The sequence below is a fragment of the Bacillus rossius genome, chromosome 17 (assembly GCF_032445375.1).
Source record: "Bacillus rossius redtenbacheri isolate Brsri chromosome 17, Brsri_v3, whole genome shotgun sequence".
Taxonomy (NCBI): Eukaryota; Metazoa; Arthropoda; class Insecta; order Phasmatodea; family Bacillidae; genus Bacillus; species Bacillus rossius.
The window spans coordinates 326,552-470,730 of NC_086344.1; the positions used below are offsets into that span (position 1 = coordinate 326,552).

Genomic DNA, 144,179 nt, shown 5'->3' on the forward strand with positions numbered 1-144,179 from the left:
GAAAAAGTGTCCTGTAACGCACATTGTCCCACTACGATGTGTCCCTTTACACTCATTGTACGCTTGCGCCGCATCTATCTCTCTTCCACTCGATTGGCATAACCATCGATTTGACTTTTCAGTCAGGTTTTCGTCGTTTGAATTATTAATATTATGTAATTTAACGATCATCCACCGATTTTCAGCACAATCGGTAAGGTTATTTAAAAGTAATGTTGAATTTTCAAATACATTTTTGTACTAACAATGGTGTTTTACAGTTACACATAATAATTAAAATTACACCCGGGATCTTTTGCACAGTGTTTTAAAAAATATTGTAACTCATTATAAATAAGTTTGGTGTGTTTGGGATGCGTATTTGTTATAAAATCGTATTATAAAACGAAATAATATTATTCCCCTATGGTGCTGTCATCTACGGTGACGGACGCGAACCGAACGAATCGTGCTATATATCCGCTTCCGCGGTAACCAGGCATTCGTTAATACATATTTTCCTTTATTTATCGCGAAGGGCGTTATTATTAATAAATTATAAATAAAATTTCATGCCCGGGGCCACAATTGCATATAATTTTGAGCACTGGAAGACAAAAAAACGTAAAATATTTTCAACGAATTTTAATTTCGGCCCCAGCGCACCACTAGCGTCTGGGTTTGGAGATTAAAGCTGAAATTCTTTCTTAAACTTACTAATACTTATTTTATTAACTGCAAGGGCATTTTTATTAAATTCTACGTTTAATTTCACGACGAACAAACTTCGTCGTTAAAAGTGTAATTGCGAAAAAGCGTAAAACATTCTCGACGATCTTGAAGTGAAATAGCAAACATGTATAAAAGTTATAGTTAAAATAATCTCTTCGTTAAAGTAATAAACATATTTGAATTAATGAGTGCAAATAAAAGTAAATTTATCAATTAAATTGTAGATTTCATTTCACTCCTTCTTTGTATCCATACAAAATAGTGATAATTCAATAAAAATGATTCAATTTTATTCATAGTAGTATGCAATCATTTCATCAATGTTTTGTTATGACGTCACGTTAAACTATCGTCCGTAAACCGACTTTACAGAAAACCAATTTTTTCCCCTGAAGCTTTCCACGCCGCATGTGTGCCCATGTGGGCGGGGGCCTTGGTCCCTCGCTTCACAGGCGGATACTGACCACTATGCTACCGAGGATAATGTACGAAAAAATATAATATCATATATAAATACAAATTAAAATGTAAAAAAAATTGTCAATACTTTTATTTTACATTTATCATTTATCGGATCTTCAATGCAACTCTTTAAACAAAACCAAACAAATCCGGGAGTTATAAAACACTAGCTTCCGGTACCGGGAATCGAACCCGAGCCTCCTGGGTGAGAGCCAGGTATCCTAGCCACTAGACCATACCGGACTTACAAGCCAATACGCGATAAGAGTTTTCCTAAACCTTCGAAAATTTATATAGATCAATTGTATTGCAAAATCTTCAATTTATTTATTTTACTTGGAAAGGTAAATATGTAGTGAAGCGGTATTTGCGAAAAAAAAATGTTAAAAATCCGAAAATACTTTTATTCTATGCGCACAGTACAAAAACACTGCCTCGCACTTCTCTCACTCGGCGCCCACTATCGCTTGCCAAGGCGTCACTAACACTCTTCACTTGACCCTGCTTGCAGGTTTGGCCTCCCCTTGTGTATCCCTCTCAAGGCCCGCCCCCGTAAATAGTCTCGCATCCCTCCTTCAAAGTGTCGCGTCATTAAAAAAGACGTCTTCAACACTCGAAGATACCAGAACGACGGTGTCCTAGTCACGTCACTTTTCCGCAGACGGGGCACTGGGGACTTGCCGAGCCTTCTAGAGACACGGAGAAGCTCCCGGACTCAACGATAGAGTGCTTGGGAGAGGGGTAGGGGGAGTGGTTGTCAGAACACCGCCCGTAATGCAAAGGTCTTGTAGTGGCGCAAACAGCGGGTAGAAAATCAAATATCCCGATACGCATCCAAGTATTGTTTACAATCGACACGTTGGACAGAGGTACTATTGCTAGCTAGTAATTATTTTTTAAAAAATTCATATAGCATATTACAACTTATAAATAATAATTGAAATATTTACAATGGTTTAAATGTATGAACTAAATAATAAATAGAAATAATTAAAGAAAATATTTTTTGTTAAATGTGGTACCACCTAAAGCTTCTAAAATACACGAAGAAAATTAAATTGGTAGGTACGATATAGTCCTTTATGTAAAGAATAACAGTATTTACAAACAAACAAACAAAAAATCCTTTCAGAGTTCGGAAATTGTATCTAGCATTAAGACAATATACAAGTTTTTAGGCGTTTATTGTTATTAATAATATACCATGATGACGGTAGTTCATTTCTAGATTCATAAAAATATGTGCAGTAGGTGGTTGAGTGCGGGAAAAGTAAAACAGCGATGAGATAGTACCTAGTGTTGCAGACACATGGTCGGTGGTGGCAAGGGAGAGAGGTAGAAACAGGCGCTACCTGCATGGCGCCCTTCCAGCATGTAGGGGTAGGGGAAGGGGGTGGCCCAGGAATCCCAGCCGGCCTGTATACCGTAGCAGCGTCGTAACAATATGTTTATTGACGTGACAACGTCTAATATATCGATGAACGCCGGCTGAACGCACGAAAAAGTGTCCCGTTACACACATTGTCCCGTTACTCGGTGTCCCGTTACACTCATTGTACGTTTGCGCCGCATCTATCTCTCTTCCACTCGATTGGAACAACCATCGATTTGACTTTTTCGAGGCAAATTTAACTTGAAACACTCCAATTTGTTTCCTACTTTTCCTATCATCGTCCTATCCTTTACAGAATAACACAGATTGGAAGAAGTTAAATAGCAAACATGTATAAACTTTAAAGTTAAACTAATCTGTTCGTTAAAGTAATAAAAATATTTGAATTAATTAGTGCAAATAAAAGTAAATTTATCAATGAAATTGTAGATTTAATTTCACTCCTTTGTATCCATACAAAATAGTGATAATTCAATAAAAATGATTCAAATTTATTCATAAAAGAATTCAATCATATCATCGATGTTTTGTTATGACGTTGTCACGTTAAACTATCGTCCGTAAACCGACTTTACAGACAACCAATTTTTTTTTTTTTTGTTTTTTTTTTGGACCTGCCGCCGAAAAGTTTCAGTATAATTCAGACTTATTCTGTAGAGCAAGTTTAGGCTTCTACACATTATACCAAGATATTTGTAACCATATACGAAAAATTAATCGTGTTACCTTTAACTTTCGATGTGCACTCCAGGCTCAAGTATGAGAAATTAATCGTGTTACCTTTAACTTTCGATGATGGTGCACATAAGGCCATACAGTCTTCAAGTTTTACCGGGTTAAAAGTAAAAAAAAATTATAATAATGTCCTGGAGGGGGACACACAGCACAAATACGTGCTACTTTCCCGTAAACCTACTGTACATTTTCAGCTAGTGTTATCATCTAGGTTACGGATATTTTCTACAGTGTGGGTGAACTGAACGGAAACTGTGAAGGGTTTTCCTAGGACGTGATGACGTATTCATGATGACGTAGTAAATGGGTCAAATGTTTTTTTCTCCCCCTTCAGCTAATTATTGCGCCATAATTTTTGGACGCACAAAACATCGGTCGGAGTTTTAGGGTTTGCAAGTTAAATGACATTTGTTTTTATGGAAGTGTTCTTTTTTTTTAACGACGGATATTTTGATTCATACTCACTAACAATCGTCTGGCGTATTCAAGAACAATTTCCACAATTTTTTGGGAGGAATAATACAGTGAAGACGAGGTAAAAAAACTGACTTAAACTTCGTCAAGGCATGCGGTTTCTTGACAGTTTTTAACTCCAAGGAAGGGTTTTTCCCGTCTGGGAAATTCGGTTCCGTGAAAGCGACCCGGTTTTGCGGGCTACGAAATCCTGTAACTGAAGCTGGGAATCCCCAGTTGCTTTCTGTGTGCATTCGACCGATAGTCCTCCAATTCTGCTGACCGAACTTTACCGAGAAAACCTCGAGGGTGTTGAACTTCATGGACATTTTTTTTCTTTATGCTTGTGCTCTTTGAACAAAGGACCTAGTGTGCAAAAGGGAACAAATTTGAGTCTTTCAGTACTGGCCAGGGATGTGTAACTTTGAAAACTTTGTGATGAGCAAATTAAATTGTTCTCATGTTGCATACGAAACTCGGACACGAAATTTAACGTCGGATCCTTTAAAATAATGCCAAGCGGAAAAAAATATACGTCAGTTTTGTTTTAAACTACATTTCGGAACGCGAATCACAACGCAGTTTCCACACCCGCCATTGTAATTAACTGCCAGAGCAGCTACTTCGATTATAGAACTTTTTGATTAGCAGACGGAAATTTAAACTTTATAATGTAACCGCTCCGATAAAAGCTGATATAAGACTTGAGCAAAAAAAAAATTACTAAACCCCAGCTTTGGAACGAATTTTCGACCGGGAATTTTATTAAAATACTAGCTGCAGTACCCGGCGTTGCCCGGGCTAAACACATGGAGCTTTATTGTCTGCGACTTAAAGCAAACTGGATAGCGCTATATGGCAGTGTGTTGGACATAGAGAAATGTCACACAATTACTGTTTGTATGTTTATGACCTATGATTTTTTGTTTACCCATAGAGACCTGAAAAATTTGCGGTTTCGATGGCCTTCAGGATAGACTGCACATACCCCTGTACACTCGGGCAAATAACGCAAGTTGATTGGCTGCCGACTTGTAAGTCGTCTCAGATGGTTTGTCTGTGATTCGATCCTTCTTTGGTTGAGGGTTTAAAACTGGTTGAGATTCGTCCAGATTAAGAGTAAGCCAATAGCAAAATTATCTAAGAGGTATATGTGTTGGAATTCTAGCGTATTACCGAATGAATCCGCGAATTTTGCAGGTCTCTACCCATGGCGATCGGTTATTTATTATTTAATATTAATTATAAATTATTAAGACCATTAATCGAAATAAAAACTATACTATCTCTCAAGTTGGAAAAAATTACACATAAATGCCAATTTTCATCGAAATCGGTTGACTTGGTGAAGAGTTCACTGGAAACAAACATCAGGACACTGGATTTATATATATTAAGATTGCAAAATTATTAAAATTCACTAAAACGTTAATACTATAAAGTTCCCCTTCGTCTTTTTTTGAAATTTCGTTCGCGTCAACCGCTGCAGATGGTAGCACATTTCCTTTCCTTGACTCCCGTAGCATTCACGAAATTGCTCCACCAAAACGCCGTATAGGTACAAAGAGCTAAGATTTTACACATCCTTCATTGTAATGAGCCATGCAGCATTTCCACAGACAACATAGAATATGATTAAAATTTACGGTAAACAAAGGGATATTGGTTGATACTTGCCAACAACATATAAATATAAACAAACAAAAACAATAAAGGCACGATCTCACACACAATATTGGTTATTTTTTTAAATTTTCTTGTCATTACTATTAGGTGAGGGCTTTTCCTGTGATTCATTACGATAGGTTTATTGTATTTAATGTTTCGTTCCCCATTTTGTCAACATGTATTTACTAAATTTTATATAAAAGCAATGAAATATCACGCAAGTGTTAAAAATTAGTATTACCCTTATGAGTTCTTTAAACACATACATTTAGTCTAGTAAATATATATATATATATATATATATATGTGTTTACCTATATGTATATATGTATATGATGATAGGTAGGGACAGGAAATATTCGGGGTTTCGATGGCCTTCAGGATAGACTGCACATTCCCCTGTACGCTCGGGCAAATAACGCAAGTTCATTGGCTGCTGACTTGTAAGTCGTCTCAGCTGGTTTGTCTGTGATTCGATCCTTCTTTGGTTGAGGGTTTATAATTGGTTGAGATTCGTCCAGATGAACAGAAAACCAATAGAAAAATCATCTAAAAGGTATATTTATTTGAATTTTAGTCTATTGCTGAAAGAATCGGCCAATTTTCCCGGTCTCTAATGATAGGTTACACAGCATCCAGTACAATATAGCTATCAGAACAAATTCACGAGAAAATACCTTAGTTAATAGTAATGTAAACAAACATAACAGCACATTGATATGTAAATAGTGGCCCGTTTAGTTCTAAAGTTTTTAACAGCGCACAACTAGTTTACTTAATTATCGCCAGCCACTAACTTCTCTCCTCTGATGCAATATTTGTACTCGTATTTCAAAATATTCACAGAAATCATCGAGCGATGCACGTTGAAATTAAAATTGGATCCACATATTATATTCAATTTTGAGATAAATTTACGTCCTTTTATTGAATAAAATCATTAATGTCAATTATGTATAGTGAAGTTCACAATGTTGTCATTGTGGTCGTTATGGAACGTTTACGAAAATTATCAAATACTCGAAGCGATATTAAAATGTGAAGGTCACACATACTACTAGTGTGTATCAAATACAAGATTGCGAAATAAATCCATATCGTAAACTGGTTACTTATAGTTTTGTCCCTATTTAGTAGCCATAATTGCTAGTTTCTTATCGTATTTTTCTATTTTAAAATGTTGATATCGTGTAGCATGAAAATATTCCTGCTTACGTACTGACCCATAACATTCAAATTACATCGTTACTGACGGCAGCGAACTTAAGTAAACACAATTAATTGAGTTGTAACTTTGTTTTAATTTGTTGTCACTGTGTTACCTCTATGTTGCATCAGAGTTGGTTCAACTTTATAGAACGTGAACATTAACTTAATGTAAAAGAATTGTCACAAAATTTAATGTGAAAAAAAAAAATGGTTGTTTGTAAAGTCGGTTTACGGACGATAGTTTAACGTGGTAACGTAATAACAAAACATTGATGAAATGATTGCATACTTTTATGAATAAAATTGAATCATTTTTATTTTAATATTAAAAGAATAAATACTAGAAATTATTCTGGTAATCAGATTTTTAAAATGCAAGAATAATTAACCTATATTGCCAAAATTGTTGTTGTTATAAGCAATTAAAACCACATTAACTTTTCACTTCACTTTATAAACAGTCGACGAAACAGTTCACGTGTAGATGACTTGTAATTAATTTTAAAAACTGGCGTTTAGCTATAAAGTTTAAATATAATTATGAACAAGTTTTCATATAAATAAACTGTATAAAATATCTATCATCAATTATATGAATCACCATAATTTTTTAGTCAATTGTAACATAACCTATTATTACTGCACTCGCCGACAGCGTAATGGAACACAGCGTAACGGAACAATGTGCGTAACGGGACACTTTTTCGTGCGTGCAGCCGGCGTTCATCGATTTATTAGACGCTGTCACGTCAAAAACCAGTACAGATTCTTGCAAGTCACAGTTGTCCTGTGTACGACGAGAAGACTGCGCACCAGTTCAGAGCCTTGCGCTTAGAGGCTATACCGCGCTAGAAGCAATTTTTGTTAGTGAGGCGGGATGATAAGTGCGACACTCACTGGTGGTTCTATCACGGTATCGCCTTTAAGCGCAAGGCTCTGAACTGGCGCGCAGTCTTCTCGTCATCCGTAGGACAACTGCGAAATTTGAGCGGCGACCGTAGTAGATGAAGGAGCAGTAAAGGTAAAACTGTAATGCCAGGTACTAGGGTGCTTTCAAAAAAATATCTACCGGGAGTTTCAAGTCTTAAAAATTATTCTGAAATTTTTAACCTATTTTTACTCTTCTAAAAATACTGCTTTAAAACGAAATATGTGGTTTCTTAGTTTATATTTTATATAGATTTATTTCTCAGTTATTATACATTTACAAAAGTTAACAATCGTCAAAATAGCGCATGTAATTTGAAGTGACTAGAAGCACTCACATACAAGCTTGCTTTCGTGAGTGCTAAATTTCCTGATAATAAAGTGATTATTTTTAACAAAGTGTAAAAAAATGGGAAATAAATTATTATTATTATTATTATAACTACACATCCCCCCTCAGCACATTATTGAGAGCTTTTCGTTAAACACACACCACTCGGACGTGTCGAACCTTTTTCAAATCGCTTGGTTTTTCCCCTGAAGCTTTCCACGCCGCATGTGCGTCCAGGTGGGCGGGGGCCTTGGTCCCTCGCTTCACAGGCGGATACTGACCACTATGCTACCAAGGATAATGTACGAAAAAATAGAATATCATATATAAATGTAAAAAAGTTGTCAATACTTTTATTTTACATTTATCATTTATCGGATCTTCAATGCAACTCTTTAAACAAAATCAAACAAATCCGGGAGTTATAAAACACTAACTTCCGGTACCGGGAATCGAACCCGAACCTCCTGGGTGAGAGCCAGGTATCCTAGCCACTTTTTTTTTTTTTTTTTTTAGTTTATTAGTTTATTGTGATATCATGTGCATGTACATAACATTACAGCTCACATCAGATTACAGTCAGCACAAATGGGTTACACGATACTGATACCTCGCCCCTGCGGATTAACACAGTCCCACACCATCTGTACAAATTTCAAAACATGAAAAGGTAATGTCCAAACCTCCTTCTTAACGTATTGTTTTTTACCATAGACCATCTGTCACGTCGTAGCTGGGATATGAAGTCCCGCAAGAAGTATGGCACTTGAGTTTTGAGCACAAAAGCTATCAAATTCGCCATCAGCCACACAGCCGCCCGCCTCTTCACGGTAGGGAAGGCCGTGATGTCGAGGTAGCACATGCGGTCCGCGCACACGTCCCGTGGAGGTAGGCAGAGCAGTCTGGAAAGTTTGGTTTTACACCACTCCCACAAGGGGCGCGAGAATGAGCAAGCACATATGCGATGGAGGGCGGTGTCACGGTAGCCACAGAGTTCGCAGTGGTCATCCTGGGATAACGCAATGCGTTTCTTGCGATAAAGGGTGGGTGTCAGGTCGTTGACAAATGTGAAAGCTTCGGCACGGAGATGAGTAGGTAATTCAGGATCAGAAACGTTTTTCCATATGTTCAGCCAACGCAAAGAAAGGATCTTATTCTGAATATTCGGCACAGAGGGTGTTGCTCGTCGCTGGAAACCATACAGTTGTCTTGTGGAGACATGCGTACCTTCGGGAAGTTCGGAAATCGTCGTGCGAAGGTGATCGGCGGCGGACTTGTAGTGTCGGGGTAGGCGCTCCCTGGCGCCCCATGCGGCTGTGTACAAAGCCGAGGAGCGACCACCCTGTAAGACACGTTGTATGACGCATTTCTGGAACAAGGCTCGTGCTTTTTGCTCATGCTCAATGAGTCCGAGACCACCTTTACTGACAGGCATCGTCAGCTGATCGCGGCTGACCTTGAAGAGGAATCCTTTCCAGATAAACCATCCAATGTATTGCCTGATTTGAGCTGCAATCGCAGCTGGCATGGGGAACACCTGTGCCATGTACCAGAGTTGTGAAAGGGAGTACATGTTAACGATATATACACGTTGGATGATGTTGAGGTTTCTAAGGTGTGACTCAAGCAGGCTACCACGAACATTCCGCACCACTCCGTCCCAGTTCTCTTGAATGGTAGGACCGATGTCACCCGTGAAAAGTATTCCAAGTGTCCTGATCGCATCCGTAGACACGAATGAATGCTGTGGCACAATCACATCTGGCGCTGCTTTCAGATTCAACACTTTGGTTTTCGCGAAGTTGCATTTTGCATGCGTTGCCTTGTGGAAGGCCTCAAGAATAGCATGAGCGGCCGTGAGTTCATGGTCACTACGCACAATGACCGTAACATCATCTGCATACCCAATGCACGTTAAAGGATTCCCTTGAATACTCAGTCCTGAGAGAGTAGAGTTAAATTTCCTTATAAGGGGCTCAATATAAAGGACGAAAAGTACCATCGAGAGCGGGCACCCTTGTCGGACAGAGGAGCGAATCGGAAATTTGTCACCAAAACAACCATTGATGGACATCTTCGAGGTTAGGTTCTCACGGAACGTGCGTAGGACAGCTCGAACTGTCGGAGGGAAGCAAAGGTGCTCGAGCACCCTGTCGAGGAAGCTCCATTGCACCCGGTCAAAGGCCTTCTCAAGGTCAATGTTCAGGAGGGCGACAGCGCCCGGCGTTGTGCGCGCCAGGAGCTGCACATCGCGGAGCGCAGAAGTGCCATGTGTGATGGACGTCCCCTGCACAATACAATGTTGGTCCGGCCCGATGACATCAGACAGCGCTGATTTAATACGATTGGCATACACCCGTGCGATGATTTTGTAGTCAGCACACAGAAGCGTGATAGGCCTATAGTGGGCTACTTCACGTGGCTGTGGTACCTTGGGTATGAGCACAATGATTCCCTCTGTTTGCGTGCTGCACAGACGCCCTCGTCGAATGACCGTGCGCGCCATTTCGCAAAATTCCTCTCGAATCGTTGGCCAATAGTGCTGGTAGAATTCGTAGGGGATACCGTCCACACCAGGGGATTTGGTTTTTGGGGCCCTCCGAACGATGTGTGTGATCTCTTCGTCAGTTGGGTCGGCCTCCAGATGGTGCTGTGCTATGTCGTCAAGGCTGCTGTCATACACATCGAGGAATGACGTCCCTTCATCATAGTCAATGTCGTGGTCCGCATAGAGTTCCTCGTAACTACTTGTAAATGCTGCGAGGATGGTTGTGGAATCCCTTACGACCGTGCCATTCGCGTCCACAACCGAGCTGATGTGCCTTCGTGTACGCCTCTTCCGATCTCGCATGAGGGAGTGAATGCTAAGCCTTTCTTGCTGTAGCGCACTCTTGGTGTTATTGAATACAATGCGACTTTCCATGTTCGCTCGGTGTATGGCGATGATCCGTTCCTTAAGGCGACGGGCTTGATCCCTCGGATTGGTAACTGCGGTTGGATGCGTACTTAATTCCCGCAGGGCCCTCTCGTGCAAATAGAGAAGGGAGTCCTGCTCCCGTCTACAACGCCCGCCATGGTGCTTAAATAATTTGGCCAGACCTGGTTTGACGCAGCCATCCCACCAATCCGCTGTGTCCGCGTACCTCTGTTTACATCGCAACCAATGAGACCAGCGCCGATGAAAATCATTGTCCACTTCAGTTTGACCCAACAAGCGTGTTTGTAGTCTCCAGTAGTTACGCCCAGGTGTGGGTGAAACCTCCGGAGCAGCCACAGTACAAACGACCATGTAATGATCTGTGACAGCCACTGGCACCACATCATATGATCGCGCGTTGTGTCGATGCGTGCGGGACATATAAAACCTGTCTAGGCGCGAACTAGATGAATAGGCATGAAAGGTGTAATGTGGTGTGGGTACTTGAAGAATGTCGACCATGTCCTCCACATCAATGGCAGTAACGAGCTCATGCAGTGCCGTGTTAATGGGGTAGTGTCCACCAACGTGATCACTGGGTGTAATTATACAATTGAAATCTCCACCTAGAATAAGACCCGTGCCATCATTCCTTATAAATGGAAGGATTTCCTGGCGAAAAAATTCCTGGCGTTCTGTTCGACGCTGAGAGCCAGAGGGGGCATAGACATTCACACATTGTCCGATGATGCTCCTGCCAGTAGCGCTGGAGGGATTGAGCGCTATGAGTGTGCCAGAGATTATTCTCCCAGATGCGTGCGCTCTGATGTGCGTGAGTTCAAGATGGTTCTTTGTGACAACAATGGTTCCTCTCCCTTGAGGGCCGATGTTGGGGTACACATTATATTGGTCAAAATATGGTAGCCGCTCTAGCGCACACTCTTGTAAAAATAGTACGTCGATAGCGTGCGCACGTACAATGCTGTGTAAAGCATGAAATTTGAAAGGAGCTTCAATTGCACGAATGTTGACAGTGGCAATTGTTAAAACGCTAGTCATCCGCTACGTCTTTGCTACTAGCTACGTCATTCCCTCCCCCACTCTGTTCCGTTATGCTGATCGCGCCCCCCTTGATTTGCTCGATCGCATGCTGGGCAATGCGGAGTGAATATTTACGCTGTGAACGCGGGCTGTCCGGTAGGGCGGTGTCGCGACTTGGACTGCGACTCGCATGACGGGCCTTTTTGTCCTTGCGCCCGCTCGGGGGCCGTTCACGCCCACCGGACTTTTTGCCTGAGCGGGGGTTGGTGGAGTGCGCCTCCTGTGAGCATTCGGACATTCCGTCATCCTCCATGTCAATGGGCGTATCGAGTCGTATATCCGGGGCGGGCATGTCCTGTTGAGTCGGAGCAAGAGGTGATGCGGTAATGGTGGACAGCAGAGTTTTGAGTGGGACCGCCTCATAAGGCCTCTCCTCCCTGTCTTCTGACGTCAGAGTTTGTGCCGGCGGATGTAAGCTCGCCCCAGAGGTGGTGGGCCGGTCCCGCACTTCGTGCGGTTCTGTCGAGCGACTGCTCTGCGCGCCACTCTGCAGTGTCTGCGCCCACGTGCGCGGCGCGCCCGACCGCTCGCGCGGAAGAGTGGGGCAGGCCGCGCGGTGGTGTCCCGCCTGCGAGCAGTGACTGCAGGTCTGGAGTTGTCCGTCATACACTACGAACCCGTGATGCCCATCGACTACCAGCTGTGAGGGAATATTTTGATTGAGTTCCATTTTCACTATTCGTACCCCTGTCTTGGCTTTGAACTTGCGATACACCCCCCACATTTCGTCCACGCACGTGTGTATCTTTCCGTACGGAGTGAGCGAGTAAACAATCCGTTCATTTGGTACTTCCACGGGAATGTTTACGACCCTGACGGTTTTCAGGTTGTCTAGCGCCAGTTCTATGTCTACTTGTAGTGACTCACCGCTCGCTGCGTGTATCTGAGACGTTCCGCCGGTCTCTCGGATGATCCTCTCGCAGTGTAGTAACGATGTCAACTTCACAAAGACGCACCGTTGGCGTCCGTCGACCTGTACAGCAATCACTTCGTCATCCTGCAGCCCAAGGGTCTCGTCGAGCCATCGGAGTAAGTCCAACGCGAGCGGTTTGGTTTGACACTTCACGCGAAGGGTATTCACTCGTGGGGTCGGTTGGCAAGTCGCCATGATGGTCCTGCGAAAGTCAGTAAGAAGCCTTTAGAATACGTTACGTGTAAGCCGCACGACACTTAACTCGCTCTCGCACTAAACCAGGAGAGTAACAGCGCACGAGACACGTCGCGTCGCACACGTCCGCTCACCACGCGAGCACGGGGCGGACTGCCACTAGACCATACCGGACTTAAATACCATTACGCGATAAGACAACATATTTGATTCCCTAAAACCTTCGAAAATTTATATAGATAAATTTTATTGCAAACCCTTCTATTTATTTATTGTACTTGGAAAAATATTTCATTATCTTTGAAAGATTTGTGCAATAGGAGTGCATGACATGTTGTAACCTTTTGGACATACGCCATTGCTAGCACATGTATGTCTGTAGAAGAAAAACTACAAAAAACCCAAAAGACAAAAACACACATTAAGCAAAAAATTGCTGTTGTCAAGAGAATATAAACACTACATCTTTTGGGTTTTTTTGTAGTTTTCTTCTACAGACATACATGTGCTTAGCAATGGCGTATGTCCAAAAGCTTACATCAAGTGAAAAATATTACAATCAATGTGACTGAACTTTCAAGATGTTTTATAATGTTTTAGACGTACAGAAACTAACCAACCTTTCATCTGAGGTTGCGTTAAATGTTTATGATGTTATTCAGAACCCCATCCTATTGAAAAACCAAAGCCTGGGGCAGTTAGTGATCTGAGCACCGCCTGTGTAGTGCTGAGTTATACATCCCGCAACACGGTACTGTTCGGGTTGTAGCCTAACGCCATGAATCCGGAGGCACTGCTAAACAAAAAAAAAATGTACCGAACAGTCAAACAAACAAACAAACAAACAAACAAACAAACAAACAAACAAACAAACAAACAAGCGTACAAACAAGAAAGCAAGTTAATATTTAATTGTCTTAGAGTTATGAGCTATATTCAAAGTTTCAAGTCTGTAGCTAATCGGAAAGTTAATTTAAAACATATTTCAAAATTTGTACTGAGAAGACAAGCAAACAGACAAGAAACCGAGTTTAAGAAAATAGAGCGTGTGTAACTTAGTACACGTGATAGAAGCAAAACTACTTTTGCAATTCAAACCTCGAGTCGTATATCGTATGGGTTAAAATGGCAGAAAAAGAGAGAAAGAAGACAATTTTATAAAAAATAACACAGTACAGTTGTAAGAATACTGTATCTTAATATGGGAATGCAAATTATAACTTGGAACGTTGTATTACACGGTTTATGGATGTCTTCTGGCAATTGCTTATTATAATAAAAAAAACAACAAATTATCATAATGTGCTTTTGTAATTTCATTGACAGAGAAACGAAAGACTAGCCATTATGTTTGACCAAGTAAACTGATAACTGAAAAAAAAAAGAAAGAAATCAAGTAGTTAAGAATCGTAATCTCTGTTATATTTAATAGAAATATGAATAAATTTAAAATTAATAAACATGAACTAACAAAAATATTACTCACATCAAAATAAGTGCCTAGGATACAAACAAGTATTGATCGATCAATTATGATTAATTAAAAAAAAAGTTAATCACTGTTGAAATACTCACACAGTAAAGAAAAAACTGTCCGTTACTGTTTCTTCAAACAATTCACCCATTTGGAACACGCCAGATATCTGAACGAAATATGAAATTCATAACAGGTAGCGCTATCTATGCGGTAAATGCAGGGACTGTCTCAACAGCGCTCTCTACGCTGCTGGTTGAACAAGGAGAAACGCGAGCGCGCTGGTAGAAAACAAAAAAATTCAAGGCATTCACTGCTGAACTGCACAGGATATTTATATATATTTTCTAAAGCAAGCGAACACGCACACACACTGCATTATTATTTCATTCATCCAGCTCTCTCGGTTATTTTTTTTTTAGACGAGTGATGAATCATCACACAAAGACAACGAAAACGAGCCCAGGACCTTATATAGCATAGTGCTCTCTTTGAATCTCTTTGGCCGAGCACCTATTCTCTGTCAATTTTCGCGTCAGAAACGATGCATTGAAATTCTGCCTTGAAATTTTACTCTCATCGCGCCCGAAGAAGTTTCACTTCAAAAAGTTGTAAATCAAACCTTTGAGTTTACGGGGCCCTCAACATTTAAACACAAGTACCAGGGTGTCGGGTGAATTCTGTGAAGTTGCAGGATCCGGAACAGAAGAAGACAAATTTTGATGCGTTATTTTTAGAGACCGGAGAAATTCACGGTTTCATTTCGCGATAGGCAGGCTAGAATCCAAATGTGTTTAATCTTTTGCTGCTTCAGTGATTGGACCAAAAGGTTGTCTGAAGGAATCAAGAGCCAATGGATGATCCTCAACGAAAGAAGTATCGAATCAGAAGCCATTCCAGTTAGTAAGTAGTTGTCACGAGTCAGTAGCCAATGGGCAGATGTAATTTGCCCGAGTGCATGTAGAGGATCTTGGAGTCTAATCCTGTAGGTCATTGAATTCGCGAATTTTTTCCGGTCCCTAGTTATTTTCATCGAAACGTCGGTTAGTTCCGGCGTGATCTCCCGCGGTGCGCGCTGATTGGCGGAGAGCCGGGAGGACCAGCGACTAAAACGACGGGCCCGAAGGCCAATTAGCGCGTTCGAGAAGACCCAAACTCTTGACGGGGGCGCACTAATGGGTCGACGGCGCCTCTATGGTGCCCGGCTCTGGTTAGGAACGCCTCAGGAATTCTTTTCTTTCACATTCCCTCCCCGCAGACCACACGTACTTATTTTTTTTGTGTTGTTTTGTTTTCTTCGACGACGTCGCTGAATGGGACGTCTTGTTCCTCCACCCGCTAACCGTCGTGACGACACCAGAAGGGATTTGTAAAAAACGTGGGGGGGGGGGGGGGGGGCGGCAAAGTGCTAACGACAGGTCGTGCGAGAGGAATATCTTCCTCGCACTGGCGATCTCTTTGTCCGGACGCCTCGTGCCTGGTAGGACAGGCGGGATGGTATAACCCCCAGGCGCAAGACTCCATCCGAACTGGGAACTGTGACATTTGGGCGGCGACCTTAACATCATATGGGGGACGCACCACAACGCCAAACGTACAATAACGCCGAAAACCACAACGCCGAATGCCAAATTGACTACAACGCCGACAGCTAGAAAACTGCTGTGTACCACAACGCCGAATTACCACAACGTCGAAATATTTTAACGCCGAAAAATGTAATTGCAGGACTGCCACAAAGGTTAGGTAAGGTAAGGTTAGGTTAGGTTAAGCTAGGTTAGGCTAGCCTAGGTTAGGTTAGGTTGTGGTACATTTTTCGGCGTTACTGTATTTCGGCGTTGTGGCACACAGCAGTTTTCTAGCTGTCGGCGTTGCGGTCAATTTGGCATTCGGCGTTATGGTATTCGGCGTTATTGTACGTTCAGCGTTGTGGTATTTCGGCGTTGTGGTAGCGACCCCATCATATGTGGCGGGGAAATGAAGATAAAAGTGTAATGCAGGTTTATTTGAGTGTTTTTTGAGAATCTGTACCACATGTTTCGAGCACAGAAAAATTTTTTTTTACCGTACTTTTACAAAAGATTACTTTGGAAACCATTTGCCAAGGTAAATTATTTGTAATACTACCAGAAACTTCGTACAACGCTAGGCTATGATAATTATTCATAAATTAAATTCGTTTTTTTTCCTAGATTTCTTACGAAAATTGACTCATGATTTTATATTATAATTGATGTTTCATTCAAATATGAATTACTAAAAGAGAATAATTTAGCAATAAACTTAATTCTAACTCGTCTGATGTTCCTAGTCCCTTCTTGAAAGTTGATGAGCTTCTAGTTTTCTGTTCCCTTGTTGGTTGAGCTGAGTCAGAGGAATAACTACTACAAAAATTTATTTATTAAGCTAATTGTTTGATGATTTCTTTCAAACAATTTGTACATATTAATGTTCTTTAAAAACTGGATTACACATATCAAGTTTGTATTTAAGTTATATGTAGGGCCATGCAGATTTCGCGAAAAGATTTTGAAACCAGCTGAAAGTTAAAACACTGTAGCATAGTCTGTGTTTCATAATTGGGTGAGTTTCTCCCAGACAGATATCGATTGTAACAATACCAATCACAGTAATTCAGTGCGGAAACAAACGCGTCTTGAATGGCTTGTACCTAATAAGGCAACGACTTCTCTCGCTAGATGGCCGCCAATCACAAGGAAGAAACCACTAGTGCGGGTATACCTTGTTGCATTCTAATAGGTGTGCAGATCTTTTCGCGAAAAATTCCTGCCTGTAATGCTATAGCAACTTGTGTGCAAATCAGCATTGAATACAGACTACTTGGAAATACAACTCCTGCCGCATGTCCTGCTATAGTGGGGAGGAAATGCACTATAGTGGCCCACTGCAATCCTTGTAAAGTTATCTCTCTGTAACCTTACGTAGCTAAGTTGCTGTTATTGTCTTAATCGTGTCTTCGCTTGTTAGGTTTTTTATCCTGTGAAGTGAGGGATCCGGACCACACATCTGGCTAAGTCCCTGAGGAGACTTCAATGCTTGACCCTATTACTTTATGCCATTTTTGATTCTTTGGTTAGAATTATTCTCAACAAAAAATGTCAGTGAATACACCCGTTTTATCCTGTTATCCACAGTAAAAAAATGAAGACATACCACGAAAAATCGTTTTTTGAAGTGAAAACTTCTTTAGCCACGTTTAACGATTTTTGGTAGGGGCAAAATTTATGGGGTTCGCGTCACCGACATGCTAGTGATGTAATACCGAAATAATTTTCTTACTTATATTTGACGTAGAAACGATGTCATATAAAACATTAAAAAATATTTTTTCCAAGTTTTCACTTCTGTCGACAGTCCCATGACTGCCTTTTCGTTTTTTTCTTTGGTGATTTCAATGACTCTTAAATGATATTTGTAATCAGACATTCTCAAGAAATGTTGAGCTGTTTTTTTTTTAAATGGTTAGGGACCGGGGAGTTATGCGGTTTCAATGAGGTTATACTCATTCCTAGTGATACTTGAGCAAATACACCCGATTTACAGGCTGTTGACGTGTGAGACGTCTCAAATGGATTTCCTATGATTCTCGACACTCCTTTGGCTGAGGATCTCTCGTTGGCTCAGAGTCCTCCAGATAAACCGAGGTGTCCATAAGAGAATGTTCCAGTTCATTGGTATATCATAACAGTGTAATTTAGACTATTTTCAACAAAACATACATACAATTGAAGGTCAACTAACCTGGTTTCATTTAACAAAAGTCCAATGTGTGCACCTTCAGTTCTACGTAACACATCCAACTTAAAAGTCCAATCCTTCCCACACCATGATTAACACGTCCGGAGTAATGGAATCAATGGTTTCTTCAAATATGTGTCTGAACTCTGGAAAATCATTAGGCAGCGGCGAAACGTAGACACGATCTTCTATTAAGACATGTGCGTTACGTCAGGTTAACGTGGAGGGCAGCGAAAAAGAGCTCTGTCGTCTCGACCATTACGACCAATCCAACGGTCAGGGACTTCGACGTTCAACCACTCTCTTACAAAGAGATTCTTTTTGACAAATAAAGTTTACTGACAGTTAATACTATTAAATTTTCTACCTGGGACATGATTTTATGGACATGCTGTAGAAGGATTGCATAGATATAATTATTTCAATTTTAACATTTCGTTAAATTTATCCGAAAATTTTTCCTGCCCCTATGAATGGCGTGTGACACCCGGAGCTCTGCACGATGTATTGCGGCCCGACCAGACACCACCACAAATATGTATAAACGAAATTGTTAAATGTTCGTTCAAAATCTTAAATCTCGGAACGTTCTTCAACCGATTGCTCTGAAATGTTTTTACACAACGTTGCACTCGAATACGCGCGTGTTTTAATACACCTTATGTCACACCTGTGACAGTTAAAAACCTGGATGTTAGTGGTTTTTTTCGGTTTTGTAAAGATAAATATATAAATAGGAAGATACAGACATAGAGAGCTATATATATATAGGTGTAGAGAGGTATATAGAGTGAGATAAACAGATAGAGATAAACAGATAGAGATATACAGAGAGACAAAGTTAGGTGTATATATATATAAATAAATTTAGCGAGATATAGATAGGGAGGTAGATTGAGAAGTAGATATAAATATAGATTCATTGAGAATATAGAGATAGAGTGATATGGCTATATATGTATGTATATGATTCGTATATGTGTACTTCAAACAAATTACAAAAAAGAAAAAAAAGAAAAAAAAAGGAGGCATAGCAAACGTATGTCGGGCATTAGCTAGTCGATGATATAACATGTTAATTTTTTTTTTAAAAAAAGTGTGTAGCCATTTATTTGACGGTAAACTGTTGCTCGATGTCCGCGGCCGTGAGGTTCCCAGGCTGGTGTGATGTGCTGACCAGGCCTCAGGCGAAACAGCGCCACTTACCTGCCTCAAACGGCCGCAGTAACTCAGTTTACGACTCGGGTTTCGCCGACAGAACACACCACCCCCCTCCCCCCCACACTCAAATCACTGCCCCACCGACCAATGAGGGTTGTCCCACGGGCCGGCAGAGGCTTTTTAATCGCGCAGCCGCGCGGGGATCGAACCAGCGACCCCTCGCTCACCAGGCCGTTAAAAAACCCACGGAGCGGTACGTCCTCGGGTCGTTAACGTACCTCCGGTACGGGTTGTTGCCTCGTGGTTCGCTGCCCCCGCGGGCGAAAAACGTGTCTCTAGAACGTTCTCACGTTTAAATATACTTACAGTACGAAACCCGGACACGACATTTTAACATAGAATTCGTTGAAATAACGCCAGAGCGTATGAATATACATGCAAGTCATCTTTTCAACAAAATTTCCTGACGCGAATCATACGTAGTTTCTGCAACCGCCGTTAGTATTCGTTGCGGGACTAAATTTTAAACTATATAATACAACGGCTCCGATAAAAGCGGAAAAAAAAAACCTTAAGAAAAAAAATTGGTTGTCTGTAACGTCGGTTTAGGTACCATAGTTTAACGTAACAACGTCATAACAAAACATTGATGAAATGATTGCATACTTTATGAATACAATCGAATCATTTTTATTTTTATAACAAAATAATAAATACTTGAAATTATACTAGTAATCAGATTTTTAAAATTCAAGAATAATAAATTAACCTTTATCGCCAAAATTGTTGTTGTAATAAGCAATGAAAACCACATTAGCTTTTCACTTCACTTTATAAACAGTCGACGAAACAGTTCACGTGTAGATGACTTGTAATTAATTTTAAAAACTGGCGTTTAGCTATAAAGTTTAAATATAATTATGAACAAGTTTTCATATAAATAAACTGTTATCAAATATCTATCATCTATTATATGAATCACCATAATTTTTTAGTCAATTGTAACATAACCTATTATTACTGCACTCGCCGACAGCGTAACGGAACACGGCGTAACGGAACAATGAGCGTAACGGGACACAGCGTAACGGGACTCAGCGTAACGGAACAATGTGCGTAACGGGACACTTTTTCGTGCGTGCAGTCGGCGTTCATCGATTTATTAGACGTTGTCACGTCAAAACAATTCTAAACCCTTGCTTTGGATATGATTTTCGACAGTTTATACTATACCTAAAGTTTCCCTTTGGCTTTGTGAACTTCGGTTCGCGCTATTCGCCACAGATACAGATGGACGCACCCGTGGTTTACACATTCCCGTTACACGCGTCTTCCGTTCCATTCACGAAATGATGTACTCCTACCCAATGCCGTATCCCGAAAGCTATGAAGTTACACATCAAAAACTTTCCTACGTTTTATGTAAAAAAATAAATTAAACCAAATATTTTTCCATGTAATAGACAAACTACTAGTATTTATTTGCAAATATAATGCATTTACAAAATAAAAAAAAAATCATGGTGTGAGACCGTCATCTTGGATTTGGCCTAATAATGTTGTACTTTTTATTATGACATACCTGTCATAAGAAATAGGAAGACGAGGAATAAATAATAGTAGTATCGGATAGCCGGTACTGGTACAAGGTCCGTAAGGAGGAAAGTGAGGATGGGTTAAAGACCGACCTCTGACGTCACGGCGGCCATCTTGGATGACCTTTTCCTTCAAAATTCCTAAAAAATTCCTCAAAATTTGTAGAAATTTCCCAATTTTGAGGGAAAAATTTCTCATTTTGAGGGGAAATTTCCTGTTTATTCCTCAAAAAATTAAAAAAAATAAACTTCGAAATTCGGAATGCATTAAATTATTTTTGCATTTGAATGAACCCAAATTCCTAAAATATGCTTAAGACTACTAAAAGAAACGCGCCCTAAGCAACATTGACCTTGACCATAAACAAGAAATCTTTAATTTTTGACCAAAATTTTCCGAAAAAATTCAAAAAAATAAAAAAATTGTTTACGTCACACCCAGAAACGTTTCATCGTACCAGTGTAGACGCATGCGCATAATTGTTACAAATTATTCACGATGCGATCACGCGAAAAACTTGTGACTCATCCATTCTGTTACCATTATACTACTCTGTGTAGCCATTGTATTAAATAGATTGATATAGAATAACGTATTTATAAGAAACACTTGTAATGCCTTTCTCTGTTTTTTGCATTTCAACTGTTTAGCGACTTTTCAATTACCAATGAGTAATGTAAAAAGTAGGCCTGTCTTCGATTTTACTCTTGAGTTAACTATTCATGAATAATTTCTTTAAATATTTTGCTTCTATATTTTTTGTTATGCTAGTGATTTAAATTGATTTCTTAATATATAATCTGTTCATTGCTTATATATGATAAATAATTCCAAAATATAATAATTAAAATTGTATAACTTAAAAATAATTAAAATAATTTTTTAACTTTATAAGAAAAAATATATTTTAACTTTAGCACGAACTGAGATGTATCTACTTTAACGGTAAACAGTTTGTATGCAGCCTTTATCAGAAAACGTTTTCTTTTAGGAAATGTTTACTACATCTTTAAATTATACTTTTTTTTATAAAAATAACTTTTTTATATAATATTGGATAATCAAATTTTAACGCCGTCGAATAAAACTAATAAATAATATAAAGTTCTACGCCAATAGCTACACACAAATGTTTAATTAAAATTTTATACCATATTAATATATGATCGCAGTTCATACTAACATTAAAACCATAAAAAAAATAACTGCATTGAAAAAATTATTCATAAAAATCCACTTGCTGTTGTGCTATGAATCTAATTAAAAGCATGGGTAAAAAACTCGAAATTAAAAAAAAACCTACTATGTTTACTTTCCCTAAACCTGGCACGAATTTGACGTTTGGAGAGTAAATTTATAGGCTTATAGCTAATGTGAGTGGTTTCTTAATTCAGCATTTTTCGGACCATGTCCATGACGTATTAGCGAATTTGCCGGATTATCGAACGTCAATATAATTTTAAAGGTATTACGCTAGGGATCAAAAATTTGCGGAAAAATTTTGATTTTCGCTGGAATCTAAATACACGTACGTTCATTCTGCTTCTGTGATTGGTTCACAGTATACATATATGAAGGAATTTTGTGACAACCAGAAAAATTCAACCAGAGAAGTATCGAATCGCAAGCATCCCAGTTGACATGTATCACAGGTCAGTAGCCAATAAGCATGTGGCATTTGCCCGAATATGTGGGTGATTGTGTAGTCTATCCTAAGGGTAATTTAAACTGCGAATATTACAGTCCCCGGAAATACCACACCCGGAAATTTATAATGTGAAATTTTAAACCAGCTAGAAAACAGGAAACACCGCGCTGTGATAAAAAAAAAAAAAACAGACATTAACGACAAACTCTAAGCGAAATAAATCCACCAGCCGTCCAGTCCTGCTACCTGGTGGCCTGAACTTACCCGTTGGTGAAAAAAAAAAAGGGGGGGGGGGGGTTTGTATGTCTGTGGCGTCCGGACCCTCCAAAAGGATTTAAATGAAAAAAAAAAAAATGAAGACAGACTAAGAAAATCACTGCATCTTAGCTACATAAGATTACACAGAGCTTAATTTGTAAAGATTATTGTAATCCTTACAGTGGATTACAATAAATGCATTTCATTCCCCACATATAGCCCAACATGCCTCGTACACAGAAGCATAAAGAATTATGTTTGCACACATGTTACTGTTAAGCATGCCATTATTTCTGATTTGACAGGTGTGTTTCATTTATTAAAAATCATTAATATATATATATATTCATTTGTGACTTGTGTTAACAAAAGCATCAAATAACTGACCAAAGAAAAAAACGTATACAAACCAATTAAACAAAAGTTAAAAATTAAAACGTACAGTTTTATTTTTCTCAAGCACAATCATTGCTTAAATTTCTGTGTCTAAACTTTGCACTTATAAATGTCTACTGATCCCTGAAAATTTAGTGTGAATATTTAAAAAAAAAATTATAAAGAAAACATACCCATAAAAATGACAAGTATAACAATTATACTAAACCCCCTCCTTCACTAAATTCTGGCTACGGCACTGTGGTGACCAAGGTCTACTTTTGGTATCCAACTGAAAAAAAAAACCGTTGTGTGTACTTATGTAGGCGTGTTGGAAGTTATACTTCTTTTATATTTAAGTCACTGAACTATTTTGAAATTTAATGTAACAAAAATTAATTAATTAAATAAATACTTAGAAATAAATATTATAATGCGTATAAAATTATATACATATTTAATTTCTAAAATAACAAAATTTAATTAAAATTAATTAAAATGCTATGTATTTATTATAATTTATTAATTTTAATTATTTAGCAAATAATGTAATAATTTATAATGCAAAACTATATAATACGGAAACATAACCGTACTTATATAAATACACTTGAAAATGTTTATAAATACTATTTCTATCACTAATATTCACAAAAAATAAATGCTTTTAAACATATGGACCAGTATTCAATATCAATCACTACATTTCTGAACGCGACTTGCAAGTAGTTCCCAACCCGCCGCTTGGACTCGCCACAGAAAGAGCTACGTCGACTATCGAATTATTCGATTGGTAGAGGGGAAGATTAAATTATGTAATGGATCGTATCCAATAAAACGAAAACGATTAAAAAAAAAAAAAAAACTAAACCCTGGCTTGGACCTGATTTTTGACCAAGAATTTTATCGAAATTCCGCCCAACTTGTTAAAATGTATTAAAAAATTAATACGATATTAGGTTTCGCGCACATTAGGTGACTATAAATTATTGATATTAAAGGATAGAGAAACAACAGGGGGGGCAAGGGTATTTTGCCCCCTCTCTGAAACCTTGAAGTGGGGGCAAACGGGGGCAAAGAAAGTGCTGTGTAATCAATTTTTAGATAATAAAACTGCTTAAATAGCACCATTTTCCACCTTGAAATACATATTTTCCCGGGACACCCCGCTTCAATAGGGGGGGATCGATGATTCTTTATAAATATGTATATTGCCCCCTCCCCCCTTTGGAAATTTAGTTGTTGCGCCCCTGCCTACAGAAACATAACATTGTAAAAATTCTAAACGAGATTGGCCCTATTGGTAACGGACTACATAATGTGCCGAACCACAGAACGCCTAAATTAAAAAAAAAAAAAAAAACCTTTCCACTGTGGTGAACTCGCCCAAGGTCAGCACGAGAAGAGAAAGAGATGTTCCGCACTCTGCGCTGACGTCACGACAAACACACACAGGAGGTGAGTGTGGTTCAAATGAAGAGAGGTTCAAGTTGTTTTGCGAAGTGGAAACTGGGAAAAGTGGCAGGGAGTTGTTAAAAAAAAAGGCAGGGGACAGGTTTAATGTGTAACATAACCTCAAAAAGCGCGGACTCCCGCCTCTCTTTTTTTTGTACACGACTTCTGAGCGCAACTGGAAGTGACGCGGTCTCGGAAATTAAGGCTGGTTGCTAACCCTGGATCCAACTTTCACGGCAACAAATTAACCAGGTTCATCGGAGCGTAAACACCCGTTGACATTTATCTTCAGGCACGGGTGAAAGAGATCTACTTCACCTGCACCAAGTCTGGTAGACTTTTTTGAAGTGAAAACTTCTATGGGAAGGTCTGGATAGGGAGTAGGAGTCAATTCATGTAAGTCGTCATCGACATGGTCACGTGACGTCAGCTGTGTATATATATACACACACACACAGTGCTGCGCGCGCAGCCAGTACACATAACTAAGAACACCTGTATTTCGCGAATACATTTCGTGTCAATGTATTTGACAAAATACTGTAGCGTTTCTCCTGTGGTTATTGGCTGAGGTCGGTGAGAGGTGTCGTCCCGCACTTGACGGGGCCAATGAGAATGTGGTCACCGTACTGCTGCACCCTCACCATTTGCCATGACTCTTAGAAAAAGCTACAGTGTTTTGTGAAATACCTTGACATGAAATGAAATCGCGAAATACAGGTGTCCCTACGACATAACACAGGTCGACAAGTAATGCACATGACATACATTATACAAATACATATCTTATTAATACGCGTCTTCAGTCCCTGTACATCAGTGCTGTGCATATGCGAATTGAATGTGTGTATGCAGTAAAAAGTGAGTATAAAATATATTAATATTCTCATGTAGATATATAGTTTAAATAACGAAGAAAACGGAGTTTTTGTAGCAATATAACCTAAAAATTAAGAACATCATTATTTTATTTTTTTAATACCTAACAATTACTATGCAATGCGTATTTTATAGTAATTTAGGAGTTATTTTACTAATGTGATAAAACAAATTTGTTGTATGGTAATATTTTTTCGTAAAAATTTCGAAAAAGTCTCTTATTTTTATCAAACATTTATTTGGATATCCAAAAATAACAACTGTTTGTTTATAGTTTTAAGTTTTCACTTCTGTCGGCAGTCCTCATGACTGCTTTGAATTTTTTAAAATAAAACCAAGGCCGTACCCGTATTCGCCTAAAGTACACACTTATACGTACTTGACCCTGGAAGTGACATCAGAATCTGTCAGAATCTGAAGTGAAGTTTGCGAGTGTATGATTAAACGAATGTGTGTACCTACTTACCGCGATCTTGCATGTGAAGAAACGTACCCATTTTGAAAATCGTTTTGTACGTTTTAATGATCTGAGCTCGATAGCATTTAAAAATCTTATGAAACCATTTTCACTTCATCATTTACAAAGATGCACTTATGAAATGAAAATAAATGTATATTTTAATATGTTCCTAAGGAACTCGATAACTCGATGATGTGGAGAGTGTGTCCTACGATTTGAAACAAACATCTACTTTCAGCTTATTTACTCATTTTACGCGAAATTTCAAGCCAGAACGTCTTCGATCATTTGTTGACATGTCTATTCAACTCTATTAAAGAGATTAGGTCTGAAGCATGTGGTATTTGAACACAATCAGTAATTTTGAGTATTATCACAACGTTGCATAATCCGTACAGGCCAAGAGATACCTCTCATTTTTTTTGACTGGCAGACCAGAGCTACAATTTTCTACGTCTTTTTGATAATTTTTTTTCGTAGTTGTAAAAATAGCCCCCCCCCCCCCTTTTCCACCTTCTTGCATAAGTCCAGAACGGCACAAAGTCAACTGTAAACACTCTTCAGCGGAAAGGCTGAGTGAAGTGCTAGGCAGTGACAGAGAATACAATAAAAAGAAGTTAGCTCCTTGTAAATGCCAAAGCACAATGGACGAAGCTTCTAGTGTTTGAATTGGGAAGACATAACGGTCCAACAATCTAAAGTTTTCGTGACGTGTGCATTTATGTACAACCAAGCGGAAAGCAAAGGAGACTTTAAAAAATAACATTGACTCACTCGATATACGACTTGGAGAGTAGTTGTTTTGCATATGTCAAACTTAGGTGATTATGTAGGTTCAAACACTGGTTTAAAGCCCTTGATGTCTTTTTTTACCTAACGGTGGACCAATAAAATCCTCAGATTCTCAAATGCCGACAATTATTTAGTACCTGTATTCGGAAGATTTGACATTGGAGGAAAACGATCCGAAGCAAAATATCAGAGGAAGGGAAATCAAGAAATTCAAACGCTAAATACTTGTGTATTTGACAAGGAGTGCATTGTTTAATTTACAGAATCTATCAAATAATTATTTGTAAATGTTACCAGCTATAACACTTTGTAAATTATCCTAAACCAGGAGTTCACTGCTTAAAAAAGTAAATATACGTTTTTATTTTAAAAAAAGTGTGTACGTGTTCTTATGTACGTGCGTTATAAGATACCTTTAATAAATAACTAACATACTTTTACATGTAAATAATTAATAGAAATAAATTAATAAAATGACGAGAATGATATTATAAATACAGTTGGTAAAGTATAAATCCAATGAAATTAAAAAAAATTAAATACTCAGTATTCACTACTAATATAAATGAGTTAAAATTAATAAATTATTTAATTTGGTAAAATAAAAGAGATACATTTTTATTAATTATGAAAATCAATAAATTTACTGAATGTTTATTCTAAACTATTAATTTTAATTTATTTATTCAATAATGTGAGATATTATAATTTATAATGCAATTAAATTGTTTATACACGCACATAAACTCGCTTATATAAATATACTTGAAAACAGTTGAAAAAGTTTATGTACATCATTTCTATTATTAATATTCACAAAAATTTATTTTTTAATTATATGGAACAGTATTCATTATCAATCACTAAAGTATAGGTATGATTTAAAAGCACATATATAATTTTTATTTGTATGTAGCATTTTTTAAAATTATGTATGTAGTCTTTTTCAATGCCGAGAAAATTTCGTTTCAATATGCGCGCGCATCTTACAAAAACTCTCTCATTATTTTATTCATAACGCGCCTAAAGAAGTATTACTTCAATAATTTTATGAAACACAGAAACAATTATGGAAAATATCACATCCGATGGAACGTATTATAACTCGTAGAAGTAAATCCAAAACATTTTGTCTGAAGGGTTTGAAGAAACAAGGTTTAGAGGACAAAAAAAATCATAACTCCATTCATAGGCACAATATCATATTTGTAAAAATTATGTATTAACATTATAATTTGTATCTAAAACTTTTGTCTGAAACAATTTTGATTAGAGAAACATTGCTACAAGGGGTTAAATAAATTACGGGTAGAATAAAAAAAATTACCTTTGTATGTACAGTATCAAATCCGTTTTTTTTAAATCTTATAATTTTTATCCAAAACTTATGTATGAAACCATTTTTCATAAGACGAACCATTATTTTAAAGTGTTGAAAACATAAAGGGGATAGAATTTAAAAAAATTATATATCATGTACACTGTTAAATTCGTTCTTTTTTTATTGTAAAACCTTATATTATTATCTACAACTTTCATCTGGAATATATCTTTATAATATCAACTATTACCTACTGCAAGGGGTAGGTAGAGTGGGGGAATTCCGATCATCGGGGTAATTCCGACCACTATCGATCTCTGAAATATCGATTTATTTGAGTCGGTTGTACGATGCTACGCTCTTGCGGAGGATAAATGAAGCACGTTAAGATAGTTGGTGCGATTCTGCCTGCGTGGAGACAGCCGCAAGAGTATTTTGTTTATTTCGTCGATAATTCGTGTAAGAAATTTGGATCATAATATTATGTAAGGTAGGTAATAAAATAGCCATAAGTAAAATCTGCAATTATTTGTACACAAGTAAACAGGATTAATATGAATAATAATGAACTTACAAATTGTTTTAACTTACCGTAAAAGTTACAGAAGATGCGAGTTTGTTTACACATGGTAATTCGGGGTAATTCCGATCAGTGCTGATCGGAATTCCCCCGAATGATCGGAATTACCCCATATAGCATTTTAATCAATACATTTTAATGATATAAAATATTTTAATAACAATTATGTAATACACTGTTCACAGATGACTCGATGTAGAGTACGAACAACACAAAAAGCATCATGGAATGCTGAATCACTGACTGCAGCTGTTACAGCCATAGAGGAAAAAAGTAAATCAATCCGGCAAGCAGCTAAATTATATGGAATTCCACATGCAACAGTTCATGACCGACTGAAATCAGATAATGTTTCAAAAGTTAATTTAGAACGACCACCAATATTTAACACTGCACAGGAAAATGATATTGCAGATTATGTAATTCTTCTGTCAAAATTATTTTATGGGATCACAATGACAGACCTCAGAAAGCAAGCTTTTTCTTTTGCTGAGAAACTTCAGATTCCACACAATTTCTGAATGGAAAGTAAATTGGCTGGAAGGGATTGGCTGAAAGTTTTCATGAGGTGACATCCCAGCATATCACTCCGACAAACACAAGCAACAAGCATCAATAGGATTAGAGCGTTCAATAAAGTTGAAGTCAAATTGTTTTATGATAATTTGGAAGGCATAATGTTGAAGCACAAATTTTCACATGACAGGATCTTCAACGTAGACGAGACTGGCATAAGTACTGTCCAAAATCCAGGCAAGATACTCGCCAAAAAGGGGGAGAAGAGAGTTGGAACAGCAGTCAGCTGTGAAAGGGGATGAAATGTGACGGTTGTGTGTGCAATGAGTGCCAGCGGTTCTTTAGCACCACCAATGTTTATCTACCCACGTCAAAGGCTGAGCAAGATTGTGAAGACAGATGGTCCCCCAGGTTCTTTGTATCAGTGTTCCAAGTCAGGCTGTATAAATGAGGAAATATTTTTAGCACGGCTACAACATTTCAGTGCCTTTTGTAAACCAGATACTAACAATCCAGTTTTGCTTGTTCTGAACAACCATTCCAGCCACATATCTCTCGAGTCATATGAATTTTGTCGTCACAATGGAATAATCATGCTGTCTCTGCCTCCACACACATCCCATAGAATGCAGCCTTTGGATGTTGCTTTCAATGCACTGCTGAAGAATGCCTATCACGAAGCATGCAGAAGATCGATGGTAAATCATCCCCACGAAAAACTCAGTCCAGATGAACTTTCAGGACTCTTTAACATTGCGTTTATGAAGGTAGCAACAATTGAGAAGGCAGTCAATGGTTTTCGGAAAACTGGAATTTGCCCTCTAGATCCAGATATTTTTTCTGAAGAGGAATTCTTTCCCAGTAACCTGCAAGAGGTAGATAGGTCTATCATAGAAGGAGGAATTGAAAATGTTACCACTGTCACTTCTCCTGTTATTTCAAGTTCAACTACTGGGAACAGAATTGTCTCGCCCAATATGGATGTTACACATTCCAGTTGTGCTGGTCCTTCGTGTTCTTTCCAGGATGTGGCTCCAGTGCCAAAAATTATTTCTCGGGTCGCAATAGAGTCAAAGACAAGGCCTAGAAGAAAAATGCATTCTCAGATCCTAACTTCAACTCCGCAAAATAAATGTCTTGAAGATGCTAGGGTAAAAAGGGCTGTTGCAAAAAAAAATGAAGAAGTTAGAATAAGAAAGAAGAAAGGACTTCATGGAGACTTCGTCCCAGATTCCCGGCCAAAAAAGAAACAATGTCGTAAGAAGATACTTACAGTTAGTTCCTCAGAAGATGATGCATTTGCTGATCCTTGTGATGACATAGAACCAACAATAAGCAATGTCAAAGACTTTTGCATTCTTTTTGGAGATGAAGGACATGACAATGAACTTTGGTATAGTTACACTTCGTGTTCAGAGTGGGCTCATGCAGAGTGCACTGGTTTTGATACACCAGACAATTATATTTGTGACTATTGTCAGTTATAAACACCAATCACTTAAGAGTTGATTTTATCAGCTATACCTAATTTACATAATTTTTATTTTGTCTCAAAAATTTATTTTCACACAAAATATTTTAATTCATTTGCTTGTAGTGTGCTATGCATTTATTTGTGCTTTTAGTATTAGTTAAGTGACATCCATATGTCCAAAATAATTTAAATATATTGGTGAATATAAATGATCGGAATTACACAAATGTCGGGGTGATTCCGACCAAACATATGACTTATTAAATTTTTTTGTTTACCCAAAAAATAACAATTTCTTTATTTCTAATACCCACAAGTCAAGTCATAATATAAGAGAATATATATTCTGTTTTACACCTCCTTTCCGTAACAAATTGTTTTAATATGGACAATCTTGCTTAAGTGATCGGAATTCCCCCACTCTACCCTATAATAAACAAGGGTTGGAGGGAAAACAATCAACACTCCCTTCGTAGGCACATCTTCGTTCAGATATTTTGTAAATCATATAATTTTTATCTAAAAATTTTGTCGGAAACAATTTTTGATTAGATTAAATATTGCTGCAAGGGGTTAAAAAAAGTTTGTATAATTTAAAAAAATCCAATTAATCCGTACATTATACACTATTAAATCCATTTTTTATTGTAAAACCTAAAAAAATATTATCTACAACAGGAAAATAACAGGGGTTGAATGACAAAAAATTAATAATGCCCTTAATACACACACTATTAAATTCATTCAAATTTTGTGTAACCTATATAAATATTATCCAAAACTTTTGTCCGAAATAATTTATTACAGGACCAACCATAACTGCAAGGAATGAAAAAACAAATGGTTGCAAGACAAAAAAAATTCGTAACTCCATTGGTAAGGACACAATCGAATACGTTCAAATGTTTTGTCTATCTTATATATTTTTTGTCATAAACTTTTGTCTGAAACCATTTTTGATAATATCAGCCATTGCTGCATGTGGTTGAAAAAAATTAAGGTCGAATATTAAAAAATTCATTATTTCCGTACCATTTACACTATCAAATTCGTTATAATTTAATGTAAAGCCTTGAATTATTATCTAAAACACTTGTATTAAATACTTTTTGACGACCTACCATGACTGCAATGGGTGGAATAAACAGTAATTAAATAATAAAAATATTCTGTAATCCCTTAATAAGCAGCTTACCAAATCCGTTCAAATTGTTTGTAAATCTTATAAATTTTATTTAAATTTTTTTTCTGAAATAATTATAGATAATACAAACCATGTATACAATTGGTTGGAAAAAACCTGGGCTTGGAATAAAAAAATAAATAAAAATTTCCTTCCATGTACACTATTGATGCATTCTTATTTTTTTTAATTATCGTCTAAAAAAATTTTTAAAATAAATTCTTATCAAAACGTTAGCTACTGCAAGAGGTGGAAATAACAAGGTTTGAAAGTAAGAAATAGTCATTATTTTTTAATCATAAAACTATTGACTTAAAATCCAGGTATAAATTTACTAATAAAAAATCCCAAAAACAAATTTTTTTGCTAGTTTTCTTGTTTCCAAGCAAAATCATTACTTAAAAGTACTATGTGTAAACGTTGGAGTTCTTTCTGTCAGTCTTCTATTCCTTTTCCTAGGGATTTTTGGTGTTACAGTAATTTTTTTTTCCCATAATTTTACAACGAAGAAAGTTTACTAATTAAAAAAACTATATAATGGTCACACCGGACTCGCTCCTTCACAAGTCATTGCCCTGTGAGGCGTTACGCAAAATCGTGCGACGAGCGAATATCTTGCTGTGGACTCATTCCGGTCTCGTAAATAAAAAAAAATAAAAAGGGGGGGGGGGGGAGGTTTCTGCAAAGTCGGTTTACAGACGATAATTTTACGTGATAACGTCATAAGAAAACATTGATGAAAAATTTGCATACTTTTTTAATTTTCAAATATTATTTACAGTTTTTGCCAAATTTTTATTTAAATACTTTTGTTTAAATATAATCACGAACAATTAGTTAAAAAGCCCGCCTTAACCTGTTTGATATTATAGAAGATTTTCTCGCACGGTGGTTGGCTGGTTCTTGCACGCTCGGCTCAGGCGGAACGTGACAATTTTTCGTGCGTGCTGCCGGCGTTCATCGATTCATAAGACGTTATAACGTCAATAAATAAATAAATTTTAAATATAAATTTTTCTAGTTAGGAACCGGTGGCACAAAAAAAAAATCCTGCGCAGCGAAGCGCGATGCGATAGTTTATGGAGTTGTCGTGAGCGACATTATGGTGATAAAAAAATTGGTTGTCTGTAAAGTAGGTTTACGGACGATAGTTTAACGGGACAACGTCATAACAAAACATCCATGAAATGATTGCATATTTTTATGAATAAAATTGAATAATTTTTATTGAATTATCACTATTTTGTATGGATACAAAGATGGAGTGAAATGAAATCTACAATTTAATTGATAAATTTACTTTTATTTGCACTCATTAATTCAAATATGTTTATTACTTTAACGAAGAGATTATTTTAACTATAACTTTTATACATGTGTGCTATTTAACTTCTTCCAATTTGTGTTATTCTGTTAAGGATAGGGCGATGATAGGAAAAGTAGGAAACGAATGAGAGTGTTTCAAGGATTATGTGAAGGAAAATGGCTTACCCAACACCAAGATGCAGTCAAAAATAATATTTTTGCGCCACGGATTCTACAGCAATGAAAATGTTACATTGAAATGCATGAAAACAGAATTACGCCACGGACTCGGTTGCAATGCTAGGAGGTTCAGGTTAGCAATGAGCAATATAAAATGAGCGTAACGGGACACAGCGAAACGAGACACAATTTTTCGTGCGTGCAGCCGGCGTTCATCGATTTATTAGACGTTGTCACGTCAAAAAAGGAAGCCAGCCCGTGTGGCTTCGAAAGACTTGCCAGGGGGTGGCTGGGTCCTACTCCCGTCTTCCGCATAGCTGGCTTCTGGTCGCCGGGTCATCGGCCAATAAGGAATATGCGGGGACGAAGGTCTAGCCGTGCTCGGGAAACTACAGTCTGAAGTATCTCGTCCGTAACTGCGAGCGCAAGACGTGTCGGAATTCGTCAGGGGTGTAGTGTGTCAGCGAGGCGGGATGATAAGCGCGACGCTCGCTGGTGCTTCTAGCGCGGTATCTCCTCTGGACTGGCGCACAGTCTTCTCGTCGACACAGGATAACTGTGAGATCTGAGCGGTGACCGTAACATTACATGATGAAGAAATGAAGATAAAGGTGAAATGAAAGTCCCTTAAGTGCTTTCAAGAATCTCTACCGGTTGTTTTGCGTCTAAAAATTACTCTGAAAACACGCGTTTTGAGTCATTTTAACTCTTCTAAAAAATACAGTTTAAAAACTTAATCGGAAATCAAAAGTACTTTTCGGCCCTCAGTGAACACTTAAATGCCTCTCGTAAGCAGACCCCACTCGGATATCTTGAGTAGTTTTCAAATCGCTGTTGTTTTTCCTGAAGCTCTGCACACCGTGTGTGTGCCCGGGTAGGCTTAATTAAGTGTCAGTGGCGTCAGTGTACAACAGTATGGAGTGGTTGTCCGTTCTGGAAATGAATCAATTGGTTAGCTAAACAAACGTTTGGCGTATAAAGTTTAATATGAAAAGTATTGTTTTATAGCTAAAAAATAGCACTCGCTAGGAATAACTGTTAAAATGATATCATGAAGTTAGTATTTCTAAACTAAGATGTTAACAACACATCAGAAAGGAATTAGCGTCAAAATTGTTATAACCCCCCCCCCCCCCCCAGAAAAAGGGTCTTCCTATGCATTAAGTAAAGAGAGTGGGATTGTTATCATCTGACATTAAATATGAACATGGCAAATTTGGCACATACCCAATCCCGTCCTTCTTGCATTCATGGTTAAACGACAATACAAATTTTGATTTGGTTTTATGATCGCAAGAGAAAATATTTTTATCAAAATTATACGTTTTGAATTTTTTTTTTCTAGATTTATAATTACAAATTTTCAATATGGCAGCCAAGATGGCTGACAAAAAGGTCGGATTATACAACTATCTGGTGATTAACACTACTCTAACAGGTAAAATATAAACAAAGTTGGAGGCAGCGAAATCTAGCAGAAGAGTTTGCACTATGCAACACTAGCGCTCCTAGGTGCAAGTATGGAAAACAAAAAGTGGTGGCTTGGCTACCCCTGATTATTTCATTGAAATAATTTTGATGCAGTGGTAAAATTCGTAGTGATTTTAAAACTTTATTCAATTAAACATAATACAGATGCTTACTGTTCAATATAATATTTTTTTTCTATTATTTACAGTAAAAATGTTGTTTAGCCAATTTCAAATAAGTATACCAGCTTCGGGAAGCACTTTAGACTATAATTCGTATTGTGTCGTTATGAACAAGCAGCCGAAAATTGTCGGTCGAATTCAGACACTCTGTATGAATTGAAATCAAACAAGATAACAGATGTTTAAATATATCTCAAGTAGTATAGGAAAGTATTTCCGGCGCCTGGCTTCTGGCTGTGGTGACAGTGGTGCCGACCGCCATATTGGATTGTAACGTCACTGCGGCCTTCTTGGATGACCTTGACCTTTGGCATTTGACCTTGACCTTTGGACTTAACCTTTGACATAGACCCCGGCGGCCATCTAGGATCTGTCATTTTGGATCCGCCATTATGTTTTCTAGAAAATTTCTGCTTTTGAATTCCGCCATTTTGTTTTCTAGATCTTTCCGGCCTCTTGGAATCGAATCCCACACTCCCTAATGTTGCAATTTTCATTACGGTAGTTATTTTGAAAATCCGTAATTTTTATGATAGAAATTCGGGAAAAATTTTAACAATTATAAAAAAATTATGTAATCAAAATTTAAAATAAATTATTTAAAAAACATAGTATCATTACGGTTGCCATCTTGAAAATCCTTAATTATTATCCAAAAAATTCGCAATAAATTTTAAAATTAAAAAAATTAATCAATAAAATGTTAATGAAATATTATTTAAAAACGCACTTACGTCATGGACTCCTCGGTTCGAACCCGGTGAGGGAAAAATAAAAAAAATGGCGACCGATCATTCCTTCATGTTGGACGCCATCAGACTGACCTCCCAACCACTAATGCCAAGGTGTATTTATGTATATATATATATATATATATATATATATATATATATATATAAATATATCGACAGCTAGTATGATGTCATGTCCGCCATCTTATTTCGTCTGCTATAGTGTACTGCCACCATGTAAGTGTAATTTTTACCTGCTAGAGTGCAGTTATAATTTATTATTACTGTAGCACCCGCCATCGTGGAATTCGTAGTTCTTTAGCTATAAATTCGAGAAAAATTCCAAAATCCATAAAAAAATTATTAATTAATATACTGGTTATTCGACCGATTCCTGTACTTTGTTCGATACTTGACCGATACAAAAAACTTTAATTTTATGTAAAAATAATAATTTAAATAAATATGGTGGGAAGTTATAAAAGTATTTTAAATTCCTCTACTACCAGCCTCTATAAAGCCGATGATGACATATTGACCGCCATCTTGAAAATTTGCAATAAAAACCAAGAAATTCGGAAAGAATTCCAAAAATCATCAAAAATCACTCATTATAAATTGATTAAATCGATGCGATGGTTTCCTAATATTGCTTAGATCCTTGGTCAACGAAAAAAATTTTTATGTAAAAAATATTAATTTCAATAAATATGGTGGAAAGTACTAACAGAAGCTTAAATTCTACCATTACCAGCCTCTAATAAGTCGATGATGAGATGACATATTTACTGTCATCTTTGAAATTCGTAATTATTTAGATATAAATCCGGGAAAAATTCCAAAATTCACTAAAAAAAATCACTTATTAATATAATGATTGATTCGATCAACATCCATCCTTGGTTCGATACTTGATCAATGCAAAACGAATTATTTTAGACCAAAAATACTTATTTAATGACTCATGTTCAAAATCCTAAAAGCAGCTTAAGTTCCTCGTACATTAGCATCCATTAAGCCGATACACCGCCATCTTGGACATTGTATTTTTTGACCTAAATATAAAAAAAATTTCCAAAATTCATCAAAAAAAATCCTCTATTAAAATCATGTCTGATGCGATAGATTTCTGTCCTTGGTTCGATACTCAACCCGTGATAAGGGTAACTAAAGATTAAAATAAATTTTTTATTCTGTTCCCTTTTACCTTACGTGGTGTTTATTAATCATTTACTCTACAAAAAAAAACTCTGGACAAGAAACCTGTCCAACGAATTAAATATGTACACGCGATGCCTAAAACGGAAGTCTAATGTTTTTCGATACTTGGAACAATTTCCAATCTGGCATTGTTCAATGTTAGGTGTATAGTCCAAGCATCTCCGAACCAAGAGATATTTTTCGATGATACTCGAACAAATGTTTTTAAAAAGACAATGGCCAGTGACAGGAGTTTAGACCAGACATCTGCAAACCATGAGAAAAATCGTGCCCTGAGTACAAACTTAAAAATTCACAATCCACGAGAAGGGAGCACAATTGGAAGCATAATCAAATAAAATGAAGCAGAATCAACGAAAAGGAAGCATAATTAACAAAAAGAAAGTACAATCAACGAAAAGAAGCAAAAAACAAAAAAAACAAAAAGGAAGCACAATCGGAAGCATATTTGACAAAGAGGAAGCACAATCAACGAAAAGGAAGCACAATTATAAGCACAAACAAAACAAGAGGCACAATCGAAAACATTATCGACAAAGAGGAATCACAATCATCGAAAAGGAAACACAATCAACGAAAAGGAAGCACAACTGGAAGAATATTCGACAAAAAGAAAGCACAATCAACGAAAAGTGAACACAATTGGAGGCACAATCAACAAAAACAAAGCACAATAAACGAAAAGAAAGTACACTTGGAAGCACAATCAACGGAAAGGAAGCACAATCTAGAAATAAAGGAAGTACAACCGAAACTCAATTAACAAAGAGGAAGCACAATCAACGAAATGAAGCACAATTGAATGCTCAATCAACTAAATGAAGCAAAATCAACAAAAAGGAAGCTAATTTGGAAGCACAATTTGAAGCACAATCAACGAAAAGGAAGCATATTTGGAAGCACAATCAAAACAGGAAGCTGTATTACGAGCACTCAGTCTAAGTTAGTAATGATCAACGATATTACAAGAAATAAAACATTATATTTTTGTAATCTAAATAATGGGTTAATTTAATTTATTATACACATGCAAGTTAAACAAGTGATTATTGTATGTAGCCAGCCTCCCTCAGTTCTTGAAGTATAGAGGATACTTCGTCAGTGTGCGAGTAGTTTCCTTTACGAAAAGATGCCACCAACAGTCTCAGGCGATCAAGTAATATTTTAGGATCTTCCCATGACATATAATCAATCTCTTCTGCTATCACCATCTTCCTGGAACATCTGATGTTAATATTTTTTAAGATCACTATCTTCCCAGTGTTCATCGTAAGCTGGATCAGAATAATTTATTTTATCACGATGTTTCCATCGTTTCGGTCTCAGGGCTTCATCACAGCTTTCGATCTTGAAAGGTTTAGGTGCTTCATCACAGACCTTGCTTATGTCCGCAGCCTCAGAGCCACTGTCACTATCATCGTAGAAGTCATCGTCTTCACCCAGATTACTGTAAGAATTCTAAATCGTTGATGTCTAAGCTTCTTCATTGTCTTCAAGTTTCCTTTTTTAAGAGTCCATAATTTTTACAAAGTATGGAGGATCTACCTGAATTGTGCTTGAATGTATTCTCACTTTTCATGTTAGGGATACTTCCATTGTCATTATTCTTTTTTCACAAATCATCAACGTCCTTCGATTTAAGTTATTTGCAGAGATCGGAAGAGCTATGAACATACTCTCGTTCCAGACAAGGAAAATTGACGTAATACAGATCACTCTTCTTTAGACTAGTAGATCCATCGTTGACCTCTAGCTTGTACGCAGGCTTGACATTACAAGTTATATCATGTCTTTTCAAGCTCTCTCTTCGCGTAAACGACTTGCTACATCGAACACAACTTATCATTTTACGTAGCGGGTTTTTACCACAGTCATTCTTCTCGTGTTGTCTTCCATTCTTTCTCAAGATAAATTTATTGCTGCAAAATTTACTCCTGTGTCTTTTAGATACAGCGGCAGACATCAAAGAGGGATCCATATTAGTTACTGATACTAATAGCAGATGTTTACTGAGAGTTTTAAATTGTAACCATTAATTAAATAGATATATTTTTTTTTAATTTTTCATCAATGAGAATTAATTTATCTCATACAAGAAACTTGTTTCAGGTAGTTCCTATTCTCGCAAACAGATAGCATCACGTGTTGTGTTTGAGGTAAATATTTTTCATGCGGGATGCAGGATGCTCACTCACGGTCACAAGAGAAGGAGGGCTTCACTAGTTACCAAATAGAAGGAAGTTTATCTTGCACGATAGTGCTTTTAAACTGTCTCTGGGCATATTTTTTGACAGAGTAATGGTTTTATTTAAATTCCACTAGAAAAAAATATTTTTAATGATAATTTAGTAACAGAAATTCACCAATTAAATTAAACTCTGAATAAAATGCAATGGCTCATTAAGTAAAAAAAAATTTACACAAATAGACCGATTTCTCAGAAATAACCAGAAGCACTTGGAGAACATCAGAAGAAGTCTCGACAGGAATAATAAGGAGCACACAAAGAATACCATCAAAATATTGGCAGGAATAATCAGGAGCACACGGAGAAAACCAACACAGGTTTTCCTTAATATCCGCAAATCACAGAAAAAAATTAAATAATAAAAAAATAAAGATAAAAACTCCTAAATTATAAAAAAATAAAAATAATACTTCTCTTTTGTTGAGCAAGGTTGTATGTCTAGTACAAGTCAGAATTTGTTTGAATTTTTTTTATTTCCCTTATCGTTAGTATTATTTTAATTAAAATCTTAATTTTTAATTTTTTATAAATTTTAAAAATTTCCCCTTATTTATAACATAAAAATAAGGGATTTTTAAGATGGCTACCGTAACGAAAATTGCAACATTAGGAATTGGAGTATTCGTTGCCAAGAGGATGGAAAGCAAGGCCAAGGGTAAAGGACATCCAAGATGGCCGCCGTGACGCCATAATTCAAGATGGCAGTGGGCATCACTGTCACCACAGCCAGAAACCAGGCACCAGAAATACTTTTCTATACTACATTCTCAGTTTGTAACTTCGTTGCCCGTGGAGTTAAATGTAACATAACCGTATATTTTTTCCATTGAATAGAGTTAGCACAACTAAAACATCAAACTATTACAGCTTGAATATTATTTTCTTATAGTAAAGTAAACTAAGAAAAAATGCGAAGTAGCTTGGCTTCTGGGTTGTAGCCGCGTCCTTGGCGAATAAATCACCGACGTTTCGGCCGACATCGCAGTCGCCATCATCAGGGAGCAGTTACCTACTGAGGTTCTTACAAGTTCTTACAGGTAACAGCTCCCTGATGACTGCAATGTCGACCAGAACGTCGGTGAACTATTCGCCAAGGACGCGACCACCACCACAGAAGCCAAGCTACTTCAGACAATGGCCGTGAAAGTCTGCGAACATTAAGAAAAAATGTGTTAAAATGTATAATTTGCGACCAGGTTATCGACCTATGGACACTGTAAAATTGCTTGTCTGTGCACTGGCAAATCAAGTCCATCCTAGAGTGGAATTAATATATACGAAATAATAATTGCTAGTCTAGTCATTGGAGATATACCTACAGTATGTCCATGAAAGCATGTCCCAATTATAAATTGTAATAGTATCAAACCGCAAGCGTTGTAGAGTGTTGGTTCAAGGTCACAATTAAAGAGTAACTCGAACAGTTTTAGTTAAGCACATGCGTGAGTACTGCTTCGTTGCTTTTCTCGCTCACAATCAGTAGAAAGTGAACCCGTTAACTCTATTTGGCAACAGGACGGGAGTCCCTCCCCATTGGAATATCCTTGTACGAGAGTGGTTGAACGTCAAAGTCACTTACAGTTGGATTGGTCGAAATGACAGAGCTCTTTTCGCTGGCCTCCACGTTCACCTGACATAACGCCATGCAATTTTCCCTTTGGGGCTTTATAAAAGATATTATCTACGTTCCGCCGCGACCTAATGATCTGCCATAGTTGAGCCACAGAATTGAAGAGGCTACTGCTTCCATTACTCCGGACATGTTGACCAAAGTGCGGGAAGAATTTGGCTTTAGGTCGGATGTGTGCCATATCAGTAGGGCCATGCATATTTCGCGAAAAGATTTTGAGACTAGCTGAAAGTTAAGACACTGTAGCATCGTCTGTGTTTCGTGATTGGATGAGTTTTTTCCAGGTACATGACGATTGTTAAAACACCAATCACAGTGAAGCAAATGCGTCCTGAGTGGCTCGGCCGAACAAGGCAACTACTTCTGTCTCAGACGGCCGCCAATCACAAGGAAGAAACAGCTGGTGCGCGTATACCTTGTTGAGTCTAATAGGCGTTTAGCTTTATTCGCGAAAAATGCCTGCCCCTACATATCAATAATGGTGCACATGTTGAACATTTGTAAAAAAAAAAAAAAAACAGAATAGTTTACTTTCTATTTGATGTACGATCTGTTGTAAATACTCTGAATTATTCCGTTTGAATTGTGGCCTCCGCCTGCTTGTTAAGCCAGTGTTTGACCCCCAGGTGAGCACAACTTAAGTCACACTCTTGTCAGGGGTATCCAAACTTAAGCGATTCTAGCACTAAGAGCGTGACCTTGAAGCACAATCCAAACATTCCCGGTTCTCCTGATCGAAGATCCTGAATGAATCTACAATCATTCAATCACCAAAAACAGCAGAAACACGCGTGGAAACAACTCAAAAAGTAAACATTACTAACTCAATAATATTCATTAACTTCAGTTAAAAAATTGCACAAATCTATTGACCAGCTAACTCGGAACCAATCTCCGTGAAAAATGGCTGTTGCAAATCACCCTATAATGCTATTAAAAATAATAATTGTAAGCGCCATTTAACAAACTTATATAAAAGTCTACAACTCAAATATAACAAATTAATGTGAGATAAATATTACAATATTTACTTTTATACTTACTGGCTTCAAAAAAAAAAAGGCGGACAGATTTAGACTAACCGGTTAAAAATTATAAAATAAATATGAATTAAAAAATATCATGACGTTTACAATTTAATACCCCTATAGTAAGTACCTATATAAAAAAGAGAGTTTATAAGCTATTTAATGTTCCAAAAAAATTCCTTACCTAACAGTTTAGTAAAGTTTTTTGGTAATCAGAAATTTCGCCAATGTGGGTACCTACCCAACTTATTGTAGGGGCAGGCATTTTTCGCGAATAAAGCTGAACGCATATTAGACTGCAACAAGGTATACGCGCATCCAGCGGTTTCTTCCTTGTGATTGGCGGCCGTCTGCGAGAGAAGTAGTTGCCTTGTTTGGCTGAGCCACTCAGGACGCATTTGCTTCCGCAACGAATTACTGTGATTGGTGTTTTAACAATTGTCATGCACCTGAAAGAAACTCATCCAATGACGAAACACAGACGATGCTACAGTGTCTTAACTTTCAGCTAGTCTCGAAATATTTTCGCGAAATATGCATGGTCCTACTTATTCATAACGCAAAAATGGTCCACTAGGAACTCTTCAGTGAGCGAACCAGTTTTTTTAAGCATGCTTAAGTCGTAGTCACTCGCCATGAAAACGTTTCTCCAGTCTAATGGGGAAGTTACTATCAGCAGGTCTACACTAAAGGTTTTACTCGGTAAATCGCCAACATTTGCGCCGAAAATTTAACTACACTCGGCGACGTAATATTCCGTATAATTCGTTAACAGCTTTAAGTAGCTTGAAAGCTGTTTCTTTTCCGAAGTCCCATCTGTGTATCTGATGTTCTCCAGGGTCCGAGATAAAGTTGGCGCGAGCAATTTAAAATTGTAAATTTATAACAATTTATAACAATTTTTCGCGAATGAATCGGAACGCATATCAGACTGCAACAAGGTATATACTCAACAGCTGGTTCTTCCTTTGTGATTGGTAGGGACTGGAAAAATTCGCGATATCAATGACTAGAGACCCGTGAATTTCGCGGATTCATTTCGTGTTATTCTAAAATTCAAATAATTATACCTTAGTGCTGCTTCTGTCATTGGTTCTCTGTTAATCTGGAGGACTGAGGGCCAATTAGAGACCCTCACTCATAGAAGTGTCGAATCACAGGCCACCCAGTCGAGACGACTCACAAGTCAACAGCCAATGAACAGTTGGCATTTGCCCGAGTGTGCAGAGGATATTGGTGTCTATCCTGAAGGTCATTGAATCCGCGAAATTCACGGATCTCTATCAATGACCTCCAGGCTAGACTCCACGATCCTGTGCACACTCGGGCAAACGTCGCCTGTTCATTGGCTGCTGATTTGTGAGGCGTCTCATTTGGGAGACTCGTGATTCGATACTGCTTTGACTGACATGCTGTATTATGTGTAGGGGCAGGCATGTTTCGCTGTAACATCTGAAGGCCCATTTGACTACTGTTTATTCCTTGATTCTTTGTCTGCAAGAGATGCCGCACCTCGTTTGACCGAGCCTTTCAAAAAGCGCTAGCTCCCGCTCTGAATTATTGTGATTGGTGTGCGGACAGCAGCCATATGCCTGAAATAGAAACTCGACCAATCACGAAACACAGACGACGCCACAGAGTTTTCACCCTCAGATGGTCTCGAAATCGTTAGAGACCGGATGGCCTTCAGGATAGACTGCACATTCCCCTGTACACTCGGGAAAATAACGCAAGTTCATTGGCTGCCGACTTGTGAGTCGTCTCGGCTGGTTCGTCTGTGATTCGATCCTTCTTTGGTTGAGGGTTTATAATTGGTTGAGATGCGTCCAGATGAACAGTAAGCCAATAGCAAAATCATCTAAGAGTTATATGTATTTGAATTCTAGCCTATCACCGAATGAATCCGTGAATTTTTCCGGTCTCTAGAAATCGTTTCACGAAAAATACACGTCCTAACTGGATGTGAAATTGCAGAATTTTTTATGTGTTAAAACATGTTTAGCTCATGAATATACGGCATTTGGAAGGAGTAATTTCGTGAATGGAACGGAGGTCACATGTAACGGAAGTCGATTGGAACAGAAATGTGTAGAGACCGGAGAAATTCTCGGTTTCATTTCGTGATAGGCTAGAATCAAAATGTGTTTAATCTTTTTCTGCTTGCTTCAGTGATTGGACCACAGGTTGTCTGAAGGAATCAGAGCCAATGAATAATGATAAACGAAAGAAGTATCGAATCAAAAGCATTCTAGTTAGTAGTTGTCACGAGTCAGTAGCCAATGAGCATATGTAATTTGCCCGAGTGCATAGAGGATCTTGGAGTCTATCCTGTAGGTCATTGAAATCGCGAATTTTTCCGGTCCCTAGAAATGCGTAAACATTGCTGATGCCATCTGCGGCGGATAGCAAGAATAACACTTCATTGAGACGCAATAAAAATATATAGCTAATAACTATTTTATGAAGATTAACATGGTGGGGCAGTATTTCAATAAAATTCCTTGTCAAAAATGAGGTCCTAAATCGGGGTTTAGTATTTTTACAAGTCTTTTTTCGTTTTTACCGGAGCATTTTCAATATACAGTTTAACCTTTCTCTTTGCAAAACGAATGATTCGACAGCCGACGTAGCTAACCTGGCAGCGAATTCTAGCGGCGGGTGCGGAAACTACGTGTGATTCGCGTCCAGAAATGTAACTGAAAACATGATTTGCGTATATATTTTTATCACGCTCGGCATTTTTTTTTAAAAAGAACTTGTTAAATTTTGCTTTCGAATGATAAGTAGAGACCGCAAAAATTCGCGAATTCATTTCGCGATAGGCTAAATTCCAAATAGTTATACCTCAGTGCTGCCTCTGCTATTGGCTCACAACTCACCTGAATGACTCTGGGCCAATGAGAAACACCCAACCAATGCTTTATCGAATCACAGGATGCTACGTTGGGACGTCTCACAAGACAGCAGCCAATGAGTGGGTGACATTTGACCGAGTGTACGCAGAACCATGGATTTCATCCTGCAGGTCATTGAACCCGCGAATTTTTCCGGTCCATAATGATAAGTGTATCTGCAACCGAGGTTATAGATTTAACACATCTCTGGCGAGTACTGAAAGACTCGCTCAGTTGTTTTTTTTACAGTGTAGTCCATCCCAAGGAAGGAAAACTCTCTCTCACTCTCTCTCTTTTTCTCTCTCTCCGAATTCAGGGCGATTAACCCGGAAGAGGCGCGCGAAATGGTTTTTCGCGATAACGCGTGACCAGCCGAACTCTCGCCGCACTAATCCGACACGAGAACACGGCTGGCGAAAGGCATCCTGGCTCCGAAAAAAAAAAAAGAAAAAAAGTAAAACGTTATTTACGCCAAGTCGTCGGTGACTCTCCAGTCCGAGGCAATAAAATACACCTCCGCGCGCGTGTGTAGCTGCTGGGAAAGGTTACGTGATGAAACACACCCCTCTTTCCCCCTTCGCCGTTCTTCTTTTTCTCTGGCCGTTCCTGCCTCGCCGAGGCCACCGCTGTTTCGGGGTCCCGGCCGCTGGACCGGTCAGTGCTTTTTAATCCCGCGATAAATAGTGTTTCGGACGTGCGAGAGCGCCTCCGGTCTGGGGGCGTGGTCACGACTGCACACACAGGAGGGGGGGGGGGGGGGAAATGGGGCGTGTCTGTGTCACGGACACGGCCGTGTGTTTCACGAGAATACGTGTAGGTAACAGGTAATATTTCCTATACAAAATATAAAAATACGCAATTTTTTTTAAATTTTAACACAGAATACATTCATTGTAACATTTTACACTAATGTGTAGAGACCTGTAAAATTCGCGATTTCAAATCCCTAAAGGATAGACTCCATGATCCTCTATGCACTCGTGCAAATAACATCTGCTGATTGGTTACCGACTCGTAACACCTGTTGACTGGAATGATCGTGATTCGCTAATTCTTCTGTTAAAGATTTTCCATTGGCCCAGAGTCCTTCAGATAAACTGTGGCCCAATCACTGAAGCAAAATAATGTCAAAAGTATTTGGACTCTATCCTATCGCGAAATGAATCCGCGAATTTTACAGGTCTCTACTAATATGCTATCGATAGATTTTGACGAGAGCTGACGATTGAAACCCAAACGAACGTCGTAGCTTCTCCGAGTCAAAAGTTGTACTAAATGGAAATCTCGAAACGCGGCAAAATGACCTCAAAATGGCGGCGCTACCCTCTCCACCACGCGCGATGCGTCACAAGTCTTCGCTTAGCGTAACGAATTATTTGACCCTTCAGCTATCCAGCGGTGTTATTAAATTTTTAAATGGAGATTATAGATATGTAGCTGCAACACCAAACTGTATCCCGCCGATTTGGTTATCATTCCTTTTTTTTTAATTACCTCCCAATATGGAAGCAATTTTGAAAGACGCATTCACGTCAAACATTTGAGGAGGGTAGAGACCGGGGCGATTACAGCTATGTTTATTTTTGTTGTTATTGTTGTGATTATCAGATTTTACTGGGTTGCCCACGTCGGGTTGTTACCACAACGCCGAAATACCACAACGCCAAACGTACAATAACTAGGAACCGGAAAAATGCGCGAATTCAATGACCTACAGGATAGACTCCAAGATCCTCTATGCACTCGGGCAAATTACATATGCTCATTGGCTACTGAATCGTGAAAACTACTAACTAGAATGCTTTTGATTCGATACTTCTTTCGTTTATCATTATTCATTGGCTCTGATTCCTTCAGACAACCTGTGGTCCAATCACTGAAGCAGCAAAAGATTAAAAACATTTGGATTCTAGCCTATCGCGAAATGAAACCGCAATTTTTACCGGTCTCTAACAATAACGCAGAATACCATAACCCCGAATGCCAAATTGACCGCAACGCCGACAGCTAGAAAACTGCTGTGTACCACAACGCCGAAATACAGTAACGCCGAAAAATGTACCACAACCTAACCTAGCCTAGCCTAACCTAACATAACCTCGCCTTACCTAACCCAACCTAACCTTTGTGGCAGTCCTGCAATGAATTTTTCGGGGTTAATGTATTTCGGCGTTGTGGTATTTCGGCGTTGTGGTATTTCGGCGTTGTGGTGCGTCCCCGTCCACGTCCACTGGTTCTACGTTGGATGCGTCGTCGCTGGGCCGGGACGATGGAGACTTCTGCAGTTCTCGAGACGTCGTGCTCGCTGCTCTGAGCCGCCCGGGTCGAGCCCGTCAGAGCCGACATCTCTCATCGTCGGGGAGTCCAGGTGGCCGATCAGAGCCGACATCTGTCTGCGTCGGGGAGTCCAGGTGGCCGATCAGAGCCGACATCTGTCTGCGTCGGAGAGTCCAGGTGGCCGATCAGGGCCGACATCTCTCAGCGTCGGGGAGTCCAGGTGGCCGATCAGAGCCGACATCTCTCATCGTCGGGGAGTCCAGGTGGCCGATCAGAGCCGACATCTCTCATCGTCGGGGAGTCCAGGTGGCCGATCAGAGCCGACATCTCTCATCGTCGGGGAGTCCAGGTGGCCGATCAGAGCCGACATCTCTCAGCGTCGGAGAGTCCAGGTGACCGATCAGAGCCGACATCTCTCATCGTCGGGGAGTCCAGGTGGCCGATCAGAGCCGACATCTCTCAGCGTCGGAGAGTCCAGGTGGCCGATCAGAGCCGACATCTCTCAGCGTCGGAGAGTCCAGGTGGCCGATCAGAGCCGACATCTCTCAGCGTCGGAGAGTCCAGGTGGCCGATCAGAGCCGACATCTCTCAGCGTCGGAGAGTCCAGGTGGCCGATCAGAGCCGACATCTCTCAGCGTCGGGGAGTCCAGGTGACCGATCAGAGCCGACATCTCTCATCGTCGGGGAGTCCAGGTGGCCGATCAGAGCCGACATCCCTCAGCGTCGGAGAGTCCAGGTGGCCGATCAGAGCCGACATCTCTCAGCGTCGGAGAGTCCAGGTGGCCGATCAGAGCCTACATCTGTCTGCGTCGGAGAGTCCAGGTGGCCGATCAGAACCGACATCTCTCAGCGTCGGGGAGTCCAGGTGGCCGATCAGAGCCGACATCTCTCAGCGTTGGAGAGTCCAGGTGGCCGATCAGAGCCGACATCTCTCAGCGTCGGAGAGTCCAGGTGGCCGATCAGAGCCGACATCTGTCTGCGTCGGAGAGTCCAGGTGGCCGATCAGAGCCGACATCTCTCAGCGTCGGGGAGTCCAGGTGACCGATCAGAGCCGACATCTCTCAGCGTCGGAGAGTCCAGGTGGCCGATCAGAGCCGACATCTCTCAGCGTTGGAGAGTCCAGGTGGCCGATCAGAGCCGTCATCTCTCAGCGTCGGAGAGTCCAGGTGGCCGATCAGAGCCGACATCTCTCAGCGTCGGAGAGTCCAGGTGGCCGATCAGTGCCGACATCCCTCAGCGTCGGAGAGTCCAGGTGGCCGATCAGAGCCGACATATCTCAGCGTCGGGGAGTCCAGGTGGCCGATCAGAGCCGACATCTCTCAGCGTTGGAGAGTCCAGGTGGCCGATCAGAGCCGACATCTCTCAGCGTCGGAGAGTCCAGGTGACCGATCAGAGCCAACATCTCTCAGCGTCGGGGAGTCCAGGTGGCCGATCAGAGCCGACATCTCTCAGCGTCGGAGAGTCCAGGTGGCCGATCAGAGCCGACATCTGTTTGCGTCGGAGAGTCCAGGTGGCCGATCAGAGCCGACATCTCTCAGCGTCGGGGAGTCCAGGTGGCCGATCAGAGCCCACATCTCTCAGCGTCGGGGAGTCCAGGTGGCCGATCAGAACCGACATCCCTCAGCGTCGGAGAGTCCAGGTGGCCGATCAGAGCCGACATCTCTCAGCGTCGGGGAGTCCAGGTGGCCGATCAGAGCCGACATCTGTCTGCGTCGGAGAGTCCAGGTGGCCGATAAGAGCCGACATCTGTCTGCGTCGGAGAGTCCAGGTGGCCGATCAGAGCCGACATCCCTCAGCGTCGGAGAGTCCAGGTGGCCGATCAGAACCGACATCTGTCTGCGTCGGAGAGTCCAGGTGGCCGATCAGAGCCGACATCTCTCAGCGTCGGAGAGTCCAGGTGGCGGATCAAAGCCGACATCCCTCAGCGTCGGAGAGTCCAGGTGGCCGATCAGAGCCGACATCTCTCAGTGTTGGAGAGTCCAGGTGGCCGATCAGAGCCGACATCTCTCAGCGTCGGGGAGTCCAGGTGGCCGATCAGAGCCGACATCTCTCAGCGTCAGAGAGTCCAGGTGGCCGATCAGAGCCGACATCTCTCAGCGTTGAGAGTCCAGGTGGCCGATCAGAGCCGACATCTGTTTGCGTCGGAGAGTCCAGGTGGCCGATAAGAGACGGTTACTACTCGCTGCTTCTCCGATGTCTTCACTTTCGGCGTTGCGCGTTATTCCTTGCATGTGGCGGTCAAAAAAAAAAACATACATATTGTGCACGAAATATCAGAGTATTTATTTAATTTTTAATTATTATTGTACAAAAAAGTAGATCACACCCTAACGTAAGCTCGCTGGCGACTGAACGCTAGCCGCGCGGTGACGTCATTGTAGGGGTCGCCCAGAAAGGGGGGGGGGGGGGTTGTGTCGCCATCAGAGCGGTCTTTAAGATGACATAGTTATCATTAGCCTCGAGGAGAGTATTGTGTTTGGCCGTGGTTGGCCTTTCAATGTATCCTATTTTCGTGTCACCAAGATTCCGTCATGGAACCCCCCCCCCCCCCCCCCCCTTTTTGCTTCTTTCAACGAAACATAAGACGTTCATCGAATTCACGTAAAAAAAAAAAGGAATTACGAATAAATGAAAAAAAAATTACAAATGGTGTATGTGATGAAACTGTAGGTAGGGACTTTTGCGGCTGACTTGGCCTTGTAACTGCAATACTCCCTGCATGTCGTATGCTCCTCGGCTCTTGAACTGTGCCGTGGGCCTTTCATAGCACAAAAAGGGGGCGCGGAAGACTACCATACTGGAAAACTACCATAATGATAGAATTCCAGCTGGCCTCTTCGAAAAAAGGCGGAAAAGTACCATAACGGAAAAATTGCCATAAGTTAGAAAGGACGTGGCGGAATTTTGCCATATTTTCTTATGCACTCCGTGGAATGAGTACAGCGTGGCATTGCTCTCGAAGTAGCGTGTAGAATACTCTTAAGGTTAGCGCTGTCAACATGCTAGCTGTTTCTCGGGTTAACTTGAAAGCCTACAGATAGCGCTTCTGACGGTGCAAGTTTCAATCACAAATCACTTCACCGATCGGGCACGAGAAGAATGAAATGTTTCCCACCACAATTACACCTACGTCCACCCGAATTTAAATTAACTTGTGCCACACCAACGCTGCAAAAACTTCATCATCTTAGTTTTCACCCAACGAAACTGAAACGTAGTAGGTATAGTATCGCATCTCGCGAAAGGAGAATGAATAAAATGAGTGAAAGATCTGTTATCGGCCACCGGACTGGAAATAATCCTCCGCGGTAAGCCGTACTGCAGATAACGGGACATGTCCTATCTCCTGATCTGGTGTAAGGTAGCGCCTGGCAGGTGGAATTCACGAAAGTTACCGAGTAAATTTCTCCAAGGAAATAAAAAAAAACCTTCATCCTGCTCGGATTTGGCTTGAATTTCTGGTTCCGTGAAACCTGCTTGAAATACTGGGTACCCCGATATGCCGAGAGTGTCCACATAGCACACTTAAAACAATACGAGACTAAAAACTACTGCAAAAAAAAAAAGGTGCTAGAGAGCTTAAGTTTTTGCCAGTTAGATTCACGAAATTTTTTTAAAACTGTTTTAAAATGTCTTCAGCGATATTTAAATTATTTTTGTAGGTTTAACAATTCCACACAAGACGTCTAACAAATTAATATTCACACTTGGAATCAAATTTAAGAATTATTTTTGCACACTGTGGGAATAGGCTATGTGTAGTTTAGTCCCACTTTTTTTTTAAACTCGAATTTACTGCATTTGTCTTCGGTAGGAATAGTATAACTACCCTTATATCTTTGTTTAATTTATTTTTATTTATTTGTCATTTGTCATATGCCTAAGTACGGTTTTGAAAACTGGTAGTAGGCACAGAGAAACCTTGGTAGAAGTCACGGAAAACCTTGGTAGTAGGCACAGAACTTCGTTAGATTAATTAAGGTTTAATTTTTTTTGGGCATAGTGTTGTAGGCCTTTCTATAAAAAATTGCTCTTCAGAAATAATATATGAGAGCTTTAATACCAACATAGAGAACAAGAAAAGTACATCATGGACTTGGATCCAACTATATTTCATAAAAAAATGGTCATGCTGTTCCTTACCTCTGGGTACATATAAATTGAATACAGTTGTCAGAAAACAGTGTCCACAGAAATACTTAAAAATATTATTTATTTTCTTGTAATCTATGATAATTTTTCATTGATAATATTTTTATATTTTTGGGACTTTTTTTTTGTAAATACTATCTTATCTTTGTAACATGCCACATGTTTTATTTGTTTGTTATAGTAAGAACATAACAGACACAATTATTGCAGTCATGCAAGAATTATAAAAATAAATGTTCGTTCGTTCAAAATCTTAAATCTCTGAAAGTTCTTCATAGATTGCTTTGAAATTTTGACAAAACTTTGCGTACGATAACGCGCGTGTTTTATATGTCTATGTCGCAAATGTGACAAGTAAAAATACAAAAAAAAAATATATATATAAATGAATGTGCGTTCGTATTCTGTTTTGTAAAGATAAAGATACAGTCATAGAGAGATAGTTATATAAAGAGAGGAATAGAGGGATAAAGGGAGATGTGCAGATATAAACAGAGATATAGAGATAGGGTGAGGGATGTATATATATAAATATTTTTTATACAAAATATAAAATACGTTATTTTTAATTTGAACACCATATATATTCACTGAAAATGTTTTACATTAAAGTTTTATATATGTGATCGATAGACTTTGACGAGAGCGGACGATTGAAACTCAAACGAACGTAGCTTATCCGAGTCGAAAGTAATACTAAATGGAAATCTCTAAACGCAGCAAAAATGACCTCAAAATGGCGGCGCTTCCCCCTCCACCGCGCGCGATGCGACACAGTCCTCACTTAGCATTTAGCTATCCAGTGGTGTAATTAAATTTTGGATGGAAACGATAGATATGTAGCTGCAACACCAAACTGTACCCCCCGATTTCGTTATCATTCGTTTTTTTTTTAATTGCCTCCCACTATGGAAGCAATGTTAAAGACGTATTCACGAAAAAAAATCAACGGTGTAAACGAACTAGAAATTTTATTTTGATAGTTGAAGTCAATTTCGGAACAGTTTTCGACTGGCGGCACAAGCGATGTGTCTAAACTAACGGCACTTTGCTCTCAGCTACGCTGCCGACGCGCCCCAGTTAGGAGAAAGTAAATGCGAGTGGTACGTGATTGCTCGGGAGTAAGTGGGGAACAAGTTGCCTCCGTTTGGACACACGGTGACCGCGCGCAGGCTTGAAAACGTTAAATGGGACAAAATTATCCCCTAATAGCAACCAATAAAACGAGCAGGACAGTTTGCGTTCCAGACTGGCTACACGCAAGCTGGTCTTGCTATCGGAACCTTAATCGTCAGTGATTTTTATTTTATTTATTTATTTTTAAATTTCAGTCAGTTGATTTTCAAAGCTGCAACGTCCCGCTACCAAAACATTTCACTTCGTCATCGCTCATGTTCGGGACTGACAAATAAGCCGAGCTGCTGGAAAAACATTTATGTGATCTAAGCAAAATATATATTTCTAAGCAAAAAATATATTCTAATAGGTTTAAGTGTATTAAGGCAGGTAAGTATTTCGTTTTGCTGTATTTGCATGTAAAAGCTTTATTACTTTTAACGTGTACCATTACCTATATTTCTCTGAAGCATTGGAGTTTTTAAAGTTCGTAAGTGAAAGCTCCCTTAAGTTAGTTATATATATACGTACTTTTACTTAAAATTTTAGTTTTGTTTATTTATCCCAAAGTAATGCATAAAATGGCAAAAATTGTTTTCAAGTTTTTATACTTTGTGACAGCCTACAAATCATTGATTAGTTTTTGTTCGAACCTCTGGGCGAAATGATTTCACAGAGTGAGAGAAGTGATTTCACAGAGCGATCACAAAGTCATAAATACTCCGCCTATCTATGGACGCAGGCACTAGTACCCAAAACTAGGTTCTATGCAATATCAAGCCGTAAATGACAATACATATGCTGTACCACGAGGTTACACTATAATTGTTTTTTCAAATGAAAAATTAAAGTAAAATTACAGACATTTGTAAATTTGTATATTTACATTAAAACAACTAAATCACTACAAAATTGTGTTAGCAGTAATACTGGGTTTAGGCTCTTTCGCGGGCATTTATGCTTTGTGTTGTCCCAGTACACTTCAATAGCTCAAGTTATTTGTAAACCGTTTCCTGAATAGCTTTCCAGTATTAAAACTGCGCACATTATTAAGCCCTGTAAAACCAAATAAAGACCAATTTTTAAATGTCTGATTATCTTTTCCATGGCTAACAAAATATGCATGAATGAAAAATCAAAATATAAAAATTTTGTGCCATTTGTAAAAAATACTCAGTATTATCTCGAAAAACGTATTTCATAAATGCAAAAAATAACCACAGCCATGTGTTTAACAAATTTGATATACTTTATTTTATTACAAACAATTTCTTTGCATCTGGATTCAAAATAAATTTTTGAAAAATTTATTTTGATTTTTTTTGTTTAGGCTCTGTAGCTAAAAAAAAAATCAAAACGGTGGGCCTAACCCCATAAGGCCGTTTCCTAATTGTCCTGAAATATCCTTTACTTTTTTTCCTCAAAAGCCACATCAATAGGGCTGTACAAACTGGACTTAAGTATGAATGTATGCACGTAAAAGAATAATTGAATTACCATTAAATAATACAAAAGAATAAAAACATTTAATAGACAACAGTTTATATAACATGTGCTTTGTTTGAATTGATATTAACAGTTTTATTTTCAAATAGTTGTTCTTTTTCTTTCAGGTAAATCACAAATAATGAATAACTTGTGGACTGCTATTATGCTTTACGTAAAGTGTATACATGTATCAACAGCAATAATTGAGACGGACACATACAATAATCGTGATTTTCTTACACGCGAAAATATTTTTATATTACTGAGTGGAAATAACTTAACAAATATAAACACTCTTATAATCAACATGAATGGTTCTGAACAAAATGAAATTATAGATATTCATTTAAAAAACATGTACACAATGGGCATCCCTATTTTAAAAACTAACAGGTCGTATTATATTGAAAAATTTTCAGTGTACATTGATAGAAGCGATACATTTGAAAACAGTGTAGCTTATGTTTTTATTGTTGAAACAATAAGTGAAATGTGCTTTTTGGAGTCTGTAACGACAAATTATCCATTGAATACGAGAACCTTATTCATGTTAATAGTTACATCCCCTCTTTCGGTTACACGAGGAAAAATATCTGCGATGTTGCATGATTGCTGGAAGTCATATAATATCTTAAACGTGGCTGTAATATGTCGAAGTATATCATTCAACAGAACTTTGCAACCCAATGCGAATCAAAGCTTTCGTGTTCACACATACAATCCGTTCGAGAGTGACATCATAATAGAAGAAAAATTGGGAACACTAAGCGTACGTAGAAGTTTCGATATTTTTCAAAAGAAACTGTACAACACAAATAACTACATTTTCGATGTTTCCATAACAACCCATCATCCACTGGTGCAGGTTCATCACGACTCGAATGGGAAGCTACACATGGGTGGCCCGAATGGGAACGTCATGAACGCTGTCATTGAAAAATTAAACGGCACACGTAAGATTAGTCACACAACTGAAGAGATTTTCAGGGACAGGGTTACACGCACGAATTCTCTCCTCGCTAACGAGCGTTTCATGATGAGATCTTTCATGAAAAACTGCATCTACCCGCACGAGCAGACGTGCATCACGTGCATCGTGCCGAAAGCCAAAATGATGCCCAGGTACATGAACATCGTCATGCCGTTTTCGCCCGGCACGTGGATCCTGTACTGGTCCAGTTGCGCCGTCTTCGGCGCCACTTGGAAGCTGATCTCCCGCTACGACCTGGAGGAGGCGGCACGGAACTTTGGGACTTTCACAGACGCCGTTCAGCTGATGGTGCTGGGCATGACCAACCGCGATCCCAAATCTCTGGTCCAGAGGCTGTTCGTCCTGTGGTGCCTGGTGTGCAACCTGGTCATGACTGGCCTCTACCAGGGTTTCCTCAGCAGCAGCCTCACCAGGTCCTACTTCCAACCCGACATCACGACCTTCGACGAGCTGTTCGCCACGGACCTGCCCATCTCGGTGGCCCTGTCGGACAAGGGCTCAGAGTCCTTGTTCGAAGACCTCGAGGTCGACGACCAAACGATGAGGCTGATCGGCAGGGCCGTCAGCATACTCGACGACGCCGAAGCTTTCGGAATGATGGTCAGGCACAGGAACGTCAGCAGGGTGTACGACAGGTTCTCGGCCTTGCACGTGATGTCCCGGCCGGAGTACTACAAGGGGGGATACCCTCTGCTGCACCTGATAGACGGCTGCTACTTCAGGTTCCCGGTCGCCTTCTGTGCCGAGAGCTCGTCCTACCCGTTCCTGCAGAGGATCAACACCATCATGGTGAGGCTGAAGGAAGCAGGTGTCATCACCAAGGTAATGCAGGACTACTTGGAGGACTCCCGTAAGGTAACAGCCACGAGCGGGGTGACGTCAAACCCAAGAACCGTCTCACTGGATCAACTTTCCATACCGTTCGCTTTACTTTCTCTGGGCTTGTTTTCCAGCCTGTTTGCTTTTGTATCAGAAATAATAGCTTTCTCTGGTTTTCGAAAAACAAAATAAAGATACATAATTCTGTGAAATCAAGTTTTGTTGACGTTGTTGCATCTGAGATGTGTTTGTAATTACTAGGGACCGGAAAAATTCGCGAATTCAATGACTTACAGGATAGACTCCAAGATCCTCTATGCACTCGGGAAAATTACATCTGCTCATTGGCTACTGACTCGTGACAACTACTAACTAGAATGCTTTTGATTCGATACTTCTTTCGTTGAGGATTATTCATTGGCTCTGATTCCTTCAGACAACCTGTGGTACAATCATTGAAGCAGCAAAAGATTAAATCATTTTGATTTTAGCCTATCACGAAATGAAACCACGAATTTTTCCGGTCTCTAGTAATTACTGAATAAAATGAGTTTGTGTTTCTACTTTATATTTGTTTTGTTTACTTTCTCTACAACCTTGACCTCTCTCTCTCTCTTCATCTCTCTGTCCGTCAGAGATAAGCATTGTGTGTGTGTGAACAGGTGTGTCTTTTTTAAAATAGGAAACACAGGAAAATAATGTCGAAAAATTTCTGTTTAAAAACACCGCCTCTCAAAATGAGACATAAGCACACACACACACGTATACACACGTGTTTACTCTAATTAGTATTGTTGTGAGTCGTTTTTTACAATCGATTCAAAAAGTAACATTTATAAACTATTATTTATATTGCATATGGGAATTTTGGAACGCAAGAAAAATTTTACAAACCGAGGAAAATTAGCTTTTATAATTAAGAAACTTAGGGCACAAATTTCTACAGTAAAATAATCTATTAAAAACTTGAAATTATATATAGGTCATAAAATTATTTTAGGAAATAAAAATACGGACAACTCTTCATTAAACACTCCTTTCCCTTCCTAATCAACAATATATCTTGCAAAAACAAGCCATGCCATAAGTGACGGTTAGTATCTACGAATACGACACTGTTTCTGTGTAGAGTGCCAATAATATTGTGAACACATTGTAAATTTTGTTTTGTAAATGGAACAGGAATATTAATGTAAACTTACAGATATATGTAAATTTGTACATTGACATGAAAATAAATGTATAAATAAAGTGTTCTCAGTAATACTGGGCTCGGATTCTTACCCAGTACCTTCAAATAAATAAAATTATTTGTAAACCGTTTCCTAAATAGCTTTACAGTTTTAACTGTGCAAATAAATAAACATAAAAAACCAAATAAAGTCCCATTATTAAATATATGATTATGTTTTCCATGGTTTATAAAGACATGCTTGAGCGAAAAATCAGTTAAAACATGTGCCAATTTTCGTAAAAAATAAACTTAGTATTAACTCGAAAAAAAAAAGTATTTCAACTATGCGAAAATAACCACAGCCATGCACAACACATAGCTATGTATTTATTGGTAAATGGTTTCCAAAGGAATCGTTTGTAAAAGTACACGAAAGGTTTCTCCGGGCATGAATGAGACTTTAACGCAAGAGGTGTTCAACTCCCAGGGAAACCCGGAGGACAGGATCGATGCTCCAAAACGAAGCACCAGGCACATCATCCTGAAGGAGCTCAGAATGCTGTCTCTGGCACTGGTCCAGCTCACGCGCAGCATCCAACTTCAGACGCGGAGCGTCGAGGTCCTGAAAGACACCAGCAACAACCAGAGTTTCCGTCGATGAGTGACATACCGCAGGATGCAACTCAAATGTTTCATCCAACCACCTCTGCCCCGCTTCGAAAATGGCTCTCATCATCTTGAAGAGAGGGCAGGAATAAAGTTGTAACAACCATCTGATGCGTGATTTGCTATCGAGGCTTGGAGAAACAACCACAGTTTCCAGCAGAAACCTCGTCAACGGTGTGACGGTGAAAGTATAAAATACAGTTTTGCGTGAAAATACAGAGTTTTTTTTGTTCGAAAATTGGCGCGTAATTTAATATTTTGATTGGTATTTCATTTATGCCTATACCTATCTATTTTTTAACCACTTAAAAGATGGTCAAACATTAAAAAAATTAATTTATTTCGTTGTATCATGCTTACCTATTTCAGGGAAGTGAAATCATTTTTAACTATTAGAGGTACTGGGACAACATTAAGCATAAACGGTCGGGTAAGAATCCGAACCCAGTATTACTGCATATGCGATTCTGTGGTGATACTGTTGTTATCACGTGGATGTACCAGTTTACAAATATCTGTGGTTCAACATGAACATTTCTGTCCCGAAAAGAAAGAAAAAGACAGCGGGGCTGCTGTGGAAGATGCGGCAGGCGGGACTATTCCCATCAGGAATGAGGAGAAGCGGCACCCCGCCGGGCTTCGAAGTGGAGACCGTGGCAGATAACCACCGCCAGCGTCAGGAGAAGAACACCGTGGGTCCAGACCTCTGAATAAGCCCCGAAAACAGCCACGAGTAGTGTACCTTCACATCCAAGAACCGTCTCATTGGCTCATCTTTACATACCATTCGCTTTGTTTCATCAGAAGGATACGATCTCATCACACAGATACGTTCTCTTCACAGGGATAAGATCTCTTCACAGGGATGCGATCTGATCACAGAGATATGTACTCTTCACAGGGATGCGATCTGATCACAGATATACGTTCTCTTCACAGGGATGCGATCTGATCACAGAGATACGTTCCCTTCACAGGGATGCGATCTGATCACAGAGATACGTTCTCTTCACAGGGATGCGATCTGATCACAGAGATACGTTCTCTTCACAGGGATGCGATCTGATCACAGAGATACGTTCTCTTCACAGGGATGCGATCTGATCACAGAGATACGTTCTCTTCACAGGGATGCGATCTGATCACAGAGATACATTCTCTTCACAGGGATGCGATCTGATCACAGAGATACGTTCTCTTCACAGGGATACGATCTGATCACAGATATACGTTCTCTTCACAGGGATACGATCTGATCACAGAGATACGTTCTCTTCACAGGGATGCGATCTGATCACAGATATACGTTCTCTTCACAGGGATGCGATCTGATCACAGAGATACGTTCCCTTCACAGGGATGCGATCTGATCACAGAGATACGTTCTCTTCACAGGGATGCGATCTGATCACAGAGATACGTTCTCTTCACAGGGATGCGATCTGATCACAGAGATACGTTCTCTTCACAGGGATACGATCTCATCACAGATATACATTCTCTTCACAGGGATACGATCTGATCACAGAGATACGTTCTCTTCACAGGGATAAGATCTCTTCACAGGGATGTGAGAACAAGCATTAAGAGGGCAGTATCCTTAAATTACCTTTTAAAATAACATAATGGGCGTGTAACCCGGTGGGAGTCAGCCCCCCCAACCACCCCCTCCCCAAACCCACTGAATGTCGGGCCCCACTTGTGCTTGCAAATGCGTGAAAGTGGAACAGGCTTTTGATGCAAGTAAATGTCAAATATATGTTTTGTGGAAAACGTTCGGTACATTTTAAAGTTTCCTGCTAATTGAATGAACTTGGGCCAAAATATGGGCAGTAGAATGCAACAGCATGCAAGAGCAATTTTTCCTCAGATTACTTGTGTCAGTGAAAACTCACGCGCAGAACTCTTGGTCTGCCCCCCCCCCCCCCCACCTGATTTCTGCACCCACGCCCATTTGCGAATCCTACAGAATTGTCAGAATCTGATCAGTGGTTGCAGAGATTACCCCCTACATACAAACACTTACTCTTTATAAGACTATTGCAGATATTATGACGAAGTTAAGTCCTGTACCCTATACCCTTGCGTTTGTACCATATATAACAACTTATGTTATTAATAATAATTTATTTATAAAATAAAACTTAAATATATGTATGATTATATCGTATAGGTGTACGTTTAACATTTTCACCTTAATCCATACCATAAAAAATAACTCATCCAAAAAAATACATTAAAAATTAAAAAAAATTGTTTAATATATAGTTATAAACTAAATATAGATATGACCTTGAACTTAAGCACCAACTGCATTATAACGTTTCTTAAGCGCATAAAGTGCACTAACTTTACATTTTGTTATTCTAATGACGCCCTACTTACACCAGCGCACGAAATGCATCATAAATATTCCGAAACTACCCAAAGCGCGTCAAATGCACCGACATTGAAAAAATTGTGGGAAATAAATAAAAATTAGCCTAATTTAACATGGGTTGGTTTGGGTTTGGTTCGGTTAAGGTTAGGTTATTACCATCTTGTAAAACAGAATTATGTTTTAAAAGTGGATAACATTTTACCGTTTTTCCATAAAATGAATACTTTTCGTATAATTATCACGCTTGGATTTTTTTAAAGAATTATAATTTAATTTCGTGTCCGAGTTTCGCATTATAAGTTTATTTTCAACTCCTTACCGAGTTTAGATGTTTATACGTCACTGGCGAGATCTGAAAGAATAGCTAACGAAATTTTTTCGCAGCAAAGTTTTAAATAATATTTAAATATACGAAAAAAATATATTATAATAAATTCTGGTTAAGTATTTAAAACACGAGTCATTTATTGAATTAAGAAATGTAGTTTTAAACATTTTAACACAGTTAGCGCTAGAGAAATCGCTGCTCTCAATCCATGTGCAGGACAATGAATACCTACTTCAAAAATATGTAAATATTGTTTGTGAAAGAACAAAATTTCAGACTGGATCATGTAAAAGGGAACCACCAGCAAAATTGCTACTGATAGGCGGGGCGTGGTACATTATTCTGTTTTCAAAGACGTGATACCATGCGTAAATTGCATAGCCAACGTTGTCCACTTAAAGTAAATTAATTTGAGTGGTAGGTAATTACCTCAAAAGAAAACGGTAAACAAATCTCCTTGTCACTGAAACCGCGATAGTATGCAGGCTCCAAAGCCTTTCACCGAATCGAAATGACCTCTAATAGAACAAATTAAAACATTATCAAGTGCCAACATTCGAGTTGACACACCTTACATTTCGCCTGATGGTTCTGCTATCTATCCCTGAATCTTCAAAAATTGGTTTTGATGGGAGTTCAATAATAATATAAAGATTTCATTTCCGTCCTCTTCTAAAAAAAAATTGGTTGTCTGTAAAGTCGGTTTACGGACGATAGTTTAACGTGACAACGTCATAACAAAACATTGATGAAATTATTGCATAATTTTATGAATAAAATTGAATCATTTTTATTGAATTATCACTATTTTGTATGGATACAAAGAAGGAGTGAAATGAAATCTACAATTTAATTGATAAAATTTACTTTTATTTGCACTCATTAATTCAAATATGTTTATTACTTTAACGAAGAGATTATTTTAACTATAACTTTTATACATGTTTGCTATTTAACTTCTTCCAATGTGTGTTATTCTGTTTAGGATAGGACGATGATAGGAAAAGTAGGAAACGAATATGAGTGTTTCAAGTTTAATGTGCCTCGAAAAAGTCAAATCGATGGTTGTTCCAATCGAGTGGAAGAGAGATACATGAGGCGCAAGCGTACAATGAGCGTAACGGGACAAAAGGTAACGGGACAATATGCGTAACGGAACAATAATTCCTCCTTTTTCGTGCATGCAGCCGGCGTTCATCGATTTATTAGACGTTGTCACGTCAAAAACATTTCAATTCGCAACAGCTCGATGCTCAGCATATACAAAAGGAAAAACCACGCCTCTAATTCTTTGATATAATTTGACTTTAGTTGATTGTGTAAGCAAGAGTATTAAGATTTTTATGTTTAAGATGTAAGAATGTCTTTAAATCAAGAATTATCACATATTTTGTATTACAGTTAATATACAAATAATTCTATGGCATAGGTTAATCTTATAAAATGTATTGTTCAAATGAATATATAAATACAATAATATTGAGTGCCTGCTTGCGATTTTCTTATTACAGTATAGTATTTTTTCTGTAAAAAAACATTGGACATCTTAATCCAATCTAAGGTTATAAAAAGTATTGTTCGTCCAAACGAAAAGATTTTACAAGCAAAATTCTTTCCACTATTGAATATAAATTTACACATGTTCTAAATAGTAGGTAACCCCGAAATTAATTTAGGCTCTATTTTATTGCAATATCTCAGTTTATAAAACAAGATACTGATAATAAATTATAAAATAGTTTCCATGAAGCATTAAGAAGAATTTTCAAAAAATATATATAATAGCGTAACTCTAATGCTTCATATGTTTTTTTTGACGGCCATAGGTAAAATCCATGTTATGCTTAATTTTTTAAAAAAACAATTTGTGTCCGAAACTATACTAACTGGACAGAATAATTCACGCAGTTAACATATATAGAAAAGAATTACATGTTGACGAACACGAAACCAGTAATTATTTTAGATCAAAAACCTATAACTCTGCTTCAAAATAGCCTACTTAAAGGCAATGTGTACGTATGCATGGTAATGGAGTAGAAATGTGAAAGTTACTATATAAAGGTTAAAATATATCTGAATACAACTAAACGGACACTTCAGTTGAACTTTAAAAAAGAGTTTTATAAATTACTACTTTCGAAATTCTATGTCTGACTAGTTTTGCAATTAATGAAGCTTTCTATAGTTTGAAAAAAAATACTGCATAGGTCTCTATTGCTTTGCTAAAAATGTTTGCCACTTATGACAACATTTTATTGCAATCTTAAATACATGCGTGAACACATAGTTAACAAATGCGCAATACCTAATCGTCCTGGAGAGGCACAGCATCCATCCATTTTGACGGGAGGAAAAATTAATTCCAAACACCGACCTAACAAATTATCGAAACCCATGAATTGATGAGGACGTGGCAGTAGGCCTAATATCAATAGAACGAAAAGCACAAAACAGAAAGTCATTTAGCCTAAAGCACTAAACCGAAATGTACTAGAACGATAGGAATTTGACTAAATGAAATAGACCAAAAGGCACTAGACCGAAAGGCACTAGACCGGAAGTCACTAGACCAAAAGGCACTTGACCGAAAGGCACTAGACCGATATGTACTAGACCGATATGTACTTGACCGATATGTACTTGACCGAAAGGCACTAGACCGATATGTACTAGACCAATATGTACTACACCGAAATGTATACTACACCGAAAGTCACTAGACCGAAAGTCACTAGACCAAAAGGCACTTGACCGAAAGGCACTAGACCGATATGTACTAGACCGATATGAACTAGACCGATATGTACTTGACCGATATGTACTTGACCGAAAGGCACTAGACCGATATGTACTAGACCAATATGTACTACACCGAAATGTATACTACACCGAAAGTCACTAGACCGAAAGTCACTAGACCGAAATGCACTAGACCAAAAGGTATTAGACCGTAAGACACTTGACCAAAAGGCACTAGACCGAATGGCACTTGACCAAAAGGCACTAGACCGAACAACCACTAGACTGAAAGACACAATGACCGAAAATCGTTTATCAGAAATATCGTTCAAACGACTCTTGGCTAAGTGCATGCTACCCGCATTGCTAACCACGATAATCTCCACCTCTTGTGGTAAAGTTCGCGATTCACCCAGCCAAAAGAAAGTTAACAAATATGTAAGATGTGGGATAAATTTTTAAAGTAATCAGCAAAATGAAACTAGAAACCCTAGAATATCTTTAAATAACTTATTGAATCATTACAGTTGCTGGTAGTCGCTCACAACCTTGGTTGGCTGTACATTATGCGTCGTAGAGCGCAAATATTAAACCAATCAGACATCTTTAATATACTGACTAGTACTTTCTCCATGTACACACAAACTTTAATTATTGTTGTCTTGTTAATTAAAATACACCTTTAGATTTATAGTTATGAAATAAACTTATGTACATACATTAAATTTGTTAAGAAGCGATAAATGGTAATTTTTTTATAGAGAATTACATTTTGGTAACTTTGATAGTTTCACAAAAGAAAGATATAAAATCAAATGCAAATGAGCTTAATTACTTTATCTTGTTGATGTTCTGCACCCATCAGAGTTTTTGGAGTAAGAGTTTTTTTTCTTTCGGTTTAAGTATTTATGTGCAGGTTATGCCACATCTGTGTAAGCAAGTTTTACCTTGAGTGTTGAGTGAACTTTTGTAACTAGAGTTAAACTTGTAATGAGTGTTAGGTTAAGCTGGGACAGGACAGATTAAAATACCATCATTTACTAAATCAATCAGTTTACCATGGAATTAAATATATATATATATATTTCATTTTACAGGAATAACAAAATTTTGCCCTTATTTATTAGCTTCCGACAAATTTCGACCATGCGTCAAAGAAATTATACTTTTTACCAATGTCTGTTTGTTATGTTTGTAACGGGGTAATTTGAATTTTTGCGGTTGTTCTTCACACAGGACCGCCAGATGTCACCCCCGTACCTTGTCCCTCGCGCTTAAATGCTCTTGATATAAGGCGACCAGTACTCTCTTTTTTCATGTGTTTTTTTTTGCTGTTATCAGGGTTTTTGTGCAAAACTCGACATGTCCACGTGCAGCTATTCCGAATATCGAATACATTTGAAAAAATGCTACGGAATATTCTCTAAATTAATGTGGGCTGTATCCGTCGCCTTTTATTTAATTTTTTTCCACACCGGGTTTGAACCAAGGATGTAGCACGTTTGTTAAATAATATTTTTATTACAATTTGATCAATTAATTTTTTATAAATTGAAAATTTTTTCGATTTTTTTTATCATTGAAATTTAGGATTTCCAAGGTGGCGGCCGTGACAAAAATTACGAAATTAGGGATTGGGGCCTTCTATTACTAGAGGGCGGAAAGTTATATAAAACAAAATGGTAGACACAAGATAGCTGCCAGGGTCAAGGTCAAAGTAAACAGTCAAGGTCAAAGGTCAAGTTCATCCAAGATTGCGGACACTCGGACGAACTAGTCGGCTCCTGGCTGCTCAGCCTGCAGCCTTGCGTACAAAATACATTAGCATACTACTTATTTACCCCTTAGGGGTAGAATTTTTTAAAAAGGTCAAATTGTTATTTTCGTATGTTTATTATTAATACCAAAAATAATTTCTAATGCATTATTAGCTTCGAATATTTAATTATGTATCTTAAAATCACATTACCCCTTGATCACCCCTTACGAGTTGAATGTTGCAAGATGGTAAAATTGAGGTTAGTTGTTTTGGTATGTTTACTATTGGTACCCAGTAGGATTATAATTATTAATTTCGGAGATATAATTTATCATCTTAAAACATATTTACCCTTTTTAAACCCTTTAAAAATGATATTATTTAATTTAGTAATAGCCTAGTGTTTAAGTTAGCCGAAAACCTTACTAATAAAAAATCAAGACCCGTCAAATAGTTTTTGGGTGATGCCGAAACAAAGAGTCAGACAAATGAACAAACAGTTTAAAACTATATTGCTGAGACTTTAATAATGCAAATAGACGTTTTCAATAGTGACTTTCAAAATTATAATCTATGTGTAGACTTTTTAACTCGAAAAATGTGTTTATTAATATACAAAGTTCATATACTCTAAGATTAGCTGTACACAAGCTAAACTATTTTGTCATTGTAAATATTACGTTTTATGTAACAATATTTTATCTGTAAATTTTTTATCACAAGGCTCTTTATATAATTGTAAGTTTCGTTTATTGTATATAAAAATTAAATTTTTTGTGCAAAATTAGAGGAATTGAGATTTTTTATCTACAACAATGTAAATGATTGTAGTAAACATCGAATCCTAAATAAATAATGGGGAAATAAGTAACGCTCCATGAGAGAAAGGTTTCTCACATAAGAACATCAACACCAATGAGTTGCTCTAAAGTTACTCTCAGAGCCTTGGATGATCGTGATCTTGGAAGTGTCTCACTTGGGTCTTTATGTAGCGTCGGGTGGCTAAACACAGACCACCAGCATAGCGCACCGTTATGTAGGTGTTAGGGTCAAGATTATGTGCCCATTCACGCAACGTAACAACGTAGTTGAAATGTTAGTTGTCCTTTACCGTTTCACTGCATTAGGTACCTGCGAGGAAGGGCCATTGTTTGTGCAGTTAGTTGAGATTCGTAAACACGACTCTACAAATGTCCAAAGTATGTTTAGAATCCAGGTTTTTTTTCCAAATTGTTAGGGGGTCAAGGCAGCGAAATATTCTGTTATGAGGATCTTTCAAGAAATTCCTTAAAATATCTCTAATTGCGTGCAAACCCCAGTCATATTCGGGACGGGTGCGAGTCATCGATTTTTTTTCCTTCGCCGCAATAAAAGTGAACCAGTACCGCCAAGACAAAACAGTGAGCCCAAGCTAGAGCACATGACTATTAATGAAGAACTTCGGTGGCTATTCAACAACGTTTCGGCATCCTCGGACCTGTGTTTAAGCCTTAGATTGCAGATTTAACGAGGACACAATATAAACACATCAAGAACGAAAAAAATTTAACTTAAAAAAAATTTGTTGTCTGTAAAGTCGGTTTACGGACGATAGTTTAACGTGACAACGTTATAACAAAGCATACTTTTATGAATAAAATTGAATTATTTTTATTGAACTATCACTATTTCGTATGGATACAAAAAAGGATTGAAATGAAATCTAAAATTTAATTGATGAATTTACTTTTATTTGCACTCATTAATTCAAATATGTTTATTAATTTAACGAAGAGATTATTTTAACTATAACTTTTATACATGCTTGCTATTAAACTTCTTCCAATCTGTGTTATTCTGTTAAGGATAGGACGATAAAAGGAAAAGTAGGAAACGAATGGGAGTGTCTCAAGTTTAATGTGCCTCCAAAAAGTCAAATCGATGGTTGTTCCAATCGAGTGGAAGAGAGATAGATGCAGCGCAAGCGTACAATGAGCGTAACGGGACACAGCGTAACGGGACAATGTGCGTAATGGGACACTGTTTCGTGCGTGCAACCGGCGTTCATTGATTTATTAGACGTTGTCACGTCAAAAAATACAGACAGAATTTTGAAAAATTGTGACGAGTAGCTGAATAGGTGTAGCTGGCAGGTGATATTACTCAGCCAAAAGTGTCCACTTAAGAGGTAATTCAAATGCGTCATGGACTCGGAAATAATGGGTTACCCTGCGAGAGCACACACGATTTAAAACGTGCACCGAATTTTATCGACCAACAGTCCTGAAATTTGGGAAGCTAATTATTTTAGAACAAACAAACACTTAAACCTTCCATTTCATCCGACAATCGGAAATAATGGTGCTTTTTCTAAAGCGATTATTTTTTAACTTTCATCAGAATAACAGTGTCAAATCAATATGGCCCATTCTCAATCTTCGACTTGAAACTAACTGTTCGTAGCCGGTTATACATATTACAAAACTAAAAGTATGTAAGTAGGTGGGATAATTTTTGTGAATGTTCAAATTTATTATTGTAGATATTTATTTTTTTGGAATTATCTGAAATATTTATTTCGTGGAAGGGTAAATTTTTTAAGTGGTATTTCCGCGCTGTTTTGCAGTTGATATACTTCTAAAAGAAATGCCTTAAATTTACCGTTTGAATAAGAATGTAAAATTAGTAAAAGTACCTAGTTTTGACACAAATATTCAAATGTTGGCTATGAAATAAAGTTACTAGGCTGGGCTATGCTGACAAAGGAAACGTGAGTGGAATAATATAAATACACCTAATATTAATGTAAGTAAAATAATGCAACATTATTAATATAAAATGTATTAATATAAACTATGTCTGCAGAAAATAAGAGATGTAATTTTTTATCAATATAAAAAAAATACAAGTAATCGTTTACAATTTAGCTGTAAGTCCAAATAAAAGACACATTTCACGATGCATATCATGTGTAATATTTTAAGATTTGAAAAAAAAAGACTTTAAATCGATTGAAGAAAAGTTAACAATAATTAATTTCATCAAAAAATACCATCAGATTTTTTAACATCTCAAACAAATCTCTAAAAAAATAAATTTAGTAATTTTTATTAATTAAGTGTTTTTAATTTTATATAAAGAAGTTATTTTCTGTTTTTATTTAAAGAGTTTAAATTTATTTCTATATTTTAAATTAACTAACACTGTTTATTTTCAGCCTATTCATAGTGGCCTGGTGTAAATTTATTGTTTTAACTAATATTTACGTATTAATTTTAGTTATTGAAGGGCAATTAATTCTTAAGTATTAGGTTTATACTTTATGTTAGCACAGTATTAAAGTAGTGCAAAATTAAATGAGCATATTTTTTAAAATTTTACTATGCATATAGTTAGCAATAAATGTTATATATGATTAGGAGTGATTTAAAATCAAATTGTAATAAAAAAGAAAAAAAATTAAAGCAGTCATGAGGACTGCCGACAGAAGTGAAAACTTAAAACTATAAACAAACAGTTTTAATTTTGGATATCCAAATTAATTTTTGATAAAAATCAGATACTTTTTCGCAATTTTTACGAAAAAATATTATCACACAACAAATTTGTTTTATCACGTTAGTAAAATAACTCCTAAATTTCTATGAAATACGTATTGCATAATAATTGTAGATATTTAAAAAAATAAATAATTATGTTGTTCATTTTTAGGTTATATTACTACTAAGACTCTGTTTTCTTCGTTATTCAAACTATATATCTATATGAGAACATTAACATATTTTATACGCAACTTTATACTGCATACACACATTCGATTCACATATGCACATCACTGATGTACAGGGACTGAAGACGCGTATTAATAAGATATATATTGGTATATGCATAGGTGTGCGCACGGTAGGTGCCACAGGTGCCTTGGCACCACCATTAGGGTTAACGTTATTTTATTTTTCACAAGCAGAAATAATACATACTTACAAAAAACCGTATTATTTCCAAAAAAAAAAAAATGTTTTCCAATCGTGTCGAGTTACAGACAGGGGCTCAACAACAGGGGGGGGGGCAAGGGTATTTTGCCCCCCCCCCCTCTGAAACCTTGAAGTGGGGGCAAACGGGGGCAAAGAAAGTGCTGTGTAATCAATTTTTAGATAATACAACTGCTTAAATAGCACCATTTTCCACCTTGAAATACAATTTTTCCCGGGGGAGGAACCCCGGACCCCCCACTTCAATAGGGGGCATCGATGATTCTTTATAAAAAGGTATATTGCCCCCCTTTGGAAATTTAGTTGTTGGGCCCCTGGTTACAGATATGTGCTCATAACACTATCAGTATATCAATTATTAATCAAACCGACTATTATACACACGGAAACAAGCCAGTTGCAATTACTTGTGTTGTACACGCGAGCCGCGGCTACGAAACTTCTGAAATGTAAATACGTCTCCTAGTTCTCCTCGAATTACATAGAATGTGCGCTCGGTGTCCACTGTTCACTCCACTCGGCAGGCGCACGGAATAATAGCCGCCGTTCGCCAGGGTTTATTTGAAAAAAGAGAGAGAGTTTAGTTAGTTAAAAGGATAGGCTTACTCGATGACTTATATGCAGTCGCCGACAAAAAATTTTTGTTGTATTCCAAAAGTTAAAACTTTTGCCCACTCTTATTTGTGTATTTTTATTATTTTAATATTTTACATATTTTAGGTATGCTACAAAAACTCCCTTCATTTGTTGATTTTAAAACTTAACATTTGAGAATGTTTTACCTAGCATTTATTTGGCGTCTTCAGAAAACATATAAGTACGGTTTTTCAAAGCCACCAGCATGAATTCCGTGCAAACAATTTGTGCAATTTACTTTATGGCTCAACAAAGCTTAAAACTGTAAATAGTTAAGTAGTTTTCCTGGTGATTATAACGTTCAAAGCCATAATTTGTCATAAAAAATGTTAAAATTTTTACATCTGTGTATTTAATGTTTTTGTTCGGAAACACCATATTTAGCACCATTTTGCGCTTTCAAATCCAAATTTTTCCGGGGGAGGACCCCCGGTCCCCCGCTTTAGGCTCGGGGTCTGTGAATGACAGAGCTGTTATGTAATCTGGCACCACCAATACTGAAGTCCTGCGCACGCCTATGGGTATATGTATTGGTATATGTCGTGAGCATTACTAGTCGACCTGTGTTATGTGTAGTGGCTGCGCGCGCACCAATGACTGTATATATACAGGTATATATATACACACATATTCACAGCTAACGTCACGTGACCATGTCGATGACGACTTACATGAATTTACTCCCTATCCAAACCTTCCTATAGAAGTTTTAACTTCAAAAACGGTGGCTTTACACTTTAAAATGACTGTGTACTTGTATCTTGAGAGTATATTTTGTATCTTTGTAGTATTATTTCGAGTTGTATGCTTCAATTTTCGAAGTTGAATTTGCAGTAGTTTCCTGTTGTTTTCTTGGGTATAAAGGAGAGCATCCAACTCTGAATCCAGGAAGGAGATTCCTACCTGTGAATAATTCGTAACAGACAGGTAGTTGTAAAAGATAACTTCGTTTTTACTTTTCCGGAAAATTCAATATATATTCAGTTGCAAAGGCAATATAAATGACCTATATTTCACAAAAAACAGTCAGGTGCGAACGCTAAATTTCATTTTTGGTTTGACAATTGTAAGGGAGAGGGAGATTGCACTTCAAAACAAGTAATTTATCGATGTAGTTAAATTCATTACTGAGGAACACAAACCTCATAAATAAAGCCAGAGGTCTTCCCAGGAAAGAATTTGGATTTCGAGGTTCAAAAGAAGTTAATTGAAGCATTCCTCGTAGCTAAACACCCAATACACAAAATGGTAGGGATTTAAATATGTTATTTTGAGAGAATTTGTTTTGAAAACCATATTACATACCAGTAATTGGCAGAGCCTTGCTTAATAAATAAAAATTATTTTAAAATTAAAAAAAAAACATGAATGTAAAAAATAAAATTTGAATTATTTTTTGCATTTATTTTAAGACAGTATTAAAAAAATATCAAAATGTACTTAAATATCGATCACGCTATATACATAACCAGAGACAGCAGAAAGTGCAGAGGTGCATATGGCCTTCTGTTTGCTTTTAATTTATTAACATTTGTTGACTGACTGAATGACTGACCCTTTACTGCTGAGGTTTCCTCAAATGGCTCAGGATCAGGATTGGAGTAGTAAACGTGGTGGTAGTGGTCCTCCTATGCTTGGAGAACATTCCGAGGGGTCTCCACCCTGCTGACGAGTGGAAGTGTTGAGCTACTGGCCTGCTGAGTTAGTAGAGGTTGGATAGGCCTCGGCTGGATCACGAGCAACTGGGTGACAGAGGGGTCCCAGGGATGTGAGAGGTATGGTTCCGTGGCGGTGCTACTCAGATCCCTCAGAGGGGGCTGGCTCTGTTGGAGGTCCGGGGGTGAACGGCGGAGCTGGGGGCGGGTCGGTGGGGCCGAAGTTGGGATGGGTCTCCTCAACCTCTCGACCTAGCCGCGCGCTCGCCAGCAACATGCCGCGATTGGAAATGGCGAATCTATTTCCCGGTTCTCGGAACCCATGTTGGGCACTGGCAACAGTGTCAGGCATGTAAAAGATCCATCTTTTCTCCTAACATGGACCACATCCTAACAGGTTCAGATGCCTGGGGGATTATTGATGTATTCTATGAGGTGTGAACCTAAATGCATGTCATGTACCTATGACGTATCGTCAACATACGGTTATTTAACCATTCATGGAACGCATTGCCATGGTTAAAATATTTCTCAGTTTATCCTTGCCCTCCAGGAAATATCTTCGACTGTGCCGTTGGCTCAGATTCGCAAACATGTCTGCAGAATGACTCTATGAACGTTGAAGCTGTGTTTAGAATCCAGGTTTTTTTAAAAAAAAATAATAATGCACTGTTGTAGCCAAGGAAAAAAAAAATGTTCTGTGTTATCAGGGGTCATCAAGAACTTGCTTTTAAATAAATCGCTTATTTCAAACCAACATGGGCCATGATTTTGACGGATGTGAAACTTCGACGGTTTCTTCGAAACAACAATGTGACACTAGCTCTAATATTACTTAAAATGTTCACTCCAAGGGCACTCAAATGTGAGCAAGCAAAAAACAAATTACAATCAGTGAAGAAGTTTGGGGTCTGAACGTTTTAATGTATTTTTTTTTCATACTCGATCTGTATTGAAACCTTAGAACACATGTTTAACCAGTAGGCCCTACTAAATTAAATAAAAACTACGAAAAATAATTGACAGGAAAACAAAACAGATCAGATATTGAGGTATTTGAACGAGCTGCTAAACATCTACCTAGCGGTTGGAATGACTCAGACAAAACAGTCCACTTCAGATGTAATAATTATAAATGTGAGGCATGCAATAAACTCGGAAAACTTTGGATGACCCAGTAAGGGCACGCAGGTTTGGAAACGGTTGTCGATTTTTATTGACCACCAGTCCTACTATTTGGGAAGCTAATTATTTTCAAGAAAACACACACTTAACTTTCCATTTCACGTGGCAATCGGACGAACTGTGCTTCATCGATAACTGAGATCTCAGGGCAGATGTTTACTGGAGCTAATAGCTAGAGCTAAAACTGCTGTTTTCAACTTTCATCCAGTTATAAGTTCGAACTCACTGTGGCTCATGCTCAGTTTTTGAAGTGGAATGCAACTGCTACATGTTCAAGGATAAAATCATAGCCAACGATATAAATTACAAAACTGACTAACATTGTTTTATGTTTAGTTTCACATGTGAGTACGAGGAATAAGTTTTGTATTTGATGGATAGAATTATCTTTTTTTTAATTTGATGTTCTTTGGTATTTTTTGAATTACTAAAAATTTTTTGACGTGGTGTTGTGCAATTAATCTTAATATATATAAATCCAGTGTCCTGATGTTTGTTTCCAGTGAACTCTTCAGCAAGTCAACCGATTTCGATGAAAATTGGCATTTATGTGTAATTTTTTCCAACTTGAGAGATAGGATAGTTTTTATTTCGATTAATGGTCTTAATAAGTTATAATTAATAATAAACTGATTATCACTGTTGATTGGTGTTTAAGCCCGAGAAACAGTGGGTACTTAGTCTCCATAACAACGTTGCGTGCATTACAAAGCATTGTATTTAATTTTTGTCAAATTTAATTAATTTTCATTTTGTTTCACTTATTATAACTGTAAATAAGAAATTTGGTCTAATCGCCCCCCCCCCCCCCCAATTAATACAACCGTGCGAAGCCATGTCGGGCTGCTAGTATCTTTATAAAATAAATACAATGAAATTACCATTTAAATAATAAGAATGCAGACTATACATTCAATTTTTAAGCTGTATTTAATCAAGAATATCAGTTTGTAAAAGAATTCGGTTGTACATGATCTCAAAAATTGTTGGCAATATCGCTAGTATTTTTTATTTGTCCGTATGGAATTTAAGTTTTTTGTTTAAAATAAAGGTTATTTTGACCCAAAAATTTTAACGTTTTCTATGAAAACTAGTTACTAGGTGAGATATGCTTTTACAAAAATAGTGCCCTGAAAAAGTGAAAAGAATTTAATTATCCTGACATTACTTTAAAAATTAATATTTTAAGATTATAAATATGTAAAGATAATAATTTGAAATATATATGCCGAAAATTGGAGATATAAATTTATTAATATATAATAAATCTAAACTTTTTAAAGTGAGCTACTTAAGCCGATATCAAAACATATTAGATTATGGATAGTAGTAATTATATGAATCATATGATACATTTAATTAAAACCAAAAAATTAACTTAAATTGACGGAATTATTTAACTTAAATACATTTGAACAAAACACCATTAAAAAACTATAAGATTTTTTTCACAGATACAAAATTTATTTTAATAGATGTCTAATTATTTTGAGTAAATTAGTAATTTACTTTCCTTTAAATAAATATTTTGTATTTTTATTGAATAATAATTTGAATATTTATTCTTAGTTCAAGGTTAACTTCCACAGTTTATTTTAAACAGTTTAATGGTAAGCTTGTGTAAATCAATTGTTTTTATAATTTATGTATTTAAACGTTCGTCTTTTGAAAGGACCATTTTTTCTCAAAAAATAGGCATATATTATGTAAACCTTTAATTTGTTGGTTAACAGTGCGTGTATTTAACTATAAATGTTATAATTTATCAGAGGGAGAATAAAATCCATTTTAAATACTCAAGTGACCACTCCTGTTCACACTACACATTAAGACAAAAAAATACTTGGGGAATACAGAGGCTGCAATATGAGATCAAGTATTTTAAATGCGTTGCTGAGTTGTGTCAATATGTTTTACTGAAAATGGCACAGAGAATTATAATTTTTGAGCTGTTTGCATCTTTACTATTAGTAGAGAAAAAGAGCTAGATAGACGACCCACTAGGCATTTACGCTCGCTAAAGCTACCAGAGTGACTTGACTAAGTGCCGGTTTCACAAAGTCTGTTTAAAGTTTCGGTTATCTAATCAAACGATTAATTTAAACAAGACATTAAAGTACTGATTATCATTTGAATGTTTCCCAACGTACTTTTAACGAGTGTTTAACTAGACAATGGTTAAGGGAAATATGGCAACCAGGCGATGACGTATCGGATCGCGAATGGCTGTCGTGCTATCTTCGTTTTTACTTTTGGCCAGTGTTTAAGGTTGATTAGAGAAAATTGTAAACAAACATCAATATGGACGAAAATAAGCGGCCACTATGATGATGTGGGTACCGTAAATAGCTCCTATTACTTTTGGAAACCGTGCCACATTGTAAAATTCTTCATGTAACAACCGATATTGTTCATCTGTCTCGGGAAATGCAATATATTCTCTGCGGAGCATTTCTATCACAAGAGTAACCTGTTTTACAATACGACATACAGTGTCTTGTGTTAACCGAAGTAATCACCAACGGAAATTAAAAATCCATCAGATCCATAAAACCTTAAGGTTACTAGAAGTTGATCAATAGGAGGGACAGAAAAAATCCTGAAAACTAAAATACTTGTTTATACTCACATGTTTACATAGCCAAATAAATTTCAAATAAAAGCTCAAACAAAATGAACCTTTTTTTTGTTTGCTTGTAATAGCTTAACAAGAAAAAAGCCATCACTAACCTGTCTGCGGGCACTTCCAACTGCCTTTCTATTTTTTGCAACAATACTAGGACCGTATTTTTGCTAAGCCGAAACCTCATTGCAAAATCACTGTCGTTCATTTTAAAGTGATTTGGCCTTACTCGAAACATTCGTGGTCTATTTAAATAATCAACAATTTCTTCATCATTATCTTCAAACGAAATGTTTAATTCATTCGCCATCATCACTGCGGCACTTCAATTATTATCTCTGTTTTGCACACCATGTGGTTTCAAACAGCTTCAAAAATATACATAACCTCAAAACTATCAGCAGTAGCCAACTAATCGGAACCTCTTCTTGTGTTTAACTTAACCATTTGTTACCATCAGTTAATCGGCCGAATACTGTTGACTCTATATTTAGAAACTCGTAATTCTGCTAACCAGCACCTACATTTTAATCAGAAGATAATCGGACGATAACCAGACTTTGTGAAACTGGCACTAAGACTTGTTCTGCAAGCTTTCTCCACAAATATTTATTTAAACTACTTTTTTCAAGTTTTACTTTGATAACTACCAAATTATTTTATTGCAAGTATGAAGCATGATTTAATGAGTCTCACCAAGTTTGTTTGCAATGGCAATTCTGATGTTATTTTAAGCATTTGAAGTTTTAAACATTACAATGATTTGACAATGTTTGCAATCACATATAAAATGTGGAAAAATTAAAATTATTTTTCGCATAATCAAAATGAAAATAAAGTATTTAGGTAATTAATTTCCTGGTAAAAAATTATTAACGAAAACACTTTGCGAAAATGGTAATCCTAAATTCGTGGGGCTATTGGAAACATGTATTTTTCTGCTTGTACTTGCACATATTAACACAATAATAAAGCGTAAAAAAGTCTTCAAAAATTTTCAAACACCTCTACCACAAGAATTTCTTTCCCTAAGCAACTTAACTAATTTCATGGAACCATTCGCAACACTTTTAGCAACTTATCCAGTCACCTGTCCTTTGTTACTTTTCTTACGAATATCTAACACTACAGAAGTAACATGGTGCTTCATCAGATGTTCCTTACAATATTTCGTGGAGCTCATAAAGCGCAAACATTTTGTTTTCATTCTGCGCTGTCGCTTCTGTGTTCTATCAAACTTTGCACGAGAACTTCATGTTGGCTTGTTTCTTGACAGTGCTTATTTATTAAAAGTTAATTTCTTTTTAGTTCTTGATTTTATGCCTGTTCTGTTAATGTCACATGAAAAGAATATCCCTTTGTTCTGATCAACATTTTCGTCTTTTTCCTCTCTTTTTAGTGTTAGCAACATAACAGAGGTTGGGGTTGCATAAAAAGATTTTTTGTTTCCAGAACCTTGTTGCTCAGAGGAATTTGTTCGACAAAGTTTACATTTCTGATGATACCCATTTTTTACTTCAATTTCGTTGTCATGGTCACTAGGGATTGTATTGTCGAAAATTGCTGAACGAAGGAACTAAATATCCGTGCATATAAATCCATTTACTGCGTTGCCAACAACTGCACCTTCCTCCATGCATGGTATACATGAATAAGCTTGTTTTATGGTGGTAAAATGTTTTAAAAGGCATGAAACTAGCTCTGACCAGGGGTTGCAAGAAATGAGTGATGTGTGGTGGCATGCATAGTCACACTATTTATGTTTCACAAAATATTCCAAGCGCGATTAGTGTGTGATATGTCCATCCAATAACAACAAACATCTTCCTGGAGAACGGCGTATTTTGAAAAAGCTGCAGCCAAACCAGAAATGTAACCTGACAACGACATTTGCAACTTTACTGCCTGGTAGTAATCCGTTCTTATAGCATTCCTCATTCTTATGTATTTGAATGTAATGAATGGTGGAATGAACATACAACTGCTGTTACATGTTGTTACAGTTTCTTCTCGTTCCAAATTTGTCGTGATACGACCTATCTCTTAACCCGTTCTCTAAAGAGGCTTATGTTCATTGGAAAACCACTCTCATCTACATTGTTCATGTTCAGAGTCTGGCACTGAATACTAAACTGGATTGATACATTTCTCAAGAAGTCATAAATTATATCAACAACATGCGTATTCAGTCCCAGAGCCCAAGATTTCGAAAGACCTTCTGGTTTCCTGAAGGAAATGTAATTTCTATGTTTGGCCATGAAAAACCAAAATATTATTTGCTAGCCATTTATTTTATCAGTCCATATCGCACTGATGTTCATCAATTTTACAAAATGGTACACTGCTTTTGTCCTAAGATAGGGAGGTTGTAGTCCATTTTAGATGACTCCGTATATGCCATCTTGGAATCCGCTATTTTAAATATGTGTAATTAATCAGCATAAATTCGGAAAATATTCTTACATTCATCAAAAATTAACTTTTTAATATAATAATTGATTAACATGATTTCCGTCTTTGTCTCGATACTTACTCAATGCAAATTTTTTTTTTATTTTAGGCAAAAATAATTATCAAATAAAACATGATAGAAAACTTAAAAGAGTAATAAATTCCTCCTCTACCAGCCTATAATTGATTCGATCGATTCCTGTCCTTGGTTCATACCTAAGTAAATACTTAATGTTAATTTTTGAAAAAAAATTATTCAATAAAACATTGTTAAAAATTCTACAACTGCTTAAATTGAAGATTGGCCAGTGGCAAATAAGCTACCGATGCCATCTTGGCCACTATCTTATATTGTGTAATTCTTTAGCTAGAAATTTGAGGTAAACTCCAAAAATCATTATAAAATACTTGTTAAAATAATAACCGATTCAATAAATTCCTGTCCGCGGTTTGATACAAGGCAGTACAAAAATATTTAACTTTATTAATGAAATATTAAACAGTATAAGGTCCTGGATAAAAAAAAATAAACCACAATTTTACCACATGAAACAGCAGGACAGAGAAGGAGTAAGTCTACAACAAGTGCGCAGGAAAAATGAGGGATGTGCATGCTGAAAATACATCGATGTTTTTTTCGATGTGATACATCGTAATGTGGCATCGATGTTTTCCGATGTATCAAACAAAAACATCGATGTTTTCGATGCATCGTAAAGAAACATTGGCATACATAAGTTATATATTTATAACTTTATGTATGCTTTTGGACATACGCCATTGCTTAGTGCTAAGCAATGGCGTATGTCCAAAAGCTTACATAAAGTCATGCACTCTCATTGCACAAATCTTTCAAAGATTATATATTTATAAACTTTCTAGTAAACATTTTGCTAAGACATATTAAAAATCTTCAGGAAATTCTACTCTAACAGATGACTTAAAAATTTCAGCTAAAGATAATTATAATAATGTAATTACCTAACATATCTGTGTCATCGATTACGAAGAGTTTGATTAGGTGGGTCATTAAGAAACTGAAGTCAAATAAAGCTACTGGATCTGACGGTACTCTTAATTTCATAATAATTAAAGAATGTATAGTGACATATACACTCAATTATTAACAAATATTAACACTAGCCTCAGTAATGCCTCTTTTCTCTACAACTACATGGAAAAACACAATTGTGATATCAGTATTTAAAAATGGGGGGAAAATCATATCTTAACAAATTACAGACCTATTTCTTTATTATATAGTTTTAAAAATTTTTCGAAAAACTTATTTTTTAGACACGTCAATTTTCATTTGAAAAATAAGATTACTGAAAATCAAGATAGATTTCAATCTGGAAGATCCACTCTCACAAATTAATTTAGTTATGTAAATGATCTTTATAGTAAAATAACATCCAGATACAGAGAGCAAACTGATGCTGTCTTTTTTTGATATGAGCAAAGCATTTAATACATACATGCCAAAATAATCTTATTCTGAAAACAATTATGCATTTTAGGTATTGACAAACAGTACTTAGGCTGGTTGTCGAACTATCTGTCTAATAGAAATTATCAGTCAGAGTTGCTAATGCATTATCATCGTACTTTAACATTACGCCGGGTGTCCCTCAAGACACTGTCTTGAAGACAGTAATGTATCTCCACTACTATTTAATGTCTTTATGAATTACATTACAAGATAAATAAAAACTGAAAGATTCTACTATATGCTGATGACATTAAATTGTACAAAAAGATAAACATAATGCGGAAACGATATAATACCCTGTACTTGTAAAATAACAAAACACATTAAAAAAATATGTGTCAAAATCGAACCTTTTCACACTTTTCGTACAGAAAATACAGTTACCTACGAGAAATAAACATTATCAAGCTCAATGAACACTCAAAAATTTATAGGGTGCATATTAATTTAAATGTAGTAAATTATTTAAAGCTCTTATTTTCATACCATGAAAACAAATAAGTTTTAATATCTATGGCCTATGAGCTAACCTACGTCAAATCGCGTAATTTTAATCTAAATAGGGTGGTTGCACCAGTAGTCAGCCATTTAAAGACACTAGTAAGATTCCCATTACTCTCAAAATATTTAGATTAAAATTACGTATAGGACTCTTGTCACATTATTTCTCTATATTCACAATGGTCCAGCGAGGTTGAATAACCTTATTTAGCCTACATTCAAACAACGTTCGAAAATGGTCTAGTACAAAACCAGTGATCAAAACATCTTAATCACTATATCCCTCCAATTTAGCAACGAAACTTCCATCATGTGATAGGACCATTAATTAATACTACAAAAAATCACCTGCACTCAGGTTTGGTTTGTAATTTATTTACATAATTCGCAGTTGAAGTAATAGAATCGTAACTATTTCTTGTATTTGATCTATTACAGAGAGACAAATATAAACAAACTTCATAGAATATTCCTTACTTCCTAGTCCGAAACCGTTCTTTTAATGTAAAAAAAAACCTATTTTTCGATGTATCAAAAGAAATACATCGAAGCATTTTTAAACATCGGAAGTCATCGATGCATCGGATGGGTTCGATGCATCAAATAGAAAACATCGATGTTTTCGATGCATCGATGTAAATCGAACATCCCTAGGAAAAATGAATTCAAATATTAAAAGTAGTCGGTTAGGTTAGCTACATTAAAACACTTTGAAACACTATGGACGGTTAGTTAGGTTAGTTTAGCGTGTTCGGGCAGGGACAGAGCTTGATGAACATCTTAGGGTTCCCCCTCACGGGAATCTCTGGGCTCGGAGGAACTAGTCGGAACAAGCTCCACAGCCAGAAACCAGCCATGGAAATACCAAGCCATACTACTATCACACAATTATGTCTGACTAGACAATGTTTTAAAACATATTCGGGAAATATTACTTCAAATAAACTAACAAATTCTGAAAATATTTAAGGCTTTGGTACAGATTAGGCATTTACCAAGCACCCAAACGAATGAACAAATAGTAATCTTGGAAAAAAGAATTTCAAAAATTGAGAGAGCATTATGGATAATATAATATTTTATACGAAACTCTCTTTAAATACATTTTTAATGATGCTGTTAGTTCGCAGGCTGCCGCAAGCTTCACAAAGCCGACGGCGAAATAATGTCAGTTGCCAGACCTGTATATATTAGACTGTGGTTGTCACAGACAATTTGTTTAGTTTTATCGCTGGGTTCTTCTGCGCGGCTCTGAGTTGACGTTATGTTGTCATTATTGCGTGTTTAGTATGATGGTTTGTTTGTCTGTTCGTGTCTGTGTTGTGCTATGCCTGTAAGAACTGTTCTTGTTGCAACTACTGTATCGTCGTTTTCAGTCCGTGTTCGACTGTGCTGTACTTCATTATTGTTTTTTTTGTTATTCAATTCCTTTCACCTAATGCTCTGTGCTACATAGGTATTTAACAAATGGCAAGCGATAATAATGGCTTGTTCTCTGAGTTTTTATTATTTCGTGTTAGTTGCCCATTCGTTATTTTTCTCTATGAGATCCATTCTAAGAAATCAACAAATCTTATTTAAATTTATCTTCCCTATTGAAAGACTCATACTAAGAAAGTACAAGATTTCACACTGATACAGTTAAAATATTCACCAAATAGTTTATATTTAAATATAATTTTTGAAGTCTATTTTCAGAAAATTGTTTCTCTTTTTTCAGGTTTGTCTTCTGGAATGTATATATTAGTAACAGCTATCATGCTCTACGTAAATTTCATATCAGCAGAAATAATTCTAAATTATGCAGATAATCATCGTGTTCTTCTTGCATATGAAACCGAGGTTATACATTCTCTAGTAAGTGGAAATAACTTAACAATTGTAAACATTATAAAATCATACAAAAATGATTTTGAGCTTAATGATATTGAATATTCATATTATAAAAACATCCATGCTATTCCTATTCCAGTTCTATCCACAAACAGTTCTTTTGATAGAGAAAAAACATTGGTGTCTTTTGAAGGAAGTGATACAGTGGAGAACACCATCGCTTATATTGTTATTACCAACACCATAAATGAAGTGTGTTTTATGGAGTCAGTAACGAATAATCGTTTTATGAATTCAAGAGCCTTATTCGTGCTGATCGTGACATCACCTCTTGCAAATATTCGTTCAAGAATATCAGCAATGTTGCATCATTGCTGGGAGTCATACAATTTGTTAAATACTGTAGTTATGTGTCGAACAATGTCGACAAACAAGTCATTGAATTCCATCACGAAGCACAGTTCACGGATTTACACATATAATCCTTTTAAAAGTGGTAATAAAGCGAAGGATAAATTGGAAACTTTAAAAGACTGGTCAAGTTTGGATACATTAAAACAGAAACTATACAACACAAATAAATACATGTTCAACCTGTCTTTAACACCCCAGAGTTATCTTCTTCGAATCGAATGTAATTCAGATGGTACGCAGGTTTTACTTGGGCCGAATAGTGAGATTATTAACTTAATACTAGAAAAATTAAATGGTACACAAAAATATTTTCAGCTAACCAAGGAGATCATTATGGACAGTATGTACCATACCAAAGTTTTCATAGTTAATCCAAGAACAATGAAATCTTCTTTTCTAAAGAATTGCATCTACCCAATGGATAATTTTTGCAGCACCTTTATCGTTCCAAAGGCTACAATGATACCTAGCTACATGAATATTTTAAAGCCATTTTCTTTGTGCACGTGGATTCTACATTGTTTAAGTGGAGTTATCTTTGGGGGAACATGGAAGGTTATTTCCCATTACGACATCAAAGATATTAAAAAGACGAGACATTTAGGAGACTTTGCCCAACTTATTCTGGTGGGAATTACAAACAAGGTTTCAACATCTGCAGGTCAGAGGCTGTTTATTCTCTGGTGTCTGGTGTACAACCTGATCATGACTAGTCTTTTCCAAGGCTTCCTTGGTAGTCGCCTCACCAAATCACACTTTTACTCTGACATCGCCTCTTTAAATGAGCTTTTCACTTCTAAAATGCCTCTTTCGATACCTTTTGCGAAAAAACTCTTGGAGGCACACTTGAAAAATGGAAAGTACGACATTAGTTATGTTAATATGTGGAAGAGGAGAGTAGTCGTAATACCCAACGATGCAGAAGCATTTGAAATGATGATTAAATACAGAAACGTCAGCAGGTTGTACGAACGTTTCTTTGCTATGGAAGTCTTGTCCCGGCCCGAATACTACAGTGACGGACACCCCATGTTACACATCGTCGACGGTTGTGATTATTTGTCTCCGACAACATTATGCGCGGAGAGCTCGTCAAACCCTTTCTTGCAGAGGATCAACACCATCGTGGCGAGACTGGTGGAGTCAGGGATATTTATGAAATTCAAGCAAAGCTACGTTGAGGAGTTTCGCAAGAAAACAACCGTGACTGCGCATATATTAAAAACTAGAACAATTTCATTAGAGCACCTTTACGTACCATTTGGCTTACTTGCATTTGGGTGGATTACGAGCTTATTATTTTTTGTCCAAGTGCTCCGGGCTTTTTGAATTTTTTTTTTTTGAAATTTCATTTGCCTCGTAATTTTTTTACGAAATGTTCAAAAGTAGTTATAAAATAAAATAAATGTATATACTGTGCCGTTTCACGTTTCGGCACTCATAAAATAGTAAAAATATTTTTGTTTTCTGTACCTAATAATTATTTTATATTGAGTCTTATAATGTTTACTTGTGTTTAATTACATTTTAAACTTAATTTAGTTTTTTTTAATTTAATTTTATTAATGATATTTACTTTAAATTTTATATTATATTCCATTAAGCACACAATTCTAGTTTTCGTTTGGCTTCAGTCAAAGCCTTCCATTTGTTCGCCGGATGTTCTGTGCTAGCCTAAGAGTTTTTAGTAACGCCCGCCTGTCCGCCGTGTCCCGGCGTGCTGCCCACGTGATTGTCAGCAGTTGCATGCAGTTTCTCCTCGCTTCTTCACGTGATTTCATATAAAAAATCTGTACTCTAGACCATTTTTTTTCTGGAGTATTTTTTTTAGTACCGTCCACGCAACCTGGTGGCAGTTCGGTAAGCTTCCGATGCTCCATTGTTTTAGAATTACTTACCCGCTTCGTCCGTTGTTCTCGGCATTCGCCAAGATGGCTCCGGTCAGTGATGGTGGTTGATTAATGTACCTTTTCGCACCATAGTTTTTTTGGTAGACATCTCACGTAGAAGTGGTGTTTTTATTTGGTTTTAAAAGATGACGTAAAGTCAGTGTAAATTTCTTCAGCCTCCGATTTCGGTAAGTCACGAGAAAGCATGAGAGAGAGTGAGAGTATTTTTTGTTGTTGCCTTTTTTCTTTATTTAATTTTTGTTTCTCTGCAACCTTATGTTGCAGGAGGTTAACGTTTTGGATCCTCTTCAAGTTCTTTACGTTTGGGTTATTCTTTAACCTACCTTCAAACATTTTGTATTGAATCTACGTCCTGTCGGCCCGGGAAGCATGGTTCTGCGCCGGCTGCTGTACAAGTTTTGGTCTTGAACATGTCACGGATATTTATCATCTTCAGCTAAGTCCGTTCTTTTTTTAATGAATTATTATTATTGTTTGTCGTCTAAACGTTTCGTCACCTAACGCTTACAAAAGAAAAAGACTTTCGTCGCCTAATGTTGAGCAAAAGATTTTAATTACCTAATGTTTCCAAAAAAGGACTTTAATTACTTAAATGAAGTATTTTGTAATATGTTTTGTTTTGTTCCTGAAGAAGTGTTTAATCTACATGTAAAGTTATAGACTCAATTAGTAAAATCCTAATTATGGATATAACATGATATTTACATTTATTATAAAAACTAAATAACTAATATAAAGTAATTTTTAACATTATTAGCCTGTAATTTGGGTGCACCCTAGGTTTACTATTGATAACAAATATTCCATTTTAATGATAATTTTATGATTTTTGTTTACCTCTTAAGATGAGTCATTGTGTTTTGTTTAGCTTTAAATGTATTTTCTAACTAAATATATCACCACTTATAGATGAAGATACGTATGTTGTTATCATTTATTGAGCTAAGTTCCTCTGGACTTACGTAATTATAATTGATGAGGCGTATTCTGTTGTGAAGCTGGTTTACCCTGACACGTTTCCAGTCAAGCATTTTACTTACATAAACAATTAATTTTATAATATCAATATTTATTTCATTATAATTTGGTAGCAGTAACAAGTCAAATCAAAATCAAATCAAATAATAATAATAAACAAACAACCAGTTGTCACAAGATGGTAGCAGAGCGTGGTTACTTTCTACGAGTCTATAGATAATATTATTATTTTGAAAGAAATAAGTTTTATGATGTGAGTTAATTGTTTTTTTAATGTTTGATATGTTCTATTAGCCTACAAGCAAAAATTCATTATAATATATATTGACTTTATTTTTATTGATAATTGAAGCTTAAATGAATTTTTTTAAGTTATTGTTTTCCATATATATATTCGTGTAAAGGTGACGAAACGACTCGTTAATGATGTTTTAATTAATTCAGTAGTATGTGGTACGAGTGCTTTGTCTTGCATGTTGAAGTGCTTTGGTGCAGGTGTTTATCTTGAGGCGTCGCCAAGGTCGCGTCACGTCTTCGCACACGTCTTTTTTTTTATTCGTCAGTCTATGTTGCGTTTCAGTCGCTAATGTAATGAGTTAATCGAGTACGTTCATTATTTAAATTATGAGTTTTAGAACGATTGTTTGTATCTTGCGTTTAACACAGTAATATAACAGATTTTTCCTAGTGCTTCTCTCGTGACTTATTGTATCGGTGTTATTCCCAACTATTATGTGGATTTTAATATTGTTTTTTAAAAGAATTACAAGGTATGGTAGAGCCTCTTATTTTTCTCTCCAGTGCATATGTTGAGAGTTGTCATTTTTTTTATCTGTCTTGATACTTCATTTTGTTTACAGTAAGCCATTTATTTAATAGGGGAACTATAATTATTTAATAGCTAATATTAAGTTAATGTGTGATTTTGTCTTCGTTCAATATGAATTTTACTTTCGTTGTTTGAACTCCTGCAGTTTGTTTATAAAAAAAAAAAATTCCCAGCCAAGATGGAGTCTTTCGCAGCACAGTGCTGCCAACTTTGAATGTAGTACTTTCATACTGACCCAATGTTGTGGTGTGTTTACTTCTGACATTAGTAGTTCTCGACTCTTATTTGTCATTTTCATTTTTTTTTTTTTGGCTTGACTTTGATGTCCAGGTTAGGCATTTTCTTAAAATAGTGGTTCTTCTTTTTGTGTTTCAGTAAATCATGAGTATATGTATTTTTTTTGGAGGGTTTTATATTTGTATTTACCTAGTATGTTATTTTGGAGTTAAGGTGTGGAGAGTTATTTTTTTAAACACTTATTCCTGCTTTCAGTTGAAGGTCCACCATTCGGGTCCACTGTTAGCGAATTAGTGTCTTTAGGGTCCTTGACTCAGTTGATCGTGGACTGATCACCCACGTGTCCTAGTCTTTGAGTCCCTCGTAACTTTTGTACTCGAGTCATAAGTAAATAAAAAACCATGGTACTAGTTTTTAAGTTGTTGCAACATTTAATTTTTTTTAAATATTATTTCTGGGGAACAAGTTTGGTTATAGGGTTTTCTTAGTTTGAATTTTTATGTTCAAGTAATCATGTGGTTATTAGTTGGTATTTGGGGTATGTATTTTCGTACAAGTTATTTTGTTATCATCTTCATGTTTGGTTTTCATGAGTTTTTTTGTGTCCATTTCACATAATTTAGGGTTTGGTGTAACAACTAGATTAATTTCAACACTGATATTTTTTGTTTTAGTTAATCATGTAAGATTGAGGTTATGTTTGGTAATTGTCGTTTAATTTGTCTCAAGTTGTTTTAGAGTTTTAAAATTTATATTCCTTTTAACCTATAAAATTATCTTTGTGGTTATAATTTCATAATTTGCATATTCTTTATTAATATAATTATAAATGATATTTCAATTTTATAAGATTGCAGGTTTTGTTAGTGAGAGAATTGTTTGCATATTATTTCTCGTTTTCATAAAATTTCAATGTTTATAATCTTTTTTTTGCAGATTGCCATATGTTGAAAAGTCTGTGGTTTGTTCAGTAATATTTAATTGATGTGATGTTTGTTTACTTTTCGTGTATCACCATTTGGGGCACGTTTTTCATAATTTGACCATGATAGGTATAATTTCTTGTTTTGTTGCCGTCGTTTAATAATTCCTTTTTGCAGCAGGTTGTTTTAATCTTCTTAATATTGTTTCTTCTGCCCATGTTTTGTTATAGGTCATCTTGGGTATGTATTTTATCTAATTTCTTACAAGAGACATTTTGCCGTTTTCCTAATAAGTTCATTTAATGTGTGTTCTAGTGCTTTTCATTGCACGATTTAATTATTGAGGTTATGGTAACCTAAATTTCATTAATATTATGGTATTGTCTTATAAGTATTTAATTTCCAGTAAACTTATATTTGAATCAAGTATTTGAGTAATTTTTTTTCAGGTTGTGTTTGACCTTCGTTTTAAATTTTTTTTCTTGAGCCTATTAATTTTTTATTTTAATTTCACTATTTTGCATTTGTTTTGTTTTAATTATTTTGTTTCAGTGAGATGCAGTAAAAGGTCAGTGGTTGTCTTGTTAGAATTTTGTCGTTTCTCTTTTTAATTTTTTTTTAAGCACTTATAAAGTTTTATAGTTTTGATACTATGTATGTATACAATTTTGTACTGTGGGAGTAAGAGACTTCCAGACGATATTTGGGTTGTGTTTTTTAATTGTGTTGTCGACTTTGGTCAAGTTTAGCCACAGAGCAAACTTTTTTATTTTAGGCAGGTCCTCTGAGCCAGAGCCAGTGAGCCAGTGCCAAGTCCTGTTGAGAAGTGTTTAGGCTTCACCAACACTTTTCATTTTTTGCAGGCCTCAGTCATTTTTTTTATCAAACCATATATCTGCCATGGAAGATCCAATCACTCATTTTAATAATAATTTCATTTTAGATTAATAATGTTTTGTGATTTTATTTGTTTTTAAATAATAATAAATTTTTTTAGAGTGCTAACTTTGATTCATTGCTTTTCTATTTTGTTTGTCTTGCTAGTGTCATCTTTTAAAATAACATTTTAGTATTTGAGTTTTTTTTTGTCTTGTCATCCAAAACATACACGTACTTTTTTTGAATATTCTGTTTTGTAGGTTATGTGGTGAGTTCATGTGGGGATGTGGTGTGTTGTGTGTCTTGTACATCTTCCACACGATACAGCCATTGCACATGTGTTCCACACATTACACAGTGTAGTGTCATCAATTTAATTATTTTTCAAATTTGTGTTTAACTTTTTTTGAACTTAGGTACTTTTCCTGTTTGATTTTGTGTACTAGGGTTGTTACTGTATGACATCTTTCCGGTGGGGTGTCTGCTGCATGGAGTTTGCTAGGGTGGTTGCAGCTTCGGCTCGGTGTTGCTGCGACTCACCGTTACAGCCATCTCTGGTGAATTTCGTGTAGTGGAGTTCTGCTTGGTGGGATTGTCTTATAGTGACACATTCTTCATTGTAAGGTATGGTTTCAACTTTGGTTTCTTCTCAAATTTTTTTTCCTTTTAATACATTGCAAGCAGTTATTTTTTTTATTCACTTCACCTTTGCTGAATCGTAACTTTATTCATGTTATATTTTGTGTTAGTGGTCAAGCTTGCTTTTGCAGGTGCTAAATTATCTCTTGAGTGTCTAAGGTATGGGACTTAGTCATTCACCTTTGGACGACCGTTTTCTTTGTTTTTATTTTCAATTTTGTGTTGTCGCTGAATAAGCATTTTGAAGATTTTTGTTTTCCTTTTGTTTGGGCTCATGTTTATCTTCATGTGTTGTTTGAGCTGCAGTCTTCAGAGCGGTATCATAAGATCAGGATTTTAGTGACCAGGATTTAAGTAGGGGTAAAGAATCCCCAAGTTTTTTTTATAATAAGAAGGGGTAGAGAATCCCCAATTATGTTAATATGGAGGAGGTAGGAGAACCCCCCATTATGCTGAATAAGTAGGAGGTAAGGAGTCCCCACTATTCTGAATAAGCCGACGGGCATTTTTTTATGAGGTATAGTCCTCTTTTAAATATATGTAACTGGTTGTCCTGGGTACTTGTACCACCATTCTGTCCTGTCTTGTTTCTACCATTACACATTGAATTTTTTTGGTACTTTGGTATTCAGATCTTCGATTTCATTTACACTTTAGCTTTGAGATTTTTCTCTCGCAGGTATGTGAGCATCCTACGTTCAGCTAATTGATGTTGATGTCGAGACCAAGTGTTCTATAATTTTCTTGAGCGAGCATTTAAGTTTTTTTTTTATGATGCAGGGGTGAGTAGTCCCCATTTTGTTTTGATTATTGTATGAAGAGGTGTATATTCCTCATTGAGTATTAAATTTATAAGGATAATATTCTGTTGTTTCTCAGTAAATATATAGGGGTTTTATGCTCGTGTTTGTGCTGTTTGTTATTTCAGCAGTATAATGATTTAATTTTTGATTTCTATATTTAATACGGTCTTTGTCGTTTTGACATCATTAATTCCTGTGTCTCTTTTTGTTTTTGATGGCAACATTAAAAAAAAAATTTTTTTTAAAAGACGGTAGCGTCTGTTTTGAGGGGAGGAGTGTGTGCCGTTTCACGTTTCGGCACTCATAAAATAGTAAAAATATTTTTGTTTTCTGTACCTAATAATTATTTTATATTGAGTCTTATAATGTTTACTTGTGTTTAATTACATTTTAAACTTAATTTAGTTTTTTTTAATTTAATTTTATTAATGATATTTACTTTAAATTTTATATTATATTCCATTAAGCACACAATTCTAGTTTTCGTTTGGCTTCAGTCAAAGCCTTCCATTTGTTCGCCGGATGTTCTGTGCTAGCCTAAGAGTTTTTAGTAACGCCCGCCTGTCCGCCGTGTCCCGGCGTGCTGCCCACGTGATTGTCAGCAGTTGCTTGCAGTTTCTCCTCGCTTCTTCACGTGATTTCATATAAAAAATCTGTACTCTAGACCATTTTTTTTCCTAGAGCATTTTTTTTAGTACCGTCCACGCAACCTGGTGGCAGTTCGGTAAGCTTCCGATGCTCCATTGTTTTAGAATTACTTACCCGCTTCGTCCGTTGTTCTCGGCATTCGCCAAGATGGCTCTGGTCAGTGATGGTGGTTGATTAATGTACCTTTTCGCACCATAGTTTTTTTTTGGTAGACATCTCACGTAGAAGTGGTGTTTTTATTTGGTTTTAAAAGATGACGTAAAGTCAGTGTAAATTTCTTCAGCCTCCGATTTCGGTAAGTCACGAGAAAGCATGAGAGAGAGTGAGAGTATTTTTTGTTGTTGCCTTTTTTTTTTATTTAATTTTTGTTTCTCTGCAACCTTATGTTGCAGGAGGTTAACGTTTTGGATCCTCTTCAAGTTCTTTACGTTTGGGTTATTCTTTAACCTACCTTCAAACATTTTGTATTGAATCTACGTCCTGTCGGCCCGGGAAGCATGGTTCTGCGCCGGCTGCTGTACAAGTTTTAGTCTTGAACATGTCACGGATATTTATCATCTTCAGCTAAGTCCGTTCTTTTTTTAATGAATTATTATTATTGTTTGTCGTCTAAACGTTTCGTCACCTAACGCTTACAAAAGAAAAAGACTTTCGTCGCCTAATGTTGAGCAAAAGATTTTAATTACCTAATGTTTCCAAAAAAGGACTTTAATTACTTAAATGAAGTATTTTGTAATATGTTTTGTTTTGTTCCTGAAGAAGTTTTTAATCTACATGTAAAGTTATAGACTCAATTAGTAAAATCCTAATTATGGATATAACATGATATTTACATTTATTATAAAAACTAAATAACTAATATAAAGTAATTTTTAACATTATTAGCCTGTAATTTGGGTGCACCCTAGGTTTACTATTGATAACAAATATTCCATTTTAATGATAATTTTATGATTTTTGTTTACCTCTTTAGATGAGTCATTGTGTTTTGTTTAGCTTTAAATGTATTTTCTAACTAAATATATCACCACTTATAGATAAAGATACGTATGTTGTTATCATTTATTGAGCTAAGTTCCTCTGGACTTACGTAATTATAATTGATGAGGCGTATTCTGTTGTGAAGCTGGTTTACCCTGACACGTTTCCAGTCAAGCATTTTACTTACATAAACAATTAATTTTATAATATCAATATTTATTTCATTATAATTTGGTAGCAGTAACAAGTCAAATCAAAATCAAATAAAATAATAATAATAAACAAACAACCAGTTGTCACAATACTTGCATTTTGTGTTATTAGCATGGGACAAAGACTACTAAAAGAAGTTTCTATGCTCTAAAGGTTTATTTGTATTGTGTGTAGAAATTATTAAATTAACAATAAGACGGATTTTGAAATATAAATACAAGCAAATTATGCAATGTATACACTAAACTCAGAAAGGTTGATCAAAACAAGCATCTTCTGAATATAATGAATATTTTTTATTTGGATAAACAATCTCAAGGTGAACTTTTATTTTGGTAAGAAGTTTTATGATTTTAAACAATATACAATGGAATCAATTGAACCATAACAATAAAATTAATTCAATAATAACCGTTAATAAATATTTTAATTATTGTATGTGTATTAATGGTTTAATTTTTTGGAAACTTTGTACATAAATAAATAATGTGTTAGCCACACGTCATGGTAAATCAGAAATTTAACTGCTAGTTAATATTTCGTATGTGTGTATTATTGTTTAAAATTTTGGACACTGTGCACATAAGTAATAAAATTGTGTATAACTACTACACAAGAATTTTTGACAGCAAATCAACAGTTTATTTCTATTATGTCAGACAGATAAAGTAGCTTCGCAGTAAGATAAAGTGGACTCCTGTGATAATAAAATTGCATGTAATATGATTAATATTTTTTTGCAAGATAATATTGTAGCTACAAATCTTGAAATTTAAATCTTGACATAATAGCACTAATTACTGCTTATGTGATATTTTTGCCATATTATAATGTACTTACATAATTTTTTAAGGTCATTGACTGGGAGAATGAAGATTATTTTGTTTATTTGGTAAGCTATAGTCAACAGAATTTGTCCGAAATAGGCTGGCATACACATACCAAAAAAAAAAAAACCAAATGTAAACGATTGAATGCAACGGAACGACTGTTAATACTAAAAAGAAAGTTTGCATGATTTTTTTATAAAGTTTGTATTGAAATATGAAATAATTCCTTGTCTATTCTTTAATATATATTTTTAATACAATTCGTAATCCCCGATATGATAGAATTATAAATATGAGAGAAAATGTTATTTTTATTATAAATTAATTGCTGTCTTTTAATAATTTTGGTTTAGTACAGTTCAATGTAAATTTAGTGTTAGGTTTGTTATTTATAGATAATTGTAGTGTTTTGTGCTTAGGGTAACAGTTGGTGGTATAGACACACACAGTTGCAAGCCTATACCGTCGTTTAGTTTATTTTTGGGGTGGAGGGTTTTTCAAACATAGATATAAATAAATATTTTTTTTTAGAATTATATAAGTCGAGATATTAATTTTGGTGCATATTTATTTCATGTTTTCCAGTAGCATATTATATCATTTTAATTTTCGAACCTCATATTATTTAAGTAACTATTTCCTTGTCTGTTCATGATTTCAGGCGTTAAGACTTGACATGAAAGGGGTAAAATGTGTTCAAAATGACCCACGTGTTGATAGGTTTTTCATTAAATTTACGTGACCAACATCATACTATAACTTACATACGTGCTTTAAAAATATCATACATTGCTGTCTCATGTGGAGGTGACATTTTCCTTAGATATTGGTAAACCTGGAATAAATCATTAAGTTCACGCAATACGACTTTGCACCGAAGATACTTTAGTCTTGCACGAGCGTGGAGTTCACGAGCGATTCCACATCGACTCATTTTATGTAGCCAGCTTCCCTCAGTTCTTTAAGTATGGAGACTATTTCGTTTATTTGCGTATAGTTTCCTGCACTAAACGATGCCGGCAGCAGTCTCCAACTGTCGACCAATTCGTTTGGGTCGTCCAAATACACATAGTTAAAGTTCTGACTCCATTCTAGTTTTTTTTTAAAATCCTTCACCATGTACTGCAGTTTCACTGAAGAGATTAATGTAAATGTCGATTTTTTTTTCATGATCATCTTTAGGAATGCCAACTTCTGAATCGTTATCGCGAAAATACGCACGAGTTTGTTCTAGAAATTTCTTGTACGCTTAAAAATCTTAGTGGGAATAACCTTTAGGTTCCCTGCGAAACAGCAATTCATACAGACCCGGAGTCCTGATTGTTCTGTACTCTTCTACACATATGATATTGCCTGGTAAAGACTATGTTGCTTTAGCACCGAGGAACCACCTATTATGTTCTCTTTACACTCAGTAGGTCGTGTCATAATTCAGACTCGTGAAAGATCTAAGGTATGGCTGGACCATTGCATGAACTTGGTGTCCGCATTTACGTTATTTTTTATTGTGTACAAACTCTGTACATGAAAATACCTCTTCTTCTGGAAATCGTACATATTTACTCTTCTATGCAGTTAACATAATATAAAGACAATTTAAAAAAAAAATAAAAAAAGACGCAATAAATGTTTTACTGGAAAGGTTCTTTCATACTGTTCACGAATATCTTGAAGAATGTAAATTTCAAAGTTTTACTGTTAAGTGGTAGTTTGATCAAAGTGCTTTTATCTTCTCCAGCATTGTTATGTGCATGTATTCGATAATATTCGAATACAAACGTTTCATTAACATTAAAAAATTAAAGTTTAAAAAAAACTATGAATCGTGATAATCAAGTGTTCTGCAGTCAATAAATTTGCCCTATAAACTAAATATATATTCTCAGGTATTCATACATGTAACTGTTTTGTAATTGTATTTATCTTTAATTGTATAACATTATTCTATACCTGTTCTTGTTTTATGTCACATCGCCGTAGCATATGATTGTTGTATTAGCTGCAAATAAAATGAAATGATTTTTTAAAATTTTTACCTACAGTTGAAAAGGACTTGGAAGGTTATTTTTACAAGGATATATTTGTTAGTAAAAAACTCCCAAGAATTAATATTCATATAAGTGTAGGCACTGATGTCATAGATGAGATAAGGTCATATGTCAAGTTTCAATGTTTTAACACCGACCACCAACATGGTTCAGTTCATTAGCTCATAATGTGTACCAAACGTATTATGCCTCGTTCCACTAAGCGTTTGTGCCCAACAACGATGCAAAGTAAAACCAATGTTTAAAAATGATCGCTTGTATTTTAACGCTACGCTGTGTTGCGTCTCCTAAGTGAAAATATTTCTAGTTCTTTTGAACAAAATTCGCTAACCGATATGCAGAACTACTCTATCAATAATGAAGTTGAGGTTGAAAAAAAAATAGTGTGGTATCAAGGCAACGAAATATTCTATGTGCTTCAAACAACTCTGTCAAAAACCTAGTATACAAATTAACACGAGCAATTCTTGGGATTGATCTGAACAGACGAACATTTCTGTAGTCACGATAGCATGACGGATCAGTAATCATTACACCTATACTCTTGCTGCAAGAACACGAAAGAAGGGGTTTTATGGCTATCTATAAAATTGTGTAGTATTTTTAACATGTGTTTAGTTATATTTGCAAGCAAAATGTAAAAAAAAACTCAAACAATATTAAAACATGCTGCAAATCTGTTATCAGTAGGAGGAGTTACCAACCCAATGGGATTCACATTAGCAGAAATTTGCATGAGTCGTGGTTTAGTGAATCAGACATAGTAGGTTGGTTTGAAAACTTTCACTAATGGTTTACTGTTCTAAGTGGCTAATTATTTTAGTGAAAAAAAAACAGTGAAACTTCCATTTCTTCTGAGAATCGGAAGAGATGGTTCTGTAAATCAATAAATTATGAATCATTGCTGGCGTAAAAAGCAGTGAATAATTTTATTACACACTCTCAAATGCTAAGGATTAGCAAACGGAACCCAAATGCTACAAACACATAGATAAAAAAAACTGAGCTACCACATAATACATATTAAAAAACTTAGAAATGGTTGTGATATGTTAAGTTTGGCCTCTAAGTAGTTGTGTAAGGTTTGTGTTTGCTTGAGAATTCTATTATATATAAAATTTTTATATCTACCAAGTTACTGGCACGTTGAACTGTTTGCGGTGGCCATATACTGACATGTATTTGTAACACCTTGTTTTGCCTTACCTTGAAATTGTTTGTTTAGGCCCAGCACCCACTAATTTCTGTTTGGTGTTAATTGTTTCTTCGCTTGTTTTCTGTCTGACCTAGTTTTGCCATGTTCACATTTTTAAAAATGACATCCCACATATATTGTATTTAATAGTAAGTAAAAAAGTCACTTAGTTGTAAACACCCGTCTCCACACTCAGTGTGAGAGTCACAATACATGTTAGTACGTGTGTATTATGACAAGAACGATAAATAAATTCAAATCACTGCTTATTTGAACTTGAGGAACTAATTTCCTTGGCAAACGTCTTACACGATTCTTGTCTCTGGCCTGTTTGAGGCCCACAGCCTTGAGGTTTGATACTGTGATAAATTTTCTTTTTAAGGATAAATTTGTAAGAGCATAATAATTACCTTGGTAAACCACGCTGTTGTATATTTGTTTGTGTATGCTTTTTTGTATTTCTTATTTAATATAATAATTCAATGTATTTATGTTCAATCTTCACGCCTAGTTCCATGTGTAATAACTTTTAATCTTTCCTTCATTACAAACGTGTTTTTTTTTTTTTTTAATCTAAATATTGCCCTCCCTTTCCTGTAATTCATGGCGTGTAAAGTTTATTGTTACTGTTAAGTGTTCATATAAGAAAATGTCTCAGATGTAATACTTAAATACCAGTGTCTTTTGGTCACAGTAAAATAAAGTTTCTTCGTTCTAGTTTTAGCCATCTGTAGACAGCAAAGCGTTGTGTTTTTTTTATCTTGTACCTTATTTAATGTTTAGTGTTGAAATGCCTTCTGTGTCAATTTAAGCATTAATTATGAGTTGGAAAATTTTATTCAGCATTTTGTATGGTTATTTTCAGGTTATATTACGCTAAAATTATATTTCATGTATTCTTTTCAGTGTACATTATGTTTAGGTATCTTGAGAGACCTTGTTAAATATTGCTTTAATGTTTTCTGCGGAACATTTGTAAACATTTAACTGTTATGTTTTTTTTTAAATTGAAAAGTGTTACTGTATCCTTGTGTGAGATTTAAGTGTAATGACATATATAAATAAACTTTGAGTAACAGAACTTGGATTTTTACTTACACCACTTACTACCTACCTACCATACGAATCTATCTTAGGAATCTTTGTGTATTTTCTGTCAATTTCTGGTAATATCTTCTAACGTATGATAATTTGGCCACAATTTCTTTTAAAGAATCCCAGGTATATTTTTTTCTACACGATTCATTGTATTTTTAAACGGCTTTAAAACAGGAGGAGGTTCTCAATTCGTCTGTAATTTTTTTTCATGTTTGTTCCTCATAACTTTCGACTGGGTGAACCGATTTTGATGATTATTTTTTAATTTGAAATCTGGTGCTTCCCGTGTGGTCCAATTTCAATTTTTTCCAGTTCTGACAAGGGCATCCATTAGAACATATATAAGTCTTAAATTTGCATTAAGTATGTGCGCGACAAATGGACGAATAACTGAATATCACGCCAACCGATTTCGCTGATTTTTTTTTATTGGAAAAGATGTACTTCAAGGGTAGTTTATGAAAGTTTGGTAATGTTCTGATTATGGGATCTATGACAAAGTAACGGAACTATTCAATACTTTGGATCAAATTAACGATACTCGACCGAATCTTTTATAGGCTATCCGGTTATTTGAGTCACCTACCATAACGTGGATCAAGCTGAGACGATTTGAACGTTGCTCCTCCGTCTCATTCGGTAGACGATCGTTGATCAAGCCGAGACGGTGACTACGTTTTTCGATATTTTCCCTGTTGAAAATTTTTTCATGTAAAGCTACATTTTCGAAGGTCTATTTTTGCGCTCTTCGCAAGTCTCTTTTGAAATTGTCCTCGAGGTAGATTTCCTCTGTTGAGATAGGCGTTTCTCCCTGACTTCGTTTGTTTCATTTAAACGGCGCTGTCTTATATGAGCAGCTCATTTAGTAGGTCTATCCATATTCAGAAAAATTAATTAGTGTACTTCAGATTTACTTAAAATAAAAAAAAATAAACATAAATTAAAACAAAACCGACTTAAAAAAACTATTCTAAAAACAAATAAATATGCACTAAAAAATAAAAAAAATAATTACGTATTCTTCTACAACTTAAAAATTAACTTACTTATTCTACTCATCAATATGCACATAGGTACGATCTATGTGTTTACCACGCAAGAAAGTAGGTAATGTAGTTACAATTATTGTTATTTTTGGAGTCGGTGTCAGCCAAGGAAACACTACAATATACCTAGCAATAATAATACGAGAATACTATAAGAAATATTTATTTTACAAATTAACTTTTATTCGAACGACAATATACTGTGAATACTGTGACAGAATACCAATACATAATTAAACCCATTTACGAATTAACTGTTGTACAACGATATACTGTGAGAATATCTGCGACATTGAAACGACATAAATAATACCTAATTAAACCAAACGAACTTTAATACGACACTATGCTGAGACATAATGTAGCAGACAGTGATACGAAAATATAGCCAATATTAAACACAAGCTATTACCGTAATGAGGACGGTGTAGGTATGTGTTGAGTTAGATTTGACAAGTGGTGCATTTATCATTTATTATGTTCTGTGAACCGGGTTGTAGGATTTTTCTTTTGGGCCAGTCTGTCTGCTTCCATTGTTTGTTTTTGGCTCTGCTGTCCCATTCACAAATAAAACAAGGCATTTTTGTGTACCCAGATTGTAGACCAATTAGCATACCAACAACTTTTAAGTCACCACAAATTGTCCAAGAATGTTTTTCATAGTTCACGAATTTTAGCAGAACTTTGAGATTTTCATATGTTTCCTTGAGATGCACTGAATGTGCAATAAGTAATGAACCAAATAAATTTCCATAATTTAAAATTACACATTTGAGACTACTTTTGGACGAGTCTATTAATATCCTCCACTCACTTCGATTGTAAGTGGCTTTAAAGAAAGTCAATGAACCCTCAATATCACAACAATAAACCAGTAGGTGTTCTTCTTTAATGAATTTTATTAATTCCTTCTCTCGAGTCCTATACCAAGAGAACAAAACTCCAGGTAGTGGGAGATATTTTGCTTTCAATCTTGATTCAATCAATTGAGCAGCATACTTTGTATGTTTTAAGTCATGAGTTAAATCGTTAAGTTAATTTTGAGTGAATCATTTTGCCGCAGAATTTTCTTCAGACTTGTAATCATCAGCATTATCACATTAATTTTCTGAACTGCTCTCCTGTAGAACTTTTTCGAGCACGGGAGGTGGAACTGGGATATGAAGAGGTTCACAATGTATAACTGGTCGTATGGCCGAAGGAATGTTCGGATATTGAATGTCCTTAGTTATTGCGTTATGACCTTGAAAGTTAACCATACAGAAATAAAGAGTCGTTAGTGTGATTTTGTGGTTCCCTCCAAACCATTTGAATTGCAAAGGGAATTGATTTTTTATCACCATTTTTCCAGTATCAGCCATTCGACACATGTACGACATACCTTGTGTGGTACCAAGTTTTTGTCTTGATCACCAAACTTTATGCCGAAGTAAGCAAATTAGACATTTATCACAAAACTACTGATGACTGCGTAGCAGTTACGTAACTACCATAAAAACACGTTTGGGTTCTTTAAACAATTACGGGAAATCACTTCCCAAATATAACCTCACACTACAGCATGTAAACAATGAATTACCTTTTCCTTCCTAAAGCCATCTAAGTGTAACACGTTTTGCCATCTATTCCCTCTTACCAAAATAAAATTTCACTTCGCAATGAAAATTCACTTTGTAAAATTTACGTTTATAAAATAATGAGTACCCTCAATTTGCGTAAACAAAACTGTACGTGATAAAAAAAACGGATTGCATATCTGGAATAAGCACAAAAAAAATTTGATGTCTGTAAAGTCGGTTTACGGACGATAGTATAATGTGACAACGTCATAAAAAAAACATTGATGAAATGACTGCATACTTTTATGAATAAAATAAAATAATTTTTATTGTAACAATAAAAGAATAAATAATTGAAATTTTACTAGTATCCAGATTTTTAAAATGCAAGAATAATGAACCTTTATTGCTGAAATTGTTGTAATAAGCAATGAAAACCACATTAACATTTCACTTCACTCTATAATCAGTCGACGAAACAGTTCATGTGTAGATGACTTGTAATTAATTTTAAAAACTGGCGTTTAGCTATAAAGTTTAAATATAAGTATGAACAAGTTTTCATATAAATAAACTATAATCAAATATCTATCATCAAATATATGAATCACCATAATTTTTTAGACAATTTTAACATAACCTATTATTACTGTACTCGCCGACAGATGCTATTTTATTAATAATAAAAGAATAAATACTTGAAATTATACTAGTAATCAGATTTTTAAAATGCAACAATGATTAACCTTTATTGCCGAAGTTATTGTAGTAATAAGCAATGAAAACCACATTAACTTTTCGTTTAAATATAATTATGAACAATTTTCCATATAAATAAACTGTAATAAAATATCAAACATAACCTATCATTACTGCACTCGTCGACAGATGCTACTTAAAAAAACAAACATTTAGATCATCTACGATCAGATAATCATATAAAATCATGTTGCATAGTGTTATTAATACCCAGTATAGTTTATCTTAATTTTTTAGCTTTAGAAATATAATATTTTATTTAAAAATCCTATTTACCCCCAGTTCTCTTCTTAAGAGTGATTTTTCCAAATAGTATCATTGTTCATGGTACTTTTTGTATATTTATTATTGACGTGACAACGTCTAATAAATCGATGAATGCCGGCTGCACGCACGAAAAAATTTACTCGTTGAGCACATTGTTCCGTTGCGCGGTGTCCCGTTACGCTGTGTTCTGTTACGCTCAATGCTCCGTTTTGCTGTGTTCCGTTACGCTGTCGGCGAGTGCAGTAATAATAGGTTATGTTAAAATTGAGTAAAAAATTATGGTGATTCATATAATTGATGATAGATATTTGACTGCAGTTTATTTATATGAAAACTTGTTCATAATTATAATTAAACTTTATAGCTAAACGCCAGTTTTTAAAATTAATTACAAGTCATCAGTAGTATGTTTTGGGGGCTCCAGAAACTGGCGCTGGCGCGTGGTGCCGGTGCCGGTGTCCGCCATCTTGGATTGTGACGTCACGGCGGCCATCTGGGATGAGCGTAACGGGACAAGTAGTACATTGAACTTTGAACCTCAAAATTCGCCAAAATCGGGCAAAAATTGCCCAAAATTCCTCAAAACTCGCCAAAATTTAGATTTCTTAGGAAAAAAATTCCGCCAAAAAATCTCAAAAAATTCCACAATTCAAAAATTAGGATTTAGAAAATCCTCAAAAGTCGTTTTGCCCTAGAAAGAACCCAAATTCCTAAAAACGGCTTAAGCATCCATGTCTAAAGCCTCTGGTAAGCCATTTCTAGGAACAAGGATACCTTGACCGTCATCATGGATCATGACGTCACCGTTGCAAATTTCGTTATGGTCGCCATCTTTAACTTTTTTATTTATTATCCGATATTAATGAAAAAAATTTAAATTTATAAAAAAAATTAAATAATAAAATTTAAATAAATTATTTATAAAAATCATACATCAACGACACGGAGCTTGGAGTCCTCGGTTCGAACCCGGTGAGGGCAAAAAAAATGGCGACCGATCCTTCCCTCACAGTGGTTGCAGGCAGACTGACTCCCACCACTTTTTTTCAAAGCATATATAACGTCATCTAGTATGACGTCATGTCCGCCATCTTGTCTTCGATGCTGGAAGCCATCATCATTGTATTGTCGGCGAGAGTGCGCTGATGACATGTTAGTTTAATTCTTACCCGCTAGAGTGCAGTAATCATTTATTATTACTGTGACATCCGCCATCTTGTCATTTGGCCACCATCTTGGAATCGTGTAATTATTTAGATAGAAATTCGGGAAAAATTCCATAATTCATTAAATAAATCACTCATTAATTTACATATTGATCCGATCGACTAAGGTCCTTGGTTCGATACCCGATCGATGCAATAATATTTAATTTTAAGTAAAAATACCTAAAAAATGACAGGTTCGAAAATAAAACACAAGTTCTTTTACAAAATAAATTTTATTACTTCATTTCTATTTTACTACAGGATCACCTGCAAAGGTTAGCAATCTTACAAAAATTTAGGTCCGCATAGGCGTGAAATGACTAATTCTTAGCTCCAATCGGTTTATACTAGACAGAGTCCAACCAGAACCTTTACAGACATAGTCCTCCTCTTCTTGACAGAGTTTCTGGATACCGTTTTTAACAGTTTGCTTGACATCGTTAGAACTGTAAATTACTGCAGCCGATGTCTTGAATGCACACTTCTTCACTTTATCATCGAACGGATACGGCTTTCCATATATACAGTCCAACCACAAGTTATATTTCAAAGGTCCGTTTGTTGCTACGTCATCAGTAAGCTGATTGATTATGTCCTGTCTGATATCATCAAGAAAATTACAAATGTCCTTCGACTCGCTTAACGTACTTGGATAATAGTAGTCTTTCAACGTTCCACGAAATGCAGACTGTGCCAAGTAGAAGCCATTATCGTTTACTTGTAATGCACCGAACACAGTCTCAGGTTTATTTTCATGTCCAGACGTCATAGCAATCGGTTGCTGCACATCCGTTTTTTTGCTTGTACGCTCACGAGCCACCAATCTAAACCTAGGAGTCGAACAGTCTACAGGTAGTTCAGCAGTAGGCGCACAGACTTCACCTTTACATTTTTTCACATGATTTCGCAAACTGTCAATTCGATTAAACCATTTAAGGCACTCATCACAGCGAAACTTCATGCGAGAAAGATTCTTATTGCATTTACTCCTCTCATGTCTTCGTGCATCATGGGAAAATGCGAACGATGTATCACAGTAGCTGCAAGGATACCGTGATGATGAAGTCGAGCCTTTCACACCTGATCCAGGTACTGGTGTTGCAACAGTAGTACCATTTCCAGGCATACTCTTATGAACTTCAATACATCGTTGTTGTATAGAAACCTTTACTTTCTGCCGCACAGCAGCGCCTTTACATGTCTACAAGTGCGTTTTCATATTATCTTTTCTGGAAAACCGCTTATGACACTTCTCACAACCAAACATGTTGCGAGGAGGATTCTTAGCACATTCTCTCATCTCGTGTCGACGAGCATTGCTGCTGTTTGAGAAAATCTTGTCGCAGTAACGACATCGATGTTCGTTTATTGATGTCGATTCGCCATCTATTGAGTTCTCCATCGAGGGCGAAACAGCGTTCGGCGAGGTTTCCTGTACAGCCAGCACCAAAGGGACTAAAGTCTCTTCAGCTGATGGTGGAACAGCACATATCGAAGTCTCCTCCAGTGTTGTCAGAGGCGTTGCCAACGGGATCTGAACCAACATCGTCGACGCTGACGTCATGGTTCCCGTAGTCGATGGTACATACTCCATCTAGTTCAACGTTAAAGTCAGTAAAGATGCCATCGAGTTCGCAAGAACAAGTAATTACGCAATTTATGCACCAGATTAAACAAACTAGGTGATCCTTACCCCGCCGACGTCAGTAACAAACTGAGTGTCCTGCTGTCTAGGACTCGCTTATATACATGCACCGTATGAAATAATACGCTAGTCAAATCAAGAACCATTTACAATAATACTAGAGTCAAATCTACAAATTATAAAGAGGAAAATTTGATCGAAAAAAAAATTCGATCTCTCCATAATACGCCAGGCTCCAAGAGCTACAATTCGCGTCATCAGATCCATCTACATTTTGCTCCTATGCTTCAATTGACCATTAGCGTCAAGTGCTCCAACAGCTCCATCAGCTCCAACACGTAATGTACGCAATGTACGCGCAATACATGCAATTTACGTGCAATAAATGTAATGATCACACAGTACACACAGGAAACGGAACATATACAGAAAGTACTAACAGGAAACGGAACGTACACACAGTACACACAGGAAACGAAATGTACACACAGGAAACGAAACGTATACACACACAGTACACACAAGAAACGAAACTTATACACACACAGTACATACAGGAAACGAAACGTACACACAGTACACACAGGAAACGAAACGTATACACACAGTACACACACAGGAAACGGAACATACACACAGTACACACACAGGAAACGGAACATACACACAGTACACACAGGAAACTGAACGTACACACAGTACACACAGCAAACGAAACGTACACACAGTACACACAGGAAACTAAACGTATACACACAGTACACACAGGAAACGGATTGATCACACATACAGTAGCGGAAACACACAGGCTTAGCTGGAAATCAGAATACAAGAAATAAAAACATTAAATTTTTACTTTCAATATTTATTACTTCTCAACATTACACAAATACAAGTAAAATAAGCCATTATTGTATGTAGCCAGCTTTCCTCAGTTCTTTGAGTATGAAGGATATTTCTTTGATGCATGAATAGTTTCCTGCACAAAGCGAGCCATGTAGAAGTCTTAGCCGGTCAACCATTAAGTTTGGATCTTTCCATGATGTGTAATCAATCTCTTCTACCACCATCTAACTTGCTTGTTTATTATAAATACTGTTAATATCACAATCACCCCAGTGATCATAATAAGCATTATCAGATTTATTATAACACGACGTTTCCGCCGTTTCGGTCTCAGAACATCGCCACATTCTTCGATCTTGTTAGCTCTAGGTGCTTCATCACAGTCTATGCCTTTGTCAACAGCCTCAGAGTCACTGTAACAATCACTGTAGAAGACATCCTCTTCACCCAGATTACCGTATGAATTCGCTATCGATGATGTCGAAGTGTCATCGTCTTCATGCTTCCTTTTTAGAAGTCCATCATTTTTACAAAGAATGGAGGATCTACTGAATATAGGCTTGAATGTATTCTCACTTTTCACGGTGTTGATACTTCCATTAGTTTCAGTCTTCACGAAGCCATTAGCATCCTTCAATTTATGTTCTTCCTCACGATCGGGTGAGCTAATACCATCACGCTCAGGACAAGGAAAATTATTGTCGTAATGCAGATCACTCTTCCTTAGTCTAGTGGATCCATCGGTGTCCTCTATGCCGTAAGTAGTCTTGACTTTACATGTTCTACCATGTATTTTTAAGCTGTCAATTCGTGTTAACAACCTGCTACAACGATTACAGCTTAACATGTTGCGTAGTGGGTTTCTAGCACAATCATTCTTCTAATGACGTCTAGCATTTCTTCTCATGGCAAAATCCTTGCCACACTATCTACAGCGGCTTCCTTCCGATTCAGCTGAAGATAACTAACCACGATCCATGGTAGCTTCTGTGACTTATGTTAGATTCAAACTGTCAGTTTTCTCCAATTGGAACCATTTCTTAAATAGAGTTTTTGAAATATTTCATCAGCGAGAGTTAAGTTATCTAATGCAAAGCAAATTGATGCAAGTAGTTCTGGCTGTCGTCAACAGATGTCGCCACGTGTTGCTTGCAGGTAAATAATGTCTATTTCATTAATGTGGGATGCGGAACGCTCACTATCGATCGCAAAGGGAGGTTGGCTTCGATAGTCTCCAAAGAGAAAAAAGTTCGTCCTTCCTGCTAGTGCTTCTCAGATTTCTCACGGTCCGCCATCTTGGATTGCGACGTCACGGCGGCCATCTTGGATGGGTGTGACCTTGACCTTTGACCGAAACCGCAGGAATGATCGCAAGCACACGGATTAACCATCAAAATATTGATAAGAATAATCAGGAGCACACGGAGAAAACCATCATAATATTGGCAAGAATAATCTGTAGCACACGGAGAAAACCGCCACAAGTTTTCTTTGATATCATAAAAATACAAAAAAATAATAATAAAAAATTAAAAATAAAAACGAAAAAAATTCAAACATTCTGCTAGCTTGTGAACTTCTCATTGTTGAGCAAAGATAGAGTTCTAGTACAAGCCTGAATGTTTGCTAATGGCTTCGGGAAGACTGAAACTAATGGAAGTATCAACACTGTGAAAAGTAAGAATACATTCAATCCTATATTCAGTAGATCCTCCATTCCTTGTAAAAATGATGTTTTCCTAAAAAGGAAGCATGAAGACGATGACACTTCGACATCATCGATAGCGAATTCATACGGTAATCTGAGTGAAGAGGATGTCTTCTACAGTGATTGTTACAGTGACTCTGAGGCTGTTGACAAAGGCATAGATTGTGATGAAGCACCTAGAGCTGACAAGATCGAAGAATGTGGCGATGTTCTGAGACCGAAACGGTGGAAACGTCGTGTTATAATAAATCTGATAATGCTTATTATGATCACTGGGGTGATTGTGATATTAACAGTATTTATAATAAACAAGCAAGTAAGATGGTGGTAGAAGAGATTGATTACACATCATGGAAAGATCCAAACCCTATGGTTCACCGGCTAAGACTTCTACATGGCTCGCTTTGTGCAGGAAACTATTCATGCATCAAAGAAATATCCTTCATACTCAAAGAACTGAGGAAAGCTGGCTACATACAATAATGGCTTATTTTACTTGTATTTGTGTAATGTTGAGAAGTAATAAATATTGAAAGTAAAAATTTAATGTTTTTATTTCTTATATTCTGAGTTCCAACTAAGCCTGTGCGTTTCCGCTACTGTATGTGTGATCATTCCGTTTCCTGTGTGTACTGTGTGTATACGTTTCGTTTCCTGTGTGTACTGTGTGTACGTTTCGTTTGCTGTGTGTACTGTGTGTACGTTCAGTTTCCTGTGTGTACTGTGTGTGTACTGTGTGTATACGTTTCGTTTCCTGTGTGTACTGTGTGTACGTTTCGTTTCCTGTTTGTACTGTGTGTACGTTCCGTTTCCTGTGTGTACTGTGTGTGTAAACGTTTCGTTTCCTGTGTGTACTGTGTGTACGTTTAGTTTCCTGTGTGTACTGTGTGTACGTTCCGTTTCCTGTGAGTACTTTGTGTATATGTTCCGTTTCCTGTGTGTACTGTGTGATCATTACATTTATTGCACGTAAATTGCATGTATTGCGCGTACATTGCGTACATTACGTGTTGGAGCTGATGGAGCTGTTGGAGCACTTGACGCTAATGGTCAATTGAAGCATAGGAGCAAAATGTAGATGGATCTGATGACGCGAATTGTAGCTCTTGGAGCCTGGCGTATTATGGAGAGATCGAATTTTTTTTTCGATCAAATTTTCCTCTTTATAATTTGTAGATTTGACTCTAGTATAATTGTAAATGGTTCTTGATTTGACTAGCGTATTATTTCATACGGTGCATGTATATAAGCGAGTCCTAGACAGCAGGACACTCAGTTTGTTACTGACGTCGGCGGGGTAAGGATCACCTAGTTTGTTTAATCTGGTGCATAAATTGCGTAATTACTTGTTCTTGCGAACTCGATGGCATCTTTACTGACTTTAACGTTGAACTAGATGGAGTATGTACCATCGACTACGGGAACCATGACGTCAGCGTCGACGATGTTGGTTCAGATCCCGTTGGCAACGCCTCTGACAACACTGGAGGAGACTTCGATATGTGCTGTTCCACCATCAGCTGAAGAGACTTTAGTCCCTTTGGTGCTGGCTGTACAGGAAACCTCGCCGAACGCTGTTTCGCCCTCGATGGAGAACTCAATAGATGGCGAATCGACATCAATAAACGAACATCGATGTCGTTACTGCGACAAGATTTTCTCAAACAGCAGCAATGCTCGTCGACACGAGATGAGAGAATGTGCTAAGAATCCTCCTCGCAACATGTTTGGTTGTGAGAAGTGTCATAAGCGGTTTTCCAGAAAAGATAATATGAAAACGCACTTGTAGACATGTAAAGGCGCTGCTGTGCGGCAGAAAGTAAAGGTTTCTATACAACAACGATGTATTGAAGTTCATAAGAGTATGCCTGGAAATGGTACTACTGTTGCAACACCAGTACCTGGATCAGGTGTGAAAGGCTCGACTTCATCATCACGGTATCCTTGCAGCTACTGTGATACATCGTTCGCATTTTCCCATGATGCACGAAGACATGAGAGGAGTAAATGCAATAAGAATCTTTCTCGCATGAAGTTTCGCTGTGATGAGTGCCTTAAATGGTTTAATCGAATTGACAGTTTGCGAAATCATGTGAAAAAATGTAAAGGTGAAGTCTGTGCGCCTACTGCTGAACTACCTGTAGACTGTTCGACTCCTAGGTTTAGATTGGTGGCTCGTGAGCGTACAAGCAAAAAAACGGATGTGCAGCAACCGATTGCTATGACGTCTGGACATGAAAATAAACCTGAGACTGTGTTCGGTGCATTACAAGTAAACGATAATGGCTTCTACTTGGCACAGTCTGCATTTCGTGGAACGTTGAAAGACTACTATTATCCAAGTACGTTAAGCGAGTCGAAGGACATTTGTAATTTTCTTGATGATATCAGACAGGACATAATCAATCAGCTTACTGATGACGTAGCAACAAACGGACCTTTGAAATATAACTTGTGGTTGGACTGTATATATGGAAAGCCGTATCCGTTCGATGATAAAGTGAAGAAGTGTGCATTCAAGACATCGGCTGCAGTAATTTACAGTTCTAACGATGTCAAGCAAACTGTTAAAAACGGTATCCAGAAACTCTGTCAAGAAGAGGAGGACTATGTCTGTAAAGGTTCTGGTTGGACTCTGTCTAGTATAAACCGATTGGAGCTAAGAATTAGTCATTTCACGCCTATGCGGACCTAAATTTTTGTAAGATTGCTAACCTTTGCAGGTGATCCTGTAGTAAAATAGAAATGAAGTAATAAAATTTATTTTGTAAAAGAACTTGTGTTTTATTTTCGAACCTGTCATTTTTTAGGTATTTTTACTTAAAATTAAATATTATTGCATCGATCGGGTATCGAACCAAGGACCTTAGTCGATCGGATCAATATGTAAATTAATGAGTGATTTATTTAATGAATTATGGAATTTTTCCCGAATTTCTATCTAAATAATTACACGATTCCAAGATGGTGGCCAAATGACAAGATGGCGGATGTCACAGTAATAATAAATGATTACTGCACTCTAGCGGGTAAGAATTAAACTAACATGTCATCAGCGCACTCTCGCCGACAATACAATGATGATGGCTTCCAGCATCGAAGACAAGATGGCGGACATGACGTCATACTAGATGACGTTATATATGCTTTGAAAAAAAGTGGTGGGAGTCAGTCTGCCTGCAACCACTGTGAGGGAAGGATCGGTCGCCATTTTTTTTGCCCTCACCGGGTTCGAACCGAGGACTCCAAGCTCCGTGTCGTTGATGTATGATTTTTATAAATAATTTATTTAAATTTTATTATTTAATTTTTTTTATAAATTTAAATTTTTTTTCATTAATATCGGATAATAAATAAAAAAGTTAAAGATGGCGACCATAACGAAATTTGCAACGGTGACGTCATGATCCATGATGACGATCAAGGTATCCTTGTTCCTAGAAATGGCTTACCAGAGGCTTTAGACATGGATGCTTAAGCCATTTTTAGGAATTTGGGTTCTTTCTAGGGCAAAACGACTTTTGAGGATTTTCTAAATCCTAATTTTTGAATTGTGGAATTTTTTGAGATTTTTTGGCGGAATTTTTTTCCTAAGAAATCTAAATTTTGGCGAGTTTTGAGGAATTTTGGGCAATTTTTGCCCGATTTTGGCGAATTTTGAGGGTCAAAGTTCAATGTACTACTTGTCCCATTACGCTCATCCCAGATGGCCGCCGTGACGTCACAATCCAAGATGGCGGACACCGGCACCGGCACCACGCGCCAGCGCCAGTTTCAGGAGCCCCCATAACATACTACTGTCATCTACACATGAACTGTTTCGTCGACTGTTTATAAAATGAAGTAAAAGGTTAATGTGGATTTCATTGCTTATTACAACAACAATTTTGGCAATAAAGGTTAATTATTTTTGCATTTAAAAAATCTGATTACTAGTATAATTTAAATTATTTATTCTTTTATTATTAAAATAAAAATGATCCAATTTTATTCATAAAAGTATGCAATCATTTCATCAATGTTTTGTTATGACTTGTTACGTAAAACTATCGTCCGTAAACCGACTTTAAAGACAACCAATTTTTAGTACCTTATATATTTTGTTATGTATGATTAAATTCGTTGATATTATTTATCTTAAATTTTTCTTCCCCTTTTCACTCCTTAAGGAATGAATTTCGCTAAATGGTAATTTTCAGTTTGGTAATTTCGTACGTTTATTTTTGGTACCCAATATCTATTCTAATGTTTGATTTTCCGTCATCCGACCTCTGTGAAAGGCCCGGGGGGTACCTGACGGGTGCTACGGGCGTCGCGATGCTCTTGTTGTCCAGAGGGACGCCAGGCTAGCGGGCTGCTAGGCCGTTGGTGTGGGGTCGTGGGTACTCTGCCCCCACGTGGCCCGCCAGGTACACGGCTTGAATGTAACCTGAATGGTTCTACCTTGACTGTGAAGGCCGCTCGGCCGTGTGGAGGACGGGGAATCACGGAAAATGATATACGAGTTGGCGAGAATACATTTAATTTGGGAGTTTCACCGGGGGTCCATGTGGGTACACGGTACACTCTACAAATCCGCTCCGCGGTTCAATCCCGCTACAAAAATTCTCACCAACACTAAACACAACACTACGTGACAATGGTTACCGCGGCAGTCTCGTGGGACGTGGTTCGATGCTCGCTGGAGACGGCCAGCGCCGAAAGTTAACGGGTGCAGGGGGGGCTCTATGAGCGGGCTCCTAAATTCGGTGAAACACTTACGTGTGTGCAGTCGGCAGGCATATGCATGGCGTCCTTAAGTATAAACACTTCCGCTGGAGTCGGCCAGTACCGTACGTTCTGTGATACGGTACGTAGCGCGGTATCACACTGAAGGCGGTCAGGATAGGCCCGGCTCCGCAAAATACGCGCCGAGTCGACTTGGGAAGCGGTGAATTAATAAAAGGTTTTAAATTTAAGGATTTAGTACAGAATAAAATAATCAAAGAAAGAAAACTTGGATGCTGCCCACAGACACACGTCTGTTCACGGCGCGGAGTGGTTGGAGACTGCCGAACATGGCCGCCTCGCAAGGAAGAGAAACTTTCTCTTCTTTGTGAGTCGGCGTAAATAACTTATATTAATTGAATTTACTTTATTACCAGTTAAAACATGTTCCAGGTGCCCAATTAATATGTAGCACCTGGTAATTAGGTGCTTAAGGCTTAACAATGGTTTTAATGTATTTAATTATTTAAATTGTGACATCAAGTTGGCGACTGTAAATTTACTAACATATTGTCCCACTGTGAATTGTTCTCGAGGGATTTCTCCTATTCTGACTTGATCATAGTCACCGGCATTTTAATTAAGGCCAGTGGCCGCGGTGACTGTTAATGAGGTTTGTTGTCTGCTCCGTGCGTGGTGTACTCGCCCGGAGTGGCTACGACGCACTTATTACATGTCGGGTAATTAGTAATTACGTACTAATGGCTTTTCCCTTAATTGAATTATGGGTTCGAGCCTCCGGGGTTCCGTACCTTTAAGTTTCATTATGTCTATTGGGGTCACGCCCTAGGCGCTCACCTGACTCAATCAGGCTGGGCAAGGGGCGTGCTCCGAAAACTTGATACGGTACTGGTGGTGCGGAGCACGGGCTTAATGGCTATGGTCGGTACGACGTGTAATTTCCCCCCCGCCCCCCCTGTGGAAGCCCGCGGTACGACGCCCCCTAGCACAGCCGGTACCCTTCGACACGCGATCCCATGGCGCGTGGCGTTTTAGCGCAGGCGGCGCATGAGGTGCTGGCGCAGGTGGACGCCGCCTCGGTCGCTGCGTGGGCAGCTGGGCCGGGAGGCGGCGCCGCGGGGAATGGAGTGTCGGCGCAGGCGGACGCCGCCTCGGTCGCTGCGTGGGCAGCTGGGCCGGGAGGCGGCACCGCGACGCATGAGGTGCTGGCGCAGGTGGACGCCGCCTCGGTCGCTGCGTGGGCAGCTGGGCCTGGAGGCGGCACCGCGGCGCATAGAGTGTCGGCGCAGGCGGACGCCGCCTCGGTCGCTGTGTGGGCAGCTGGGCCGGATGGCGGCACCACGGCACATGGAGTGTCGGCGCAGGCGGACGCCGCCTTGGTTGCTGCGAGGGCAGCTGGGCCGGATGGCGGCACCACGGCGCATGGAGTGTCGGCACAGGCGAACGTGAGGATATTGCCCAGGACGTACTCGGTCAGGTGGGCCGGGGTTCGGTGGTCCCATCGGGGGCACTCTCGCGGGCTACTCCCCTCGGGGCTCGTCGGGCCTTGCCATCCGTAGGGCTGGCGTTCTCGCTCGGGCATCAGTGCCGGACTGGGTGAGCTCTGCCCTGGGGTGGTGTTCAGGATGAACTCCTGCAGCCTCGCTGGTCTGCGTCGTGTCCGACGGGGACGTTCAGCCCCCTCCTCGCACAGTTGTATGACGGTGATGCGGAAAGTTGCATCGGCAAAGGAGGCCGCCTGCCCCCAATCACCTCTGGTCGGGCTCGGGGGCGACTCCTCTTCGTCCTCGTCTGGGTCGTATATGATGGGTTCGGGGTCAGGGGTCACTCTGGCGGGGTCTTCGGAGTCGTCCCCCGCGACTTCTGTCACCCGGCACCTGGCGTGGCGGGGCCGGCCCCTTCTCCGCCGGCGCGGCATGGTGTGAGTCTCCGTAGGTTCCTCATGCCGCGGGGGCGACTTGCTCTCGGGGGCCTCCCCCGTGGCGCGGTTTCTGCGGGACAGGGTGCCTCGCCGGGGTCTTGGGGTGCGTCTACGTCCAGTTCCCCGTCGGTGATGTACTCGGGCTCGTCTGGAGCGGTGTCCTCGGCTTCCTCTCGCTGTTGCTCCAGTCCTCCAGGAGGGAGTGCATCAAGGGGGATGTCTGGTCCATCTGCCGTGTCCCCATGTTCGGGTTCGGTCGGGAGTGGTTACCCGGGGGTCGTCGCCACTTGCAGGTGGTCCCAGTGGATCTTTGCATGCGGCGGCCGCCCAAGTCCACCATGTAGGACGTTGCCCCCAGGCGCCGCGTCACGGTGTAGGGCCCCTCCCAGCGGGGAGCGACACCGGCGCAGTAATTGCGCGGCGCTGCCAACAGGGGGTACGCTCGGGCGTACACCCGATCGCCGGCCCGCAGTTGTGCCGGGGGTCGCGGTGTCTGGGGCGTGATTCCCTGACTGTAGTGGGGTTGTCATCGCGCTCCTCCGGTTGCTCTCCCGGGTGCGGTACACCATGTGTTGCCAGCTCGCCGGGCAGCGGCAGGTTACGCCCCTGGATCATCTCGGCGGGGGTCATCCCAGTGGCCCCGTTCACGCGCCGCCGGACGCAGAACAGTGCGTCGGCGAAGTGGCGGTCGCACTGGGTGTGGTCCTCCCCTAGGCACAGCCGCAGTTGAGTTTTCAGATCCTGATTCCTGCGCTCGGTCGGATTGGACCTGGGGTGGTATGAGGGTGTGGTGTGGTGGATGATGTGCGCCTCTTGGCACCACCCTCTCCACCGGGCCCCCAGGAACTGGCCGCCGTTGTCCGTCAAGACGGACACCGGGTAGCCGAACCAAGTGAGGAACTCGCGCGTCAGGACTTCGATGATGGTGGCCGCCCGTGCGTTACCGCAGGGGTAGGCTTCTGTCCAGCGGGTGAACATGTCGGTCACGACCACTAGGAAGCGCTTACCCCGCAGCGAGCGGGGGTACGGCCCCATCACGTCCAGTGCGAGCGTCTGGAACGGTGTTGACGGCTGGCGAGGCTGCTGTTGCTGCGTGCCGTCGCCTCTGCGGGCCTTGCGGCGCTGGCAGACCTCGCACCCCCGGACATAGACCCGGACATCCCGGTTCACCCCCGGCCAGTGGTAGTACTGGCAGGCAGCTCTCCAGGTCTGGTCCGAGCCTGGGTGTCCGGCGAGGTCATGATCGTGGTATAATCGCAGTGTTGCCTCGCGCGCTTCGGGTGGGATGTAGGTCTTCCACTCGTCCTCTTCCCCCGGTGGTCTGTTCATGACCCGGTCATCCCGGAGCTGCCAGGTGGGGTGGTCTCCTCCGCGCGCTGTTACGCGGCGCCGGTCGGCGTCCGGCGAGCGGCGCTGGGCCGTGAGGACGCGTTGCTCCAGGTCGGCCTCGGTACTGGGAGGGTCTTCGGTCCCTTCTACGCTGAGCGTGAGGCGGGTGCAGGTAGGGTGTCCGTCGGCAGTCGTGCTGGTGTGGGAGGGAGGCAGGATTTCGTCCCAATCCTCTTCGTCCAGCACCTCCTGTCTGCCGTCTGGCTCGCGCGAGAGTAGGTCGGGGAGCTGATTTTCCGCGCCTGGCACGTGCTCGACCGTAAAGTCCAATGACTGTAGGAGCAGTGCCCAGCGGATCAACTTCCCCTTCCTCCCCTGCATGGTGTGGAGCCAGGTGAGGCAGCGGTTGTCGGTGCGGAGGGTGAAATGCCTTCCCTCCAGGTGTGGACGGTATTTCTTCACGGCCCACACCACCGCCAAGCACTCCTGTTCGTTGCTGTTGTACCGCCTCTCTGCCGCGCCGAACTTCGCGCTGGCGTAGTCCACCACCTACCGTTCTCCGTGGTCGTTCACCTGGTACAGCACGGCTCTGGTTCCCAGGGCGCTTGCGTCCATCTGGAGGACGAGTGGGCGCTCGGGGTCGATGCGGGCCAGTGTGTGGCACCGGGTGAACGCACTCTTGACGGCCTCGAATGCCGTCTGGGCGGGCGAGTCCCAGTGGTAGCGGACTTGGGGTGACAACAGATCTGTCAGAGGTGCGATGACTTGTGAAAAATTTGGAATATAGTTACGGAGCCAGTTCAGCAGCCCGATGAAGCGCTGCAGTTGCTTCCGGGTGCGTGGGACTTCTGCCATCGCGATCTGCTGGAGGTGACCTAGTTGGGGGCCGTTCCCCTCCGCATTGACCACGTGGCCCAGGAAGTCGACCTCGGCGGCTCCGAGATGGCATTTGGCTGGGTTGGCCATCAGGTGGTTTGTGGCCAACCGCTCCATCACCAAGGCCAGGTGGCGGCAGTGGTCCTCCCAGGTGTCTGAGTACACTATGATGTTATCCAGGTATGCTAGGGTGAACTGCCCGATGTAGCCCTCCAGCACACGGGTCTTCATTCACTGGAAGGTGGACGGGGCGCACTTTAGGCCGAACGGCATGGCACTGAACTGGAACCTCCCACCGTCTGGCACCGTGAACGCCATCTTCTCCCGGTCCCCGCGTCGTATGGGCACTTGCCAGTACCCGGACTTCAGGTCCAAGATTCTGAAGACCTGGGCCCTTCCCAAGCCGGTTACGGTGGCCTCGACGCTAATCTGGGGGGGCGGGGCGCTGACGGTCACGGCATTTAACAGCCGGAAGTCCACACAGAATCGGCTTGTCCCGTCTTTCTTGTTGGCCAGCACAATTCACGCATTGTACCGGCTGTGGGACGGCTCGATGACTCCATCATGCATCATCTCGTCCACCTGCTCCCGGAAGATTCGCTGCTCGCGAAACCCATAGCCGCGAGGTGGGTCGAACACTGGGTCATCAGTCATGGTGGGGATGCAATGTTCGGTGACGGTGGTCCGCCTCAAGGTTCCGTCCACGGCAAACACTTCGGGTCGGGCGGCGAGCACCTTGTTTACCTCAGCCTGGTAGGAGGGGGGGACGTCGTGGCGCACGTCCGCCAGGGTCAGCACCGCGTCCTGTCGGGGGGGGGGGGGGGGCGTCTGTCCTAGTGCGTACACCACGTACCTCTCGGCTCTTCCCAGGTTGAGGCGGGGGGTCCTAGCTCCAAGACCGCATCTTGCTGGACCAACCAGGAGAGTCCTAGCACCACCTCCTCACACAAGTCTTGCACGACTACTGCGGACACACTACTATTTAATTCCTGCGTACTCACCACGATCTAAGCATGCCCCAGCATCCGCCCGGTGTGTGTGGTGGTAGCCAGGTGCAGCTCGCCGCTGCCCGGATGCAACGTGCCTGCGGGCACGAACGCGGGGCGTACGAACACGTCGCTCGCTCCCGTGTCGACGAGCGCGGCAGCTGGCCGGCCGTTGACCTCCATGGGGATGCGGAACAGGTTGTCCCGCGGGCGGCCCAGCTGTCCCAAGGTCGGGAGGGCGCGCATCCCGCCAGGCGCGGGGTTGATGGTCTGTGCGGGGAGAGGGAGCTTTAATCCCGGTCCCCCCGGGAGCCGTTTCCCGACTGGGCCGGGCTGGTGCGCTGTGGCGGAGGTGGTACCACGTGCGTCTCCTGGCGTGGCGGTGTGGCGGGTCGCGCCGCCTGGAATCCCCACGGGCACTCGCTGTGCCAGTGGCGTTCGCCACGCGGGCATCCCAAGCGACACAGGGGGACTTGCTCCCGTGCTCCGGCGTCCCGCGGTCACTCCGCTCGCCAAGTTGGCGGCGCCTCGATGGCTCGTAGTCCTCGGTGTTGGTGTGAGGGTGAGTCCCGTAGTGCGGTGTTCCGCCGGGCTTCTGGTGGGCTGTCACCTCCTCGGGTGCTCGTGGTCGGGCCGCGCTTGCAGGCTCTCTGGAAGTTGCGTTCTGTCTCGCGTGCTTCCTGCACGTACTCAGCTACACCGCCGGTGTGGCAGCGATGCAGAAAGGGCTGCAGCTCGTCCCTCACTAAGCCCGTGATGATGGGCAGTGCCCCAGACAGGGGGGTGCCGGGCGAGATGCGGCGAAACAATTGGAGTTTGGCGGCGATGAACGCCTCCACTGCCTCGCTGTACTTCTGCCGAGCCCCATAGAATGAGGCGGAACACTCGACGAGGGGCGATCCTGTGTCGAACTGGTGTCGGAACGTGTCCGTAAACTCGCCCCATGGCATGGCAAACCGGCCCCACATGCTCCACCAGCTCCGAGCGGTCCCTCGCAGCTGCTCGCTGATCCGCTCTGCCTACTCCGATTGGTGCGCCCGGCACCCGGTCAGACACGCCTCGCACTGTGTCAGGAATTCCCCTTAGTCCTCGTGCGGGGCTCCGGCGAACTCTGGCAGAGTCGCTCTGCGGGGCGGCAGGGTTTGTGCCAGGTCTTCCAGGCCGGGCCACACGCACTTGGCCTCGGTGATGTCCAGCACGTGCGTCGCATGGCCAGGGTGCGAGCTCCAGTCGCTGGCGTGGGTGGTTGGGGGGGCGGTGATGGCCGGGGTGGTACGGCTCGGTAGGGATGTGTGGTCCACCGGTGGTGTTCACGCCTGTAATTCCGTCTCCGTGCTGTCGTGCCACGGTTCTATGAGCGCTTCGACCTTGATTGGCGGCAAGTTGTAATCCGGTGCGCATTTACATGTCTGTAGAGGGTTCGCTTTCCCCATTACCAGGTCCCTGCCCTGTGGCCAGTAGCAGACTCGACAGGTGTTCATCTTGAGTCTGTCTGCCATTGCGTCGCACGGCGCGTCGGTGTTGACAGTCGCTTCGTGCGCGCACGTGGCTCTGTTTACAAACAGACTCCCGGCGTAAGAAGAGCGGTGAGGGGGGGGGGGGTTGGCGCGCGCGCTGATTCGGGCCTCTGGCCGAGAGGCGCCCGGACAGCCGCACAAAAGGGAGAGCCGAGACTAGCCACTGCGAAGGGGGGGATGCGGATAGCCGTGTGTAGCGGTGGCCGAGAGCGCCCGGACAGCCGCACAAAGCGGAGAGCGCGAGGATGTGAAGGTTTGTGGGGGAGGGGGTGTGCGGGCGAGGATGTTCGCTGAAGGCCCAAAGGGGAGGGGTGGGGGTGAAAGTGAAAGTTGGCGAGGGTCGGCGCGGGCGGTGACGCGCTCTTCCGGGTTGTCCCTTTGTCGCTTCTCTTCTGTGCGCCAAATTCCACTGCGTGCGTCCAAAATGGCCGTCTTCTGTCCCCTTTGTCTGATCTTGCTGCTTTTTTTTGTGATGTTTGGCTGTAGTTATGCCCCACGTTGGGCGCCATTTGCCATCACCCGACCTCTGTGAAAGGCCCGGGGGGTACCTGACGGGTGCTACGGGCGTCGCGATGCTCTTGTTGTCCAGAGGGGCGCCAGGCTAACTGGCTGCTAGGCCGTTGGTGTGGGGTCGTTGGTACTCTGCCCCCGCGTTCCCCGCCAGGTACACAGCTTAAAGGTAACCTGAATGGTTCTACCTTGACTGTGAAGGCCGCTCGGCCATGTAGAGGACGGGGAATCACGGAAAATGATATACGAGTTGGCGAGAATACATTTAATTTGGGAGTTTCACCGGGGGTCCATGTGGGTACACGGTACACTCTACAAATCCGCTCCGCGGTTCAATCCCGCTACAAAAATTCTCACCAACACTAAACACAACACTACGTGACAATGGTTACCACGCAGTCTCGCGGGACGTGGGTCGATGCTCGCTGGAGACGGCCAGCGCCGAAAGTTAACGGGTGCAGGGGGGGCTCTATGAGTGGGCTCCTATATTCGGTGAAACACTTACGTGTGTGCAGCCGGAAGGCATATGCACGGCGTCCTTAAGTATAAACACTTCCGCTGGAGTCGGCCAGTACCGTACGTTCTGTGATACGGTACGTAGCGCGGTATCACACTGAAGGCGGTCGGGATAGGCCCGGCTCCGCAAAATACGCGCCGAGTCGACGTGGGCAGCGGTGAATTAATAAAAGGTTTTAAATTTAAGGATTTAGTACAGAATAAAATAATCAAAGAAAGAAAACTTGGATGCTGCCCACAGACACACGTCTGTTCACGGCGCGGAGTGGTTGGAGACTGCCGAACATGGCCGCCTCGCAAGGAAGAGAAACTTTCTCTTCTTTGTGAGTCGGCGTCAAAAAACTTAAATTAATTGAATTTACTTTATTACCAGTTAAAACATGTTCCAGGTGCCCAATTAAAATGTAGCACCTGGTAATTAGGTGCTTAAGGCTTAACAATGGTTTTAATGTATTTAATTATGTAAATTGTGACATCAAGTTGGCGACTGTAAATTTACTAACATATTGTCCCACTGCGAATTGTTTTAGAGGGATTTCTCCTATTCTGACTTGATCATAGTCACGGGCATTTTAATTAAGGCCAGTGGCCGCGGTGACTGTTAATGAGGTTTGTTGTCTATTGGGGTCACGCCCGAGGTGCTCGCCTGACTCAATCCGGCAGGATACGGTACTGGCGGTGCGGAGCACGGGCTTAACGGCCATGGTCGGTACGACGTCAGATTATATTCGGAGATATAATTTGTTATCTACAATACATATTTATAACTTTTTTACCTATTAGAAGTTAAATTATAGATGTTAGTTTTCGTGTATTTGTAATTAATCCCTCATTATCAAATATAATGTTTGATTAGCTTCGGATATCTAATAATTTATCGCAAAATAATATTCATCCCTTTTTCTTAACCCTAATGATGTGAATTTCGCAAAATATTAATTTTGTGGTTGGTAGTTTTTGAATTTTTACTGTTTGTTCCTAATATCTATTCTTATACTTGAATTGATTCAAAGATATAAGGTTTATCTAATTTTTCTATTCACGTCTTTTTTACGCCTTAGGGGGTGAATTTTGTAAAATGGTAAATTTTTAGTGGTTAGTTTTCGTATTATTTTTTATTTATACCTAATATATTTTCTAATTATTTTTTAGCTTTTGGTACCCAGTAAATTTTATTATATGTACTTGATTAGTTTCGGAGATATAATTAATTATCTTAAAACCTTAATTACCCATGTTCACGCCTATAGAAGTGTGATTATTTAATTATTTTATAACCGTGTGTTTAATATAGCCAAAGACCTTACTAATAAAAAATCATCATAGTACATTACGTAATTTTTAAGTGGTGCCAGAATAAACAGACAAACAGTCAAACAAACATTTTTATTACCTACTATATTTTTGAGATCTTAATAATTTTAGAAGCTGTCGTCATAAGTTTTTGAAAATTTATTTCTATGCACTGAAATGTTACATCGAACAGTTTTATTATTAGTGTAGATAGGCCATGTATGCTAAACTTTTGTTGTATAGACGCTAAAGTATATTGTAATTGTGAATATATCGTTACATAACTGTCATTTTCGTTCACTACACATCAAAAGTAAATAATAATAATTTTGTGTGCAATATTTAAGGACATAAGGTTTTTATAATCTAATTTAATGTAGTTTTTTGACAATACACTTTAAAGCAAAAAATAAAGTCAAAATAACTAATGATACTGTGATCACATTAGAACAGCAACACAACTGAATTGCTCTTAAGTCACTCTCAGAGCCTTAGATGATCTTGATCTTTGAAGAGTCTCATTAAGGTATTTTATGTTCAAGCTTCGGGTGTCTAAAAACATACCACCAGCATAAATGTGTACTAGAGTGAACCAGAGCTGCATATTATATCGTAACTTCAAGATTATGTACACAACCATTTAACGTAACACCTTAGTTAAAATGATAGTTGTCCTTTATGTCGCAGTGCATTCCGAAACCTTGTGGAACGATCACTGTTTATGCAGTTGGTTAAGGTTCGTAAACACGTACTTATGTAAAATGACTCTACGAACGTCCAGTCTTTGTTTAGAATCCAGGTTTCAAAATCATAAAGCACTGAGGTCGTCAAGGCAACGAAAATTCTGTTATCAGGGGCTATCAAGAACTTGTTTACAAACTCGCTTATTGCATACTAACGCGAACCATGATTGATAGATATGAAACATCTGTTGTATCTTCGCCAAATTAACGGTAAACCTCGGCGAATACTTCCTCCAATGAGAACGTGCGCTCACAACGACAGATTTCCATCAATGAAGTATTTTGCGGGCTGTATATTTACCTGTTTTGAGCTATGTATGTCAGTTTTAACGAGTAAATAAAGGAAAACACGAATTATACGTGGCTGAGAAAACAAAATAGAATTATGTAGAATTTGGAACGAGTAGCTGGCAGGTGTTATTGCTCAGCCAAAAGTGTCCGCAGCAGATGTAATTAAAGTGAGTGGTGCATCATGAACTCAGAAATTATGGGTGCCCCAGTGAGAACTTGCAAGGATTTAAAACATTCATCCATTTACATTGATCGTCAGTCCTAAAATCAGGGAAGCTAATTATTTTAAAACGAACCAACACTTCCCATCCATTTCACCTGAGACTCGGACGTGATGGTGCTTTATCCGTAACTGAAAAGTCAGAGTAGGTGTTCATCGCAACTAATAACTGGTGGTAGAACTGTAATTTTTAACTTTCATTCGGATAAAAGTTTGAACTCTCTCTGAATCATTCTTAGTTTTTGAAATGAAACCAACAGTTCACAGCCAATAATTCACATCAAAAGCTGACTAAAGTTAAATCATATTTTTTTTCAAGTGTAAGTAGTCATATAAGTTTTGTGAATCATGAACAGTATTAAAACATTTGTTATTTCTGATATTATTAAGTATTTTACGGACTTATCCAAAATGCTTATTTTGTGCAGTAATTATTTATTAATTGGGTTACTCAGCACTTGTATAATAATTATCCTTATTAAAATAACTGTAATTTTATTACCTTTTAAATAAGAGCGAAAACCATACATATTAAAGCACATTTTTAACTAAAAAAAATTGCGATAGATTTCTTTATTGGTAATTTTTCTTGTATACTTTATATGTTCTCATTTAATTAAATGTTTAAATATTTTTATATAAATAAACGTAGATTAAACACAAACATTTAATTGTTGGCCATAATATTTAGTTACTGGGCTAATCTATGCTGTCAAAAAAAGTTAGTAGAAAAAAAATAGTACTCCTTACATTGCTGTAAGTAAAAGTTTTAAACATAAAAAGTTTAAAATGTATAAATATAAAATATGTCTCTAGAAAATCGTAAATGGTAGTTGATATAAATAATATCAGAACCCAGCAGAAGTTTTCCTGCCAGTTTTTTTATTTACCCCTGTAATACTAAAATGGGTGGTTTGTATGTAATCTAGTGTCTATAAAGCGTTTTAGAAAAATCTGTAAAAACGAAAGTTTTCTTATTGCGATATGATTATATTATTTATGTTGGTATAAGTTGATGATAACTTACATACAATTTGTTATTGTTATTAATAATTGAAGTAGATGCTCTGTTCTACTCAGTTTCCCGGCGTCCCTCTTGCGCCTCAGATGTTTCAGCAGCTCTACTGTCTGACAGTTGCCGCGCGTCTCTGGTTGGTCTTCCAGTGTTTCATTATCACCGTGGAATTTCAAAATATTTACAATATTTAATGTTTACTGACAGATAATATGTACGTCCAAAGATAGTTTAGTTGCGTTTGATACAGATGTAATTTGCCCACAAATAAATTAATAACAGTTATTCATAGCAGCAGTTACATGGCGTTGCCCGAGCTGAACACAGTGAACCAAGTGGGGCAAGAGTCACCCACCTGACTGCCTCAAACGCCACAAGACACAATTAATACAAAAAAAAGGAGAACAAATAAATAAATAGTGCAGAAATCCATTTGTATAATGTGTTTGAACAACATTAATTAATACATTTGATAACTTGTTATATTAGTTAATACTGAAATGGCACATTTATCATACATCAGAATATTGATTTACAAAACATTAGTACAAACAATTATAACAGGCCGTAAACTCAATAATAATTTAACATTTAAATTATAAAAGACAAAATCATAAATATGAGTTGCCCCTGTGGACCTGGTAAGGCATGGTAACAATCCAGAAAAAACGAGATGCCAAATCAAAAAGGGCAGAAGGCCTGAATCATGCAGCCAAGAGGTGGCAAGGCATCAAAAATTAATCAAGGCAGGCTCGGCCGCAGGGCGAACAGCGCAAAACAAGTGGGCATGACAAGCAAAAGCGAACACTAAAGTCAAAGGCAATAACAAGGCCCGACAGCAGGCGCCAGCGCCTGGAGTGGAAGTGACATAAGTAGGTCTGAAATGGGCATGGCCGAGCACGCCTACAAATACGCCTTACCTGACACAGGGGCGACGGGAACCAGGACAGCTGCCGGTTGACAGACGATTGAAGCGGCCGGCTCACTAACGGTAAACAAGTGGTCTAGGCGGGGGGGGGGGGGGTAGTGAGGAGGGGGGAAGGTGTGACTAGGAAGGTTTAGAAGGCCGAAACAATGTGGAAGGTCGTTTTTTTTTTTCCTAACCTAAGTTAAAACTAAGTGTGTAAGGGAGGGGTCTAGGTAGGGAAGACTCTAAGTGCGTCTCAGGGCAAGCCCTATACGCTCTAAACATGCGGGTTTTTAACCATGCAGAAAAGGTCACGTGCATCATGTGCTAGGAGGGGATTGGCCAGCCATGGCAGACGTTTTCGCCATGACTAACTCCCCTCACTCTTAAATCTAGACTAAAACTAGATAAGTTGGGCCCAGGTAAAACCTCCATAGACAGAGGGAAAACCCTGGGCACATACATGCGGGATGCAAAGGTCATGCATTATTACAAGCAGGTGGATTACAGGAATAGAAGGATGGTCCTGGAAGAAGAGTGGGGCGTGGTAGAAGTTCTACTATGCAAGGGTGGGGCACTTGGACTTTTAGTCCGCATTGGTTTGGTCAGGTCTGGTCATTTTGGGGGCGGCTTATGCCGTTTCCCGTCGTGCTGCCAGTTAGCACTCATTGTGGCTGTGTAATATGATCGTGTAAGTGGGGCGGTCGCGAACTGTGGCGTCGGACTAGACTCCAGAGTGGTGACATAGCTTCAGGTCGACCTGTCGCCAGTAAAAGGCTGTCGGTCAGTTAGAGAAATTGCCACCATCTGTCATTGAAAAGTCCTAGCTGCAGTACTACGCTGTGTGAGCTGCGGTCGCGAGCAGGGCATCGAGCCAGACTCCAGAATGGTGACATAGCTTCAGGTCGACCTGTTGCCAGCAAAAGGCAGTCGGTCAGTTAGAGAAATTGCCACCTTCTGTCATTGAAAGACTCTAGCCTAGCATCTACGCTGTTAATCTTCGAAGGATAATTTACTTATTCCATTAGGGCCCCGCTGGGCCAAAGCACGACTATTTGATTCGCCTGATAGTTTGTGTTGTGCAGTGTGTAGTGGGATGATGTGTGCTTATATATAATTGGGGCCTAATATTAACTTAACTTAATATTAACTTAATGTACGTGAGCTGCTAGCTTGTGTGCGTACGCTCCGCGCGCGTGTTCTCGCGCTCGGAGCAGGGGGAGGGGGCGCGCTGATTGGTCCGTGGCTGCCGGCCAATCAGAGAGCAGTTCCGCCACGTCCGCGTCTACGGCGGGCGGTGTGACAGGATAGATTTTGGGCGTTTATATTTCTCATTAATGTCTGGATCATAATTTCCTAATGTAGAAATATGTGGATTTAAACTATTTGCGCATTTATCGTAAAAAGTTTGTGTAGTTCTGATGTAGAAGTCTTGTAAGATTTCCGACTTCGTTTCACGATGCAAGGCTGCTACAGCACAATACACTGGGGCGTCTATAACTGCCCGAATACATTTGTTTTGTACTCGTTGTAGCTTTATTAAGTGCGATTTCGCAGCAGTTGCCCATACTGGGGCTGCGTACGTAATTATGGGGCGAATGAGTGCTTTGTAGAGCAGCAGACCATTTTTTACTGTGCCTCCACATCGCCTACTCATGACTGGATATAGTGAGCTCATTCTAGCATGGGCTTGAGCCCGCTTGGCTTCATATGATGGCGCCAGAGCAGTTTCCTGTCCATGTGTACGCCTAGGTATTTTACTACGTCCTTGTGAGGGATTTGTTCGTTGAACAAATGTATGGGTGGCCTGCGTTCTACAGGCGGAAGGTTTTTGCGGGTAAACACAATAGCCTCTGACTTAGCTGTGTTTACTTTTATTCGCCAGGATGTGCACCATTGCTGGTACACAGCTAATGCATCCTGGAGTCTGGCCGTGGCCAGCTGGAGGTTATATGATCTACTGTAAAGTATAGTATCATCTGCATAGCAACCTATCTTTACTAGGCGGTGTTCAGGGCGTGGTAAGTCATATGTATATATGTTGAATAGGACAGGGCCAAGAATACTGCCTTGTGGTACGCCAGCTCTTATTTGTTTAATATCAGACAGAGCTCCTTCAGTTGACACTCTGAAGGTTCTGTCTGCGAGGTAGGACGCGACTAGCTTAATATAGCAGTCGGGGAAATTAGTTTGAAATAATTTGTAGATCAGCCCCGCATGAAATACCCTGTCGAAGGCTTTTTCTACGTCTAAAAACGTCGCAACTACATAGTTTTGAGCGTTAAATGCGCTAGTGATCTCTTCTGTGAGACGAACTAATTGATGTACTGTCGAATGGGTACTTCGGAAACCGAATTGCTCGTCCGGCAGTAAGTTGTGATCGTGTATGTGTTTGTTAAGCCTGGATAGTAGGATTTTTTCCGCGACTTTCGACACAGTGCTTAGTAGGCTTATTGGCCTGTAATTCTGAGGCAGGGTTTTGTCTTTCCCTGGCTTGTGGAAAACAATTACTTGTGCTTGTTTCCACTGGGTAGGGAAAATATGTAGTCTGAGCATTGCGTTTATGCATTCAGCTAAATATTCTAGTGCTTCGTCGGGGAGCTGTTTTAGGACGACTGCCTGGATGCGGTCGTTGCCTGGTGCTTTACGCGGCTTCATTTGCTTGATAGCTCGCTTAATTTCCTGGGCCTGTGTTAATAGGGGCTCGGAGACTGTGGGCTGGTGCAGTTTAGCGCGTAGTTCGCGGTAAATCTGCGCTGTGAACGGCCTATCGCAGGGCTCCATGTTGGGCTGGAAGGCGTTTTCTAAGACATTAGCGAAAGCTTGTGCCTTGTCTTGGGGCTGAAAAACTATGCCGTTGTTTGTTTGAAGGGGAGGGATTTTATCCGTTTTATTTAAGAGTCGCTTCGTCATGGCCCAGGCACTCCCGTCCTGGATCTTGAGTTGCGAGATCTTTGTTTCCCATTGGCTGCTGCGCCAGAGGGAAATTTCGTCGGAAATGACTGTTTGGATTTCATTTATCCGGCGTTTTGTGGCTTGTGTGCGCCGCCGAGTGTATTCACGGCGTAATCTGTTTTTTTGCGATATAAGATCGCTGATGTAAGCTGGCAGCTCGTCATGTGCTAACTTAACTTCCTTTTCTGGGATGCACGCGTCTATACCGGCCTGGATTTTCACTGTGAACTCAGTTATCGCAGTTTCAAGATTAATGCTATTTTCTATAGTGAGTTCGGTCACATCCTGAAGGTTTGTGGTCAAGTAATTTTTAAACCCGCGCCAATCCGCGTTTATATAATCTCTATACTTCCGTGGCGGGTTTGAGTCTGTGTTCGCGTCATCGAAAATTAGGTGAACAGGGAAATGATCTGAGGAAAGGGCGCGGACAACCTCGAGTTCGAATCCCGTGTTGACACGCTTGTTTATGGCGATATCTAGAATATCTGGCAAGCAATTAATGCTATTTGGGTCGTGAGTGGGCTCTGTGGGAGCATGCACGTGGTAGTTTTTGTTCTGTTGATCGGCAAACAGTAGCCTACCATTTGCTGTGGTGCGTCTGCAGTAGATATATATAGTTCATCCTGGGACACCGGAGGACGGAGGGGGATTTCGGGGATTATGTCACTTTCTGCGACCATCTAGTAGTTGGAAATGGGGGGGTTCAAGCACAGGCGGAGGATCGAGGATCCGGCGGCCATCTTGGATGACGTCATCTAATCCGTATGCTAATCGATGCTAATCCGTATGCTAATCCATGCTAATCCATGCCAATCTATGCTAATCCATGCCAATCTATGCCAATCCGTATGCCAATCTATGCCAATTCGTATGCCAATCTATGCCAATTCGTATGCCAATCTATGCTAATCCATATGCCAATCTATGCTAATCCATATGTTAATCCATGCTAATCCATCCGCCATTTTGTATTTCTAGAAATTTCCACCAACTTCGAATCGTGACGTCACCGTTGCACTTTTCGTCACGGCCGCCATCTTGGATTCGAATTTTTTTTTTTCGAACTTCAACTTTTCGAAATTCGATGTAATCAGCCGCCATCTTGTTTCGTCTGCTGGTGGCCGCCATCTTGTTTTCGTCTGCTGGAGGCAGCCATCTTGTGACATCATATAGTTCTGTTGGTCACCACCAGATAGCAGCAGGTATTATTTTATTTTTTTCTTTAACTAAAATATTTTCAGTGCCGAGGCTGGGATTCGATCCATGGGACGTGAAAACGTCCAGGATGTCGTGGTTACGAGGCGGACGCCTTGACCACTAGACCACGAGACCAGTTGGGATATATTGGAATAAATAATCTATATATGTTAAGTATTGACGGCAAGTTTATGATAAATGGGGGGGGAGGGTGTTTTTGCCTTCCTTAATGCATACCTAAGGCGCCACATTTGAAATTATAATTATTATACAGCCGCCATCTTTATTTCCAGCACAGACTACCAGATGGCGCTAAATTCAAAAATTAGTTGCCAGAGGCGCCGCCATCTTGGTTCTCAAGTTGGCTGGTAGATGTTGCTAGTATCGCGCGCCAAATTCAAAAATTAGTTGTCAGAGGTGCCGCCATCTTGGTTCTCAAGTTGGCTGGTAGATGCCGCTAGTATCGCGCGCCAAATTCAAAATTAGTTGCCAGAGGTGCCGCCATCTTGGTTCTCAAGTTGGCTGGTAGATGCCGCTAGTATCGCGCGCCAAATTCAAAATTAGTTGCCAGAGGCGCCGCCATCTTGGTTCTCAAGTTGGCTGGTAGATGGCGCCACCTCACCATATTTTAGTTCATATAATCGATACCAGATGACGCCACCGTCGCCATCTTTAGTTCCTAGTGTTGCTACCAGAGTGTGCCACTGTCGCCATATTTTAGTTCATATAATCGATACCAGATGACGCCACCATCGCCATCTTTAGTTCCTAGTGTTGCTACCAGAGTGTGCCACCGTCGCCATCTTTAATTCTTAAAGTTACCGCAGGAGCGCGCCACCGAGGCCATCTTTAATTCTTAAATTTACTGCCGGATGGCGCCAAGTGTTATGTAGTCAGTCGAGACAAGTCGGGAACGAGTCGAGACAAGTCTAGACAGTCGAGACAAGTCGGGGGACAAGACGAGATAAGTCTGAAGCCTGTATTCACCAAGTTCTCCGTTGCCGTCACTGCCACCAGGGTATCTGACAAGTCCTAATTAATATACTCATACACATCCTACCTCTATGACTTATACAAACAGACTGATTGTCTGCGTATAATTACATTTTACCATTCTCTAAGACATTTATCAGTATCAGTACCTTGGGGGATATAGGTTATAAGAATTAAAAAATAATAAGTAATGTGTAGGTAAAATCTTATATATAAAATTAAGAACATAAACTGAAACAGAAACTATTCAACCAAAACAGAAACTATACAACAAACAAAGAAACTATACGACAAAAACGGAAACTATTAAAACAAAAAAAACAGAAACTATACACCAAAAATGGAAACTATACAACAAAATGAAAACTATAAAAAAATTGAAACTATACGACGAATGGAAACAACAACCAAACTGCCAAACTATTTACAACAAAAACTATTTACAGAAAAAAAAAAATTATTCATCGCCTCCGATATAGCCGTGGGGGACCGTGCGGATACCGTCTTCACAGATTAAACGTTTGTCATCCTCCCACGTTATGGCTAGCTTATTGCTGTATTCGCTGTACAGCACATGCTCTCTCGACCGTATGGCTCTAACACCTGTCCTCCTTGTGTGGTGGTCTTGCAGGGCATCCAGGTAATCACCGAATGTGATGCGGTTTTTGACCACACAACGCTGGATGCCCTTAGCCTTCTTCTCGACCTTGCCACCGCACCTGTATGCATAGAGTTTGGCCCGCAGACTGACAAACTCGCTCATTACTTCTCCCCCACATTCATCTTTGAATTTGCCAACAACTTTCTTGTTGATGGGGGAGAAGCATGGGTGGTCAGGAGGGTAGCAGCTGGTGTCGAATTCAGACATGAACTTAGGGTCCGCTCTTAGATCATGGTAGAAGTCCTGTGTCTGAATCTCATACACAAAGCTGTCTGTATCCATATATGCCAGATGAATATTTTCCTGATATTTCGGTTTCATAGTATTATAGTGGAAGTCGTACATGAGTGTTTTTGATAGATCAAGTACTGCGAGTCCGGCATAGATCGGCTTGTCGAAAATGATGGTCTCATGGTTCAGGTGGACAAGACTCAAGTTTGGCTCATACATTGTGCGGTCCTTGAAGGACGGACGACACACCAACTTCTTAAAACGCTTCTCGGAGCACACCAACTCCATTTTGAGCCTCCGTCTCTTGTTCTCCATTAGTTTGCCAAATTTCGAGTTCACAGCGAGCTTGAAGAACTCCTTCTCGAACTCGTTGGCTGCTGCTTTGCGCTTGTTGGTGTTCAGCCGAATATAGGGCTCCAACCATGCCGACTGCTCAAACTGAAGAACTTTATGTAAACTTATGATTTTTAGACCATGCGATACTGCTTGCTGTAGGTTTTTGTAGTGAACGATGTAGTGCTCTTTATTTTCCAGCGTTGTCATCAGCTTTGATTGCTTTGAGCCGGGCGGACACTGATTTATGGGAAGAAATGGCAGATCTTTGTGACTTTCGTGGAGTTCGAGAGGGTACTCCACATCACACTCGATAATGTAGCCTGTGGGTGAATTTTCCGGAATAGACATGACATCAATTGATGTGTCTGTCCATTGGAAATGACGAATGGGGAGCGGCAGAGACATCGCCCACCCGTACAAGTTGTTTGCATCAATGTACTCCAGGAATGTGGATGGCTTGGAAGCATCATGTTTTTCTGGTACGTAGGCATTATTGGCTACGCAATGACGCTTCATGCTTTGCGCTACACCACCGCGAATACCAGCCTCCACAAACATATACATGTCATAATCTGTGAGTAGCTCTAGCTGTACACCTGTGGTTCGAAGCATCGCGTCGAAAGCGAACCCAGGACAAGAAATGTAGTGAGACGGATCTAAACTATATGTTTCCAAGCAAAGACTGCGGAAATTCTCGAATACGTCCGCCAAAATCAGAACATCCGTCTTTAGGTACAAGTCAGCGTACTCCCCTAAGGTAGCACACTGAAACTTGTCCCAGACATTTTGTGCGTGAGCATAATCTGCCTCGGAAATACCAGAATCAGTCAGAATATTAAATAACTCATCGATGGATGGAAGACTAGTATCGTCTAGTCGAGCAAAAGAATCAACGAAGTCGTAGGGGAAGACTCCCTTGCGGGTAACCAACTCCAACTCATCAGGAGCGAAAAACTCAGCAGTACTTATAAACTTGTCTGCAGGCAAGAACTCGGCGAGCGAAGCGAGACCCCGACTCATAAAACGGAACGTATCGACAAACTGAATGCTGAACTTATCATGTAACTTCTTGGAAAAAGTTATCAGCTTCTCCTCTGAATTCGGAATGATGAAGATGTCTTTACTATCATACCCCAACTTCCTGATAATGAAGTTCTGATCGTATGCCAGGTTGTGGAAGAACACAATCATCTTTTTTGGTCTGCGTCTGAGAAGGTTGCAGTCATTACATGCAGGCCCAATAAATTCACCGGTGAAGTGATTGTGGTCACGAACTTTCTTTACAGCCCCTCCAAACTTTCCCCCACAGTAGCAACAACACCTTGCTTGCAGAAAAGCAGTGTTTTGTGCATGTGTGAGCGGAGTCATAGTAACATATGTAGAAAATATTTTCTGTACATCATGTCCAATCTCCACAATGCGGGATATGAATTTATCTTCTGCGTCACACCCCCTGTATATTTCAGGCTGTGAAGGAAGTGAAGAAGTTAGGTGTGCAGGAATGACAGAGTTATCTGCTTTCACATAAATGCAGTAGCTGTATGCTTTATGCTTTTGGTACTGCAGTGTGTATGGCTCATCAGGATTCGGACGACATGTATGGATTTTCTCCAGAATAGCTTCAAAGTCGCAATACACCACGATGGGCATCTTATCACTGTGATGGAAGTTTTTGAACTTCAGAACAGGTGGCTGGCCGTTTTCATCAAGCTGTGGCATCTGCATCCTAACAGCAGCATGTTGTTTGCAGAGCTCACTGTGTTTTACCAAACACTGAAGACCAGTGAGCCCGCTAACCCTATCCTGATCATCGTAATGCTTGAAGCATCTTTTGCAAACATGAATAGCATCATGATGTGTAGTGATTTGGGACCGAACCAGGGCAGAAAATTTTTTAATGAATGTGAAATGGGACGAATTGTCATTGACCAAGAGCAGCAGATCGAAATGATGTTCTTTCTCTTCAGGAGCGACTCGTACAGGAACAACATTCAGATTTTCGTCGATACTGTAAATGTTGATGGAGACTCCGGGGTTCTGTTTTTCAAACAGCGGTATTTGCTTGATTGGAGTAGGGAAGTCAATGTTGTTGAAGTTGAACTTCCCCTCCAAGTCATGGTAGCGCTGGTTCACACGTTCAGGATGCTCACCTTCCACATACTTGACAAGAATTGACCACTTAAAGCACATGTGGTCTTCGAGGTTCTGTGGATTGATCACCGCATGTTTTGTTTCGATGCATGCAGGTAGCTCGATGTAGGAGCTGGCACAGAGCGGATCGAGCTTGTTTATTCGGAGTTGAAGTCGCTTAACGGCCGACAAAGTCCATCCGGACCCCTTCCCCATGTAGTCTTCCTCCTCCTTGCAGATCTTAGAGATGGACTCGGTAACTACCTCCTCCACCTCATGAACTCCGTAGAGGGGAGCATTCATGGTTTTGAAGGCCCTCTTGTCTTCACTGGTATCTACTGGTTTTTCGTAGTCGCACTCGAGCACGATATTAAACTTCAGCGGTCCGTTCTCTTCAATCTCCTCCACAAGTTGGTTTATTATTTTGTCCTTGATAGAGTTCAGGTACGTACAAATGTCCTTGTCAGAACTTGACGTATTTACAGAAACATAAGTCTTCAAGTTGCCCTTGAATCCCACTTCGGCGGTGATGAAGCCGTGGGTATTGGTCAAGCCCATGCCGGTCACCACCTTTGTTCGGCTGGTCGACGGTTTAGGCAGTACTGCTGGCTTAACTGCTACCATCCTCTGCTTCTTTGTTGGAGGCGGAGCAGACCCCTTGCACACCTTGATGTGGGCTTTCAAATTATCAGCCCTGGCGAACTCCTTGGCACATTTGTTGCAGGAATGTGCTATGCGGTTAGGGTTGAGGCCACAAGCAGACTTCTCATGACGTCTAGCAAAATCAGCACGGGCGAAGAACTTATAGCAGAAACTGCACCGCATGCCTGATGTTGTGGCGACAGCTCCAGCACATGTTGACAGGTGCTGCTGCATCTTGTCGCTGCGTGCAAACATCTTGCCACACAGATGGCACTGCTGGAAGTCACGCTGCTGGTTCTCGGCACACTGGCGCTCATGTCGGTAGCGGTTGTGGGCCAGCGAAAACACGGCAGGACAGAAACGGCATTTCTGCACAGTAGATGCCATCACAGCAATCTGCAGACTGGTCTCGACGTACGGAACAGGCGAAGGAAGCTCTACGTACGGAGAACTATAACAAACGAATAAAGAAAATAATGTAGCTAGGTGTTACACGAAAAAGCTGCAAACATAACCTCAAAACTCTAGCCCTCAATCTTATTTACCCAAACTGTTAGCAGTGTTACTAAATAAAAAAGTTTCAAACATAACCTCAAAACTCTAGCCCTCAAGCTTACTAACCTAAACTGTTAGCAATGTAACTAAATAAAAAAGTTACAAACATAACCTCAAAGCTGCTCCTTCATGTACAATCCTAAAAATGGTATAATATTTAAAGTACTGATAAAAGTTAGAGCTGAAAAATTATTCAATGTTAACTAAAAATGATTGATTACATAACCTCAAAACTACTCTAATTCACAACCCAAAAATGCTAGAATATTTAAAGTACTGTTAAACGTTTAAGCTAAAAAATTCCTAGTTACCCACACACAAGTGTACAGAGATAAAACTAGCTTCTGATAACCTACAAAAAAGCCGAGAAACATAAAAATATTAACGAAACATGTAGCATACCTCAAAAAACGATGAAGTGGAGCTGCAGAAGATGATGTAGCGTTGGCGGTAGGAATCGTGGTAGCAGCGAAACTCACACACGAACTAACTTACTCAAACTCTAAGAACACACTGAAGCTCCGACAGCTAATCCCGGAATTTTATAAGTAGTTCTGCTTTTCTACAACAGATGACACCACGTGTTGCTTACAGGTAAATATTATTTATTTTTTTCATGCGGGATGCAGGATGCTCACTAACGATCGCAATAGAGGGATGGCATCGCTAGACTCCAAGGAGAAGGTAGTTTGTTCTCCCAGTTAGTGTTTCACAGATTTCTCAAAGCATATTATTAATTTGACTGAGTAATGATTTTTTTAAATTCCACCTGATAAAAATATTGCAAGTTTTGATTTAGTAGCAGAAATTATCGAATTAAATGTAACTTCAAATAAAATGTCATGACTCATTAGACAAAAAAATCCATGCAGAGGGCGGTTTCTCAGAATAGTCAGAAGCACTTGAAGAAACCACAGAATTTATAGCAAGAACACGGGAAAAACCATCACTGTCCATCGCTAGTCGTTTGTGTGTCGCGTCACAGCCTATATGCACTGAAGCACCCACTGACCGCTTCCCTGGGGCTAGTTAGCCAGGGTCGCGGCTAGGCCAAAGGGTGCTGCACCCTGGGTGTCGACAGTGCTTGTTGGGCGCTGTAGTCTTTGTCCGTATGTCACTCCAGCTTCTCTCTCCGAAGTCGTGTAGTCGGGCTGTGTAGCACAGAAGTGCTAGCACAGGCTTGGCGTCCTCTTTCCTCTCTTCAAGGCAGCTTCGCGCAGGTCAGGCTCTCCTAATCCGGCTGGGCTGCTCCTCGGCACAACCGCTCCCTTCGGCTGCGCGCAGGCGACGGGCTGTGGAAGGTCGGTGGATGAGGAGGAATGAGGGAGGGGAAGGGGAGAGGAAGAAAGAGGGGAAGGCGAGGCAAGAAAGGGAGGGGAAGGTAGGGAGGAGAGGCAAGAATTGACTGGAATAAGGGGGGGGGGGAGTCAAGGAAAGGAGGGGAAGGTAGGGTGGAGTGGTAAGAATGGACTAGAAGAATCTGGCCATTCTTCAACAGGATGACAGTGCTATATGACTGTGTGGCGGACACAGGGATATGACACACCATTGCTATTTGTGTGTCTATGACACAAGATGTTCTGTTTATCCATAGCGATCGGTTGAACGGTTTAGAAGTTGATGCGCTGCAGCACCATCTAGCCGCGAATTACAAAAAAAAAAAATGGATAGCATAAAAACCTCCATGAAAAAAAACTCTTCGATGTGCCAACTTTCATGGCGTAGGAGTTTATCAACGTCACACATACCAACATCCAATTTTATATATATATATATAAATTCAAAATAGGCTAGTCTTTTGGATTTGGCTGTATAAACCCAAATAAAAGACATATTTTACTACCTATTTCTTGAACATTTGTTGAAATAACATTGCCTTTAAATCTATTGAAAGAAAAGTAAAATAAATTCATTAAAAAAAACGACAATTGAATTAATATCACTATAAAATTTTTGAAAAAGTCGAAATATTTCCTAAGAAAATATATCTATTAATTTTAATTAAATGTGTGATTTGGATTTATTTTAAAGAATTTTTTTTGATTCAATATTTTAAATGACTTGAAGTAGGCTTTTGGACATACGCCATTGCTTAGCACATGTATGTCTGCAGAAGAAAACTACAAAAAAACACAAATTAAGCAAAAATTGCTGTTGTCAGGATTTAACGCCACACAATATTCCACAGCAGGAATATGGTCAACAAACAAGGAAAAAACAAAGAAAAATGGACTAACAGAACGAAAAAAAAACCCTCAAATGATGACAGCACAAAAATTACGAACCCAAAAAAAAAAATTCAACACAACAGTTGAAATGAGACAAAAACACAGCAAAACGAAAAGATGAAACAAACACAATAGTTTTCCAAAAAAACAAAATACAAAAAGAGAAACGAAAAAACCCCCACAAATGATGACAGCACAAAAAATTCAGCACAACAGTCAAAACGAGACAAAAAACACGACCAAACAAAAAGACGAAACAAAGACAACAGTTTTCTACAACAGAAACAAGCGACGTTTCGGGAACTGCTATTTGCTCCCGTCTTCAGGCAGAGACGCACATGGTACGGAAACACAGGTGCGACTGAGAAGGGGCTGCCGCCGATCCATCATATTGCCATCCGGGGCAGTTAGTGTGTGCGAGACCAGAAACCGAAGTTTCTATAACTCGCTTAGTGCATTGTAAATCAGGTGCACCCCACACTTTTGTAGAATCACTTGGATCAACGGGCGGGGCGCGTGTCTTGTGGGATAAGTTTGGCACACGGGCCTGTGTGTGCGCTGGTAGGTTGTGTAATGCTAGAAAAGTTACGTGTACCTAATTCGGCGGGGGAGAGAAGCTCCCCACCAGCTAGATCGGCTAACTGGCGTGATGTAGTGTCGTGTTGGTGTGCAACAGAGGCTTGTCGGTGTGCTGTAATTTCAAGTGACCTAGTTAAATTCGGGTGTGGCGTGTAGTGTAAAGCTGTGCAAGCCGCTCCTACGAACCCCTGGGAACACAGAAACATGCTAGGGTAGTTAGCCCATTATTGCATGTAACAAGGTAGTTCAGGCTGTCACTTCACACAGGCATATCATCGTGTGGTCGTGTTGGTGATACGGTAAAAGAAATTACATAGATTAGTAAACACCTGGCCGCCTTAAGGACCGAACTATTGCGTTCCAATATAGTTCGGTCAAAGTTAGGCTAAACCAGTATTGCTGTAGCTAGCCCCCAGGCTGTTGTCTTCTAAACCTGAAAAATAGAAAGTGAAATTAATAAATGAAGGTCGTCCTATTCTATTATTGTTCGAGCAGAGAGATGCCCTCGTCCAGTATTTTTTTTTTATTTTTATATATATTTTTTATTTTATTTTATTATTTTATAATTTTTATTTTTAAATCTAGACTTAAAGCTACTGTACAAGCCCCCAGAGCCCTGCCCTGACAGGCATGCATGCCTCTCGGCCCGGATCCCCAGCGAGGGCTGGGGTAGCTCCCTCTGCCAGTTCACCTGCATGATTCTGCCTTGACAAGGTGCTACGACATGTGTGTGGATTGTCGCGCGTGTTGTAGTGGTGTGACTGTAAAATGTTACGTACCCCGGGGAAGGGAAAATTAATTAGGTGATGATGGATTTACGGAACTAGCTTTGTTAATTCAAAATCCCATGCCTTTCCGAAACGCGGCCGGCACTGGAGGTGAAGCCTGCCAGGCGGGTCTCGCCCTTCAGACATAGGGAGTCAGCCCTAACAACACAGGCAGTGAATCTCCCGGGAGCCAAAACCTACACCTGCGTGCTTCGGACCATTTTGAATTAGCTAGGAGAGAGAAAATGCAGAGAATGTAAGAAATTTAATTGGCTATTATTAAGTGGTGAGCTAGAAGTGTATTTTATTATTATGATTCAAAATCCCCTGCCTTTCCGAAACGCGGCCGGCATTGGAGGTGAAACCTGCCAGGCGGGTCTCGCCCTTCAGACATAGGGAGTCAGCCCTAACAACACAGGCAGTGAACCCGGTGGAAGGTTGTACAAACACCTGCGTGCTTCGGACCATTTTGAATTGTATAGGCCGTGTAAACTTTAAACTTAAAACTGTAGGCTCCGCGCGGTGTGAACACGCCCGGAGCTGGAGTGTGACTGCCTTGGTGTCGGGCGAAAAAACAGTTTTGTTTGGGGGCCCCCAGCGCCCCGACCAATCAGAGAGCTTCTAGGCCTGTGATTGGCCGGGCCCCCGCAGAGCCCCGCACGAGGTGTTCGGAGAGCTATTTTATGTAATTTAAAATTTATTGAAGACTTTTTTTAAAAACTGAATCCATGTCGCTTTCGTTTTGTAATAATTATTGTTTTAATTTAATCGAGGTTTTTTTATGTTTTCGTTGCTCGGACGGGTCGTAAATCGCTATTGAATTTATCAGTGCGTTTTCGTGCTGTGGTAAATCTAGGTACATTTTATTATTATTCTTTGATATTATTTCGCGGATGTACGGAATTTTAAGTGCGTTGTGAATAGTTTCGTTACTCGTAAATCTATTACAGTCTAAAATGGCCCTTAGGAAATTATTCTGTTTAATTTGTAGCCGATTTATATGGTGATTTGCAGCATAGCCCCAGACCTCGCATCCATATAGCAACTGCGGGCGTACAATTTGAGTGTAAAGTTGGAGTTTTTTCCTGCGTGGTAAATTAGGTGCTTTTAACATTGGGTACAGGCTTCTTAAGGATCCTGTTGCAATGTTTGTTGCTCGAGTAATGTGTTTGCTCCATAGTAATGTCCTGTCTAGCGTGAGACCTAGATATTTTGCCTGTGAAACATTAGGAATAGGTTATTGAAAAATTTCTAGTTCCCTGTCTGGTCTGCCTCTACGTTTTGAAATTACAAGCGTGGTTGATTTAGCTGCATTAATTTTAATTCGCCACCGTGTGTAGTATTGCTCAAGTGCAGTTAGCTGCCTTTGGACGCATACCATGGCATATTTTAGGTTACCAGATTGTTTAATTATGGCTGTATCGTCCGCATACATCTGTACGTAGGCGTTTGCATGCGGTATGTCGGCTGTGTAAATATTATAGAAGAAAGGAGAGAGTGGGGAGCCCTGTGGCACTCCAGCTGTAAGTTCGCGAGTAGTCGATTTAGCCCCGTCCAGAGCAACATAAAAGTTACGACGCCATAGATAGTGGGCCACCAGGTATATATATGTGTCTGGAAAATTGAAGTTTATTAATTTTTGAATAAGACCCGGAATCCAGACTTTGTCGAATGCTTTTTCTGCGTCGAGCATTGTCATTACTGTGTAGGCTTTAGATGGGTTATTAAATCCGTCGGTAGCATCTTCAACGATTTTAATTAAGGGGTGGATTGTTGAGTGACCTTTCCTGAATCCAAACTGAATGTCTGGAATCACGTCGTGTTCCTCTGCGTGTGTTTGAATGCGCGAGAGTAAGGCTTTTTCAAAAATTTTACTCATACTGTTCAGAAGACTTATAGGTCGCCTGTTTTCTGGGATGGCTGGGTTTTTCCCTGGTTTAGGAATTGTGATTATTTTTGCAAGTTTCCAGGAATCGGGGTAAGTTTTGTGTGTTAGTATTGCGTTGAATATCGCCAGTAAATATTCGAGTGCCTCGAGAGGGAGTTTTTTAAGTGTTTCGTAATTTATTGCGTCCGTGCCGCCTGATTTGTTGTTCGGACTGGCTTTAATTAGCTTTAAAAGTTCCCTTAACGTTATGGGTTCAGGAACAGACTGCGTGCCTGTTTGTAAAAAGTTATTTACCGCCTGTGTTGTTAAAGTGAAGTTTCTGTCATTTACGTCTGTGTTCGGGGAGAATTGTTTCTCCAGTAGGTCTGCGACTGCGTTGGCCTTGTCTTCTGCGATGTATTTAGCCCCGGTGGCTCTTATAATAGCTGGGGTTGAAATAAATGTTTTGTTACCGCGGAGCCTGCGAGATAGTTTCCACATTTCCTGCGGTTTTGTGGCTACTTCGTTTATTAAGTTTCCGAATTGATTTATTTTTCCCTGTTTTAATTTGCGCTGTACGAGATTATTTAGTCTATTGTATTCGTTTCTGGCTTCTGGTAAGCGAAGTCTTTGTGCCCTGTTTCTGGCTTGTCGCCTTAGAGAAATGTGATAATCCAGATCGGGGTAGTGTGTTCGAGTGAACTGCCTTTTTGTTTCGAAACGGGAGTGTTTTTTAATAGCATTTTTTACTGTGTCCGTGAAAAGTTTTACGTGAGGATTTATTTCGTCAGGTGAAATTATTTCGGGGGGCTGATTTAGTGTGTCTATAAGTTCTTCCTTAAACCCGTCCCAATCTGTAATCCTAAGGTTATTATTAAAGAGTTGTATGTTGGATGTAGCATTAAAAGTTATTTGTGTTAGCACCGGTAAATGATCGGAGTTTAGTTCATCTAAGGTTTCTGTATTTAGCTGAGCGTTTGGTATATTTGTTAGGGCTATGTCTAAAATTTCTGGAGTGCTACCACTTACTGGATAGCATGTCGGGGAGTCAGGCGCAATAATGATGTAGTTTCCTGCTACCGCGTGGCCGTGTAGAATGTTCCCGTTGGCGTTTGTTTGGGTGCAGCCCCAGTCAGTGTGTTTGCTGTTTAAGTCTCCTGCTATAAAAAATTGATCTTCGACTTCCATTAATTTATTGAGGTCTTGTGGTGTGAGTGGGTCTTGTGGCGTCTTATATACCGCAGACATGCAAACATGTGAATTATTATTACGTACGTTTATGCTGGTGGCCTCAATGTGTTGTAGTCCATTTATAGTTATCGGGTGGTGGTGAATTCCGTGTTTAATTAGTATGGCTGTACCGCCGCCGCGGAGTGCGGGGCGGTCTGTTCTGTATATTGTGTAACCGCATATGTACGCTCGCATGTGTGGTTTTAGAAAAGTTTCAGAGATGAAAGCGACATCGATCCCGTATGCAAAAAGTAACTGTTCCAGTTCATAGATTTTATTTTGTAGGCCGTGTGCATTGAAAATTAGGACCTGTAAAAGCTTCCCCGGGTTCTGTGCCATTTTAAGGTGTAGCGAGATTCAGGATTGCGGATAGTAGAATCATCTGTCGCTTCGATACGTCTGTTTCAGCTCGGATGGCGGCGTAGTGTGGAGAGAGTGTAGCGATGAGCTGTGAGAGATTGCAGAGTTTCAGAATCTCTGCCAGCTCAAATAGATCACCGACGGTGTTACCTTCCATTCTGTTCTGCGCTGGAGTGTGTGCGGTGCGTGGTTCTTTCACGGCCTGCGAGTATTTGCGCTCCGGTCGTGTCAGATCGGTGGTTGTTGTTGTTTGTGGCTTGTTGACCACCTGGGCGCGCGGCTGTGCGTGAGCGGGGCGGGTGGGGGGGAACTCCACCTGGCTGTGCGTGGCTGGCGCTTGTTGTGTTTTTACCTGTGTCTGCACGGCTTGACGCTGTGTCCTGCTCGCGACCATTTTTAAGAACACTGGACACTGCTTCCAGGCTGCAGTGTGTCCCCGCACTTTACAGTTGAAACAGAATTTTTCGGTGTCATCAGATTTCTGACAGTCCTTGCGGGCGTGGTTGTCGCCACACCTGACGCATCGCGGTGGCTTGCTGCAGCGAGTGTGTGTATGGTCAAATTCGCCACAGCGTTTACACTGGGCGATGTCTTGTGGGCGGGCTTGGTACTTCTGAATGGTCACTGACGTGTAATGGAGTGTTCGCACGGCGAGTATGTTGTTGTTTGAGGCCGCGACGGTCGCGCAGAACGTCCCTGGCCTGAAACGCTGTGGCTGCCCCGCCACATCAGTCCGGGTGATTTCAAAGTTTCTGACATCGTGCACCACGAAACCCTTCTCGGTCAGTTCCGCGGCGATGTCTGCCTCGACGACCTCTGGGTACAGTCCCTTAATCACGATTTTTGTGTTGCGCTCGTCGGGATGCGCAAACGTGTGGTGGAAGATGTCGTGGGCTTTCAGAAATGTGAGTGCTTGTGTGTAGCCCTCCCTGTCCTCGAATGTGAGTCGCAGCTCTCTCCTGCGCGTGATTGTATTTTTGAACGCGATGCGATGCGCGTTCAGGAAAGTTGCGATCTCCTTGAGCCTCGCCACTTCCCTGACCATGATCGGTACACCCCTGTACCGTGTGCCGGCCGCGGTGGTGGTTTGTGGTTGTGTCTAAGTCGGTGGTTGTTTGTCGGCGGGCAGTTTTGCCAGTGCGCCGTAGCTGTTTTGAAGTGGGGTCGCGGAAGTCCCTGCTGTTGGCTGTTGAGCTAAGTCGCGCCTGACTGGTCGCGCATCTTCACTGTTCGCGAGAACAGTTTCCCGCCTCCTGCCGAGTGAGTGGCTACGGTCATGTGTGCGGTTTGATCGCGAGGCTTTTTTCCCCCCAACCAACTGAAAATCATTGTCTTCGGCACGTTCGCGTTTTGGCGCTGGCCTGTGTTGTCTCCATTGCCTGGTCGCTCGGTGTTGTGTTCGCCATTGTCCTTCCCTTGTCGCGGTTCGCGGGCTATCCGACCCGCCGGTCGCCTAAAACCTAAGAGCAGTGGTGGCTGACAAACACTGATATGAACAGCGAAGCTAGGCCTTAGAGAGGCTGTCCTCTCTGCACCACTGCCTGGTGCGAAGTGAGAAGGGGCTGGAAAAATGAGGGTATTTATCAGAAAATGAACTACTTCTTGCTCAGCCAATGGCAGACAAGCAGACTCCTCATTGGCTGTGCACCATGGAGTTAAAGCGGATTGGTTATTGTAGGTTGAGTATTGGCTATTGTTTTGTGCTGCAGGGATGTTTCTCTCTTAATCAAAGGGATCCACATATTTTTTAATTCAATGCTCTGCTGGCTGAAAATATTTTTATTGCTAATAATGAGAGCTGAATCTTTGATTTTCCTTTTTATTTTATCGGGTTCCTGTATGAGTGGTGTGGAGTCTTCCCAGAGAATTTTGTGGCTATTTTCCCATGTATGTTCAGCAAGTCTGGATTTTTTAGGGTTTCACCCTTCTTGCAGTTGTTTTTGTGTTCTTTGATTCGGGTGGATAGAGCTCTGCCAGTTTCACCTATGTACACGTGGCCACATTCACAGGGGATCTGATACACACAGTTGTGGGTTTGTAATTTTTCTGTGGCTGGTTTCACCTTTGTTACAATGCTTTTAATAGTAGATTTAGAACGGAAAGCTGTTTTGAGTCCATATTTGTTTCCCAGGCGTCTTATGTTTTCTGAAAGCCCTTGAACATACGGAATGACTAGAGTTCCTGCCGGTATATCGGTTTCTGTGGGTTTAAGTGTTTTGTTGGATTTCATATGCTGTTTGAAACAAAAAGGCAGTTCACTCGAACACACTACCCCGATCTGGATTATCACATTTCTCTAAGGCGACAAGCCAGAAACAGGGCACAAAGACGTCGCACACCAGAAGCCAGAAACGAATACAATAGACTAAATAATCTCGTACAGCGCAAATTAAAACAGGAAAAAATAAATCAATTCGGAAACTTAATAAACGAAGTAGCCAAAAAACCGCAGGAAATGTGGAAACTATCTCGCAGGCTCCGCGGTAACAAAAAATTTATTTCAACCCCAGCTATTATAACAGCCACCGGGGCTAAATACATCGCAGAAGACAAGGCCAACGCAGTCGCAGACCTACTGGAGAAACAATTCTCCCCGAACACAGACGTAAATGACAGAAACTTCACTTTAACAACAACACAGGCGGTAAATAACTTTTTACAAACAGGCACGCAGTCTGTTCCTGAACCCATAACGTTAAGGGAACTTTTAAAGCTAATTAAAGCCAGTCCGAACAACAAATCAGGCGGCACGGACGCAATAAATTACGAAACACTTAAAAAACTCCCTCTCGAGGCACTCGAATATTTACTGGCGATATTCAACGCAATACTAACACACAAAACTTACCCCGATTCCTGGAAACTTGCAAAAATAATCACAATTCCTAAACCAGGGAAAAACCCAGCCATCCCAGAAAACAGGCGACCTATAAGTCTTCTGAACAGTATGAGTAAAATTTTTGAAAAAGCCTTACTCTCGCGCATTCAAACACACGCAGAGGAACACGACGTGATTCCAGACATTCAGTTTGGATTCAGGAAAGGTCACTCAACAATCCACCCCTTAATTAAAATCGTTGAAGATGCTACCGACGGATTTAATAACCCATCTAAAGCCTACACAGTAATGACAATGCTCGACGCAGAAAAAGCATTCGACAAAGTCTGGATTCCGGGTCTTATTCAAAAATTAATAAACTTCAATTTTCCAGACACATATATATATACCTGGTGGCCCACTATCTATGGCGTCGTAACTTTTATGTTGCTCTGGACGGGGCTAAATCGACTACTCGCGAACTTACAGCTGGAGTGCCACAAGGCTCCCCACTCTCTCCTTTCTTCTATAATATTTACACAGCCGACATACCGCATGCAAACGCCTACGTACAGATGTATGCGGATGATACAGCCATAATTAAACAATCTGGTAACCTAAAATATGCCATGGTATGCGTCCAAAGGCAGCTAACTGCACTTGAGCAATACTACACTCGGTGGCGAATTAAAATTAATGCAGCTAAATCAACCACGCTTGTAATTTCAAAACGTAGAGGCAGACCAGACAGGGAACTAGAAATTTTTCACCAACCTATTCCTAATGTTTCACAGGCAAAATATCTAGGTCTCACGCTAGACAGGACATTACTATGGAGCAAACACATTACTCGAGCAACAAACATTGCAACAGGATCCTTAAGAAGCCTGTACCCAATGTTAAAACCACCTAATTTACCACGTAGGAAAAAACTCCAATTTTACACTCAAATTGTACGCCCGCAGTTGCTATATGGATGCGAGGTCTGGGGCTATGCTGCAAATCACCATATAAATCGGCTACAAGTTAAACAGAATAATTTCCTAAGGGCCATTTTAGACTGTAATAGATTTACGAGTAACGAAACTATTCACAACGCACTTAAAATTCCGTACATCCACGAAATAATATCAAAGAATAATAATAAAATGTACCTAGATTTACCACAGCACGAAAACGCACTGATAAATTCAATAGCGATTTACGACCCGTCCGAGCAACGAAAACATAAAAAACATCGTTTAAATTAAAACTGTAAATATTAAAAACGAAAGCGACATGGATTCAGTTTTAAAAAAGGTCTCCAATAACTTTAAAATTACATAAAATAGCTCTCCGAACACCTCGTGCGGGGGCCTGCGGGGCCCCGGCCAATCACAGGCCTAGAAGCTCTCTGATTGGTCGGGGCGCTGAGGGCCTCCAAACAAAACTGTTTTTCCGCCCGACCCCAAGGCAGTCGCACTCCAGCTCCGGGCGTGTTCACACCGCGCAGAGCCTACAGTTTAAACTTTAAAGTTTACACGGCCCATACAATTCAAAATGGTCCGAAGCACGCAGGTGTATGTACTAACCGACCTCTGGGTTCACTGCCTGTGTTGTTAGGGCTGACTCCCTATGCCTGAAGGGCGAGACCCGCCTGGCAGGCTTCACCTCCAGTGCCGGCCGCGTTTCGGAAAGGCAGGGGATTTTGAATCATAATAATAAAATACACTTCTAGCTCACCACTTAATAATAGCCAATTAAATTTCTTACATTCTCTGCATTTTCTCTCTCCTAGCTAATTCAAAATGGTCCGAAGCACGCAGGTGTAGGTTTTGGCTCCCGGGAGATTCACTGCCTGTGTTGTTAGGGCTGACTCCCTATGTCTGAAGGGCGAGACCCGCCTGGCAGGCTTCACCTCCAGTGCGGGCCGCGTTTCGGAAAGGCATGGGATTTTGAATTAACAAAGCTAGTTCCGTAAATCCATCATCACCTAATTAATTTTCCCTTCCCCGGGGTACGTAACATTTTACAGTCACACCACTACAACACGCGCGACAATCCACACACATGTCGTAGCACCTTGTCCAGGCAGAATCATGCAGGTGAACTGGTAGAGGGAACTACCCCAGCCCTCGCTGGGGATCCGGGCCGAGAGGCATGCATGCCTGTCAGGGCAGGGCTCTGGGGGCTTGTATAGTAGCTTTAAGTCTAGATTTAAAAAAAAAAATTATAAAATAATAAAATAAAATAAAAAATATATATAAAAATTTAAAACAAAAAAAAATTAAATAAATAAATAAAAAAAAATACTGGACGAGGGCATCTCTCTGCTCGAACAATAATAGAATAGGACGACCTTCATTTATTAATTTCACTTTCTATTTTTCAGGTTTAGAAGACAACAGCCTGGGGGCTAGCTACAGCAATACTGGTTTAGCCTAACTTTGACCGAACTATATTGGAACGCAATAGTTCGGTCCTTAAGGCGGCCAGGTGTTTACTAATCTATGTAATTTCTTTTACCGTATCACCAACACGACCACACGATGATATGCCTGTGTGAAGTGACGGCCTGAACTACCTTGTTACATGCAATAATGGGCTAACTACCCTAGCATGTTTCTGTGTTCCCAGGGGTTCGTAGGAGCGGCTTGCACAGCTTTACACTACACGCCACACCCGAATTTAACTAGGTCACTTGAAATTACAGCACACCGACAAGCCTCTAATGCACACCAACACGACACTACATCACGCCAGTTAGCCGATCTAGCTGGTGGGGAGCTTCACTCCCCCGCCGAGTTAGGTACACGTAACTTTTTTAGCATTACACAACCTACCAGCGCACACACAGGCCCGTGTGCCAAACTTATCCCACAAGACACGCGCCCCGCCCGTTGATCCAAGTGATTCTACAAAAGTGTGGGGTGCACCTGATTTACAATGCACTAAGCGAGTTATAGAAACTTCGGTTTCTGGTCTCGCACACACTAACTGCCCCGGATGGCAATATGATGGATCGGCGGCAGCCCCTTCTCAGTCGCACCTGTGTTTCCGTA

The 144,179-nt window shown here is 39.4% G+C and overlaps 1 non-coding gene across 1 annotated transcript; it reads right to left on the bottom strand.

The window, feature by feature from the left end:
* Positions 1-1,344: 1,344 nt before the first annotated feature.
* Positions 1,345-1,416, bottom strand: Trnae-cuc (transfer RNA glutamic acid (anticodon CUC)). The gene has a single exon. It is a non-coding gene; the product is annotated as a tRNA-Glu (tRNA).
* Positions 1,417-144,179: the final 142,763 nt, after the last annotated feature.